Genomic DNA, 130,955 nt, shown 5'->3' with positions numbered 1-130,955 from the left:
CCTTCAGATGCAAGGAACATATGTAACACTCCCATAGCCCTTGCTGAGTCCACCATTAACATTTGGGCTTCTATGCTACATCTGCAACCAAAAGTATTTTACTGAACACATCAGAATATCTACAAAAACTGTCAAATTTCTCTGGGGACATTTCTGTAAAATGTCATCAAGCTTCTCAGGAAATTCGGCTCAGAAGGAAGCATTCAATCAAATAGGAAATTTTTACATGTTACTTGTCAGTGACAAAGATTTACATTTAATGAAAATCATTAACAATAATTATTGATGATTTGATGTTCTATGTGCTTCTGTCAGGAATATAAAATAGGTCGTGCTTTAACTCTTAGGTTACACAAAATTACTTGTATCTATACATCATCCTCCACAACTTCACAGTATTTCACAATGATTTGTGGCTAAGTACATATTTTTGAAATATAATTTGAAGTTTTACCACCTTAGACCCCACCAGAATAGTGGGATCATTTTCAGACTGAGAACATATATCTCTAATTTGTGTACTTTTTCCATAGTGAAGCAATTAGCAGCCTGTTTCAATATTCCCCAACACATGAGAGAAGGATGGGAGGATGACATATGTTTCCATAGTGGTAAATATGGACAAGCAACTTTTAACTTCCATCATCTTATTGTTATACTTGAGACTTCTCAAAAAACATTACTGAAATTGCATGATCAGCGATCATCATATTGAATGGTGGAGTCGGTTCGAGGGGCCAAATGGCCTACTCCTGCTCATATTTCCTATGTTCCTACATTTATCAAATAGGTTCTGGAAGTCTATAAAACCGATAGTAGAAAGAACCTTGACAATTTGCAACTCCATTGACCTCTTTCTTCCTGAGGGTTGGATCTGATTGGCTGCTGCCCATGGGCACTTGGCTCAGGGGAAATTTCCCAGGGAGCATGAGGGAATTGAAAGGATGAATACATCAAATAATTTTTATAAGGCTGACAAAATGTGCACCTTTATTTCATTGGGAAGGCCAGGCAAAGAGTTTTTGTCACCCTTGGCCAACTGTGACTTTTGGACAGGTAGAAACTCTGCTCCAGTTGTTCTGGTTAGACATCAACAGTAGGAACAATATTCAGTTGAGGGACAGACCTCAGGAGTATCCTGCAGATTTGTAACAACAATACTGAGTTTGAAAGGGTTCAATTATGAGGACAGGATCCACAGGCAAGCTTTGTGTCGAAGATTAGGGGAAGATCTAATTGTGGTGATTAAGATGATTAAAAGATTTGACAGGGTGATGGAGAGAAACTATGTCCTCTGTTGGGGAATTGTGGCATTGTTTTATACTTTAATGGGATGTAGGTTTCATTGAGTAAGGCCAGCATTTAGAGTCTTAGAGTTATTACAGCATGGAAACAGACCCTTTGGTTCAACCAGTCCACGCTGACCATGTCCCTAAACTAAACTAGTCTCACCTGCCTGCATTTGTCCCATATCCCTCAAAGCCTTTTGTATTCATACACTTGCCTAAGTGTCTTTGTTGCCTCATCCCTAATTGCCTATTGAACGGAGTGTCTCCTTTGACCATTTCAGAGGGTAGTTAAGAGTCAACCATATTGCGGTCAGCCTTGGAGTCCCATAATAACCAGACCAGGTAAGGATAGTAGATTTCCTTTCCTAAAGGACATTATGACCCAGATGGGTGGAGGCAGCTAATAGCAAGAGTTTCATAGATATCAATACTGAAACTAGTTTTCAATTCCAGCATTAATTTATTAAATTTGAAATTTTGTCAGTTCTTGTGGTGGGATTTGAATGCATTTATCCAGGGCACCACCCCCTACAAGTTCCCCTCCAAGTCATTCACCATCCCAACTTGGAAATATATCGCCTTCCCTTCAGTATCACTGGATTAAAATCCTGGAATTCCCTCCCAACAGCATTGGGGATCCCTACATCATATGGACTGCAGTGGTTCAAGGAGACAGCTCACCACCTTCTCAAGGGGCAATTAAGGATGGGCAATAAATGCTGACAGAGACATAGAGTCATAGAGGTGTACAGCGCAGAAACACACCCTTTGGTCCAATTCATCCATGCCGACCAGATATCCTAGATTAATCTAGTCCCATTTGCCAACATTTGACCCATATCCCTCTCGACCCTTCCTATTCATGCACCCATCCAGATGCCTTTTAAATGCTGTAATTGTACCAGCCTCCACCACTTCCTCTAGTAGCTCATTCCATACACACACCACCCTCTTTGTGAAAACGTTGCCCCTTAGGTCGCTTTTAAATCTTTCCCTCTCAGCAATGTCCACAAACAATGAATGTATAGCAAAAAAAGAAATACTTGGGTTTCTAGCCCAGTGACATTGCCACTACACCATTGTCTCCCTGAAAGGGATAGGATGAACAAAGGAATGGGTCATAGTCATAATATTACAGCCAAGCCATCCCGGGGAGATTTCCAAATGGGAGGCTACAGCTGAAGCTGAGTACAAGTTTCCTTTCATTGGAGACAGTTCAGAGAAGGCTCACTAGGATGATCCCTAGTGGGATGGAGGGAAGGTCATATGAGCAAAGGGTAAACAGTTTGGACTCTGGAGTTTAGAAGAATGAGAGTTGATCTCATTGAGACCTTTTGGATTCTCCAGGGGTTTGTCAGGGTCAATGCTGAGAGGATGCTCCCCCTCATGGGAAGGTCTTAGACCAGAGGGCACAGTCTCAGAATAAAGGGGCACCAATTTCAGACTGAGATGAGGAGGAATTTCTTCTCTCAGGGGGTTGTTAGTCTTTGGAACTCATTGTCACTGGGGGCAGAATCCATGTGTACATTTAAGGCTGAGAGAGATTCATGATTAGTTGGGGGAATCAAGGGTTACGGGGAAAGTCAATGTGAGGAATGTAGGATCAGCCATGATCCTATTGAATGGGGGAGCAAGCTCAAGGGGCTGAGCAGCCTTCTCCTGCTCCTATCTCTTATGATCTTATCAAACTGCTGAGGCTTAGACTTAATAGAAAGTGCATCCCCATTAAGACTGATTGATCTTTGTTGGGTCAATGTACTATGGTGTGTAAAACCGAGGCAGCGAAAGGGATTTAAATATCTAACTAGCCCTGTCTTGTTCGAGTGATGGAACAGGGGTGAATGGCCTCCTCCTGGCCCAATATCATGATTGTACAGGAAGGGCTTGTGGAGGGCCTTAAGAGGCTCCATCTATTGGTGGATCTGTGCAGCTGCAGGCACGACTGTGCACGGCAAGGCTTGGAATGAAGGAGCGACACCTGCATTTCTATAGAGCCTTTCTGCCAAAGACATGCTTTCTCGTTAGATTTTCATGGACATTTAGAAGAATGAAGAGGCATCTTAGAGAATCCTATAAATTTCTAGCAGATCTGGACAGAATGAAGTGCAGGAAGGGTGTTCCTGATGACTGGGGAGTCCAGAACCAGGGGGCCATAGTCTAAGGATACAGGGTAGGCCATTTAGGACTGAGATGAGGAAAAATGTCTTCACCCAAAGAGTGGGGGAGCATGTGGAATACTGCTGCCTCACAGCACCAGAGACCCAGGTTTGATTCCTGCCGCAGGCGACTGTCTGTGTGGAGTTTGCACGTTCTCCCCGTGTCTGCGTGGGTTTCCTCCGGTGCTCCGGTTTTCTCCCACAATCCAAAGATATGTAGGTCAGGTGAATTGGTCATGCTAAATTGCCCATGGTGTTAGGTGCATTAGTCAGGGGTAAATATAGGGCAGGGGAATAGGTCTGGATGGGTTACTCTTTGGAGGGTCAATGTGGACTTGTTGGGCCAAAGGGTCTGTTTCCATACTGTAGGGAATCTAATCTAATACAGGGCAGTGAAGAAAGCTTTTGGCACACTGGTCTTCATCAGTCAGAACATTGAGTATAGAAGTTCGGAAGTTATGTTGCAGTTGTATACGACGTTGGTGAGCCCGCATTTGGAGCATTGTGTTCAGTTTTAGTCACCTTATTATAGGAAGGATGTTATTAAACTGGAAAGCAGAAGAAATTTACAAGGGTGTTGCAGGTCACAATAGTCTGAGTGAAAGGAAGAGGTTGGACAAGGTAGAGATTTTTTCTTCAGAGCATAGGAGACATTAAGGGGGAATCTTATAGAAGTGTATAAGATCATGAGAGGCATGGATAGGGTGAATGCACTCAGTCTTTTTCCCTGGGTTGGGGAAATGCGGACTAGAGGGCATCAGTTCAAGATTAGAGGAGCAAGAATATAACGGAATCTGAGAGGCAACATTTTTACACAGAGGGTGGTGCGCATATGGAATGAGCTGCCAGTGGAAGTCATTGAGGCAGGTGCATGAACATTTAAAGGGCACTTGGACAAATATATGGATAGGAAAGGTTTAGAAGGATAAGGGCCAAGTGCAGGGAAATGGAGTTAGCATGGATCGACATTTTGGTCGGCATGGACTAGTTTGGGCTGAAGGGCCTGTCTCCTTGCTGTAGGACTCTGTGTCTGTAAGTGTGGTTCCAGCATAGTTAAGCACTGAACAAAGACAGTAATAGTTGAACTTTTATCTTTATTTCTTTATTTTTTACTAAGAAGGACTGTAATGTTAAACTTTTAACATTTTTTACACTATACTAAGAGCAACTGTAATATTTAACTTGGTTCCTTATTTCTTTCTACCTTGTTCTTAAGTTTTTGTACCTAGATACTTGTATCTAAGATGGCACCATGTGTGGCGACATTGAAAACTTTTCACTGTATTCCTGTACTTTTGTACTTGAGTACACGTAACAATAAAGTCTAAATCTAATAATCTAAACCTAATTCATGTCTTTCACTTCCCTCAGGTACATTAATGGTGCTGACTGAGGAGATGAGCCCAGTATGGCTACTGTGCATCCACTACCAGCATAGATACACACACCTCAGTGGGTCGGCAGCACAGAGAAAGATAGAGGAGCACATGGTGAGGGGAACATATCACACGAGGCCAGGATCCAGAGCTGGAGGCATGGTCAGGAATGGAGAGTCCATGTCAAAGGGTGAAGAACACTCTCCTCAGCAATTTACAGGCAGTGCTATAATGGTCTGAGCCACACATTGTCCCAATAGTGAGTCTGTCCCTGCACAGGTCAGGATAGTGCAGTATTTGGCAGGGACCTTATAGGTTCCAAAACCAAGACGATATCTACCAGAAGCAGCTCATGTGTCAGAGCATAGGAAAGCACTCTGCTGAAGTGAAAGGGGCATGAAAAAATAAACAGAAAGGGTATGAGGAGAAACATCTTGGCTGTGCAGAAGGAATCATGGATACTTCCTTCATTGTTATTGTTACAGTGATGCTGTTGAGTGATAGAAGGGTGTTTTGGGAAATATATTTGTAGTATGTATCTTTTTTGCTTTCCTGTTGACCCTGGTCTGTAAAATGCCAATGAATGGGATGAGGCCAATTATATGAGGAGATAATCTGTCAAGGTGATTAGTAGCTGGGTGACTGTACAGAGGAGGGTTGGCAATGGCTGGTTGGGGGCTTTTGCACAGTGACCTTGATGGGAAGGTTTCAATGCTGCTGACACACTACTCAAGCAAGGGGTGTCAGGGTAAGGACATCACAGGCTTCTCTGGCAGGCAGGTCCTGTACCAAAGGGACCAGTAGAACTTCAGGATCTTCCTGCTCAATCTCCACATCTTCCTCCACTTTTGAGGGGAAGGTTGGCCACTCTCCACCTTACTCCTCTCTGTAATATTATGTTGTGAAGGGCACAAGGAAAGAACAACCACCACTCTTGCTGGGATATATTGAAGGACACCTCTATATCTGACCAGACAGTGAAACTTCATTTTAAACAAACCAACGCCTTGTTCTATTGTCACCCTTGTAGTGTTATAATACCTTTTGCACCTCTGGAGTGTCTCTGAGGTAGGTCATCAACCATCTCGTCAATGGGTATTCTTGTGAATGCAAGACCTGTTATGTCAGTTGCTTTAAACTGTCTCCTTTAATTTGAGGTGAATGGACTGAAGTGAAGATGAGTTGTTGATATTAATTCTGCCTGAATACAGAGAGACACACAGAGATAGAGATGTGGAGAGGGAAACAGAAACAGCTCCTGCTGTGGGAAGCAAAGAAATACAAATTGAGGGTTTTTTTGTTATAGTCACCAAGCAGAATGCTGGTGAGAACTGGTTTTGTTTACAAACAGACAGGATTTGTGGAAAAGTCAGGTCCAAAGAGTTGCTGAAGTGGGCCTTACTGCCAGGAACCAGTTCAGACACACTGAGAAGATCGAGTAGCTTGGCTTTCACAGGATACTGGAAAACCTGTGTTGGTACGGCAGGGAAAGGGAACCCCTGAAAATCCAGAGGAATTTGGAAGTCAATCCACATGGCCATCTGGGAGGATGGAGTAAAGTAATATTGAATCGAATCATAGAATCCCTTCAGTATGGAATCAGGCCATTCAACCCATCAAGTCCTCACCAACTATCCAAAGAGCATCCCAAACAGAAAGACTTCCCTACCCTATATTTCTCTTGGCTAATCTGCCTAACCTGCACATCCCTATGGAAAGCTAGGAATCCTTGGGTTTGACTGGCCTCATCTATCTCAATTGATCTAGAGAAAATAAAGGATTGGTGATTTGAGTAATACAGACATGGGTGGAAAGGGTGAGTTAGCTTAGTTGGCTGGACAGCAGGTTTGCAATGCAGAGTGATATCCACATGTTCAGTTCCCACACCAGCTGAGGTCATTGTGAAGGACTCCCTTTGCCTGAGGTGTGTTGATCCTCAGGTTAAGCCACCAACAGTTGTCCCTCTCTCTCTCTGAGGGAGCAGCTCTTTGATCTGGTAAGCCAATGATGACTTTATTTATAGGCTGAAGATTGCAATACCCTACCTACATTAACAACATGTGTAAAGAGGCAGGAGGCTGTGACCTCCTTAACAGATGACAGATTTGCTGGACACTTCCAATATTTCAGATTCCTAAAGCATTATTTTATCATCCCCACTTCTTTTTTAATCTCTCTGGCCAATACAGATTGGTTTGATCACAAATTTAGGAAGTTTAATGTTATCTAATCAATGAGATATAAGTTGGAGAGCTGTTCACATCACAAGCTATTGCATGAAGTGATTAAATCCACCTCCAATGAAAGTAAAGGCTCCCACACCACAATCGACTTTGCAAACATATCGGCCAATCTTCTGCCAGTCTAGCACTAAATGAATTTACAGTAGTGCCTCGATATACGAACGACCCCGTTCACGTACAAATCGATTTACGAATAGGATTGTATGTAAAATTTTGCTTCAACGTACGTACGAAATTCAAGGTACGAACGCAAACAGCCCGTGTGCGACCACGTCGTTTCATTGTTCTGCTTTGCTACGCGCTTGTTGAACGCAAAATTTCTCGTGCCCCGCGTGATCTCATTCAGTTTGTCTTTGGCGCGTGCGCTGTGAACAGCGGTCCAAGCATTCTTACACTCTCCGAACAATGGGAAAAATTGATTCAGTTCGCAAACTTTTCGGTTCGCAAACCGGGTCCCGGAATGAATTAAGTTCGTAAGTCGAGGCGCTACTGTATATATATATATGTATATATATATATATATATTTATATATATATATTTATCTCAACAGATGTCGTTATTAAACAACATCAATTAAACCCTTTATTCTGAGGTCAGTTTGAACAATTTTAAAATCTCTAGCAGCGGCTGGTATTTCTCAGGGTGAGATGGTTTAATAGGCATTTCCTCATTTTGTCACAGTTTTCAAATTAAATCGAGTCATTAGTGGGCATGTCCCTGATTGGCAACATCATTGATGTGCAGAAAGCTTCACCTGTGTTCAGTATTTCCATACACAGAAATTAAATTTATCAGGAGGCAGTCATTTACATTCCCTGTTTCAACAATGGGTGCCCTTTTCACATCATCAATTCACTTGGGAAAGAAATGCTGTCAGGTCCACATGCTTATAAAGCTCAGACTTTTATCTATTCGATAGCTTGCATTACATTGAGGTTATATAATGACTTAAAATATAATTCTGAGACTCAAACTGACAAACAAAATAACAGTGATGGCTTTCCTCTGGCTTGTATCCTGCCTTGCCCTCCTTGGCACAGCTTATGGACGGAGTAAGTTGCTTTTTTGGAGACACTATGATAGCTTTACTGAGAGACATGTTGTTTAATCTAATTCTTAATTGTGCACCAACTGTCCAGGCTGTGGGGTCCCAGCTATCACGCCTGTCGTTACTGGCTATGCACGGATTGTAAACGGTGAAAATGCTGTCCCAGGCTCTTGGCCCTGGCAGGTCTCCATGCAGGTATGTTTACAATTGGATATCATCACAACTCCCAATGAGCCAGATATATACTATCTTTAATGACAGATTTCATACATAAAATGGCTGTCAACATATATCATCCCTGATGGTTTCAGCCTGCTTCTGGTCACAGGCTCAGTAATGGGCACTCCAACAATGATCAACATTATTAATTAATTCCCTGCAGTATCTGAGCCCCATTGATAGCAATAATTATTTTTAAAAACAACATACAAACTTCCAATTAATAGCTGATTTCATACAAGATTTCATGCTTCAAGATTTTTACTGTAACAAAAGACTAAGATCAGTTTTGCCTAAGCAAAATTTTTATGGACAACTTACCCTTTAAATCACAGAATAGAACTTTCTAACTTCTAGCAAAATTGAACATCTCTCTATAGTGTATACTTTACACTATCCTTTAAGTAAGTATTCAGTTCGCCCAGAATCAGTCTGAAATGATTCTTTGTTCCTGATATTCTACTTCTGTTCTTTTTCTTTCTCAACTTTCAAAACTGTCTCTCACAATGAGTCATTCTTCCCAATGAAGATTCACTCCCTAACCAGACCAGGTAATCAGGCTTACAATTCTTTTTAGCAATATTATCAGCCTCTTTGTTGATCTATTCCTATCTTAAATGCCTCATTAGCCAAAGTTCAATTACTTTCTTTGTGGGGTTTATGTACCTTAAAGGTATGTATATTTGCTGCAAATGATATATTATTTATTTAAATGATAGCTATTGTTTGTCTCTCATGATATTCTTAGAATGTAGTTTCCTGATATATCTTGGCCATTACATTACATTACAGTGTGGAAACAGGCCCTTCGGCCCAACAAGTCCACACTGACCCGCCGAAGCACAACCCACCCATACCCCTACATTTACCCCTATACCTAACACTACGGGCAATTTAGCTTGGCCAATTCACCTGACCTGCACATCTTTGGACTGTGGGAGGAAACCGGAGCACCCGGAGGGTGCCCACGCAGACACGGGGAGAATGTGCAAACTCCACACAGTCAGTCGCCTGAGGCGGGAATTGAACCCGGGTCTCTGGCGCTGTGAGGCAGCAGTGCTAACCACTGTGCCACCGTGCCGCCCACTAAAACTCGGTCTATTGTTTTTAGACTTAAGACCTGAGTTACTAATTCATGATCAAACTCCATACAAAATGTTATCATATTATGGTAACTTTTTTCCAGAAGCTATTTTACTACAAGATTGTTAATTAATTTTGCTTATTGTACGATATTAAATCCAAAGTAGTCTGTTGCTGGTTTAATCCTTGGCATACTGATTAAAAAGCTATCTTCTACACATTCCATAAACTCATCCCCTACAATATTACTGCAAATTTGGTTTACCTAGTCTATATGACGAATAAAATCTTGCATGATGCTGCACCTCTCCAATTTCTTGACTTAGACTCTGCCCTTGTCCTGTACTACAAATATTGCTATGCAGCCTCTAAATAGTTCTCATAATTCTGTTCCTTTCTGTTTCTTAGCTCTAACAAACTGATTCTCCTTCTTGATTTTTTTCCATTTAGTTCCTTTCCCTTTTCTCTTTTTATCCCATTCTTTGTTATTAGAGTTACCTCCCTCCACTGTTTGTCTGTGATCTACCTCTTCCATAAGTTAAGTATCATGAAATATTTGGTTCCCAAACCTGGTCACTTAGCAAATACTTCTTTTTAATGGCAATTAAATCATGCCTGTGAACTACTATCAGTTCTAATTCATTTCATTTATTGTGAACACTTTATACATTCAGATATTATGCCTTTATCTTTGATTGTTTTCTAACTCTCCCCAATGTCACCTTGGTTACTGAAGCCCTGCTACCTTTGTTGGTCTTACTGTTCTTTTCTGACCCACTCCACAAACGGTTGACACTTTTGGTATGAGTCAGAAATCTCAGTTGACGGTGTTGGATTTTGATGGTGCTGGGGAGAAGAAATTGACTTTTGCCTTTTCTTGACTGAATTTTCCCTCTACCCAATAGGACACCACAGGCTGGCATTTCTGTGGAGGCTCCCTGATCAATGAAAACTGGGTTGTGACTGCAGCCCATTGTGGCGTGACGTAAGAACTACACTCAGTTATATTCTTCAGAATCAATATTAATAATACTAATGGATGTAGGACCTTTACTCTAAGTAACACACTGTTTTCACACAGCACAGCTAACCTTGCGATCCTTGGAGCTTACAATAAATGTTCAACAAAAGAAGACACCCAGACTATGAAGATTGAAAAGGTACCTAAAGATGCTCTGGTGTATTACGGATTATTATTTGAGAATTTTACACTTACAGTCTGGAGTAGTGTTATTGAACTGGAATGCCATTAATACAAGTTCAAATTCCTGAGGATCAAAAGTTATTTTCAATCAAATCTGGAAACAAATAGCTGACATCAGAAAAAGTGACCACAAATCTGTCAGATTGTTGTAAAACCCACTGGTTTATTAATATTCTTAAGGGAGTGAAACACCTCAGCCTTATCCAGTATGGCTTATATGTGGTTTGTCTCTTAACCACCTCTGCCATGTCAAAGGAAACCACTCAGTTTTCTCAAACAAAGAAGCCCCACTGCTAACTTCTCAGGGCAATGAGAGAGAGAGAGAAAATGATCCTTTCCTGATTTCCAGAATGCATTATCAAATTAAAGTACATGAACTCCTCAAACTCTGTCGAACCCAAACAGGAGTGTTTCTGGTACCACATGTGACTTCCATAGTTACCTTCATTTTTAGGTTTACTCCTTAACTGAGTAAATCATAGGATCCCTACAGTGTGACGAAGGGCTTTCAGCCCATTGAGTGCACATCTGGGTCCCACCCAGTCCCACATCCCTACCCTATCATGTTACCTTGCATTTCTCATAGCCAATCTACACATCTTTGGACTGTGGCAGGAAGCTGGAGTACCCAAATGAAACCCAGACAGACACAGGAGAATCTGTAAACTCCACACAAACAGTCACCCAAGGGTGGAATCAAACCTAGGTCCTGGCACTGTAAGGTACCATTGCTAACCACTGAGCCACCAATGCCACCACTAAAGTGCCCTCACATCTTGGCTCATATTTGTGAAATGATTAGTTTCATCATTTGTCACATGATTATAATGCTATTATTTCCACTTTTATTCTGCGCTAGATACAACAGTTTGCAATGCTAAATCAATAGGCTATTCCAACTACTGAATACCACAGCTTGTTTTCCCATTGATCTAAATAATGAGAACTACATTCTGATTTTATGAAGGTTACTTTCCCCTTTAACAGATATGTCCAGAGATTGCTAATGTGATTGGTTATACTGTATGGGGGTCGGTCATTCTGGATGTATTGCACTGATGCACACGTAACCTCTCACAGTTTGTTAACCACAGATTAAATCTGCACTTGCTCAAGGGAAAAGGATTGATTAATTTACCACAAGCCCCAATTCACAATTAAAATTATTTTGTTACTTGCAAGAAATATGGTCTATATGTAATTTAGTGAAGAATTCTTTGAGGAGGTGACAAGACTGGTCGATGAAGGTCAAGCAGTGGATGTGGTGTATATGGACTTCAGCAAGGCATTTGATAAGATTCCCCATGGTAGGCTCATTCATAAAGTCAGGAAGTATGGGATACAGGGATATTTGGCTATCCAGATTCAGAATTGGCTTGCTGACAGAAGGCAGAGAATAGTTGTAGATAGAAAGTATTCTGCCTGGAGGTCAATGTTGAGTGGGGTCCCACAGGGCTCTATTCTTGGGCCTCTGCTCTTTGTAGTTTTTATAAGTGACTTGGATGAGGAGATTGAGGGGTGGGTTAGTAAATTTGCAGATGACACAAAGGTTGGAGGTGTCGTTGATAGTATAGAGGACTACTGCAGGCTGCAGCACGACACAGACAGGATGCAGAGCTGGGCTGAGAAATGGCAGATGGAGTTCAACCTGGATAAATGTGAAGTGATGCAGTTTGGAAGGTCAAACTCGAATACTGAATATAGGATTAAAGACAGGATTCTTGGCAGTGTGGAGGAACAGAGGGATCTGGGTGTGCAAGTACATAGATCCCTCAAAGTTGCCACCCAAGTGGATAGGGTTGTTAAGAAAGCATATGGTGTTTTAGCTTTCATTAACAGGGGGATCAAGTTTAAGAGCAGCTAGGCTTTGCTGCAGCTCTATAAGTCCCTGGTGAGACCACACTTGGAATATTGTTTCCAGTTCTGGTCACCCTACTATAGGAAAGATACTGAGGCTTTGGAAAGGGTCAAAGAAGGTTTACCCCAGGATGCTGCCTGGACTGGAGGGCTTGCCTTATGAAGAAAAGTTGAATAAGCTCAGACTTTTCGCTCTGGAGAGAAGGAGGAAGAGAGGAGACCTGATTGAGGTATACAAGATAATGAGTGGAATAGATAGAGCCAATAACCAGAGGTTTTTCCCAGGGCAGGATTGACTGGTACGAGGAGTCGTAGTTTGAAGATATCAGGAGGAAGGTATAAAGGAGACGTCAGAGGTAGGTTCTTTATGCAGAGAGTTGTGAATGCATGGAACGTGTTGCCAGCTGTGGTGTTGGAAGCAGAGTCATTGGAGACATTTAATTGACTGCTGGACATGCATATGGATAGCAGTGAGTTGAGGGGTGCGTAGGTTAAGTTACTATATTTTACATTAGGATTAACCTTGGCACAACATCGTGGGCCTAAGGGCCTGTTCTGTGCTGTACTTTTCTATGTTCTATGTTATAAAAATGTTGTGACAAATCAAGATGGATATTGTCTTAGTGATATTTTCAGCCACTAATGTTTGGAAGGATAAGAAGGACAAGAATTATCACTGGACTGTTAATCCAGCAAACCTCATACTGTACTAGGACCCTGGTTCAAATTCCGCCACGGCAGATTTGGAATTAAGAGTATAGTGATCACCATAAATCCATTCTCAGGAAAAAACCCATCTGGTTCACTAATGTCCTTTAGGGAAGGAAACTACCATCCTTACCTGGTCTGGCTGACATGTAACACCAGATCTATAGCAGTGTGGTTGACTCTTAACTGCCTTCTGGGCAATAAATATTAGTTTAGCCAGTGATGCCCTCTTCCTGTGAAGGAAGTTTTGAAAAAATGGTCAAAATTTCAAAGCAGGTTGTTTCTGTTCTGCAATTTAACAGCCTCAAGACATCCCCAACATCAAACCGAGATCCTTTTAAACAATAGACAAATTAATACTCATGCTTAAAATTTGAAATAGAAATTAACATAAAGTACTGGAACTATCAGACAACGTGTATTGCGAATCCGTGGAGACCTGAAGCATCAATCTTTGCCTTTTCCCCCACTGAGACTGCAAAGCTCTTTATAAGCCTGGTACTAGACAATGTGTACCCAAACAAACCATAAACAGCCCAGCTTTAAAAAAATATTTTAAAGTTCTTAGCTCCAAAAGAGACTCCAAAATGGATGTGATAATTCTATTAGCTATGTAAAATTAAATTTAAAACTTAATGGTGGAAATGGCCACTCAATGTTGTAAAGAAGAAGCTAGATATAATTCTTAAGGCTAAAGGGATTAAAAGGTAGATATAATTCTTTGAGCTAAAGGGATTAAAAGGTACAGGGAGAAACTGAGAACAGTATATTGAGTTGGATGATTAGGCATGATCATATAGAATGGCAGAGCAAGCTCCAAGGGCTGAATGGCCTACTCCTGCTTATATTTCCTATGTTTCTCAACTTACCAAATTAAATCCACTGAGCTTATGTCTGACCAGCACAGGTTTTCAAAGGAAATTTAGGGATCTGTTTGGACTGAAATATGATGCAAAAAACTAGATTTCACTTGAAAGATTTGGCATCATTCTGTGCTGCAGCCATAGCAAAGCATAAAGAACTTAAAGCAATAGATTTGGTACCACAGGTGAACCTGACAACAGTCACCAGGTATTTCTTCAGAGTTATTCTCACTCAGCTGTTGCAACATTGCCACAGTCTCATAACTTTGCAAAAGGAAATTGGAATGGGGATGGTGGCTCCAGCAAATGAGCTGGAGATGAGCTGCAAATGAGCTGCTTCACCTACCATTAACCAAATTTGAGATAATGTATTATTCCTTCTGCATAACAGCATGGAAACTGAATTGTTACTGATGAATCAGAACTGACTTTTGCCTTGTCTGTGTACAGGTCATTACCCATCCAGCCTGGGATCCATATAATATCAACAACGATGTGACACTGGTGAAGCTCGCATACCCTGTCAAATTTACCAACCGCATTTCCTCCGTGTGCCTCGCAAGTGATGGTGCCAGTTTCCCAGGGGGCAAGATGTGTGTCACTTCAGGCTGGGGCTTAACTCAATCATCTGGTATGGGACCTTCGTCTTTATTTTCCAAATAAGCTGCTGTCTATGTTAGACTACCCTGTTGGTAGATTCAACTAAAAGTAATTAGAAATGCAAAAGATCCATCCTAAATCAATTACAATAAAATAACAATAACTTGTATTTCTATAACATTCATGACAGTAACTTGCATATATGCAGCAAACTTAACACGGAGTGTCATGGGAACTTCACAGGAACTTTACTAGATGCTAGCCAAGACTAAAAGAAGGAAACGTTGAGCCAATGACCCAATGTTTAGTCAAAGAGGCAGGTTTTCTTGTGCAAGAGAAGTGAACACTGAAGAAATTATGAGGATTGAGGAGCTTAGGGCCAACAAGGCAGAAGGTACAGCTATCACTGTCAGAATGAAGGAAGGACAGAGCAGGAGAAGCTAGAGCTTATTGAAAGGAAAAGACATCTTGATGCACATTATGGATAGTCTGGGCTCCAAATGGGACAAAACAATTATGTTAAGGGATAAAAGCACAAGTAAAGGAGATGCTATGAAGGTTGTAAAAGCCAAAAGGGAGAAAACAAGGTTGGGAAGCCAAGAAGGCAGATGTAATTTGATGAATGGAGTGAGATAGAGGACACAACAGCAAGTGTTGGAGAACTGGAGAATTTTGGCAGAAATACAACCTTGAGAAGATCATGTAAGTGAAAAGGAGCAAGGATGTGCAGGGATTTGAAACTGAATACTAGAACAATTATCTGGGACATAACAAGGCTATAGATCTTGGTAAACACAGACTTTCAAGCTGTTTATGTTTTGTTTTGAGAAAGGAGGTTGCTTGAGTTTACCAATGGAACAGTGGTTCAAAGGCAAAGTTTAACAATTGGTTCCTGATTTTAGCACAGTCACCTTCTCTCCTTTTATACTGAAAGATCCACACTTCAAGGGTGTTAACCAGTGGTAATTGAAAATGTGGGATTTATTTTTCAACAGTTTTACTCAGAAGTTTCAGAAAGTAAATCTTGAGAATTGAAACATGGTAAAGATTTTTAAAAGATTATTTAATGGGATGTGAATGTTGCTGACTGAGCCAGCATTTATTGCCCATCTCTAGCTGTCCTTGAGAAGGTAGGGATGAGGTGCCTTCTTTAGCTGCTGAAGCTCATTTGCATATACATTTATTTATTCATTTTAAGATCCTGATCCTACCTGACCCAAAAGCAAAGGTACTTGAGTATTTCTGTTCATCAGCCACTAATAGTTAGGATTCAGATGTCACAAGCAATTAAGAAGGCAACTGGTATGTTGGCATTCCTTGCAAGAGGATTTGAGCACAGAAGTAAAGACACCTTGATTCAATTATATAAAACCTCAGTGAGACCATACCCAGACGACTGTGTCCAGTTTAGGTCTCTTTATCTCAGGAAGGATGTTCGTAGAGGGAAGCAAAGAAAGCAGATGTAATTTGATGATTGGAGTGAGATAGAGGACACAACAGCAAGTGTTGGAGAACTGGAGAATTTTGGCAGAAATACAACCTTGAGAAGGTGGGAATATCTGGGAAGTGAGATTAAAGAAACTGGTTCTGTATTCTCTAGGGTTTTGAAGAATGAGAAATGATCTCATTGAAAAATGCAGAATTCTTTCAGCGTGTGACAGTTTGGATATAAATAGGGTGTTTCTCCTGGCTGAGGGTTGTAAAATTAGGGGATACAGTCTCAAAATAAGGGACAGGCCATTTAAAACTGAGATGTGAAGGGATTTCTTTACTCAGAGGATGGTGAATCTTTCGAATTCTCTACTCCAGAGGGTAATTGAGCATATTCAAGACAGAAGTTGATAGATTTCTGGAGATTAATGGCCTTCAAGGATATGGAGATTTTGGGGAAAATGGTGTCAAGGTAGCTGATTGGCTAAGATCTGTTTCATTGGTGGAGCGAGCTCAATGGACCAAATGGCCTATTCCTGCTCCTACTTTCTTTCCTCCTTTGCTTATGCTTTCATCATTTTACAAGCATTTGAATACTTAGGATCATCTCAAGTGTTTCCAGAAAATCTAATTACATATTAAGAGCTCTTTTTTGATTATTCAGCAAGCTACACTCCATGCCAACTGCAGCAGGCAGCTCTTCCTCTCCTTACCACTGCCGATTGTCAGAACTTCTGGGGCGACAAAATCTCAGACATGATGGTTTGTGCTGGTGGTGCTGGTGCGACCTCTTGCATGGTATGTGAGGCATATCATACACAAAATATTGCAGCTCATTAAATCATTCTTACTCTGTTACAAGTTCATTGAATTGGTCTGTTCTCTTCAACAGGGTGACTCAGGTGGACCTCTTGTCTGCAAAGATGGTGGAGCCTGGTATCTGGTGGGCATCGTTTCCTGGGGCAGTGGTTATTGCTCCACCCAAATCCCTGCTGTCTATGCCCGGGTGACTGAGTTCCACTCCTGGATTGTGCAGACAATTGCTGCCAATTAGAAGAACTCAAATTAAAATTGAATTGCTCCCGAAATAAAGAACTTGAAAAATTAATGTCAAATGTCTATTTTTTTTCCCACCTTCTAAGAATTTGAAAGAGGGTCAGTCAGTAATGTGAAGCTGCACAACCTGGGTCAGGCCTTCCTTTCTAACTTGTTACCTGACAAGTTGATCTCTACAGAGTTAATCATGTCATAGAACGTAGAACATATAACATTGCAGCATATTTTATATGTCTTAATTAAGTCACCTCTCAACCTTTTTCTCTCTAATGAAAACAGCTCAAGTCCCTCCGCATTTCCTCATAAGACCTTCCCTCCATACTAGGCAGCATCCTGGTAAATCTCCTCTGAACCCTTTCCAAAGCTTCCATATCCTGCCTATAATGCTGTGACCAGAACCGTACGCGATACTCCAAGTGCGGCCACACCAGAGTTTTGTATAGCTGCAACATGTTCTCGTGGATCCGAAACTCAATCCCTTTACCAATAAAAGCTAACACACCATCTGTCTTCTTAACAACCCTATAAACCTGGGTGGCAATTTTCAGGGATCTACATACATGGACAACGAGATCTCTCATCACTTCTACACTACCAAGAATCTTACCATTAGCACAGTACTCTGCATTCCTGTTGCTCCTTCCAGAGTGAATCACCTCATACTTTCTGCATTAAACTCCATTTTCCACCTCTCAGCCCAGCTCTGCGGCTTATCTATGTCCCTCTGTAACCTGCAACTTCCTTCAGCACTATACACAACTCTACCAACCTTAGTGCCATCTGCAAATTTACTAACACATCCTTCTAGACCCTCGTCCAAGCCATTTATAAAAATGACAAACAGCAGTGGCCCCAACACAGATCATTGCAGTATACCACTCGTAACTGGAACTCCACGATGAACATTTCCCATCAACCACCACTCTCTGTCTTCTTTCAGCTAGCCAATCTCCGATCCAAATTGCTTAATCGCCCTCAATCCCATGCCTCTGTATTTTGTGCAATAGCCTACCATGGGGAACCTTACTGAAATCCATATACACCACATCAACTGCTTTACCCTCATCCACCTGTTTGGTGACCATCTCAAAGAACTCAGAAAGGTTTGTGAGGCACAACCTATCCTTCATGAAACCATGCTGACCATCCCTAAAACAGTCACAAAATAAGTGTTTCGCATTTTGACAAAGACACTATTACTTTCGCAGTCATGTACAAACATTGAATATTAATTTTAATTTTATTATTTACAAACTTCATTTCCATTTCCTTACACTCTAGTTTCTTTGCATTGAGAAATATGTAGAAATGATATATTAAAGGTTTGCATTTAGTGGGCACCAGGACAGAAGGTGTTAAATGCAGGATTCGATGCTTTTTTTCTAATATAACTGATTCAGCCCAGATATTAACAACCTAAGTTGAATCTTGCAAAACTGGGAACCACTGCCATTCCTTTCAAATAGAGTGCACATCATACAATTGGCACAGCTACACTAAGTCAGAATATACAAGTTAATCACTTGCTGCAGAAAAACAACCTATAAACAGTTGCAATGATGTTATCATCCAGAACCTTGCTTGTAAAAACAATAAAAATGCCTCTGATATTTTGAAAATTAAGAACAAACATATAATTTGAAAGTCTTCCACTTACAAATGTCCTCCGTGCCACCTTACGAGTACAGAGAGAGGGAGCCTAGGTCAACATGCTTCCCATTTGAAGTTTGCATCAACAGCCCTCACTGACAGGCCAGACATTTTTTTAAAGCTGTCTCATGGAATTTACAAATATATCTGTGAAACATTTTGAGAAGTATTCCTTCTGGTTACATTATTATTATGAAATAACCATTCGCTCTGCAAAATTATAATTTTCACTAATAATTTCTATTTGGTTTGGGCCTGTCCAAGTTTAGTCAGTTGAGGTTTTATCATTAAGATTTGCTATTTAAAGAAATTTAACTGAAAGATCAGTCATAAAAACAAGATAAATACCTTCTATAAAAAGAAATTAGTAAAAAAAAATTCCACTCATTAAGATTTACAACCTTTCAGCAAATAATAAAAAAGATTAAACCAGTCTGTTTTTCCATTTCACAAAATAACTTGCTCATTGCCACTTTATTTCACAGACCTATTTTTATAATCCAGTGTCATGCACTTCTGTACATTGCATCTTCATTAAGTTCTATAAGAAATGGCCAGCAACAAAATGACTCACAACTAAATTATGGCCCCGAGTTGACCACATCACTTGAGACTCTTTGACATTCACATAACAGCCTAACCCAAGACACCTATAAATGTACAGAATTAAACACATTATTTTGTATTTGCCCACAAGCCCCATTCTAAATCTCATGGACCCAATTGCTTCAGATTCAGTTGTTAAATACATTATTCAGTGCAAAACTGAATCATACAAATCAAGAAGGACCCAAATTAAGTGCTTGACCTTTGCTGATTCACTCCTGAACTCAAAACTACTGGTTCAGGGAGGGGAAAGTAATCTAGATTTCCTATCCTAGTATAATCCCCATCCATCAACACCTTCATAATTCCCGTATCTGTGGACATGATGAGACGACAGGATCAGAACTGGATATGGTGCCCACCATTACCAAATAGCTTAGCTTTTTTTAATTTGTTCCAGAAGACTGGAGGTTGGCTAACGTAGTACCATTATTTAAGAAAGGTGGTAAAGACAAGCCAGGGAACTATAGACCAGTTAGCCTGAATTCGGTGGTGGGCAGGTTGTTGGAGGGAATCCTGAGGGACAGGATTTACATGTATTTGGAAAGGCAAGGACTGATTAGGGATATTCAACGTGGTTTTGTGCATGGGAAATCATATCTCATGAACTTGATTGAGATTTCGAAAAAACAACAAAGGGGATTGATGAGGGCAGAGTGATGAACGTGATCTATATGGACTTCAGTAAGGCGTTCGACATGGTTCCTCATGGGAGACTGGTTAGCAAGGTTAGATATCATGAAATACAGGGAAAACATCTGTATCTAGCCATTTGGATATAGAACTGACTTGAAGGTAGAAGACAGGTTTGTTTTTCAGACTGGAGGCCTGTGACCAGTGGAGTGCCACAAGGATAAGTGCTGGGTCCACTGCTTTTTGTCATTTATATAAATGATTTGGATGTGAACATAGGAGGTATAGTTAGTAAGTTTGCAGATGACACCAAGATTGAAGGTATAGTGGACAATGAAGAAGGTTACCTCAGATTACAATGGGATCTTGATCAGATGGGCCAATGGGCTGAGGAATAGCAGATGGAGTTTAATTTAGATAAATGCGAGATGCTGTATTTTCGGAAAACAAATCATAGAACGACTTATACACTTAATAGTAAGGTACTAGGCAGTGTTGCTAAACAAAGAGACCTTGGAGTGCAGGTTCATAGTGTTGAAAGTAGAGTCGCAGGTAGATAGGATAGTGAAGAAGGTGTTTGGTATGCTTTCCTTTATTGGTCAGAGCATTAAGTACAGAAGTTGGGAGGTCATGTTGCAGCTATACAGGATGTTGGTTAGGTCACTTTTGGAATATTGCATGCAATTCTGGTCTCCTTCCTATCGGATGGATATTGTGAAACTTGAAAGTGTTCATAAAAGATTTACAAGGATGTTGCCAGGGTTGGAGGATTTGAGCTATAGTGAGAGGCTGAACAGGCTGGGGCTGTTTTCCCTTGAGCGTTGAAGGCTGAGGGGTGACCTCATAGAGGTTTATAAAATCATTGAAAGCATGGATGGAATAAATAGACAATGGGTTGGGGGAGTCCAGAACTATAGCGCATAGGTTTAGAGTGAGAGGGGATAGATGTAAAAGGGACCTAAGGGGCAACTTTGGCTGGCAGAGGGTGGTACGTGTATGAAATGAGCTGCCAGAGGAAGTGGTGGAGGCTGGTACAATTGCAACATTTTAAAGGCACCTGAATGTGTATGTGAATAGGAAGGGTTTAGAGGGATATGGGCCAAGTCCTGGCAAATGGGGTTAGATTGGGTTGGGATATCTAGTCAGCATGGATGAGTTGGATAAAAGGCTCTGTCTCCGTGATGTACATCTCTAAGAATCTATGACTCTAAATGGCTATCATTGGCTAGGCCAACATTAATTGCCCCTGAAAATGCAATTTAGACATCACTGTCAGATAAGCAGTCAGAGGAGCTTTGGTGAGTTACTGCAGTGCATCTGGTACATACTGCTCCCAGTGTGTGTGTGTCAGTAGTTGAAGGGAGTGAATGTTGAAGTTTATTGTTTGGGTGCCAATAAAGTGTGCTGCTTTGTCCTGGATGATGTCAAGCTTCTTGAGCATTGTTGGAGCTGCACTGATCCAGCCAAATGGAGAGTATTCCATCACAGTCCTGACTTGTGCTTTGGAGATGGTGGACAGCCTTTGGGGAGTCAGGAAAAAAGTTAACCCTACAGGATTCCTAGTCTCTGACCTGGTTTTGTAGCCATTATTTCAAAGGATGCATTGCAAAACCTCAAGTTCTCTTCCAAGTCACACCCCCACAATTCCTTCAATGTTGCCGTGTCAAAATCCTGCTACTGACTTTATAATAGAATGGGTGTCCTTTCAGCAGTTCAAGAAGGCAGCTCACAATCATATTCTCTGGGACAAATAGATGGGCAATGAATGCTGGCCTAGCCAGCGATAACCATACATCATGAATGAGTAAAAAAAAGCTTGTCATTTATACTGCTGGTCCAGTTCAGTTTCTGGTCAATGTCAATTCCCAGGATATTGACAGTGGGGGATTCAGCAATGGGAATGCCATTGAATGTCAAAGATAATGGTTGTACTCTCTCTTGTTGCTACTTGCCAATTGTCAGCCCAAGCTTGATGTTGGTCGGGCCTTGCTACACATGGATGTGGACTACTTCAGTATCTGAGGAGTGGCGAATGGTGCTGAACATTGTGCAAGCGTCAGCAACCATCCTCATGCCTGACCTTATGATGGAGGGAAGGCCATTGAAACAGCTGCAGATCTTGAGACTGATGTGTACTGTTCGCACCCACACAAGGTTGTGCTGCCTGATTTTGGACTCCCCCATGTTAGGAAGTAATTTCTATTTATTCTATTATTGTCTTACATAAGAACATAAGAACCAGGAACAAGAGTAGGCCATCTGGCCTGTCAAGCCTGCTCCACCATTCAGTAAGGTCATGGTCTGATCTTTTCATGGACTCAGCTCCACTTACCCATCTGCTCTCCATAACCCTTAATTCCCTTACTGTTCAAAAATCTGTCTATCTTTGCCCTAAAACATTCAATGAGGTAGCCTCCCAAAGTGCTTCATGGACAAGGAATTCCAGGGATTCACAACCCTTTGGGTGAAGAAGTTCCTCCTCAACTTCATCCTAAATCTGTTGCCCCTTATTATGAGGCCATGCCCTCTAGTTCTAGTTTCACCCACCAGTTGAAACAACCTCCCTGCTTCTATCTTATCCATTCCCTTCATAATTTTATATGTTTCTATAAAATCCCTCCTCATTCTTCTAAATTCCAATGAGTATAGTCCCAGTCTACTCAATCTCTCCACATGAGCTAACTCTCTCAATTCCAGAATCAACCTAGTGAACTCCTCTGCACCCCTCCACTGCCCATACATCCTTTCTCAAGTAAGGAGACCAAAACTGTACACAGTACTCCATGTGTGGCCTCACCAGCACCCGATACAGCTGCAACATAACTTCCTTGTTTTAAAACTTCATTGATTTAGTAATGAAGGACAACATTCCATTTGCCTTCTTAATTACCTGCTGCACCTGCAAACCAATGTTTTGTGATTCATGCACAAGGACATCCAGGTCCCTCTGTGCAGCAGCATGCTGCAGTTGTTCACCATTTAAATAACAATCTGCCATATAAGGGTTTACCAGTCAAGTCTGGCCAATCTGTCACCATTATGGACCTGTCCCTGAACTGTATCATTCTGGTGAATCTTCAATGCACCCACTCTAAGGGCAATATATTGCTCCTGGAGTGCAATGTCCAAGTCTGAAAGCAGGAGTCCAGACATCAGCTGACCATAGCTCTGAACAGTTGGAACATAATATCAACACATTTATATTCCAGTCTGTTGAGATGACAGCTTAGGTTCCAGTAGTCTTTTAAATAAACATTTATATCTGGCCTTCAGCTTTTACTAACTACTGAACATAAACCCTTAAGTCTCCCCACCCGTCCTCCCTCGATTTCCCGACAGTTTCTAGCTTCTCACGAATTAGAAAATACTCTCTTACATTCTACTAAACCTTGCACTTCATAAATTGAACTCCCTTTGTTTTGGCTGTTCACAATCTATCCATCTTCTTTATAAACCTTTTGTTCCCGTCTATTCTAATCATTCTAAATAAGAAATTGTTTCCAGGGTAGAGTTTAATTCCTATATCATATGACAGGTCTAGTGTTTGCCCAATATACCTTATTAAGTCAGTTTTATCATGAACAAAAACCTTGATGTCCTTGTTCGCTATAATTAATGGTGAGAAAAGAAGAAGCTGACGCATTAATCATGGCACAGCCTTTCTGTATTTCTTACAGACTCTTTAATAGCTGCGTTACATTAATAAAGGGTTCTACTATAGAGTCATAGAGATATACAGCACGGAAACGTATCCTTCAGTCCAACTCATCCATACCAAACAGATATCCGAAATAAATTAATCTCGTCTCATTTGCCAGCATTTGGCCCATATTCCTCTAAACCCTTCCTGTTCATATACCTATCCAGATGCCTTTTAAATGCTGTAATTGTACCAGCCTCCACCACTTCCTCTGGCAACTTATTCCATACACAGATTACTCTCTGCATCAAAACGTTACCCCTTTGGCCTCTTTTAAATCTTTACTCTTTCATCTTAAATCTATGCCCTCTAGTTTTGGATTCCCCCATCCCAGGGAAAAGACCTTATCTATTTACCTTATCCATGCCCCTTATGATTTTATAAACTTTTATGAGGTCACCCTTCAGCCTCTGACGCTCCAGGGAAAACAACCCCAGCCTATTCAGCCTCTCCCTATAGCTCAAACCCTCCAACCCTGGCAACATCCTTGTAAATCTTCTCTGAATCCTTTCAAGTTTCACAACATCCGTCTTATAGCAGGGAGACCAGAATTACACGCAATATTCCAAAAGTGGCCTAACCAATGTGCAACATGGCCCCCCAAGTCCAATGCTCAATGCACTGACCAATAAAGGTAAGCATACAATATGACGCCTTCATTACTCTATCTACATGTGGCTCCACTTGTAAGGAAGTATGATGCTACACTCCAAGTTCTCTTTGTTCATCAACACTCCCCCTTACCATTAAGTGTATAAGTCCTGCCCTGATTTGCTTTTCCAAAATGCAGCACCTCGTATTTATCTAAATTAAACTTCATCTGCCACTCCTCGATCCATCTGATAACATCCCATTGTAATCTGAGGTAATCCTCTTCGCTCTCCATTACACCTCCAATTTTTGTGTCATCTGTAAACGTACTAACTATACCTCCTATGTTCACATCCAAATCATTTACGTAAATGACAAAAAGCAGTGGACCCAGCACCAATTCTTGTGATACACCGCTGGTCACAGGCCTCCAGTATGAAAAACAACCCTTCACCACCACCACCCTCTGTCTTCTACCTTCAAGCTAGTTTTGTATCCAAATGGCTAGTTCTCCCTGGATTCCATACAGTCTAACCTTGCTAAGCAGCCTACCATGAGAAACCTTGTTGAATGCCTTACTGAAGTCCATATAGATCACATCTACCACTCTGCCCTCATCTATCCTCTTTGTTAATTCTTCAAAAAACTCAATCAAGTTTGTGAGACATGATTTCCCACGCATAAAGCCATGCTGACTATCCCTAATCAGTCCTTGCTTTTCCAAATACATGTACACCCTATTCCTCAGCATTCCTTCCAACAACTTACCCAACACCAATGTCAGGCTCACCAGTCTATAGTTCCCTGGCTTTTCCTTACCACCTTTTGTAAATAGTAGCACCATATTTGCCAACCTCCAGTCTTTCAGCACCTCACCTGTTATTATCGATGTTACAAATATCCCAGCAAGGGGCCCAGCAATCACTTCCCTAGCTTCCCACAGATTTCTAGGGTACACTTGATCAGGTCCTGGAGATTTATCCACCTTTATGCAGCTTCAGATAAGCGGCACTTCCTCCTCTGTAATAAGGACATTTTTCAAGATGTTGTTATTTATTTCCCCACATTCTTTATTTTCTATACTCTTCTCCACAGTAAATATTGATGCAAAATACTCATTTAGTATCTCCCCATCTCTTGCGTTTCCAAACAGAGGTGGCCTTGCTGATCTTTAAGGGCCCTATTCTCTCCCTACTTCCCCTGTTAGGCCTCTTGCATTGAAATAAATGCAGTTTAATTTATCAGTCCTACTTCATTCTCTACTTTATTCCTGCTTGCCCTGTTTGACTTATTCCTTTTCCCATCTGTACCAGTCTCAGACTGATCTGCTTCCTCACTATCTCCATGGGTCTCACCCCCAGCTCCTTCACTAATTTAAATTCTTAATGTATTTGTAGAGTCCCTTAAACCTATTTGCCAATGCTATCTCATGTCTCCTTTTTGCCCTCCTGATTTCCTACTTATGTGTACTCCTACCATTTTCATACTCTTCTAAGGAATCACTCCATTTCTGCTGTCCATATTTGAAAGATGCTTCCTTTTGTTTCTTGAATGAAACCTCAATTTCTCTAGTCATGCAGCATTCCCTAACAGGTATATACTGTGTCTAGACTCTCATTATCTAATGTTTGAAGGCTTCCCATTTTCCAGCCGTCCCTTTACCGGCAAACGTCCGCCCCAATCAACTTTTGAAAGTTCTTGCTTAATACCACCAAAATTAGCCTTTCTCCAATTTAGAACTTCAACTTTTAGATACTTTCTGTCCTTTTCCATCACTATTTTAAAACGAATAGAATTATGGTCACTGGCTCCAAAGTGCTCCCTCACTGACGCCTCAGTCACTTGCCCTGCCTTATTTCCCAAGAGTAGGTCAAGTTTTGCACCTTCTCTAGTAGGTACATCCACATACTGAATCAGAAAATTTTCTGTACATACTTAACAAATTCCTCTCTATCCAGGCCCTTAACACTATGGCAGTCCCCAGTTTATGTTTGGAAAGTTAAAATTCCCTACCATAACCTCCCCATAACTGAGATCTCCTTACAAATTTGTTTCTCAAATTTCCACTGACAATTGAGAGGGTCCAAAGTACAATGCCAATAATGTGATCATTCCTTTCTTATTTCTCAGTTCCACCCAAATAACGTCCCAGGACATGATGTCAGGAATATCCTCTCTAAGTATAGCTGAAATGTTATCCCTTATCAAAAGCACCATTCCCCCTCCTCTCTTGCTCACCTTTCTACCCTTCCTATAGCAATTATTTCCTGGGACACTAAGCTGCCAGTCCTGTCCAACCCTGAGCCACATCTCTGTAATAGCTATTAGGAGTCCCAGTCTCACATTCCTAACCATGCCTTGAATTCATCTGCCTTACCTGTCAGGCCTCTTGCATTGAAATAAATGTAGTTTCATTTATCCTACCTCATTCTCTACTTTGTTCCTACCTGCCCTGTTTGTTTGACTTACTCCTTTTCCCATCTGTACCAACCTCAGACTGATCTGATTCCTCACTATCATCTTGGGTCTCCCCACTGCTCCCTCACTAATTTAAATCCTCCTTAACAGCTCTAACAAGTCTCCCTGTCAGTATATTAAACCCCTTCCAGTGCAGATGCAACCTGTCTTTCTTATTGAGGTCACTACTACTACAGAAGACACTCTAATGATCCAAAAATGTGAACCCTTCTCCCCTGCACCGGCTTCTCAGCCATGCATTCATTTGCTCGATCCTCCTATCCTTATCTCACTAGCTCATAGCACTGGGAGTATTCCAGATATTACTACCCTTGAGGACCTCCTTTTTAAATTCCTGCCTAACTTCTTATATTGTCTCCTCAGTATCTCATCCTTTTCACTTCCTATGACTTTACTTCCAATGTATACAATGACCTCCTGCAGGTCTCTCTCCCCTTTGAGAATATTCTGTATCCTCTCCAAAATATCTTTGATCCTGGCTCCAGGGAGGCAACACACCATTCTAATGTCTTGTTGTCAGCCGTAGGATCGTCTGTCTGTGCCTCTATCGCAATCGATTGCTTGCAACCTAGCATCGCCCTTGTTATATTAGAGCCAATCTCGGTACCAGAAACCTGGCTGTCAGTGATCCATTTCCCTGAGAGTCCATCACCTGCTACAGTTTCCAAAACAGCATATTCGTTTGAGATGGGGATAGCCACAGGAAACTCCTGCTCCACCTGTCTCCCTCTCCTACCTTTCATGGATATCAACCATCTACCTAACTGTATCTGTGGTCTATCTCCCTCCCTGCAACTGCCATCCATCACACCTCCCAGCTCCTGTAAATTCCTCATTGCATCTAACTGCTGCTCTAATTGATTCATGTGATCCATTCGGACTCCCAACCAAACACATTTTCTGCAGAAATAATCATCAGTAACCTGGAAACTCTCCTAATCTCCCACATTCAACAGGAAGAGCACATCACTCTGCCAAAGGCCATCTTTGCAGTTTAACAATCTACAGACCCAGAAAATAGCACAGTCTTACTGCTCTAAAAACACCACTCCATGCTAGCTTAGTACCTATGCTTTTATATTTTTAAAGTTTAATCAAGAGACAGATCTCAATAATAACATATAATCAAAAAACCCCACTCTGCTCACTGTTGTTGATTTACAAAAGAAAATATGTAAGGTTACACTTTAAAAAGCCATTGGCTTTCCTGCTGTGAGCTCCCACACACAAAGCCAGCTGTGAATTTCACCTGTTTGTTTATTTTTTTTGGACCAATTCCAATGCCCAGAGATACTTGAAAACTGACAGTGAAGGCAGCAGCTGTGCAGATTATTGCTGGGTCAGACAGCAGTGTGGGTTTCTTTCTCTATTTGAATCACTGCCACATGGTCTCTACCTTTGTCTCTCTTCCTCCTTTTAAAAGTGTTGCTGTTTTGATCTTTTTCTCCCCCAAAGTTCCATAACAATGCAACAGCTTATTAAGCAGTAATTAATGCTTCTAGAAGTTGAGGAAATCAGCTTCAACACTGAAAATACCTCAAAAAAGGAGCAGCTCTTACAGCTACAACTTTTTCCTGTCCTCTGTCTTGGATTACCCTTTCTTTCAATTGTGTACCTATCTATCCATGTGCTTGAACTGCTAAGTGTTAATGCATATAAAACATAGAACATAGAAAGTTTCAGCGCAGTACAGGCCCTTTGGCCCTCGATGTTGCACCGACCTGTGAGATTAATCTGATGCCGATCTAACCTACACCTTTCCATTATTATTCACATGTAGGTCCAATACCCATTTAAATGCCCTTAATGTCGGTGGGTCTACTACTGTTGCAGGCAGGCCATTCCACACCCCTACTACTCCCTGAGTAAAGAAACTACCCCTGACATCTGTCCTAAATCTATCACCCCTCAATTTAAAGCTATGCCCCTTGTGTTTGCCTTCACCATCCGAGGAAAAAGGCTCTCACTCTCAACCCTATCTAACCCACTAATAAGCTTTTACATCTCAATTAAGTCACCTCTTAACCACCTTCTCTCCAACAAAAACAGCCTCAGTTCCCTCAGGCTTTCCTCATAAGACCTTCCCTCCATAACAGGCAACATCCTAGTAAATCTCCTCTGAACCCTTTCCAAACTTCCACATCCCTCCTATAATGTGGTGACCTGAACTGTATGCAATACCCCAGGTGCAGCCTTCCCAGTGTCTTGTACAGCGTTAAGATGGTACTACTGAAAAATGATTTTACAAATATACATTCAGAGGAAAATAACAGAGTCATGAAATAAAAGTTTAGAACTGCAACTGCAAATACTTATACATAAAGATAAGGCTGAAGCATTCACAGTAATCTTCAGCCAGAAGTGCCAAATGGATGATCCACCTTGGCCCCCTCCTGTGATCTCTTAGCATCACAGATGCCACTCTTTGGCTAATTCAATTCACTCCATGTTATATCAAGAAACAGTTGGAGGCACTGGATACTGAAATGGTTATGGGCCCTGACAACCTTCGGGCAAAAAATGTAATGGCTTGTGTTCCAGAATTTACTGGTCCGCCAGCCAAGCATTGTCAGGTAGATGCCAATGTTACAACAGCCGATTACAGTCTACTCTCAATCATTAGTAAAGTGATGGGAGGTGTCATTGACAATGCTATCAAGCAGCACCTGCTCAGTAATAACCTACCCAGAGATGCCCAGTTTGGGTTCTGCCAGTTCCTGATTTCATTACAGCCTTAGTTCAAACATGGACAAAAGAGCTGGATTCCAGAGTTGAAGTCAGAGTGATAGCCCTTGACACCAAGGTTGATTCGACCCAGAGTGGCATCAAGGAGCCCTAGCAAAACTAGAATCAATGAGTATCGGGGACAAACTTTCCACTGGTCGAAGTCAAATCTGGCACATAGGAAAATGGTTTGGATTATTGGAGGTCAGTCATCTCAGGTCCAAGGTACCAATACATGGGAACACCACCATGTGCATGTTCCTATCCAAGACACTCACCATCCTGATTTTGAAATATATTGTTGTTCTTTCACTGTTGCTGGAATACCCTGGCAATATGGGCCAACATGCTGCACATGGACTGTGATAATTCAAGAATGCAGTTCAGCACTACCTTCTCAAGGGCACTAGGGATAGGCAATAAATGCCCACATCCCAAAATAGATGCCCACATTCCAAAATAGCAAAGCTGTAAGATGCAATCAATTTCCAAATATAATTAAATGAATACAAAATATACCCTCTCCAATTTGGAAGGAAATGACCACTGCACTGCAAACTTCCCAAGCTAAACAAGCGCATTTGAAAAGTAACTTAGTTTCAAAGCATTTTGTGGTAATCATGAAAGGCACTATCATAAGGCAAGGCTTCCCTTCAGGTGGATCACGCCAGTTCATGATGTTATTTCCTTGTAACTACAGTCTCATTCACTTGCCTCTCGATCAGCTTCCATCACTTTGCCCTGGCTATAAGCAACACCTACAAGTTTTTTTCTAACTCCTAAATTTGTGGGCGGCACGGTGGCACAGTGGTTAGCACTGCTGCCTCAGGCGACTGACTGTGTGGAGTTTGCACATTCTCCCCGTGTCTGCGTGGGTTTCCTCCGGGTGCTCCGGTTTCCTCCCACAGTCCAAAGATGTGCAGGTCAGGTGAATTGGCCATGCTAAATTGCCTGTAGTGTTAGGTAAGGGGTAAATGTAGGGGTATGGGTGGGTTGCGCTTCGGCAGGGCGGCGTGGACTTGGTGGGCCGAAGGGCCTGTTTCCACACTGTAAGTAATCTAATCTAATTACAAATTGTATTGCTTTATTTTCACCATGACCAGCCTCAGCACTTGCTTCTTGTGTTCTCATGAACCATTCTTCTTTCCCAAATAATTATTATGACTGTAAAATCATATAAGAACTGTCATGTCATTGCCTTAGAAAACTTTAGGATCCATATAGAATTAGACAGCTCCTATGTTTAATTACCTCACTATTGTTTTTATTAAGTTCCAAAAAGTGCATTAATTGAATTAAAAATGGCAGATGAGCACTCTATTTCATCACTGCACCCAACTTGCAGTTTTAAACATTTTTAGTTTAATGATTCCATGGATCTCTATCACGTAACAACTGAATATAACAACATAAAGTCCCAGGGAGATAATTGTGTCACATTGCTTGCCAGTGTTTAACACTAATGAGACTTGACACATTGGAGTGAAAAACCTCTAGTTATGAGCTATAGTTGCTCGCAGCTTAAGACCATTTGGCTCTCAGCTACAGATTAATGGTTGGAAATGTGTGGGAAAGGCGTTAAAATGGGGTCAACGTATGCAGAGAAAATCTGTACAACAAAAGGCGCAAGGAAAGGCAGAGGAATTTAGGGAAGAAATTCCAAAGCATTGGGCTTAGGTAACAGAAGAACAGTCACCACTCTGGGACAAGGAGAAGGGAGTTCCACAAAGAGTAAAATCAGAAAATGGAGAGTCCAAGATTTGTAGGTTTGGATGAGACATGGAAGATTGCCAAGGTAGGAGCATGAAGAGATTTAAACACAAGGAGAGTTTTTAAGTTTGAGGCAATATAGGTCAGCAGAGACAGATGAATGGGGCTTGTTGTGCGATATGATGAGGGTGGCAGAAGTTTATGGACAGTGAAATATAGAAGGCTGATTGGGGGAACATTGAAATACTCAAACCTGGAGGTAACAGAAAAGCCATGCACAAGGGTTTCAGTAGCAGATGGACTGAAATAGGGATAGATAGTTTGGAAATGAGAAAGTGCATGATTTCAGGATTCATGGCAACGTAATAGAAGCAAATTAAAATAACTATCCTGTGTCACACAGTGAGCTTATTTTTCAAACTGGAATCAAAAACTGTTTTCATCAAGGCAAGGTAATTAATAAGTAAAGTATGGGTTTGTTTGGGTAGAAGAAATCCACCTTCATGTTTATCAGTTAATTGGGAAATTAATATTCCATATCAGTCACTGATATGGCTGACAGCTAGGCAAAAATTGTAAAAGGTGGCTTGCCTGTACAAACAGCAACCAAACCAGGAAGGTAAGCATGGGGCTCCCCTGGACTTTCTGTCTCACTATCATCACAGTAACTACGGGTAAGTGACAGCTACAATAAAATGATTTGATCCTTCATGTTAAAATATTAACAAAGAGTTATTTTAATTAAAATACATTGAATAAAAAGACGGTTGAAGTGCTGCTGTCCAATTTGCTTTTTTTTATATGACATAGTAACATTTTTTACAAGGCATATATGTTCAATTTCAAATAATTCTTAGCTTTCACAACTTCAGTTGCATTTCAGTTGATTTGAAGTATTCCCTGACTAAGTTTCTACTGAGTAACACTGCATTTTATAAACTCACAGGAAACTCAATATTGCTGATACCCTCTTTAAGAATACAGGACTGACATTCAGTTCTTTTATAAAGGAGAAATAAAAATATTTGCTGCCATTGGTAAAATGTGTGTACTTTACAGTTGCTGCTGCTCCATCAGTCTATCCCAGCAAAAATTATGAATCCAGAATTGTTAATGGACAGTATGCTCAACCAGGATCCTGGCCATGGCAGGTTTCCCTGCAGGTAACATCAATTATATTATAACTTATACAGTAAAAGACCATCATTTGCAATGTTTTATTTCAATCTCTGATGTCCATGTACAGTAACATGAAATTATGATTTGCAACTTATCTACTTGATAGTGGCTTTCGAGTGACTTCTAAGAACAGTTGCTCACCTTCAAGTGCTGAAGAAAAGTTCAGCAAGTGGGCCATAAAACAGCAAGTGCAGAGGCAGTGGGCCAAAACCCAGTCTCAGGTATATGTGTGGGATGACGAAAAGACGGGCTCATTTACGCTCTATGCATTTTGTTTGTAGTTATTTCCCCACAATCATTGCTTGGTTGTGAAATTGCTTTGTGTCTGAAAATGGGTCCGATTTCTCCCCTGTTGTATCTAACGTACCTTTAAGCTCCAGAAAATGCTGTCAATACTCAGCAGGTCAAGCAGCAGCTGTGAAGAGAGAAATCATGTTTATGGTTCAGATGATGAAATGCTGTCAACATGAAACATTAACTTTGTTTCTCGCTCCATGGATGTTGCCTGACCTGCTGAGCATTTTATGGTTTTGTTTCCAGCATCTGCTCAATTCTGTATTTTTGTGCATTTAAATTCCTTTGATTTAATTGTTGCCTCAATAAACCTTTCCTAACAGGATTCTTATGGACAACATTTCTGTGGTGGCTCTCTAGTAAATCAAAACTGGGTTATCACTGCTGCCCACTGCAATTTTAAGTAAGTATTTGACACCAAGCCATTTGTATTTATGTTGCACAAATTGCAGGGATGGCATGGTGGCTCGGTGGTTAGCATTGCTGCCTCACAGTGCCAGGGACCTGGGTTCAATTCCAGTCTCGGGTGACTGTGTGGAGTTTGCATGCTCTCCCTGTGTCTGTGTGGGTTTCCTCTGTGTGCTCTGGTTTCATCCTGTAGGTCAAGGATGTGCAGATTAGTGGACTGACCCATAATGCTATATTGCTCCATAATGTCCAGGGACGTGCAGGCGAAGTGGATTAGCCATGAGAAATGCAGGGTTACAGGGATAGGATAGGGATGTGGGTCTGGGTTGGATGCTCTTCAAAGGGTCGGTATGGGCTGAATGGCTTGCTTCCACATTGTAGGGATTCTATGATGAAATGTAACAACATGGCAAATCCAATTCTGGGACCATATGGATCGATGCTTGCCGTGCAGCACAGTTCACTTACATAACCTCAATCTCCATTCAGTGGATTAATTTCTCAAATGGGGGCTGGTGGTGGCGGATTGTGCTGGAGATCTACTCACCTCTTGGAACTAAATTTGATTTTGTCCAATGAAGTGCAGATAATGTTACTCTAATTAGATCTCAATGCATAGCCTAAAGCCATCTCTAAATTTACTCTAATTTGGGGTGGTTGTATTCGTACCAGGAAGGCCCATAATGGTGTCAAACATTGCAAGTGTTGGCACATTAGGGAAGGCTTGTATTAATGCTGACAGGTAGAGAGTTTAAAGCATGTCTTTTGCAATGAGTTTCAATATCATTTCTAGTATATAACGACATCCAGAAAAGGTATAGGTAGTGAACTGCTGCCTGCATATTCTGTGAGGCATGAGTAATCCATAAAGAGCACTGCATTTCATCCAGCTCTGCATTAAGTCTGTGATAATTAGATATCGTGACTAAGCAGAAGATGGGGGACCAAACTCCACCATGCACATTGGTGATAGGTGGGGAATATTGCATTCTGTCACTTGGATTCCCAATAAATAGAAAGTGGCACCTTGAGCAGGCAGCTCATCACCACGGCTGATATGTTTGACAGATATCATTGGGCAATATCATTTCAATTCCCAACTTTTAATCTCTAGACTATTCCATTGCTTGGATATTTAAGCGCGAACAAGAGAGAACATTTGTAATAACTAAACATTTAACAAAAATTTTGTAAGAACTAAAATGTCAAATGTTCATCACATATTAACATAAATTCATTTTTAACAGCCCTGGGTATCATCGAGTTGTACTTGGAGAATTTGACATGTATTCCTCAGAAGAACAACTTCAAATTAAAAGTGTTTCCCAGGTATGTATCTGTTCATAGATTCCAATTTACAATGCTTTAGTATTGAATAAGGATGATTCTAAATGTAAATTGCCAATAATGACTTATTGTACTGTATTTTCTTTGGAACATATTCAGTACCACAGAAAAAGATACATCCCAAAAGATAGAATAGGGAACTTTGTAGTAATGGAATTGTATTAAATAAATAAAAGTTTTTGAAATAAATGTTCTTGATCTTTAAACCAAATACACTTCACATACTGTGGAGTTTTAAGAATTCCACTTTATTCCAGCACCAATATTACTAAGATTTTAAGATTTTTTTTCAGTTTTCTCCACTTTTTCTTACCCAGATATGTTTTGGCTTAAAAGAAGAATCAGTCAATTCTTAATTTCAATCCCCAACTTTATATAGAAACAGTTCCAAAGTACACTTTCTTAATGTATTTATTTATGTAACTAACCTGTATATTATCTCCATGGGAGTCAATGTTAAGCAAGTCATCAACACAGTGAAGTAATGAAAGGAGTGTGCAGCAAGTCAGAATCACAACAAAGGCAGTGCCTGATGAATCATGTAGGGGGTTAAACTAATTAGTTGAGAGGAGGGTTCAATTAAAGGGAACTTAAAAACTTTAGAAGAGACAGGAGCGCAGAGGTACTCGGTAGTGAAGAGGCGAATGATAATCAACATGTGACAGGAATGGGTAGAAAATATATGTAGAAGAGTGCAGCAGAAATTAGAACCACAGAGAGTAATAATGGTTGAAAGTTAAAGATTAAGGGTGTTTATCTGAGTGCACTCAGCATTTGTAACAAGACAGATGATTTGACAGTTCAAATAAAAATAAATGAATTTGAGTTGATAGCTATCACAGAGATGTAGTTACAGGGTGATCAAGACTGGGAACTCAATATTTCAGACTATTCAACATTCCAACAGAATAGACAAAAAAAAATGTGGCGGGGTAGCTTTCTTCATAAAGAAAACATCTGCCATGAGGTGAGTAGTGATATAGATGAAATAGAAAAAGTTGTTGAATCAATTTGGGTGTAAGTAAGGCAAAGTAAGGGAAAGAAGTCATGGATGAGAGTTGTCTACAGGCTCTATAGTCTACACTGCATGGTAATGTATAAATTGGAAAATAATGGAGGCATGTAAGAAGGGCACTACAATTGTTATGGGTGACTTTTATCTGCATGTTGACTGTACAAATCAGATGGGCAAGAGTGATGAGGAAGATAAATTTATAGAGTCATCAGCAATTGTTTCTTAAAGCACAATTTCACATGAACAGGCTATTCTAGAACTATTAATGTGCAAAGAGGTAGAATTAATAAGAGTTAATAATCCCTCATGGTTAGGGATCTTCTAAGGGGTAGTGATCACAACATAGCAGAATTTCAAATTCAATTTAAGGGAGAGCAATTTGGATCTCAAACCAGACTTCTGAACTTAAAGACAATTACAGTAATAGGAAGAAAGAGTTGTCTAAAGTGGGCTGGGAAGGTTGACTAAGGGGAAAGTCAATGGATGAACAGTGGCAGACATATAAGCAGGTATTATATGATGCGCAGCACAAATTTATTCTGGTCAGAAGAAGGATTCAACGAGAAGGATGAACCACTGGTGGTAGACAAAGGCAGTCAAGGAGAGTATCCCATTCAAAAGCTAAAACATACAAAGTGATGAAAATTAATGGTAGGCCAAAGGATTGGATTTTTTAGTAACCAGCAATAGATGACTAAGAAGCTAATGTAAAGGGAGAAAATTGATTATCAAAGGAAATTGGCAAGAAATATAAAAACAAACAGTAAGAGCTTCTATAAGAAGATATAAAGAAAGAGAATAGCTAAAGTAAGAGTGGGACCCTTTGGAAGATTAAATGGGGAATTTATAACAGGGAACAGTGAACTGGCATATAATTTGAAACAATATTTTGCAATGGTCTTCGTAGTGGTGAACACTATAATATTCTACAGATGACAAATAAGCATGGTGCTAATGAAAGGCAAGATCTGTATCAGTTCCCATCATGAGGAACAAAGTATTTGAGAAACTAATGGACTGAAAAGCAGTCAATCATCAAAACGTTATGGTGTACAGCCAAGGGTTTTGAAGCAAGTGGCTGCAGACATAGTAAAGACAGTGGTCAAAATATTCCAGACCTAATAGAATTCCAGAAGAGTTCCAGTGGATTGAAAAACTGTTAATGTGACATCTGCATTCAAAATGAAAGGAGACATAAAGCAGGAAACTATAGGCCAGTTAACTAAATATGTCATTGGGAAAATGCTAGAATCTATTATTAAGGAAGAAATAACAAGGCATTTTGAAAAGCTTAACGCAATCAAACACTGTCAACATGGCTTTGTGAAAGAGAAATCACATTTGACAAACTTTCTAGAGTGCTATGAGGATATAGCAAGCAGAGTTGATAAAGGGGAACCAATAAATGCAATGTATTTGGATTTTCAGAATGCATTTCATAAGAGACCACATATAAAGTAATTGTACAAGATGGGACTCATTGTATCGAACTAATGTATTAACATGGATTGAGGGTTGGTTAAGACACAAAAGACAGAATAGGATTGATGGGTCATCGGCAGGTTGGGAAGACATTGGTGGCGTGCCATGAAGATTAGTTCTAGGGCCTCAATCATTTATTGCTTATATTAATGACTTGGTTGAGGGAACAAAATATAATGTATCCAAATTTGAAGATACAAAATTAGTTAAGAGACATGTTGTGATGAGGACCTAAGGAACCTACAAGAGGATATAGATAGGTTGAGTGAGTGAATGAGGAAAAACTTGGCAGATGGCGCATAATATAGGAAAGAATGAGGCCATGCACTTTAATAGGAAGAATCAAAAGGCAGACCATTATTTAAATGGAGACAGACTCCAAAAAAGTTCAATGCAGAGGAATCTTGGTGTTCGTGTGTATGGAAAACAGAATTTTAGCTTCCTATGATGAAGGTGTTGATTTATCAAGAGTGGCCAAATAGTTTAGAAATTTATTAGAGTTTAGAATAATGTGGGGTGATCTTATTGAAACATACGAGATTCAGAAGAATTTTGATAGGGTAGATGTTGAGGAGATGTTTCCGCTTATGGAGGGAATCTCAGACTAGAGAATCATTTACAGAATAAGTAGGCACTGATCTAAATATGAGGCACAAGGGAATTAGTGAATATCTGAAATTCTCCAGCCCATACAGTTATGGAGGATATGACTGAAAGTATTTAATTAGGAGGTGGATAGATTTTAGAAATATCAGGGAGTTGAAAGCTATGACGAGCTGGCATAAGAGGGGAGTTGAGATAAGCCATAAACTTATTGAATGTCAGGACAGGTTAGAGGGGCCAAGTGGCTGACTCCTGGTCCTATTTCTTATGTTGTTATGTCCATCTCAGCAATGATATACACAAAATAATATTGATGAAAAAGGCTATTGAACCCAGTTGCAGAACAACACTAGACTCTGTTATGGCTACAATGATTTTTTTTCTAAAGTGATTTCAGTGTTCTCTCCCACTCTGTTCCCACTCCAGGTGAGAGGAGAAAATTATCATTAACAACCTTAAAATGAGTTTTTACTGACTTAGCCCTTTTCCTTTACCCACTCCTGCCTAAGAATTATAACAGTTTATACATTTCTTTATCTTTAAATTTGTATCTATTTCTGCAAGTTTTTCAGTTTCCTCATTTCCCCTCCCCCCACCTTGTCTCAGTCAAATCCCTCGACCTCAGCACCGCCTTCCTAAACTGCAATCATCTTCCTGACCTCTCCGCCCCCACCCCACTCCAGCCTATCACCCTCACCTTGACCTCCCTCCACCTATCGCATTTCCAAAGCCCCTCCCCCAAGTCCCTCCTCCCTACCTTTTATCTTAGCCTGCTGGACACACTTTCCTCATTCCTGAAGAAGGGCTTATGCCCGAAACGTCGATTCTCCTGTTCCTTGGATGCTGCCTGACCTGCTGCGCTTTTCCAGCAACACATTTTCAGCTCTATTTCTGTAAGGTCAGAAGTCACATGACACCAGGTTACAGTCCACCAGGTTTATCTGAAATCACAAACTTTCAGAGAGCTGCCCCTTTGTCAGGTGAAGTGACTTGTGACTTGTCTACCCAGTCTGATACCAGCACCTCCACATCATATACTCCTACGAGGCCACCTTTCAATGTTTTCTTTCCAGGCTGCAAAGCTCAAGTTCAGTATTTTTTTCTCAGAAATAACACTACTCACCCCAGGATGTCTTTGTTGTTTTTCTCCATCTGTCTCCTCCAATTCCTTGTAGCTGCAATAGGATGCAATGCTCAAGGTATGGTTTGACCGAAGCACAAAACCATGTGATCACCACATCTGTCACACTATTGACTTTGTCAATGATAGCTTTATGTTGGTCAGATACATTAGGTCTTGTAGATATGATACCATAGAATCACAGAATTATGGTTCAAGAGAAGACCATTCAACACATCATCTCTGCATAGGCTATACATCCCAAATTTCTTTCAACTTCATCCTGAGTTATTTTAACACTATTTATGAAAAATGTAGAATGAATAAGTGGCATTTCGTATCATTGTCACAGGTCATAACCCATCCTTACTGGAACCCCTATAACATGAACTATGACTGCACTCTTCTCAGACTCTCTTCCCCAGCCAACATAAATCACTATGCCTCTCCAGTCAGACTTGTTGCTTCTAATGCTGACATTCCAGGAGGCACAATCTGTATTACTACTGGATGGGGAAGGACAGTACCTGGAGGCGGTAAGAAGTTTCTAAAATACTTCACCAAAATAATTTGAACAATCATCTTGTAATTCTTTATAATTAATCTTTGCTTCCCTCATTTGTTTCCTCCAAGCCATCTCTAGCAAGTTGATGCAAACTAATATTCCTATTATTGATTCACAAACCTGTCGACAGTACTGGGGGAATCAAATCACTGACATTATGATTTGTGCTGGTGCTTCTGGAACCTCCTCTTGCCAGGTAGGTGCTGCCTTGAAACTTTAGATTATGTTAAAGGTCTGGGTGGACTTCAATATGAAGTCTACAATACACTGACTCTGTGACTATAATTCTATGACTTAAGATTTTGAATAACACAGACTTAAGTCACTTCGATTATAGCAGTAAATTTAAATCAAATAAACTGTAGAAAATCTGCCAGATGGTCTTTCTTTCCATCATTTTATGCAATAAGACTTAAGGAACTTTTTTTTTGCATTTGTCATTTAGTTGGGTTATGGGACTAATAAGCTCAGTGAATTCCATAGCCAGCTTCTTCAATTGGCATCAATGGTTCTATTTTAAGTCATTTTCATCAGCTGAGATCTGAGTGAGGTTTTTAAGTCAGAATTTATGTGATATCCCACTCCAATAGTGAACTATTTGTACAATGATACACACACAAATTCCTCAAAATAGCCTTCACTTCAAGGGGGGGCACTGCAGCAGGATTGAAAATTCATGGTGATAGAAAAACTCAACCTTGTTTTGTTCCTCTTTCTGACATAATATTTGGAGGTGCCAGTGTGGACTGGGGTGTACAAAGTCAAAAATCACACAACACCAGATTATAGACCTACAGATTTATTTGTAAGCACTAGCTTTTGGAGCGCCGCTCCTGACAACCACCTGATGAAGGAGCAGCCCTCCAAAAGCTAGTGCTTCCAAATAAACTTGTTGGATTATAAATTGGTGTTGTGTGATTTGTAACTTCCTGAAATAAAGTTACTTTGCCATTAGCTGGAAGGTTTTTTGATTGCCAATGATTTAATCAATTATTGGTTAGTCTTTCATGGAATTCAATCTGTTGGAAAGAATCTAAACAATGAGGGGGAAAAAACCCTCTACTGGATACAGCATGTTAGTTTCGCCTTTCCATTAGGGATCTGAGATATTACCATAACTTTCAATAGGAATGTATTAATCCTTTTCCTTTTAAATTACATATAGGTTCATATCAGAAAGCTTTGTGGGGAAGACTGCTTGAATTTCGTTTTATGGAATATTAAGGTTTTCTAATTTTTAAATTTCAGGGTGATTCTGGAGGACCTCTTGTTTGCTATGGAAATACCGGCTGGAACCTAGTTGGCATTGTTTCTTGGGGAACAGTAAACTGCAATATATACAGTCCTGCAGTTTATGCCCGCGTTTCCAAATTACGCTCATTTGTTGATCAATACATTTATTACTAGTGAGTGTGACCAACTTGGGACATACCAAATTAATAAACAATGAGCCTGCATTCAGTCTCTCTCTTCTTTTATTGTTTCAGTTTACACTGAGTGACTGTACTAGCATCAATTCCAAACACTGAGCTGCTCTGATTGGAATCAGAACTTACGAGCCAAAAACAAGTGAACACAAATTTTCTGACTTGCTACACTGAAACCTCAGGCATAAAGTCAATAGTCGATACCAGAAAGGCAGCAAGAATCTGTATTGCTAGATACTGGTCCAATCAGACACTTTTTTTTGATGAAGTGCAAAAATTGAAATTAAGCTCTCTATTTAGATAGCAATGTTAGTGGTTCTGTCTCAGAATATGGAGTATAAATTTCCACTCATTCAAATAGACATCCAGGATTACCAGGATTTCAAGAACTCTGCCTCTAGATTGCTAGGAGCACAGATGGAGACTGATAGAGACTTTTTTTTGCTGGATCTTTGAAAGAGTAACCGAGATAACCTCGTTCCTTACTCTTTTCCAAAAACTCTGTATTCTTTTCCTTTTCGTGTATACTGTATATACTCGAATGATAGTCAAATTTTTGACTACTTTTTAACGTTAAATTTATGGGGTTGACTATTACATGGATATTTCCTTAGACTGACTGAAATTCATGCCCATCAAAATTCATACTGTATCATTAGCAGAAGCCCAAATGATCTCTAAACGAATAAAAAAATTTTAAAAAAAATTCGAATTATGGTAATTCTGAAAATCCGGAGCGGAATACAACAGCCAGCCGACTGGAAGACCAGCAGCAGAGCAGAACAACCGGCTGATTGGAAAACTGGAGCGGGATGTGACAGCCGGCACATAATTCATAAACATTGTTGATCTGTTATCTGTAAAGAACTAGGGTTGACTTTTATATGAGATATATGGAAAATTCTTGGTTATTTGGCCAAAAATAGGGGGTCAACTTTTACATTAGATCAACTATTACTCGAGTATATATGGTATATTCAACTTCCTTTGTAAGTTACTCCTGAATCTGCTTCCAACGCATCTCAGATCATAAAAATTTGTGCAGAAAATTCTCATCTTCCATAGTTCTTTTTGCTATTTAGTTAAAATCTGTGTTGTCCACTTTCTGACCATCCAACCGCTAGAAACAGTCTTTCCCTCTGTACTATAGCAAGGCCTTCTTAATTTTGAACATCTCCATTTCCCACAGGGGAAAGCAATGGGAGCCAACTTCAAGGCACCATGAGTGTGTCTGCTACAGTGATAGGGGATTCAATTGTAAGGGAAACAGACTAGTGCTTCTGTGGCTGCAAAAGACACTCGAGGATGGTATGTTGCCTCCCTGGTGCCAGAGTCAGGAATGTCACAGGGCATTCTGAAGGAGGATATTAGATAGAGATCATGATACATACTAATACTAATGGCACAGGTAAAAAAAGGAATAACGTCCTGCAAGCAGAATTTAGGCAGCTAGGAAGTAGATTAAAGAATAGGATCCAAAAGGTAGTAATCTCTGGATCATTTTTGGTGAGTATGGAAATGGGAGGTTAGTCCAGTGGCTGGAGAGATGATGCAGGAGGAAGAACTTTAGATTTCTGGGACAATGGGACTGTTTTGAGGCAATTTGTAGGACCTGTACAACAGACCAGGATACTTGTGGGCATGTTTGTCCATGCTGTTGGGGTGAGTTTAAACCAAATTGGCAGAGGGTGGGGGGGAAGAGGGTTGGCATCCTGAGAGAAGGTTCAACAGGGCAAGATGAACAGCCAAAATTACATAAGATAGCAAAGGCATCCAGAAGGCATAGAGAAGGTTCAACAGGGCAAGATGAACAGCCAAAATTACATAGATAGCAAAGGCATCCGCAAGGATCTGTTTTGGGACCATTGCTGTTTGTCATTTTTATAAATGACCTGGAGGAGGGGTTAGAAGGTTGGGTGAGCAAGTTTGCGGATGATACGAAAGTCAGAGGAGTTGTAGACAGTGATGAAGGATGTGGCAGGTTACAGCGGGATATAGATAAGCTGCAGAACTGGGCAGAAAGGTGGCAAATGGAGTTCAATGTAGCTAAGTGTGAGGTGATTCACTTTGGTAAGAGTAATAAAAAGATGGGGTACTGGGCTAATGGACGGATACTTGGTAGTGTGGATGAGCAGAGGGATCTTGGTGTCCATGTACACAGATCTTTGAAAGTTGCCACCCAGGTAAATAGTGCGGTGAAGAAGGCATATGGCGTACTGGCTTTTATTGGTAGAGGAATTGAGTTCCGGAGTACTGAGGTCATGTTGCAGTTGTATAAGACTCTGGTGCGGCCGCATCTGGAGTATTGTGTGCAGTTTTGGTCGCCATACTATAGGAAGGATGTGGAGGCACTGGAACGGGTGCAGAGGAGTTTACCAGGATGTTGCCTGGTATGGTAGAAAGATCGTATGAGGAAAGGCTGAGGCACTTGGGGTTGTTTTCATTGGAGAAAAGAAGGTTTAGGGGTGACTTGATAGAGGTGTACAAAATGATTAGGGGTTTAGATAGGGTCGACAGTGAGAATCTTTTTCCACGTATGGAGTCAGCTATTACAAGGGGGCATAGCTTTAAATTAAGGGGGGGTAGGTATAGGACAGATGTTAGGGGTAGGTTCTTTACTCAGCGAGTTGTGAGTTCATGGAATGCCCTGCCAGTAGCAGTGGTGGTCTCTCCCTCATTATGGGCATTTAAGCGGGCATTGGATAGGCATATGGAGGATAGTGGGCTAATGTAGGTTAGGTGGGCTTGGATCGGCGCAACATCGAGGGCCGAAGGGCCTGTACTGCGCTGTATTCTTCTATGTTCTATATTATGTGCCAGTTAAGGAACAAGGAGTTTGGCATGTTTGGATGGTATTTATCTTTATGCAAGGAGTCTGGCAAATCAAGGAGATGAGTTGAGGGCACAAATTAAAACACGGAGATATAATGTATTGCTGTCGTTGAGACATGGTTGAGAGAGTGGCAGGATTGGCACCTCAATATTTAAGGATACAAGGCAAGAAAGAAAGGAGGTAAAAGAGGACAGGGATGTCACAATATTGATCAGTGACTCAATTACAGCAGTAAAGAGGAATGACATCTTAGAAAACTTTTCAAATGAAGCAATATGGGTAGAACTTAAAAACCTAAAAGGAGAAATCATAATACTATTCTAGGCCCCCAGCATATGAGAGGAACAGATGAGCAGATGTGGAGACAAACTTCAGAGAAATAAATAAGTAACAGAGTTTTGAAAGTGGGAGATTTTAACTTGCCCAACATTAATGAGAGTAGTCATAGCATGAAAGATTTAGAGGGAATGAGATTCTTAAAACACATCTGGGAGAGCTTTTCAAGCCAGTACTTAGAAGATCCTATCAGAGAGAGGAATCCTGAGGTAATGAAGCCTGGCATGTGATTGAAGTATCAGCAGGGGACCATTTTGTAGACAGTGATTATAACTCCATTATATTCAAGGTTGTTATGGAATAGAACAAGAATGGGCCTGAAATCAAGGTTCTAAACTGAGGGAAGCTCAGGTATGTTTTATCCACAGTGGACTGGGAGCAAATACTTTCAGGTAAATCTGTGTCAGAGCAGCAGGATCCATTCAAGAAGGAAATACTGAGGGGTGACCTTATAGAAATTTATAAAATCATGAGGGGATTGGATAGGGTGAATAGCCAAGGTCTTTCCCCCGGGGTGGGGAGTGTCCAAAACTAGAGGGCATAGGTTTAAGGTGAGAGAGGAAATTTTTAAAAGGGACCTAAGCGACTTGTTCACGCAAAGGTTCATGAGTGTATGGAATGAACTGTCAGAGGAAGTGATGGAGGTTAGTATAAATACAACATTTAAAAGGCATCTGGATAGGTACATGAAAAAGAAGGATTTAGGGAGATGTGGACCAAATGCTGGCAAATGTGACTAGATTAATTTAGATTATCTAGTCAGCAAGGACAAATTGGACCAAAGGGTCTGTTTCTGTGCTATGCAGCTCTATGAGTCTATAGGGAGAGTACTGGGCTAACATGTTCCAATCAAGATAAAGGGCAGGACCAACAAATCTAGCAAACCCTAGACCTCAAGGGATATATAGGATTCAATAAAGAGGAAAAGGGAGGCTTATGACAGATATCAAGAGCTCAAAACAGCAGAAGGCCTAAAGGAGGACACAATGTGCAAGAGGGAACTTAAAAAGGAAATTAGGGGAGCAAAAAGGGAACGTGAAAGCATAATGACAGGTAAATGAAAAGGAAAATTTCAAGTTATTTTATGAGTACATTAAGATAAAGGATAACTAGTAAAAGAACAGAGCCCAGAAACAAACACAACGATAATTTCTGTCAGAGGATGCAGATAGAGTTCTAAATAAATAGTTGCTTCTGTGTTTAATACTGAGAAGAACAATATGGGTTTGGAATTAGGGAAAAGAACAGTGATAAAATTGAAGAAATTAGCATAGATAGGAGATTCTGAATGGTGTAGCAGGCTTAAAAGTAGATACATCTCTAGGGTCCAATGAAATGTATCTCACGCTGTTGAATGAGGCAAGGGAGGAAATAACTGGCAATTACTTTCAATTCCTCTCTGGCCACAGGAGAGGTACCGGCAGTCTGGAGAACAGCCAACGTAATACCACTATTCAAGAAGGAAGCAAGGCATAAACAAGGAAACCAAATGACAGTCAAGCTAAACTCAGTTGTGGGGAAACTATTGCAATTAATTCTGAGGGACCGAATTAATCTGCACTTGGAGCAGCAAGGATTAATCAAGAACAGTCAGCATTGATATGTTAAGAGAAAGACATATGTGATCAATTTGATTGAAATTTTTGAAGAAGTAATCAGATGCATAGATGAGGGCAATATAATTTGACGCAACCTACTTGGATTTCATCAAGGCTTTTGATAAGGTCCTGTGTGGGAGACTGAGAGGGAAGGTCAGAACCCATAAATGGATAATTGGATCCAGAATTGACTGAGTGGCAGGGTAATGATCGAAGGTTATTTTTGTGACTGGAAGCCTGTACTCAGTAGCATTCCACAGGGATCAGTGTTGGGCCCTTGCTTTTTGTGGTATGTATAAATGTTTTAGATTGAAGGGAGGAGGGTTGATCAGTAAGTTCGCAGATGATACCAAAATTGGTGGGGTGGTAAATACTGAGGAGGATAGCCTTAGATTACAGGAGGATATAGATGGGCTGGTCACTGATAAATGGGTAAGTGTGAGATTAAGCACTTGAGTAGTATAGGAAATACATGATAAACTGTAAGAGCCTGGGAAGCACCGACAATCAGAAGGACCTTGGTGTGCATATCCACCATCCCATAAAATAGCAGAACAAGTGGATAAAGTGGTTAAGGTGGCCTGTGGGATACTTGCCCTTATTAGCTGAGATATAAAGGTTGAGAGCACAAAGGTTATACTGAAATTATATAAGAAGTTTGTTAAGTCACAGCTGAGTATTGTGTGCAGTCTGGAATCCACATGGTACAAGGGATGTGATTACATTGGAGAGGGTACAGAGGAGATTAACAAGGATGCTGCCTGGGCTGGACAATTTTAGTTATGATAAGCGATTGTATAGACTGGGGTTGTTTTCCTTGGACATCGCAACTGTTACATTGTCACTCACCGGAATACCGCTGACGACATCACGACCACCATGTGGATGCCAACGAAGGCATTGCTTTGGCCCACGCCCCCCCCCACAACCCTGAACCCCAGGATGAGCGTCACTTCCATTGGTGACATCACCCACAAACCCATAACCACACCCACTATAGAGACAGTTCCCCACCCCAATCCCATCTCCAACCCCACATCAGGTCCTAGCTCCCAGACCTGCCATGTTTTTACCATCCCCCTCAGACCTCCCCCTCTCTGAGGATATATGATCAGTCCTCAGTAAAGGCCTCACCTTCATCCCACTACGCTCCCAAATCAATGCATTCAACACGCGTTGCAACATTGAACTTTTCTTCTGCTACCTTCGCCTCCATGCTTACTTTTCCCATTAGGACTCCCACCCACCCTCCGAGGATCCCTTCTCTCACCTTCAACACACCCCATCCACCTGGATACCTGTGCTGGTCTGCTACGCGCTCCCACCCACTCCAACGTCTCACCCTCACAACGCGCAACCTACCATTCCCTCCAACCCCAACCTCACCATCAAACTAGCAGACACAGAGGGTGCAGTAGTAGTTTGGCGGACCGAACTCTATACCACTGAAGTCAGGCACCAACTAGCAGACACCTCCTCCTACTGCCGCCTTGACCATGACCTCACCTCCCATCACCAAACCATCATCTCCCAGACCATCTACAACCTCATCACCTCAGGGGACCTCCCACCAACAGCCTCTAACCTCATAGTTTGGAACCACGCACTGCTCGGTTCTACCTCCTATCCAAAATTCACAACCTGACTGCTCCAGTCGTCCCATCATCTCAGCCTGCTCATGCCCCACCAAATCTATCTCCACATACCTTGACACCATCCTGTCCCCCTTGGTCCAGGATCTCCCCACATATATTCCAGGACACCACTCACGCCCTCCATGACTTTCATTTCCCCGGCCCCCAACGCCTTGTCTTCGCCATGGACATCCAGTCCCTGAACACATCCATTCACCATGGCAAAGGCCTTCAAGCCCTCCATTTCTTCCCTCTCCCACTGACCCAACTAGTACCCATCACTGGCACATACATTCAATTGGCTGAACTGATCCTCCCCCTCAACAATTTCTCCTTCAAATCCTCCCACTTCCTCCAGACCAAAGGGGTAGCCATAGGCACCTGCATGGGCCCCAGCTATTTCTGCCTCTATGTCGGGTACATGGAACAGTCCATCTTTCGCAGCTATACTGGCACCATTCTCCACCTTTTCCTCCACTACATCAATGACTGTATGGCGCCACCTCTTGCTCCCACAAGGAGGTTGAACAGTTCATCAACTTCACTAACACCTTTCACTCTGACCTCAAGTTCACCTGGACCATCTCAGACAGTTCCCTCCCCTGCCTGGACCTCTCCATCTCCATTTCCAGTGACCAACTCAACATGGACATCTACTTCAAACCCACTGACGACCACAGCTACTGGACAGCACCCCCTCCCATCCTGCCTCCTGTAAAAAAAGGTATTCCTTATTCCCAATTCCTCTGCCTCCACCACATCTGCTCCCAGGAGGAGCAATTCCACAATAAAACATCCCAGATGGCCTCTTTCTTCAAAGACTGCAGCGTCCCCTCCTATGTAGTGATGACGCCCTCCAGCGCATCTCCTCCACTTCCAGCACCTCTGCCCTTGAACCTCCCCCCTCCAATCGCAACAAGGACAGAACCCCCTGGTCCACACCTTCCACCCGACAACCTCTGTATACATCACATCATCCTCCACCATTTCTGCCACCTACAGACTCCACCACCAGGAATATATTTCCCTCCCCACCTCTATTGGTGTTCCAGAGAGACCATTCCCTCCGTGACTCCCTTGTTAGGTCCATGCTCCCCCCCACCAACCCACCCTCCACTCCCAGCACTTTCCCCTGCCACTGTAAGAAGTGCAAAACCTGTGCCCACACCTCCCCCCTCACCTCCGTCCAAGGACCAAAGGATCTGTCCACATGCAACAGAGATGTATCTGTACTTCCACACACCTCATCTACTGTGTCCATTGCTCTCAGTATGGTCTCCTCTACATTGGGGAGACAGGACACCAACTTGCAGAATGTTTCAGAAAACATTTCTGGAACACATGCACGAAACAACCCCACCACCCTGTGGCCGAACACTTTAACTCCCCCTCCCACTCCACCAAGGACATGCAAGTCCTGGGACTCCTCCACCGCCAAACTCCAGTCACCCAACACCTCACCTTCCGCCTTGGGAGTCTCCAACCACACGGGATCAATGTGGATTTTACCAGTTTCCTCATTTCCCCCTCCCCCCACCTTATCCCAGATCCAACCTTCCAACACAGCAGCACCCTCTTGAACAGTCCTACCTGTCCATCTTCCTTCCCACCTATCTGCTCCACCCTCCTCGCTGACCTATTACCATCAACCCCCCCCCCCCTTCATCTACCTATCATAATCCCAGCTACCTTCCCCCCCAACCCAACCCCCTCCCTTTTATCTCTCAGCCCCCTTGGGCCACCCCCTCATTCCTGCTGAAGAGCTTATGCTCCTCGGATGCATTTCCAGCCCCACACTCTTCGACTCTGATCTCCAGCATCTGCAGTCCTCACGTTCTCCTGGTTTTCCTTGGAGCAGAGGAAACTGAGAAAGAATATAATTGAAATGTATAAAATTATGAGGGGCATGGACAGGATATAGAGGAAGAAACGTTTCTTCTTGGTGAAGGGAAAAATGACCAGAGGCATAGATTTAAGTTAAGCGTTGTGAGGTTTAGAGGGAATTTGAGGACGTTTTCTTCCACCAAAAAAGTGTGGGAACCCAGAATTCACTGCTTGAAAGGATGTAGATACAGAAACTCTCAACATTTAAGAAACATTTAGATGTATACTTGCAATGTCAAGGCATACAAAGCTAAACGCCAAGTGCTAGAAAATGGGATTAATAGTTAGGTAGCTATAAACCTCTATGATTCTATGACTATGACTAAATCTCCCCTTGACCTTCACTATTCTAAGGAGAACAAACTCAGTCTCCCCACATAACGGAAGTACCTCATCTATCTATGGCTTTGTGATTTTCATAAGATTTTTATATTTTTTCTTCACCTGATTTCCACTGTTCTGATTAATGCAATAAATAGATAATGTGGCAACTGTGGTACTGACATTTGCTTTTGCCAATGGTGAAAGCAAGCCAATGGCTTTCTTTAACTTGTACCTAATTGAGGAAAGAGGTAAAGAAAGAACTGATGGATACCTGGCATATTTGACTGCACCAGAGGTATCTGTCTCCACCTTCATTGCATGTAGAGGCAGAAATGCAAGTACTTAATTTTGTCAGAGGATCAGTGTATGCAACAGCTCCTAGTCAAGATGGAAGCTGTGATAGGTCAATGATATAAATGAAACAATACTAACCTGTGGTCTTTTGTGGACTATAGTTCTTTAAATTACATGGAAAACCTTTGCAGTGTTGACAAGAATTATAGTGTCTTGCTTATTGGAGAGATTGCAGATAATGTCAAAATATTTATTGAATAGCACTGATTAATCCTCTTCTCTATGTATTTTCTAGTGATTAATTCAACTCAAATGCTTAGAACACTATTTAAAACTCTCAGTTTCTAATCAGCAGGTATCTCAAATCATGCTAATGTTGAAGAAGTCCCATTATTCATGTAATGCTATAAATAGTGTAGAAGGTATTGGATATAGAAACTATAGAAGTATTAAAGCTATTCACAGGAAAACACAGTACATGTTGCATTCTTGGGCTAAATTTTGCATTCTATGGTGGTGTCAGGCTGAAAGTAAATAATTTGGAAAAAACAGACGATAAACCCCGAGCAGCAGGAGGTCAAAAGCCGATCACTGCAACCAGAGAATAATGCTACAGTCTCAGAATGAAATAAAGGGAATGACTTATATTTTTTAAGAAGTGATTTGCAGCAAGTACAGTTAATAGGTTACAAAATGGTGCAAAACAAATGTTTCATTATTCAGGATGTAGAAATAAGTAACAAGTAATTTGTATTTATTGGGTGCTTTTCCCAAGTTCAGTATATCACAAACTTTAATACTTCTATATCCAATGCCTTCTGATTAGAAACTGAGAGTTTTAAATAGTGTTCTAAGCTTCTGAGTTGATTTAATCACTTGCCAGTGACACTGTTAGATTCAAAGTCAAACCATTAGGATTTCACAGGTTATTCTGAAACTCAAAACATCTAAAAGTGTCATTACTCAGTCAGTCAGCAGGTGGCAATCAAATTCCACTTTTCCTTTCCCACTTGAACAGCATCTTTTGCAAAATTCAAGACATCCATGTTTCAAATAACATAATTATTCCTAAATCACAGTAAATGTTTTTGAAAATCATCACGCAAAGGGTGATGCATGTATGGAATGAGCTGCCAGAGGAAGTAGTGGAGGCTGGTACAATTACAACATTTAAAAGGCATCTAGATGAGTATATGAATAGGAACGGTTTAGAGGGGTATAGGTCAAGTGCTGGCAAATGGGACTGGATTAACCTAGAATATCTGGTCGGCCTGTACAAGTTGGATCAAAGGGTCTGTTTCCGTGCTGTACACCTCTATGACTCTAAAACCACGCATTATTTTAATCACAGTTATCAAGTCTTCTCTTAATGCAGACTACTCCCTGGGGAACTCCAGTTTGTTCAGTCTCACAATGTATTGCAGTCTCTCATTGCTGATAGCATCCCAGTAAATCTCTTCTGCACCCTCTCAAAGGCTTTAACATCTTCCTATATTGAGGAACATGAAATTGAACACAGTTTCCTGCGTAACCAGTATTTTAGAAAGTTTTGACATAATTTCCTTGTTGTTCTTCATTACTCTATTTAAAAAGCATATTAGATATTTGGCTTTATTAACAGTCTTCTCAACTTAATCTGCAACTTTAGAAGATTTATGTACATAAACTTGTAGATTTCTTGCTCCTTCACTCCATAAATTTGACCATTGAGCTAATATGGTTTCTTTTCATTTTTCTTAGCAAAATGTCTCACCACTCTTCATTATACTAAATGTCACCTGCCATTTAATCTTCCCATTTCAATAATCTGCCTGTCCTCCTGATATCTGTTACTATCTTCTTCACCATTAGCCACATTTCTGAACGTTGTATTTCCTGCAAAATTATGTCCTGTATACATATGTCGAATTCATTAAGATGTCACAGAATAGGTTGTGATTGTATAATGCTGTCAATGGAACACCACCATATATTTTTCTCCAGTTTAAAAAATAACCATTCACTATGTTCTTACTTTTTGTCCCTTAACTAATTTTGTATCCATATTGCCACTGTCTCTTTAATCTGATCACCCCCTCCCTTCCCTTCACAACCATTTTAAGTTTGATGCATTTATAAAAGACCCTAGTGCTCACTTTTATGTTAGCTATCTATTCCAATACTCTGTCCTCAATTGCTTTGTCTTTCAAAATCAGTACTTTCTATATTCAGCTTTCTATAGTACTATGATTATTAGTGACCTATTGGAGGATTCAAGACAGACATCCATAGTTCACAATTTCACCCTTTAGTTTGGTTCAATTTTATCTTGATTCAATAAGATACCTTACAGTCAGCCAGCACTTAAGAAGTTATAAAGCTCAAAGATGGGCAGTTCTGTAACTGGAACTTGAGGGATCACAAGTTAACCAGTTAACCATGCTATCTGTCTAATCACTTTACCACTGCAGAATGTTGCACATATGAGGCTGGCTATTTGTATCATTCCAGAAAACTAATGCCTAATGCAAATGCTTCTATTATCATCATCTACAGGCAGAAACAGGGTTTTGTGCTACTCATTGCATGAAGGAATAAGCTTTATATACATTCTTTATTAAATAATATTTCTGTCCATGAACCAGTCATGACTTTTTGCACAGTCACTTCCTGAAATTGTCAGCACACAGTAAGTGATTAATGGGAAGATTGCATGGAGTCCTATTGGGATCTAACAGCTCAATGTCAACATTTTTAACAAGTTGCATTTATATTGTGCCTTTAAGACAGTAGGATCCCTAATTTGCTTACCACGAGCATTATCAAACAAAATTTGACACTAGGCACGTAAGGAGATATTAGGGTTGATGAGATCAAAGTGCTAGATTTTAAAGAGCATCTTTAAAGGAGGAAGAGGCAGCAAGGTAGACATTTATGTAAGCAATTCCAAAGCGAACAGCCCCATCGGCTTAAGATAATGATGGAATCAATTAAAATTGACGATACACAAGACTAGAATTAGAGTATGTTATCTCAGAGGATCATTGGACACAAGGAGGTTAGTTCTTGGGAGGATTTTTAAAATAAGTATGAGAACTTTAAAATGGAGGATTTACTTAACCTAGAGTCAATGTAAGCTGACAAGTTCAGGAGTGATACGTAAATGAACATGTTGGGGGTGACGAAACAAAGCAGAGTTTTGTATGAGCCTATTTATGAAGCGCAGAAAATGACTCATCATACACCAGAATAATCAAGCCTCGAATTAATCAAGGTACGAACAAGGGTTTCATCAGCAGATGAGCCAAGTTCAAGATAAGGTGGTGATAAGGATGTAGAAATGAGTGGGCTCTGTAATGGTGCAGATATGTTGTCTGAAACTCAGCTGAATCAAATGATACCAAGGTTACAAACCAGTTCACCTTCAGACAGCTGCTGGAGTGTGGATGGACTCCATGATTCAGCAAGAGAGTTCATGGCAGGGACCAAAGACAATGGTTTCAACATCTTGATATTTAATTGCGAGGAAATTTCTGTTCTACTGCTGGAAGGTAACAATTTAAAGACAGTGGAGGTATTCAGAGGGGTGATTGTAGAGTACAGCTAGGTATCACCAGCATCCAATTGGATCTGATGTTTTGGGATAATAATAGCAATGAAACAGAAGAAACCAAGTACAAAAACTTGAAGAACCCAAGGTAACACTGCAATTGCAATATCAGGAACATAAGAACATAAGAAATAGGAATAGGAGTAGGCCATCTGGCCCTTCAAGCTTGCTCCGCCATTCAATAAGATCATGGCTGATCTCTGTGATCTCAGTCCCACTTACCCACCTGTTCCTTTACCATTCAAAACTTATCTTCGCTTTAAGAACATTCAATGTTGAAGTTTCAACTACTTTACTGGGCATGGATTTCCACAGATTCACAACCCTCTGGGTGAAGAGGTTCCTTCTCAATTTCCTGCTTCTATTTTATCTTTTCACAATTTTATATATTTCTATAAGATCCTCCCTCATTTTTCTAAATTCCAATAAAGATAATCCCAGTCTACTCAGTCTCTCCTCATAAGCCAACTTCCTCAACTCTGGATCAACCCAGGGAAGTTCCTCTGAACTCCCTCTAGTACCATTATATCCTTTCTCAAGTAAGGAGACCAAAACTCGCACACAGTACTCCAAGTGTGGCTTCACCAGCACCCCCATATAGCTGCATTATAACCTCCCTGCTTTTAATCTCTATCTCTTTAGCAATGAAGGATAAAATTCCACTTGTCGAAATTCCCAACCTTGTGATTCATGCATAAGGACACAGCAGCAAGCTGCAATTTTTTACCATTCAAATACTTGTCCTTTTTATTGTAATTCCTACCAAAATTGATGCCTTCACATTTATTAACATCGTACTCCATCGACCAGACATTTGCCCACTCACTTAAACTATGTCTTTCGGCAAAGTTTCATAGTCCTTTGCACACTTTGCTCTACCATCATCTTAGTGACAACCACAAACTTTGACACACCATAGTCCCCAACCGCAAATCATCGTGTAAATTGTGAATAATTGCAGTCCTAACACTGATCCGAGGCACACCACTAGTCACTAATTACCAACCAGAAAAGCATTCATTTATCCCCACTCTTTGCTTCCTGTTAGTTAACCAATCCTCTATCCATGCTATTACATTCCCAATAGTGCCATTCATCTTTATCTTACACAGCAGCCTTTTGTGCGATACCTTGTCAAATGCTTCTTTGAAGTTTAAAATACACCACCGACTAGATCTCCGTTGTGCATGATACTCATAATGCCTTCATAGAATTCCAGTGGTTAAGCATGACCTGTTTTCCATGAACCATGCTGTGTCTGCCGAATGGGACAATTTCTATCTAGATGCCTTGCTATTTCTTCCTTGATAATAGATTCAAGTATTTTCCCCATTACAGAAGTTAAACTAACAGATCTATAATTCCTTATCTTTTGTCTACCTCCTATTTTTAAAAGTGGTGTCACATTTGCCAATCTGCTGGAACTGCCCCAAGTCCAGCGAATTTTGGAAAATGCATTTGCTATTTCTCCCGCCATCTCATTTAGTACCCTGGGATGCATTCCATCAGGGCCAGAAGACCTATCTATCTTTAGCCCCATTAGCTTGCCCAACACTACCTCTTTCATGGTCCTCACCTACCTTCATCTCCTTGTCAATTAACTGGCATGTTATTAGTGTTCTCCACTATGAAGACTGATACAAAATACCTGTTCAATGCCTCAGCCATTTCCCGATATCCCATAACTAAATGCCCCTTTTCATCCTGCAAAGGACCAATGTTTACCTTAGCCACTTTTTTGTTTTATATATTTAAAGAAACTTTTGCCATCTGTCTTTATATTCTGAACTAGTTTAGTCTCAATCTATCTTACTTTTCTTTATACCTTTTTTAAGACAAATCAGAGCAGAAACTTTTTCACTTGTGAATAAATACCTAAGAATGGAAACAGACAAATACAGTCCTAACTTGCTCAACAATAGTGAAAAAGTTATTTTCTTGGGGGGGGGGGGGGGAGTTGGAATTTATACAGTCAACCATGCCAAAAGTTACAGGCTGTTTATGAAGGACATTGGGATAGTTTACCATGGTTAAAATTTTAATGATTTGGTACTATCATGATTAGAAAGTCACATGTTTTGATGAGTCATTTTGATACTCTGGCAGGGATGAAAACTGATTGAAGGAATTTTAAAATAAATCTGAATTAGGCAATTATTTGTGAGAAGAGAGGTCAAAGTTTGGCTTGGGGAGAGAGACTATGTCTTCAGATTTGAAGAGGATCCAGTCCAGCCATCCTGGCAATGAAAATATTTGAGCACATTGTTGATTATTACTTTTTCAAAACCAGAACCTCAGCAAAAGGACCTTTGGCTTATCCTATTTAAATGTCAAAGAGCATGATTAAATGGATTTTTAACAAAATATGTATCATGTGCCAGACAACATTCAAAATTGCAGGCAATGATGTCAAACAGAAAGCAATGTGATTGCAGAGTTTTAATTACAACTGGAGTGGGTATGAGAATATGTTGAAGGAACCTTTCATAAAGTGCAACTCTTGACAGAACAATACCCCTTTTTCTTGCTAGAGGCCTTCCACCTGCCCTCTGAATACATTAAATTTAAACAAATATAGAAGAAGTCTGGTCTACCATGTCCAAAGATAGGAAATAACTGCAAAAAGTCATTAATATACACAAACATGGCTCGCTGAGCTTGAAGGTTTGTTTTCAGCCGTTTCATCACCATACTAGGTAACATCATCAGTGAGAGACTCCGTGAAACGCTGGTGGTATGTCCTACCTCTCTATTTATAGGTCTTGGTTTCTTAAGGTGAGTGAAGTCATTTCCGGTTCTTTTTTTTCCCCAAGGAGATAGATAGGATCTAAAACAATGTGTTTATTGATGGAGTTCTGGTTAGAATGCCATGCCTTTTAAGAATTCTCATGCGTGTCTTTGTTTCACCTGTCCTAGGATATGTGTGTTGTCCCAGTCAAAGTAGTGCCCTTTGCCTGTATGTATAGAAACTAGTGGATAGTAGGTTGTGCCTTTTGGCAGGTAGTTGGTGTTCATGTACCCTGGTGGCAAGTTTCCTGCTCTAGGGACTCCCCTAGGACAGGCGAAACAAAAACAAGCACGAGAATTCTTCGAGGCATGGCATTCTAACCAGATCTCCATCAATAAACACATTGATTTAGACCCTATCTACCTCCCCTTGAAAAAAAGAAAAGAAAATGACATCACTCACCTTAAGAAATCAAGACCTTTAGGTAGAGAGGCAGGACCTACCACCAGTGCTTCACCAGAGACTCTCACTGATGATGTTACCTAGTATGGTGACAAAACATCTGAAAACAAACCTTCAAGCTCAGCGAACGAACTTATCAACCTGAGCTACAAATCTTCTCAAAAATCGCTAACAAACTTTATTCCGCAAGATTTTAAGACAACTCAAATGAGCAGTATCCCAAAGAGGAAAATAAAAGAAATTTATTACACAGTAAATTCCAGGATAAATGTACCAAAGAAAGGATAAAGTGAATGCAAACCTCATTTCAACATAATGCCATGGAGACAATTTTCATTACATACAATTAAACAAACTGAATACAGAAAATAAATAATTTCTATGAAATCGCTAACATTTGAGTTACAGACTAATGCTCAACAAGTGATCTACAAATGATAATTACACTTTTTTTTGCTTAAACAACACTGTATGGTGAAACAGCAAAAGGCAATAAAACTGAATAGAAATAATTTTTAGAACAGCAAATTCAAAAACATTCTTGTGAAACAGTCAGCGTGTGAATTTGTCAATAGATCTTCCAGGGATGCAAGCCAGATTGGACACAATATTCCATACTACAATTTTATTAACATTTGGTCCCAGTGATAGACATGGGTGCCTGTATTATTTTTATAATATGTGAGAAAAAGATGGACCACTTTAAATTAATACTTTGTATACTGTTTTTAATATGTACTAATGTGCTTTGGGGATCAAATTAGGTGTGTTTGTGATACTACAAACATAATAATCAAGATCATAAAGCACAGGCACTTTTCTGCAGATTAACTTGCTTCAGCGTAATGGAAAGGCAATGATCATACCTCATTTTATACTAGTACAGCATGAACTGTACTAGTATAGTACTTCATTGTGACCTGTCAAAGTTGTACAACTGTCTACAGTACTTCATGGGTGGCACGGTGGCACAGTGATTAGCACTGCTGCCTCACAGCACCAGACACCCAGGTTCAATTCCCGCCTCAGGTGTGTGGAGTTTGCACATTCTCCCTGTGTCTGTGTGGGTTTCCTCCGGGTGCTCCGGTTTCCTCCCACAGTCCAAATATGTGCAGGTTAGGTGAATTGGCCATGCTAAATTGCCTGTAGTGTTAGGTGAAGGGGTAAATGTAGGGGAATGGGTCTGGGTGGGTTGCGCGTCGGTGTGGACTTGTTGGGCCGAAGGGCCTGTTTCCACACTAAGTAATCTAATCTACTTATTTTACCATTATCATCCATGTTAGTCAGACCACAGGTGGAATGCTGTGAACAGTCTTGAACCCCTTATCTCAAGGAAGATACACTAGCATTGGAGGCTGGCCAGAAAATGTTCACTAAACTGGTAACAGCTATGACAGGACTATTTTATGTAAAGAGGTTGAGTAAGTTGGGCAATGTACTTGTTGGAATATGGAAGAATGACAGGCAATTTTATTGAAACACTCAAGGTTCTTATGTAACTTGACAGGGTGAAAGTGGACAGCTCGTTTCCCCTTGTGGAAGGGTCTAGGACCTGAGGGCATAATCTGAGATTAAGGCTTTTATATTTGTGAAGAGAGGGGGAGGAATTTCTTCTCCCAAAAGATTGTGAATCTGTGGAACTCTTCACCAATAAGGACTTGGTCATTAAGCATATTTAAGACTCAGTTTTTTTTTAAATTAGCAAGGGTATTGGGGGATATGGAGAACTGGCAGAAAAGCAGAGTTAAAGATTATCAGATCAACCATGATTTTATTGAATGGAAGAGCAGACTCATTGGGCTGAATGGCAGACTTCTGCTCCTATGTCTTAAGATCTTACTTTAGGGAATGTCTTGGATCATTATTAAAGTTGAAGAAAACATCTACAGGATATGTACAGAATCAGTACAATATTGCATCTTAACATTGGTCCAGATTAATCTGGTGCAAATAAAATGCGCTATTGCTTCTAGAGGTTGGGAAGACCCGCAGGAATAAATTCTGACCTGACTCACTTATCTGAAAAGGTTTTTGAAATTCAACAAATTCAGAATTGACCAAACCTAGGGAAAAATCTTATCTTCCATTTTACATTCACATTTTGTTCTTCAAGTAAGGCACATTGTTACATGTGGTGCATCATGAGGATTTTTAGTAAGGCACACTGGTTGGTGTAAGAAATTTTGATCCATATCTGCAAACTGTCACAATAACCGATTGTATTGTTCCAAATGTGGTTGCGCCTGAAGAATACACTTAAATCTTTATAACAGTAGAAAATGTTGATGTTGAGAGATCAACTGACAAATCAAGTATACTGCACAATATTAAAGCATTTTGGCTCAAGTGTAATGATCCTACAATGGAGTTAACACCAATGTGCTGAACAAACCTTATGACAACACTTACTGTAATATTGTTCGTCTCAAACTGGCCAGCTTGAAAGGTTCCATTGAAGCGTCGGAGGCTGAGGGGTGACCTTATAGAGGTTTATAAAATCATGAGGGGCATGGATAGGATAAATAGACAGAGTCTTTTCCCTGGGGTCAGGGAGCCCAGAACTAGAGGGGTCAGGGAGCCCAGAACTAGAGAGCATAGGTTTACGGTGAGAGGGGAAAGATATAAAAGAGCCCTAAGGGGCAACTTTTTCACACAGAGGGTGGTACGTGTATGGAATGAGCTGCCAGAGGAAGTGATGGAGGCTAGTACAATTGCAACATTTAAAAGGCATTTGGATGGGTACACAAATAGGAATGGTTTGGAGGGATATGGGCTGGGTGCTGGCAGGTGGGGCTAGATTGGGTTTGGATATCTGGTCGACATGGACAAGTTGGTCCGAAGGGTCTGTTTCCGTGCTGTACATCTCAATGATTATGACTATGACTCTATAACAAACGGGATAAAAGCCTAGCTAACATGGTGTGATCACAGTTACTGGATTTATTGGCTATCATAACCACACAAAAATTATTAACATACAATTATGAAATATAACTTTTTTGATCTGAAATTTATTAAGTTGGCATATGTGGAAAGTTACTGTAAATGCTGGCACACTTTTTAAAATCACATTTCCAGACAAGCAAATGAGTGAACTTATTAACAAGTTCAAAAATTGAGAAAGTTGAATTACTGTTAAATTATGCAGAAACAAAAATCTCCAGCAATTAATTTTTTTAAAAAATCTAATCCACGCAGCATTTGCCTGGACATAAATTTACTTTGGTTAAAAAAGAAAGCTATGAGGATATAAATTAATTAGAGAAATTCCAACACTTTAAAGTCTTGTTCAACATTCATCTCATGAATACTGAAAGCTTCTTGAATGATCTAGGAAAGATAAATTATCCAAATGGTCCTATGTGCAATTCAGATAGAAAGACAGACACTGAATCAGTAATATTATTTGCAAAATATTTCACTTATGGAGCAATGGCACTTATCAATAAAAGGTTAAAAAAATAACAATTGCAAGGCTAGCTTCTCCAGTGGTATTATAAACACAGATATTCCAATGAAATTTATTAAGTGGCAGTCTCTTTGTATTACTGGCTCTTAATTCACAGCACTCAGAACATATATTTACATTGGGTACAATTAATCAGACTTGGATAAAAGCTATTTTTTAAAAACACAACATATAAAAGGAACATTTTCATGAAACTTTCACCAATGTTCTTGTGCAGTTGAGCTAGAAAGCCAGAAACCACCCATGATCGTGACTTGTTCCAATAATAATGAAATATTTACATTTTAGGTTTGATTTATACTCACACATACCATGGAGATAATAATACAAATCTCTGCTCAGAATTTTCAGCTATAACTTGATAAAATTTAGAAATTAACTGTCTGAGGAGATCACTTAATGGAAGATAACAAGCTAAGGCTATGGCTGAAACCACAGTTACTAGTTTTCTTTCATTAATATAATGATTCAGAATCATGATTTGCCAATCCATATGGTGATAACACAAGGAAGGAGAAAGTAAGTACAAATTGTCAGAAGATCACACTATTTAATAGCACAAATTAGACAACGATTTGAAACTGTGCATATTGAAAATTGCCTCTTGAAAAGCTTGCATTGCATCCCATGAGTTTAGACTTTTGTGATTGCCCACAGACTCATGAATTAACGTGGATTTTGAAATACTCTGTCAGTGAAATACCAAAACTATTTACCAACATAATACTGATAGTGACATGATGACAACAACAAATTGTGTGAATTTTAATCTTTGTTCCACTTAACAAAGCTCAGTATAGGCACAACAATATAATGAAGGTATAATTTCAGCTGCTTAATTCAATTATGTAATTGCATGAATCAATTCAGATAGAGGAACGTGATGGCCAGAGACAAATCCATTTCAGCATCAATATTAAATGAAGCAGAATGTGTGCTCTAATTACTTGTGTTTAGGCTACACTACGAGAAACATTCTTCCTGATTCAAACTTACAAGTGCCTAAGCACACACCATAAACTACACATAGTTTTATGACAATCCGCATTGCTTATGGTACAGTGTATTGTTAGTATTGTCAGTTATTAGTCATTGAAGACTTCTCAATTCAAATGTTGGTTATATAGAATCCTATTTATGGCATTTTTTATAAAGTGTAGAGCCGAAATGAAGATATTTTCGGTTGAGACTTCTTTAAATGGTATTTTTTGTGTATCTTGTCAAACTTCTTTGGTACCAAACAATTCTGCAAGTAGCTAGACTTTTCTGTTAACTAACAAGATTTTGAAGATACTGAAAATCCAAGACATTTAGTGTCTAAAGAAAAACAGGCTTCTATAGTAAAGAAGAATCATGCAACTGGTCACTTCAGAAACATCAAAATATGACCACTAATATATGAACTGCTTTTGCATATCCATACTGCTCCATCAAACTTCTTTAGTAAGGAGCATTTTCACTGGTTATAATGTTCTTAGTTATCATTATCTTTGGAGAAAACAATTAACAAATGAAGTACCAAACTTGTTGGAGTTGTTACTTACTGGTTATATTCAAGACTTACATTTCTCTTTACACATCACAGAGCTCTGTTTTCATTTGTCTGATTACAGGTGGGAGTTAAATTAAGGTCCTGATGGCCATGTTTCTTGCGATAATTAGCTCCATATTTTTTGTTTTAATGGGATATGGGTGGCAATGGCAAGGCCAGTATTTATTGCCCATCTCTAGATGTCCTTGAGAAGGTGATAGTGAGCAGTATTCTTGAAACACTACAGCTATTTGGTTTAGGTAGACCTAAGGGCTGTTAGGGAGGGAGTCCAGTATTTTGACCCAATTTATAATCCAGTGTCTTCTAATAAAAGTAATAAATTCCCTCTCACATTCTCCTCAAAAAATACTGTGCCAGACATGACAAAACTAAGATTTATAAATGAATTATTTTTAATACATTTAAAAGGATCAATGTCATTTGAACATTTAATATTGACTTGATTATACAAATGGATAAATACCAGACAAAAAGCAAAAAGGCACAAACATAAAATGTGAGCAAGTTATTGTCCAACAATGCACAAATACAAAATAGAAAGGGCCCATGTTACAAATATCTTTCTAAGGGACTTGAGCTATTGAGTCAGCTTCAACTACCAGCATCACGTGAAGATGACAGACCACAGGTAAAATGTGAAGGTAAATGAATGAAACTGCAGCTTAACATAGGTTGTTTTGACATGGAAGAGGAATGGCCTTTTTTTTCCTTTCGATATTTTCAATTATATTAATAAACCAAACATTCAAAACAAAGTACACAGTACTTTAACACAAAAAAGGTTTTCTGTGGAACTTCACAGATAAATAATCAGATAAGAACTGATGCTAATGTTTCGTCAGGAATTGATTTTTAAGGGATTCAAATCATAGAAATGTATGGTGCAGAAGGAGGCCATTCAGCCCATTAGGCCTGGTTGGCTCTTTGAAATAACTATCTGATTAGTTCAGTCCCATTCTCTTTCCTTATAGCCTAGTTTGCTTATCCTTCTCAAATACATGTCTGATTTATTTTTGAAAGTTCATGAATCTGATTCCTTACTTTCTCAGTTGGTGCATTCCTGATTTTCACAACACACCGCATGTCTACAATTCTCATCTCCTATCTCATAAAGGAAGAGAGGGAAGAAATTCCACAATATAGGGCAGCACGCTGGCTCAGTGGTTAGCACTGCTGCCTCACAGTACCAGGGTCCCAGGTTCGATTCCAGCCTCGAGTGACTGTCTGTGTGGAGTTTGCACATTCTCCCAGTGTCTGCGTGGGTTTCCTCCCTCAGTCCAACGATGTGCAGGTCAGGTGAATTGGCCATGTTAAATTGCCCATAGTGTTAGGTGCATTAATCAAAGGGAAATGGGTCTGGGTGGGTTACTCTTCGGAGGGTTGGTGTGGACTGGTTGGGCCGAAGGGCCTGTTTCCACACTCTAGGGAATCTAATATATAATGGAGCATTATGCACTAAGTGCCTGCTAGAGGAATCTCGATTTTGGGCGAGACTGTGAGGGACATTTAGAGGGACAAAAGAGAAAACATTCGTTGCGAAGAGCAAGATCAAGGAGGACAAATTCAAGAATAATTTTACATAAGGGATGTTAGAAAACTGTGGTTTAGCCGAGATATGGTGAAACATGAACAGGATCCAGTCTGGGGATACTAAAATGAGCATAAATCTTCATAACAGTGCTATTTTACTGGTCAGAGACAAGTGCCTTATCAACCTACAGCACAATGCAAATTAATACACAATTAGACACAAATGACCTCTCTTCAAAACAGCCATGTTTTCAGGACAGACACAGGTCCACGCCAACAGTTCCAGCCTCCGATATGTTGGCCCTAATTCCCTTAGGAAGGCAAGGACTAACCTAGTCACAGAGTGACAGACTGAACAGCAAGTCACCCATGGCTGATGCTGCGCACATACATTCATATAAAAGAGTGAAGTCTGACAACCACTCACCTGTTTATCCACCCACCCAGCCTGGAAGTCATGGAGATCTGCAGGTAGCTTTGTTAATATTGAGGTTATCATTCAGATGCATTTGGTACAACAGCATCATACCACAATGTTTACAATGTTTATTAGAATGCCTTAATTAACTAAACAGGGCAATCATCACAAGCTCTGCAGTTTTTGGCACACTAAATTAAGGATACGACCACAAACTAAGCACTTACTTGGTCTTGCATATCAAAAGGGTTAACAAAAGGGTTGCCTTTGGTAACTCTACACTGCAGAGGCAGCACTGCCTGCACGCTTACAATGTCTAAGATGTTACTATAACTGTTATTTCAGGCAGCTGTTAGCAGAAGATGGCACAGATCAAACTCAGCTGAAAAATACTACACCATTATCTGGTAACTGCAAACAGTGCTATTTACTCTTCTTTATTGAGGGTCAAGCAAGAGGAAATGGAGTGATGGTTTGAGGTGGATGCAAACAAGAGACAATGAGTGAGGGGATGAGGGTTCTGCTTAACAGCAGACATGATAATGCAAGTGCAAACTAGTACGGTCACCAGCCATTAGCAGTGGGAGAAACCACATGTGTGCTGGCAGACAGTGCAGAACTGTTTCCTTGTAATGTCAGGAATTAGAATGGATCAAAAGAAAGTTTGAGAAAGCATACATAAAGCTATGGTCTGTAGCAGTTTTGATTTTGTTCATTTTTAGGCTATAATGCTAATTAAAACAATTTAGATCTGTTGCACAAATTATCTTTGCTCGAAATTGAAAGGAAACTCGGCCTTTTCAGTGTGGGTTACAATGGAAGTTGTGCAAATGTAAGAACGGTTAAAAAGTAGAAAACGTACACGTTTGAGAAAGGTTGCTTTTGTATGTATTCCTGATGCACCTATATCAAACTTAAGACATTTCAGTGGGAGATTAAGTATATATTATGCACATTTATTGAGTCAGAAATGTTCATTTATGGCCTTGAATTTATGAAAATCAGGAAAGTTATTTTTTGCAAACTGGGAGCCAACTTTATCAAGTTAAGGTATTGAAAACAATGTGTATGGACAAGACAGACCACAATTATCAGCACAAGCTTATAAAACTGCAGTTCATTGAACTTGTGAAATAAAACAAGCAACTGAGACTCAACATTTCATGCCCTTTTAGTCCAATTTTAGATATGCCAATCTGTTTTTACTCTTGTAAATGATCCTTTTATGTACAGTAGTCATTAAATCATACATATTTAGCAAATCTAATTAGAAAAAGTCTCTGGCTCAATATTTTCCACTAATTTTGAATGTTGGTCAATATTTTCTTCTGAGAGTAGCAAATAAATTTGTGGTAAAATTTGAAAATTAATTTTAAATTTTCAGAGCTTTAAATTGGCAGAAAGTGGTTTGTGTAAACTCTCTTGAATCCACAATGGTCAACCTGTTATTGAGAGTTACATGAATATGAAAGTGCAGAGTGAATGCAACATAGTATAAGATGCTGAGTTCTTTTCAACCCTCGTACTGCTGTTGATACCGTAAATTAAGCTCTCGTAGTTCTCGCTCTCGTACTCTCCGTGACTTGTTAGATTTTGTTGATCTACTGGATCTTGTGGACTGGGCCGATTTGGTACTTTGGCATCGAGATGAAGCTCTCTTCAAAAGGTTCTGAGAGATAGAACGATGCAAGTTCTTCATGGAGGAGGAGGCTGCCATGCTGACGATCCAAGGATGCTTCAAGGCTTGGCCCACTGTTAGTCTTTCATTGGAATCCACAGTAAGCAGTCGGTCTATAAAATCCTTGGCTAGATTTGATACACTGGGCCATGGCTATAAGCAACATAAATAAAAAAAAGATCATTACAACTGCAGAAAAAATCTGACAAACTAGTAGAACATTTCATCTTGAATACTACAGTGGCAAAACATGCTGACACACCAATTATCTACAGCTTTTGAAACTTTAAGTTTCATTTTATCATTTTGCTGTGCCAATATATTTTTTTAAGCTAAAGCAGTGGGTGCAGTTTGACTCTAAGTATTTTACCATATGAAAGTCTAAGCGTATACCATGTTAATGACAGTTAATTTGAGTTCAAGATAATAATGCCTCTACATAATTGGCACTTGGGGCATTAGTTTATTTATGGACAGCTCATCAGCATGGCTAACATCAGAAAGATTCTGGTCCAAACTTTTACTACTCTGGGATAACTTTCAAAACTCACTATTGAGTTTAGATGAGGGCCAAAGTCATTGCCTGGGCTTTAAATTGTGCAGCTGTCTGGTGGAGCCCCAATTCTTTATAACTTGAACTAAAAGGTCAATTGAAAAGCTTTGTGCCAACTTTTCAATATTAATTCCTTCTCCAAGATGAGAACCTACACATTGTGCAAATATAGTACCAGGACACAGCTCAGGATTTCAAGCAATAATGTAGAAAACACCATACTGACCAACATAGGAAATAGCCTGCCGTTTCTGATATCTATGCGATATACACAGAAACACATGTGTAACACTTTATTTGACAGTGAAATGTTGGATTTTCTAGGCATTTGAATTAATGAGGCAAAACATACTCCATTCCACACTTCCTTTTCTCCAGTTCTGCAAACTCAGCACATGCCAATAATTTTGTTAAATAACACATTTTTGATGCTATCAAGTTAAAATAGTGAGCTAGTTAAAAAGTATATTTTCACAATTAATTGATACTGGGGTCAAAATTTAAGATAGGAAGATTGAGATGAGAGAAAATGAAAACGACAAAAAATATCACGTGTGCTCGAGTTTATCTGGTATTACTGCCTCTAAGCATAACCAATAATCATTTAGCTACACAAAATCTTTAATAAGTTTCACAAAAACAGACGATGCTGGAAAAGTTCAACAGGTCTGGCAGCATCTGCAAAGAGAAATCAAAATAAATGTTTCAGGTCCGGTGACCCTACCTTTAGTACAGTTCACTCAGGTGAAATATGTGAACATTTCCTTTGCAACAAGATGGTTTGACTATAATGAGATAAACAATGTTCATAGTGGCTGCAAAAGTAGTTGTTTGGTTGTACAAAATTTTAGCATTCTTGAAAAACAACAGTCATTTTGTCCCAGTCTTTTTTGTCTTACACTTACAAAATTACTAATTCAAGGGAAACATATTTACTGCATGAGTGTGTTGATTGATTAGCAAGTGGGCTCTGGTAGAGGTGATGCCATAGAGAATGCAACCATTGATGTTGATTGACAGTTAACTGCCAGGCCTTATTCACATTTTAAACCAGGTCAGCTTGACTCTGACAACTCAGGACAAAACCCTCACTAATGAACAGTGAATAGATTTCACTTATTGTGTTGAGTTGAAACAGATGCAGAAAACAGTAAATGTTCTTTCTGTCTGCATTGAACAAAGCCTTGTGTATTGCCAAAAGTTTGGAACAGAACCTTTCTGACGTAAGCCTTAGTGATGAGCTGCCTTAGTGAGGAGTGTCCATAAGTAAACTATTGTATGTCACTTCCAGTATACACAAGTGCATCACACTGAGGTAAAGCTGACTATTATTGTTGGGCATACTTGAGATTTTAATTTCATAGAATTAAAGGATAGGACAGCAGAGGCCATTCAGCCCATTGCATTGGTTCTTTCTGAGAGCAATCCTGTTAGTCCCACTTAGGGCGTTTCCCATTTATTGCAATTTTTTTCTTCAAGTATTATTTAACTCCCTTTTGACGGCTATGGTTGAATCTGTAACTAACATCCTATCAAGGATTTTGTTTTGGAATATCAAATGAGATCAACTGACTTTTCACAATGTAACATCACAAACAGTGCATTTGTTTGCACCACCATTTTACATAAAATGCCCCAGTATGAAAACATTGTTTTTGGAGGTGATGTATTCAAAATCAGCCACATTGCTTAAATTTTACACAGCATGCTATAGCCCTCACCACTAGAGATAGTGCAAACAAATTACAGGGAAGATTAAAATGGTCACATAGCTAGAATGCATTATACATTAGAGCAATTCAGCAAAACTACTAGACTGGTCACTAAGAATAAAGCCAAAAATAATGTCTACTAATATTGAACATCCTCCAAGGCAGACTTCGGGACAGGCAGCAGCGAAAGGTGGCTGACACACACACTTTCTCACACTCACAACCCCCAACTCAGACAGACAGACAGACAAACACACACACACACACACACACACACACACACACACACACACACACACACACACACACACACACACACACAGACCCACATGCACACATATATTTTGTGGGGTGAATTTGTACTTGCAGGGTTACATTGTACTTCGCTCAAAAACTGCATGCATTCATGTAGAACTCTGAGCTCAGAAACTGCATGAATTCATGTAAAAGTCTGTTATCTCACATTTTAGATTAGAATCAGTCTAAACATCATGGCAGAGACAGAGAACACAGGGGGCCAACATCTTCAACATATTGTCTAGCTATCACCATTGTTAACAGCTAACCTGAGAATGCAACTTTTTAAAAAAAGGTTTTGTGATTTACACATGAAAGAAGTGAAACTATCATGGTATTCTAACAGATGAAAGGCTTAACAGACAATCAATCAATTTTTCAATGTATAATTTCAGTTACATCACACTGTAAATTGTTGCTATAAATTCTGTGTTAGGATTGAACCCTCCACTATCATCTGATGAAGGAGCGACGCTCCGAAAGCTAGTGTGCTTCCAATTAAACCTGTTGGACTATAACCTGGTGTTGTGTGATTTTTAAACGTTGTACACCCCAGTCCAACACCGGCATCTCCAAATATTGAACTCAATATCCTAAACCATCTGTAAAACAATAAACTACAAATAGTTTGTGTCCCCGTGGATTTTCCATTTCTAGATAAATAATTATTGAAAAGGACCAGAGGGCATCAGTTTCAGGTTAGAGTAAAAGGGAACCTAAGAGGCAACTTTCTTTTTACACAGAGGGTGGTACGCATATGGCATGAGCTGCCAGCAGAATTTGTTGAGATAGGTACATTAACAACATTTAAAAGGAATTTGGACAAATACATGAATAGAAAGGGTTTAAAAGGATATGAGCCAAGTGCAGGGAAATAGGGTCAGCGTAGGTGGGCATTTTGGGCCAAAGGGCCTGTCTCTAAGCTGTAGGCCTCCATGACTCTATAATTATCAGTAAAAGATTTTGTGAAATCTGTTGCAGTAATTGTGAAGTACATTTCTGCATTTAGTATAGTGAGACCCTACTTGAAACAAATTGCTAATAATTAGTGTACATGACACAGATTAAAATTTAAGTCTGACAATCCATTTGGGGAAAAAAAATGTTAGTATGGTAATTATACTAAATAACTAAGTCTTTAGTCTTAACTAAACTGTTGCACAAGTTATTTTTCATTCAAATTATCAGCATTTACTAAAGCTACATGGTTAATTTCAAGGGGCGGCACAGTGGCTCAGCAGTTAGTACTGCTGCTTCACAGTGCCATGGACCCAGATTCGATTCCAGCCTTGGTGACTGTCTATGTGGACTTTCTCCCTGTGTCTCGGGTGCTGTGGTTGGTACAAAGACGTGCAGGTTAGGTGAACTAACCATGTTAAATTGCCCATAGTGTTCAGGGATGTGTAGGTTAGGTGCATTAGTCAGGGAAGGGAAAAGGTCTGGGTGGGTTACTCTGCGGAGGGTTGGTGTTGACTTGTTGAGCCAAATGGCCTGTTTCCACACTGTAGGGATTTGATGATTCTATGATTGGGATAGGATTTGTTGAGAACAGTTAGTTAGCGGTTATTTTAATATCAGCTCCAGATCACTATGAATGCATAACTTTAAAGTTTTAAAGGGTGATGCTAACATCATCCCTTAAAAAATTGATTCGCTAGATAATTATGTTTGTAAAAGGCGCAATATACCATAATAAGCAAATGAAGTGTTGTAAGCCAGCTATTCGCAAATATTTCCCATTCTGAACCAATTTTGGTGTTTCAAAATTGCCATTATTTCAGACCTAGGGGACTGAAGTGTATGGAAGTCACCAAGTCATTCAGGCCTCAAGAATTAGTTAGTTAGGTCACCCCCACTACCAAAAAAGGTGTGACAATTTAAAGAGGTCATCCAGCTTTTAGCTATTGCCGCCACAGAACTTGCAACCCTAAAGTTTCAGCTCACAACTCCTTTAACAATCCTGTCCGTTGCTAGGCCTGATTACTTCTAAAGTAGTCATCCAAACTTTGTGCATTTTCATGGTTTTTGCAATATTTATATTTGCAAATTCAAATTAAAGAATCTAGATAATGAATTTGGAAATAACCACACTGTCTTTTGTCAGAATGGTAAAGAGGTTTAAATTTTTGGAAGCATCCAGTAAATTGTTTCCTTACGAAGCATATCCAGGGAAGCTCTTCTTGAACAATGGAAACAGTCCTTCCTTGATACAAAATCTTTACATCACAGTTAGCAATGCACACAAGACAACCCCCAGCCACCTCTCCACAGTCACATGCTACTCAAGACACAATGCAGTGACCTGACCATCTCCAGAATCAATATAATGTAAACCATCCCTTAATGGCCAACTCTGTTGCAAATTGCTTTTTTTTTGTAACTATAGAGGAGTAGTCAAATTCCAATTGTAATGTTTTTATTGATTTCTGAATAGGAGATGAAAACGTAAATTGTAGGAGATGACAATGTAAATTGCTCTGAATGGCAAGGAAATGGCCATGTAAACTTCCTCTATTGAATATAAGTTTGTTATTAATTTTATAGCAACTTGAACTAAGCTTTCTACTTTAGTACTGAGTGGGTGTTTAGATAAGTGGGGTATGGATGCTAGGGCAATTGCTCCTCCTGCAGAATGTGGCAGATGGCTACATCTGTGGGAAGTGCACCCAATTCCAGCTCCTTGAAAACCATGTTAGGGAATTGGAGCTGGAGCTGGATAAACTACGGATCATTCGGGAGGCTGAGGGGGTAATTGAGAGGAGTTACCGGGAGTTGGTCACTCCTAAGGTTCAGGACAAGGATAGATGGGTTACAGGTACGGGGAGGAAAGGGGACAGACAGACAGTGCAGAGATCCCCTGTGGACATTCCCCTCAGCAATAAGTATACCGTTTTGGATACTGCTGCGGGGAGGGGGGAATGGGGGCGATGACCTATCAGAAGAAAGCCATAGTAGTCAGTTCTCTGGCACTGAGCCTGACACTGTGGCAAAGAAGGGAAGGGGGCAGAATAGAAAAGTACTCGTGGTAGGGGAATCAACAGGAGATTTTGTGTTCAGGATCGGGATTCCCGGAAGGTATGTTGCCTCCCTGGTGCCAGGATCCGGGACGTCTCTGATCGGGTGTATAAGGTTCTAAAAGGGGAGGGCGAACAGCCAGAAATTCAGTTACATATTGGCACCAATGATATAGCCAGGAAAAGGATTGAGGATATAATAAGTGACTTCAGGGAGTTAGGATGGAAGCTGCAAAGCAGGACAAACAGAGTAGTGTTCTCTAGTTTACTACCGGTGCCACGAGATAGCGAGGTGAGGAACAGGGAGCGGGCGCAGCTTAACACGTGGCTGCGTAGCTGGTGTAGGAGGGAGGGCTTCAGATATGTAGATAATTGGGATGCCTTCTGGGGAAGGTGGGACCTGTGCAAGAAGGACGGGTTGCATCTGAACTGGAAGGGGACCAATGTCCTGGGTGGAAGGTTTGCTCAAGTGGTTCAGGAGGGTTTAAACAAGTATAGCAGGGGGGTGGGAACCTGAGCTATATACCAGAGGTGAGAGTTGATGCAGATGAGGCAATAGCAAGAGGTAGACCAGCTAGTGGGAAGGATTTTCCTGGGAAGGAACCAAGAGATCAGTTAAAGTGTGTTTGCTTTAACGCAAGGAGTATCAGGAATAAAAGTGACGAGCTTAGAGCATGGATCAGTACCTGGTGCTATGATGTTGTGGCCATAACAGAGACATGGGTTTCTCAGGGGCAGTAATGGTTGCTGGATGTTCCAGAGTTTAGAGCATTTAAAAAGAATAGGGAGGGGGGAAAAAAGAGGAGGGGGTGTAGCACTACTAATCAGAGAGAGTATCACAGCTACAGAAGCTTCCATTGTGGAGGAAGATCTGCCTACCGAGTCAGTATGAGTGGAAATTAGGAACAGCAAGGGAGCAGTCACCTCGTTAGGGGTTTACTACAGGCCCCCCAATAGCAGCAGGGAGATGGAAGAAAGCATAGGTCGGCAGATTTTGGAAAAGTGTGGACGTAGTAGGGTTGTTGTAATGGGTGACTTTAACTTTCTCAATATTGATTGGAACCTCCTTCGAGCAGAAGATTTGAATGGAGCTGTTTTTGTAAGGTGTGTTCGGGAGGGTTTCCTAACTCAGTACGTTGACAGGCCAACGAGGGGAGAAGCCATTCTAGACTTAGCTGCCCTGGCTTGTTTCCGAGCACTATCAGATCTTGTGGTGGGAGAGCATTTTGGTGATAGTGACCACAACTGCCTCACATTCTACATAGCTATGGAGAAGAAGAGGATTAGGCAAAATGGGAGGATATTTAATTGGGGAAAAGGAAACTATGATGCAATTAGACAGGAGTTAGGAAGCATGGACTGGGAGCAATTGTTCCATGGTAAAGGCACTATAGACATGTGGAGACTGTTTAAGGAACAGTTGTTGCGAGTGATGAATAAATATGTCCCTCTGAGACAGGCAAGAAGGGGTAAGATAAAGGAACCTTGGATGACGAGAGCGGTGGAGCTTCTCGTCAAAAGGAAGAAGGTAGCTTACATAAGGTGGATAAAGCAAGGGTCAAGCTCAGCTCGAGAGGATTACAGGCAGGTGAGGACGGAGTTCAAAAAAGGTCTGAGGAGAGCCAGGAGGGGGCACAAGAAAGGCTTAGCAGAACGGATTAGGGAGAACACAAAGGCATTTTACACTTTTGAGGAATAAGAGAATGGTCAAAGAAAGAGTAGGGCCAATCAGAGATAGCATAGGGAACTTGTGTGTGGAGTCTGAGGAGGTAGGGGAAGCCCTAAATGAGTTTTTTGCTTCTGTCTTTATGAAAGAAACGAACTTTGTAGTGAATGAAACCTGTGAAGGTGTGCATGCTGGAATGGATAGAGATAGAGGAAGCTGATGTGCTGAAAATTTTGTCAAACATTAAGATTGACAAGTCGCCAAGCCCGGACCAGATTTGTCCTCAGCTGCTTTGGGAAACGAGAAATGCAATTACTTCACCACTTGCGAAGATCTTTGCATCCTCACTCTCCACTGGAGTTGTACCTGAGGACTGGAGAGAGGCAAATGTAATTCCTCTCTTCAAAAAAGGAAATAGGAAAATTCCCGGCAATTACAGATCAATAAGTCTCACGTCTGTCGTCTGCAAGGTATTAGAAAGGATTCTGAGGGATAGGATTTATGACCATCTGGAAGAGCATGGCTTGATTAAATGCAGTCAACATGGCTTTGTGAGGGGCAGGTCATGCCTCACAAACCTTATCGAGTTCTTTGAGGATGTGACTACAAAAGTTGATGAGGGTCGGGCTGTGGATGTGGTGTATATGGACTTCAGTAAGGCATTTGATAAGGTTCCCCATGGTAGGCTCATTCAGAAGGTCAGGAGGAATGGGATACAGGGGAACTTAGCTGTCTGGATACAGAAGGAAAATATTCTGCCTGGAAGTCAGTGGTGAGTGGTGTTCCACAGGGCTCTGTCCTTGGGCCTCTACTGTTTGTAATTTTTATTAATGACTTGGATGAGGGGATTGGAAGATGGGGCAGCAAGCTTGCAGACAACACAAAGGTTGGAGGCGTTGTTGACAGTATAGAGGGCTGTTGTAGGCTGCAGCGGGACATTGACAGGATGCAGAGATGGGCCGAGAGGTGACGCATTTTGGAAGGTCGAATTTGGAAACTGAGTACTGGACTAAGGATAGGATTCTTGGCAGTGTGGAGGAACAGAGGGATCTTGGTGTGCAGGTACATAGATCCCTTAAAATGGCCACCCAAGTGGACAGGGTTGTTAAGAAAGCATATGGTGTTTTGGCTTTCATTAACAGGGGGATTAAGTTTAAGAGTCATGAGATCTTGTTGCAGCTCTATAAAACTTTGGTTAGACCACACTTGGAATACTGCGTCCAGTTCTGGTCGCCCTGTTATAGGAAAGATGTGGATGCTTTGGAGAGAGTTCAGAGGAGGTTTACCAGGATGCTGCCTGGACTGGAGGGCTTATCTTATGAAGAGAGGTTGACTGAGCTCAGACTTTTTTCATTGGAGAAAAGGAGGAGGAGAGGGGACCTAATTGAGGTATACAAGATAACGACAGGGCTAGATAGAGTCGATAGCCAGAGACTATTTTCCAGGGCAGAAATGGCTGGTTGGAGGAAAGTATAGAGGGGATGTCAGAGGCGGGTTCTTTACACAGAGTTGTGAGAGCATGGAATGCATTGCCAGCAGCAGTTGTGGAAGAAAGTTCATTGGGGACATTTAAGAGACTGCTGGACATGCATATGGTCACAGAAATTTGAGGGTGCATACATGAGAATCAGTGGTCGGTACAACATCGTGGGCTGAAGGGCCTGTTCTGTGCTGTACTGCTCTATGTTCTATATGGCTCCGAATAATATGGTACGATAATGTAAATTTCTTACAATTTATCTATAAGTCAGAGGCATCCCACCCTAGCCTTGGGACATCTAATTTCCTGCAGGTCAGCAGAGCAACTTAACTCTTTAATATCACACTATCACCCTAGAAAACTTTTTATTTTCTCTTCTGATGCAACTCCCATGGAACTTCCATTTGATATTTCCTCTACTACAAAATATACACTCTTCACATACAAGTCCGAGTGTTGACAAATACTGAGGAGGACCAAAGCTCTATCCATGGAAATACATGGCAAACTCTGATTTATTACTCCTTCCATCCAGGGAGCCTTCTGTAGCTCATCCAAAATACCAGTTAATCAGTATGGATCAGAGTTTGATGTTGGGACCCAATTTATCTTGATTGTACAGTGCCTCATCCCACAAACTATTTATCTAGGAGGTGTGACATGTAAATATAATCAAAAGAATGACAGTATTATCCAATTATTTTATTCTTCTGATATACAGTTTTGTTAAAAATGCCACACTTCCATCAGTCATGGCACATGATCATAGAATGATTACAACACAAAAGGAAGCCATTTGGTCCATTATTTCTGTGCTGGCTCTCTGAAAGAGCAGTTTATTAGTATTACTCTCCTGTCTTTTCCCTTCGAATTGCAAAATTTTCTTTTTCAGATAATGATCTAATTCTTATTAGAAAGCTATGATTGAATCTGTCTCTACCACATCTCAGGCAGCAGATTCCAGGCTCTAACCACTGCCCTCTTCGTCCCCTCTCTCCCTTTCTCCCCATCACTTCTCTCCTCTTCTACCAGCCTCTTTCCAACCTCCCCCTGCCCCTCCCTGTCCTCTTCCCCTTCACAACCTCCTCCTACATTTGTAGTAGACTTTGTCTTTTGTAATTTGAGGGTGCATTTTGAGCTGCATAAGGTATTCATCCTATGTTTCAGTAACACTACACACAAATTTATGTAAAATTCTTATCAATTTGAACATGTAATTACTGCAAGCTACACCACACTTCATTTTTTTTAAACATCCTGTTCACACACGTCATAACATAGCCCAAGAGCAGATGGAACCTGAGTCTGGACCTCCTGGGTCAGAGGTACAGACACAATCACAGTGCCACAAAACCCTTTACAGTAGACTTCATGTGTTAGCTAAAATTGCTATTTTGGGTAGAAATAAAATTTTTATAGATCAGAACAAAATTAGATACCACACAGCATAAGGCAATAGTTAGGAATACATGTACTTCAGTGGGCACAATTAAACGTCCAGGTCCTGGTATTTAATATGCATCCAAATGCACTTATTATGACCTGATTTCATTGCACGTACTATTAAATTATATAGTTCAACTGGCTGGGGTGTTTAGATCAGAATAGGAATGTTCCAGATGGATTATTTCAATAGAGTAAGCACTTTGGTCTATTGTAAGATATAGCAGTGATAACTGTATTGATTATATATTACTAACTTCAGTGATTTTTGATCAATGTCAAACTTTTGAGTTCTACCATAATACCTTATGTATGACTGCTGTATTTTCTCTCCCCTTACACTTATCTCTGCAGTCCACCAACTCAACAATGATGCACATAACAAAATTCACTCCATTCATGAATGGGAAAAATTAGAGGGAACAGTGCTCCTGACTATGGGATAAATATTGGATTTGGCATGAGCAGATTCATTCATTCTTCAAAGTTTGCAACGGATTGTCAATCTCAGCTGCCTACTCAATACAAATGTAAGTTGAATGCTCCGTCCGAAAGACACAACCTCAAAGTGTAAGATAATTTCAAAACTGCAATTAGTTTAAATCTAGATTATGTGCTCAATTCCTGGAGCAAACTTTTATTCCACAATCTTCTAACTCAGCATTGTGATTGCTATCACTGAACCCTTTCAGGTGAATGTTAAAAACCCCCATTAGATTACACCAAAACTTAGCAGAAAGGTTGTTCCAGTATCATTATAAACATTCATGTTTCAAACAAACTAACTGAACCCCACTTATTTCATTGCTATTTATTGGACTTGCTCCATAATGTATCCAGCACTAAGATTGAATATTGCTACATTAGATGTCCGGAAAAATTAGGAGCAAGCCACTTGAGCCCGCTCTGCCATTCATTAAAATCATGCGTGATCCAATTATTCCACATTCTCATCAATCTTCAATAGCCTTAAATCAAGAAGCAAATCAAGATCAACTTTGTTAAGAATCCACATTAGAGTGGCGCAGGAAAAGCACAGCAGGTCAGGCAGCATCCGAGGAGCAGGAAAATTGCCATTTCAAGCCTCTCTACCCACGAGGCTTTCAGCCTCATTTCTGATGAAGGGCGCCTACCCGAAATGTCAATTTTCCTGCTCCTTGGATGCTGCCTGACTTGCTGCGCTTTTCCTGCACTACTCTAATCTTGACTCTAATCTCCAGCATCTGCAGTCCTCACTTTCGCCTTTATTAAGAGTCCACCTGCCATTGCCTTAAAAATATTAAAGACTCTTTCCTAAAAGGCAGGTGAAGGGAAACTCCAAAGACTTGCGATGCTCAGAAAAAATAGGTCCTCAACTGGATCAAGTGGACAATCCCTCTTTTATTAGGAGAAAGTAGGACTGTGAATTCTGGAGAGTCAGAGTTGAAAAGTGTGGCGTTGGAAAAGCACACCAGTTCAGACACCAGAGAGCATAAGCCCTTGCTCGAAACGTGGACTCGCATGCTCCTCAGTTATATTTATTATACTCAACTATTACCAATGAACTACAATCTATTTCCAAAATCTATTATCATTTGAGTAAGATTGCAGTGATAATTCTGAGGCACTTTGATTATCAGTACATGTTCCATTCCCTTTTTTAATATTTAAAAAAACAAAATTAGAAAACAGGTACTGAAAATAGCCAGATGAGAACATGATTTGCAAATTGGTGCTACAAAATGGAAATGTTTTTAGCTTACTGGGGTGACTATTGAATAGGAACAGGAGTATGAATGAGTCAAAACTTTGAGGCCAGAGTACATTGCCTCCTATTTATCACCGGATTCTTCCTTTCTCATTTTCCATTTATGTGCTGGCACTGAAATTACTGTAATTACTTATAGTTTGGAGCAGTGCTGAATATTACAAGGAGGCTGCCTACTTTCATTTTGTAGTAGTTGTGGATCTGTCTGACATTAATTAACATCTTTGGGAAAGAAATTACTGCATTGAAGTTCTGGTGTTCTTTCCCTCCATTTCCTAAAGAGTTCTGTAAAGATTTCTCCATTGTCCCACTATGTCCAATGTATTATGGATTATTACAAAACAATCAAATTAAAATGTGAATCTGAGAAAGACGAAGGTGCTATTATGAAATGGAAAAATTGTAAGGAAAGCTAAAAGATTAATGAATAGGAAAGTTGCCTATAGAATTTCTTTTAAATATTTTTGACCTTTTCAGTGAGATATTCTAAGATAACTTGATATAGAACCGTAGTATGCTGTGAAAAGATAAGGCCTTTCATTTTTCACTTCATTATTCTTCAAGTGCTGAAAAGAAATGCTTTTAAATCTAGATAGGGAATAAAGGCCAGTGATTGTCAGACGGTGTAGTTTGACAAAGGGATGCTTATTACTGTTTCAGTATGTTAGGTGACTATCAGTTCCTTTCGCTTTCTGTATACATGACTAGGAATAAGAAAGACCTGCTCCAATAGTCTCAACTATCAAAAGTTATCTTGGATGGTTTATAAATGCTGTCCACTGCAAATGGAACTTTTTTGTCAAAATGAAATGTATGACAAGCATTCTTTAATAACAAATATCTAGGAACCTCTATCTCTTTAGGAGACTATTGTCTTGCCTTCCATCATCCACTTTCCCACGGCCTAGCTTCAGTTATCCTCCTTATTCAGTACTGCTCCAAACTATAATTACAGTAATTCCAGTACCACCACATAAATGGAAAACGAGAAAGAAAGAATCAGGTGATAAATAGGAGGCAATGAACTCTGACCTCAAAGTTTTGACCCATTAATACTCCTGCTCCTATTCAATAGTCACTCCAGTAAAAACATTTCCATTTTGTAGCACCAATTTGCAAGTCATGTTCTCATCTGGCTATTTTCAGTACCTGTTTTCTAATTTTGTTCTTTTGAAAAAGATTTTTGAATATTAAAAACAGGAATGGAACATGTAGCGATAACCAAAGTTCCCTAGAATTATCACTGCAATCTTACTCAAATAATAATAGATTTTGGAAATAGATTGTAGTTCTTGGTAACAGTTGAGTATAATAAATATAACTGAGGGATTCGAAAAGTGTGGCGCTGGAAAAGCACAGCAGGTTAAGCAGCATCGAGGAGCATGCGAATCAACGTTTCAGGCAAGGGCTTATGCTTGAAATGTCGACTCTGCAGCTCCTCTGATGGTGTCTGACCTGCTGTGCTCTTCTGGCACCACACTTTTCAACTCTGACTCTCCAGCATCTGCAATCCTACTTTCTCCGAGTAAAAGAGGGATTGTCCATTTGAGACAGTTGAGTACTTTTTTTTCCTGAGCATCGTAAGTCTTTGGAATTTCCTTTCACCTGCCTTTTGGAAAGAATTTTTAATATTTTTAAGGCAGTGGTAAGTGGACTCTTAATAAAGTTGATCTTGACTTGCTTCTTGATTCAGGCTATTGAGGACAGATAAGATTGTTCTGAATTGCCACCTGAACAGCAGGTCTAGCAAGGTATCCAGTAACTTCAATTATAATTATTTTCTACAATTACAACCAAATTTAAGATTTAAAATGTAGCCATCCAATTAGGACTGCATTATGAAGATATCATACTGAGTAAATAGTATTATTTATAGCTTTGAAAATATTTGTCATAGAGTTTATAAACTAAATTACACCTGCAATACAAAATCTTACAACACACTTGCAATATCTAGATCTCTGAAATGAACATGTAATATAGGAATCTGAACTATGTGGCAGCTTGGCTTAATGCAATTTTCTTTCATTTTACAAGAGTGACGTTGAATTCAGTTCAGAGTGACTAAAATGTTTCTCTTTACCAATTAAAGGCTCTCATGAGAATTTAAAACCAGATTGTATGGTAGGTGGAGGAGAGGTGGGGCACTGTTTGAAACCAGAGATTTCTCTACCACTCTAGCTCATCGGTTACCTTGGGGAAAGTATAGTACCTGCTATGTATTCCTGAGCCCAGGTCTATGAGTTCCATGGACAGTGAAACGAGATTACTATAATGCAACATCTAATGAATGTGCTATGGTGATACAAAAGTTGGAAATCAGCAAGGCATGGGAAGGTAAATTAAGGCAACCACGAGTTGGTTTCGGAGTCAGGAGGAGAAGGACTCATAACTAATAAGGACATTTTGAGGAAAGCAAGCTCATGAGGCAACTACAGTCCTTGGCATCTCCTGGGGAGAGAGAACCTAGAACTTCTGGTGACATGGAAATTTGGGGTAGCAGAGCAAGAGGAAGTGAAAGGAGAAAATACACTGGGTTTAAGAACAGAACAGATAAAAGATTTGAGAATACCACCAACATGTTGGTGGGTATGAAGGGACATGAATGTTAAGGTGTACTGTTCATTGATATTGTAAAACATGCCACCTGAAGAAAAAAAATGGTTAGTGTAAATAACGATTCCTCCAAAATCAAAGAAAATTAACTAAATGTTAAATAGAAATCAAGTAGTCTTCAATTTTCAAATTATGTACAGCACATAGTATATAATGTTACAGCTTAATACTAAACATTTTGAACATGCATTTCTTTATTCCATACTTGCAGTTTGCTTGCCTCTGAACCTGGAATACAGTATCTTTTTATACCCCTGTTCCATCTCATTCGCAGCACCGCCCCACCCCACCCCAACTGCATGCAACCCTCTTTCTGGTATTTCCAGGAGCTACATTTACCACAATTCTGAAAATGGCTGTGGCCATGCTCCTAATCCTCTGCTGATTCTATCCCAGCTGTTTCAAGGCACATGTGCCTGAATCTGTTGTGATTTGCAATCTGTCTACACTTCATGAAAACAACTGATTTGCTATTTGGCATTTTTTCACAATTAGAAATTTAGAGTCCAGAACTCTACAGATTGGTCAAATATCTCAAGACATCACAATATCTCACTCCTCTCTCTCGCTCAGACACACGGAACACACACATCTCAGACAGTGCATACTATTTAAATTCCTTTCTCATGCCATCGTTTGATATAAACAAAGGATGACTATATTGTTAAATCTTACAGTTGCAATGGGAAAGTTTCAGAAATGAGATATCCTGAGTCCAGAGACAGTATATTCCTGTTTGGGTGAAAGGAAAGGCTGGCAAGTGTAAGGAATGCTGGACGACTAAAGAAATTGAGGATTTGGTTAAGAAAAACAAGGAAGCATATGTCAGGTATAGACAAGATAGACTGTAGAATCCTTAGAAGAGTATAAAGGCAGTAGGAGTATACTTAAGAGGGAAATCAGGAGGGCAAAAAGGGGACATGAGATCACTTTGGCAAATAGAGTTAAGGAGAATCCAAAGGGTTTTTTTAACAAATACATTAAGGACAAAAGGGTAACTAGAGAGAATTGGGGCTCACAAAGATCAGCAAGGCGGTCTTTGTGTGGAGCCACAGGAGATAGGGGAGATACTAAATGAGTATTTTGCATCAGTGTTTTCTGTGGAAAAAGACATGAAAAATATAGAATGTAGGGAAATAAATGGTGACATCTTCAAAAATGCTCATATTACAGAGGAGGAAGTGCCGGATGCCTTGACATGCATAAAAGTGGATAAATCCCCAGGACCTGATCAGGTGTACCCTAGAATTCTGTGGGAAGCGAGGGAAGTGATTGTTGGGCCCATTGCTGAGATATTCATATCATCGATAGTCACAGACGAGGTGCCGGAAGACTGGAGGTTGGCTAACATGGTACCACTGTTTAAGAAAGGTGGTAACGACTAGAACAGTGAGCCTGACGTTAGTGGTGAGCAAGTCGGTGGAGGGAATCCTGAGGGACAGAATGCACATGTATGTGGAAAGGCAAGGACTGATTAGGGGTAGTCAACGTGGCTTTGTACGTGGGAAATCATGTCTCACAAACTTGATTGTTACTTCTGCAAAAAACTCAAAGAGGATTGATGAGGGCAGAGTGATGGACGTGATCTATACGGACTTCAGTAAAGCGCTCGACAACGTTCCCCATTGGAGACTGGTTAGCAAGGTTAGACCTCATGGAATACAGTGTGAACTAGCATTTGGATACAGAACTGACTCAAAGGTAGAAGACAGAGGGTAGTGGTGAAGGGTTGTTTTTCAGACTGGAGGTCTGTGACCAGTGAGTGCCACAAGGATTGGTGCTGGGTCCACTACTTTTCATCATTTATATAAATGATTTCATTGTGATCATAAGAGATATAGGCAGTAAGTTTGCAGATGACACCAAAATTGAAGGTGTAGTGGATAGCGAACGTTACCTCAGATTACTATGGGATCTTGATCAGAAGAGTCAATGGGCTGAGAAGTGGCAGATGGAGTTTAATTTAGATAAATATGAGGTGCTGCATTTTGGGAAAGCAAATCTTAGCAGGACTTATACACTTAATGGTAAGATCCTATGGAGTGTTGGTGAACAAAGAGATCTTGGAATGCAGGTTCATAGCACCCTGAAAGTAGCGTGACAGGTAGATAGGATAGTGAAGAAGGTGTTTGGTAAGCTTTCCTTTATTGGCCAGAGTATTGAGTATAGGAGCTCAGAGTTCATGGTTCATGTTGCGGCTGTACAGGACATTGGTTGGGCCACTTTTGGAATATTGCATGCAATTCTGGTCTCCTTCCTTTCGGAAAGATGTTGTGAAACTTGAAAGGGTTCAGAAAAGATTTACAAGAATGTTGCCACTGTTGGAGGACTTGAGCTATAGGGAGAGGTTGAACAGGCTGGGGCTGTTTTCCCCGGAGCTTCGGAGGCTGTGGGGTGATCTTATAGGAGTTTACGAAATCACAAAGGGCATGGGTAGGATAAATAGACAAAGTCTTTTCCTTGGTGTGGAGGAATCCGAAACGAGAGGGTATATGTTTTGGGTGAGAGGGAAAAGATACAAAAGAGATCTAAGGGGCAACCTTTTCATGCAGAGGATGGTACGTGTGGGGAACGAGCTGCTAGAGGATGTGATGGAAGCTACTACAAGTGCAACATTTAAAAGACACCTGGATGGATTTATGAATAGGAAGGGTTTGGAGGGATATGGGCGGGTGCTGCCAGGTGGACTAGATTGGGTTGGGATATCTAGTCGGCATGGATGAGTTGGACCGAACGATCTGTTTCCGTGCTGTACATCTCTGTGACTCTATGATAATGTGTCCAGCTTTAAAAAGGGGGAGAATGGTAAATCTATTGCAGATCAGTCAGTTTAACATCAGTGGTGGGGAAGCTTTTAGAAACTGTAATGTGATAGAAAATGAACAGGCAATTGGCAATTACAAGCTAATAAAGAAAAACCAGCATGGATTTTACAAAAAAAAAATCAGGTTTGACCAATTTGAATTTTAGATGAAGTGAGAGAAAGTGATAGATGAAGTGCATGTTGTGTATAGGGCTTCCCAAAAAGTGTTTTACAAGTACTGAGGTGAATGGCAAAATTGAAGCTATAACAACAAGGATACAAAAGTGGCCAGGAAAAAGAAAATACCTGAGGTGAATGGCTCTTTGGAGTTCAGTCAATACCAAGACTGCTGTTGTTATTGATATACACTGATAAAATGATCAGCGTTAATAATCTCAACATACAGACTCTTTTAACAATGAGCCCGAAGCCAATAAACAGAAAACAGCACTACTAATGATGAGGTTACACCATCATTTTTCTTGGGAAAACTTTCATAACCCACTTGTAATTAATGCCATTGACACATATGTCAACCGGTCATTCATTTGGCAGAGGATTACGCGTAAAATCAAAACTTCCAAGATTTAAAATAAAAATGCAATCTCGAACAAGTTTACATGTTTTGGCAACACTCTTCTGTTATCTGTTCTATAATTTATTTTCTGTCAGGGAAGTCCCCTTCAAAATTGGTTCAAATTAAAACGTATGGAATATAACAAGTCACCTTCAGCGGACAGGATATATTAACTGAGACTAATTTGACCTGTAGGAACAATGACTGGTCAAAGGATCAATTTGATTTGCAGGTCTTTTAATCATCTGGCTTGAATTATTACCCTAGCAACTCGCCACACTATTTGGCAGGGAATTTATGGGCAGTTAGTAATACTGTGCAGCTGTTCATCTCTCCTGTCATGACTTTTATGAGTCCACCCAATATTTTAATCTATTTCTCTGGATCTGCAACTTGGCACCTAAGGAACTCCATCTAATTATTATTTTTCAGTAACTAATTGTTGTCCATTTGTGATTAAAAGATGACCTTCAAGCAGCTGATGTTTCAACTTGCTGCAGGATAGAACATGTACACATTGCAATTTTTTTTTCCTTTCCATGCAACTCCCTTCAAGGACTTTTTATGTAAGTTGTGTACTATAGCTGTGGATAAAAATGTCAGAATACAAATCAGTCATTGTTCAAACAGGTCTGAATAATCTCAGATAATATATCCCAGCTAGAAAAGGTAACTTGTTATATAACAGTGTACATGTTGATTTGAATTCATTTTGATAGGGACTTGGAGGGAAAGATGCATAGAATACTTTGATTTTAAATTTTGAAGATTTGATTATCATCAGGAGGATAAAGTAAATTCAAACTAGCCATACCCATTTCCCTTTACTTGATGACTATTTGGGTTTTAATTTTGAAATTTACTCCCAGACTCTCCCAATCTTCAAAATAACTTTTGGGGTTTGATGGCTTTTAGAAAATCTCTGCCTAACTTGTTTCATCTCTACCACAAGGAGAAGAACCCTTGCTTCTCTGTCCAAATAACTAATGCCCCTCAACTCCATTCTCGTAAATGCCATCTGCATCCCCTTCAAGGCTTTTCTTGCTATGTTATTTATCTCATTACTGTTTACAGGATGTTAATGTGCAAAAACTAGCTGCTGCTGTACGTCATGTGTATTTCAATGGCTACAAATTCATTTGGATGTCTTCAGGATGCGAAAAGTGCTGATTAAATCCAAACCATTTCCTTCTGTGTGTTGCTGAACAGTGGTAAAACTAACACAGATAGTTAGCTCCCTGAAAACAAAGTCAAAGTTTGATAAGGTACAAAAAATATGGCAACATCACATTGGACATAGTACTTAATAATTTCTGTTATGCAACTGATAATGACCAGAAACACAACATTGATTTCTTTTACATTTTCACTTTTAGTTAGGAAAACTATGTGGGATTAAATAGTGTCAAACTGTAATTTATCTTTATGGTACCATTAATTCACTGGTCTTAAAAATATCTTAAAATAAAAAAAATTTCAAAACTAATTACACATTTTTTTTTAAATCAAAATTTGGTATTAAAAACATAACATTAGGCTTATTATGCAATTTCACAGCTTTCCTTTACTAAATTCAGGACTGAAGCCAAGTACACATTGGGGAAAAAGATTTAGATTTTTCTAATTCTTTTCACTTAAATGGAATTAAGTGCATAATAATCCATTATTGTTTCAGGGCACAAATTACACCGCAGAATGCAAAAACTCAGTTCATAAACAAAACTGACTTAATTAGGAATTGTCAGGCATTTCAACTTTGCAACTTCAATGATATCAATTCTGGCACAGATTCAGTGCAAGTCAATGATTCAAGTGAAGATACAAAGCAGGACTTTCCAAAGTGACGGTCATGACTACAGAGCCGAAATTTTGAGGTTGCGAGCTCTGAAGCAACATTGGCAATTAAATAGCCCTGACCAAGTTATAGCAGCTGCGCCCCATTCTAGTAGACAGGCCCCCACTCTCCCAGTCATCATCCACTTCACAGTTCTGAGTGGTGGCCCACAACTTTGTGGCCTTGAACTGGAGTCACAGTAAGAAAATGCTTTGGAAGGACTGATCTAAGGAAGGCATTATCCTGGAGAACTAGTGGTTAAATGTTTAAATAAAACTGGACAACCTCAAATCATCCCTGTTCATCAGCTGTTTTAGAGCTCTCACTTTGAAATTGGCTTTTTCCTGAGGTCGGGGTCAGATTATTCTGATGTAATATTGAGTTAATTACATTAAATAAAAGGGAAAGAATTACTCAGATCATTATTTCCAACAACGTGGTACACACATTCTGAAAAAAATAATTTATATTTTCATTATCTACAGATGTCAACAAGTTTTCACTTGTCAACTGATGCTAACCCAAGATTAAGTGGTTCAAATTGAGTTTTAAAACATTTTTGCTATTTTAATTAAATAACTTAATTTAAACTTTTAGATCATATATTTGAGGTAAAAATTTTCAAATGATCAAGAATAGAATTCTATAAAACTGTAGAGGAACAGTTTTACAGTCAAATACAAAATAAACTGTAGTCAACACTTTGTAATTCTACTGGTACTGCAAACAGGTCCTTTACAGCTACATGTGTAGCACAAATTAAACATTCTATGCATCCACAGTTTACAGGCATTAAACAGACAAGGGTTGACAGCCAAATAACTGATGAGCATGTGAATAAGTGAGTAATGTTAATCACTTTGTGTGGCTTATTTCTCTAAATCATTGGTCCCTGATGCATATTACAAGTGGACAACAGATGGTAATTTTAATATTGAGTTAAAACTAAATTAAAATTTTACACCATAGACTTAAACACAATTTACTAGAAGAAATTTAGGCCAAAAGTGCAGGCTGACATCGTGGAGCCAGCTCAAAATTATAAAAATATTTTTATGAAGTAACTGAAAAAGAAACAAAAAGTGAAGACTGATTTGCTAAGAAAAAAGTTTCATTGAATTTTGTTTACGTTTTGTAATACCTTGTGTGAGGAACTAACAGGGAGATCATTAGGCAGAAAAGAAGGTTTACGCTTTCCCCAACCCCTCCAAACATTGAGGAATGACATGGGATCAAAGAGCTTGTGTGTGGGGCAGCGGTCCTACTGTATCTCATCCACAAAACATTCTTCATGTCTACTTAGATAGTATGCAATGACTCAGAACCACACAATTTATTCAGTAGTGGGCAGGACAAAAGACTACCAAACCCCATTCCATCCAAGCCAGGCAAGCACATTTTTAAACCAAGAAGCCAGATGTGTAATCCAAACCAACAAAACTTAGTATTTAACAGCACAGCAGAAAGCTATTCAGTCATTATACCTGCACTACTTCCACAAACCAAAGACCCACTCTGCCAGATTCTTCCAAACATTTCCCATAAACGTTCTTTATTTTTCGAATGTTTCTCTTTTAGAAGCCAGTATGGATTCTAGTAAAAGAATTGGTCTGACAGGATTGTTTCAAGTCTCAACAAAATTTTTGCATTAAAAAATCCCCTTCATCTCCCCCTTGCATTTGATTTTACATTTATGAAAGGCTGTTCACAATAGATAAGAGTACTGACTGTACTCTACCAACTTGCTTGTAAAACTCAATACATGCTCGTAAAACTCAGAATGTGGACTTTTGTGGCGGAGTGGTAGAGTCTCTACCTCTGTGCCAGGAGGTCAGCATTCAGGTCCCATATGCTCGAAAGGTGTGTAACAACATCATTGAGTAAGTTTATTTGAAAATATTTATAATGAATAGTGCAGAAGCTCTTGTGATGGTATGGTAATGTCCCTTCCGCTGATCCAGAAGGTCATAGGTCATGTCATATTTGTTCCAGTGATGTTTCATAACACATCTAAAAAACGTGGATTTAAAAATTCATATAATTTGCCTTAAATTATAGATTTAAAATATCGATAATTCCTGTATGACAGTTTTGTTGCACAGTGACATGTCCCTATCTCTAGGCCAGAAGGTCTGGGTTCAAGTTCCACCTGCCCTAGAGATACATTACAAGATGTCTGAACAGGTTGATTAAGTATCTATAATATGCTGCCATTAACTAACAAGCAATTTGAGATCATTAGTCAGGCTTGAGGTTTAGTTTGTATATGTTTGCTAGAAGCTACATATATTCATATACAGGGACCTGGCCTCTGTATGGGAATGAAATATGCCCAGAAACTGCACCTTTTTTGAATTAAAGAAGGGTACGATCATTCCTTTTGCATTCACCATTGTAATGCCTTGACTAATTCGAGGCTACTTGCCAACCAATCAACATTCTTTCTCATACACTATAAAATTCTCGCATCTGGATAGGTACATGAATAGGAAGTGTTTAGAGACATATGGGCTAAATGCTGGCAAATGAGACCAGATCAGTTTAGGATATCTGGTCAGTGCAGATGAGTTGGACCAAAGGGTCAGTTTCCATGCTATATAACTCTATGACTCATTGAAATTTGACATTCTTTCATTTGTCCTGATGAGCAAATAATGAAAAACTTTGACAGCATATCATAGATATGTACAGCACGGAAACTGACCCTTTCGGTCCAACCCGTCCATGCCAACCAGATATCCTAACCCACCTGCCAGCACCCAGCCCATATCCCACCAAATCCTTCCTATGCAAATACCCATCCAAATGCCTCTTAAAATGTTACAATTGTACCAGCCTCCACTATTTCCTCTGGCAGCTCATTCCATATACGTACCACCCTCTGCATGAAAAGGTTGCCCCTTAAGTCTCTTTTATATCTTTCCCCTCTCACCCTAAACCTATGCCCTCTAGTTCTGGACTCCCCAAACCCTGGGAAAAGACTTTGTCTATTTATCCTATCCATGCCCCTCATAATTTTGTAAACCTCTTAAGGTCACCCCTCAGTCTCCGACGCTCTGGGGAAAACAGCCACAGCTTGTTCAACCTCTCCCTATAGATCAAATCCTCTAACCCTGGCAACATCCTTGCAAATCTTTTCTGAACCCTTTCAAGTTTCACAACATCTTTCCGATAGGAAGGAGATTGGAAGTGCACGCAATATTCCAACGGTGGCCTAACCAATGTCCTATACAGCCGCAACATGACCTCCCAACTCCTGTAGACAATACTCTGACTAATAAAGGAAAGCATACCAAACACCTTCTTCACTATCCTATCTACCTGTGACTCCACTTTCAAGGAGCTATGAACATGCACTCCCAAGGTCTCTTTGTTCAACAACACTCCCTAGGACCTTACCATTAAGTGTATAAGTCCTGCTAAGATTTGCTTTCCCAAAATGCAGCACCTCGCATTTATCTGAATTAAACTCCATCTGCCACTTCACAGCCCATTGGCCCATCTGGTCCAGATCCTGTTGTAATCTGAGGTAACCCTCTTTGCTGTCCACTACACCACCAATTTTGGTGTCATCTGCAAACTTACTAACTGTACCTCTTCTGCTCGCATCCAAATCATTTATGTCAATGACAAAAAATAGAGGACCCAGCACCGATCCTTGTGGCATTCCACTGGTCACAGGCCTCCAGTCTGAAAAACCCTCCACCTTTGAGCCAGTTCTGTATCCAAATGGCTAGTTCTCCCTGTATTCCATGAGATCTAACCTTACTAATCAGTCTCCCATGGGGTACCTTGTCGAAAGCCTTACTGAAATCCATATAGATCACATTTCCTGCTCTGCCCTCATCAATCTTCTTTGTTACTTCTTCAAAAACTCAATAAAGTTGGAGAGACATGATTTCCCACGCATAAAGCCATGCTGACTATCCCTAATCAGTCCTTGCCTTTCCAAATACATGTATATCCTGTCCCTCAGGATTCCCTCCAACAACTTGCCCACCACTGAGGTCAGGCTCATCAGTCTATAGTTCCCTGGCTTGTCTTTACTGCCCTTCTTAAACAGTGGCACCACGTTTGCCAACCTCCAGTCTTCCGGCACCTCACCTGTGACTATCAATGATACAAATATCTCAGCAAGAGGCCCAGCAATCACTTCTCTAGCTTCCCACAGAGTTTTCGGGTACACCAGATCAGGTCCTGGGGATTTATCCACCTTTAACCATTTCAAGATATCCAGCATTTCCTCCTCTGTAATCTGGACATTTTGCAAGATGTCACCATTTCCCTACAGTCTATATCTTCCATATCCTTTTCCACAGTAAATACTGATGCAAAATATTCATTTAGTATCTCCCCCATTTTCTGTGGCTCCACACAAAGGCTGCCTTGCTGATCTTTGAGGGACCCTATTCTCTTCCTTCGTTATCCTTTTGTCCTTAATATATTTGTAAAAACCCTTTGGATTCTCCTTAATTCTATTTGCCAAAGCTATCTCATGTCCCCTTTTTGCCCTCCTGATTTCCCTCTTAAATATACTCCTACTTTCTTTATACTCTTCTAAGAATTCACTCGATTTATCCTGTCTATACCTGACATATGCTTCCTTCTTTTTCTTAACCAAACCCTCAATTTCTTTAGTCATCCAGCATTCCCTATACCTACCAGCCTGTTTTTCCCAGCAATATTCCGGTTCTGCACTACTATGATGATCAAATGTATCCCTTGTTACAACTAGCTGATCGATTAAATTCTTGTTACATATGTAAACATAATTTTGAAAATTTAAGTTCCCTTACAATATTCTAATGAAGAGTGTGCTTTTCTCTTCCATTTTTTCTTGACAACTAAAGTATTTTATATCTTAGATTACCTTTGAGAATCTTTTCTGTGTTTGTCCAGAGCCTTGGCCTTTCTGATCTAAATTTAGGCAGTATTCTAAATCCAACCAAACTTGTGATTTATATTCCACATTACTTTTGTACTCAACATTCTCCTTTATAAAAATCATCCTAATCAAGCAGCTATTGTTCCTCTTCCTAACTGACTAGACTCTATACCTTTACTTCCACAAATTTTGATATTTTGCTCCCGTTACTAAATTTCAGGTCATGAGTGTACATAAAGACGTTTAGAAAGCCATTTCTACGCAGTTTAAAAAGAAAAATTGGACAAACCTACTATCACTGACCAAAACAACAGAGCAAGGGTGGTAAACTCAGTGTAGTTTACCTTGCAAAGTTATCTTCAAAAACCTAAGCACCTCCATCATTTATGGGTATGTCCTGTCCTCGGAGCAGGATAGATCATCCAGAGGGTAAAGGCAAAATGAAATACAGTGAAAAGTAGATTTTGCCTTGATTATAGCTTTCTTCAGTTCGTGCTTCATTTTACAATTTAAAATACCTGATTAAGTCTTATAGTTTCACATATAAAAGAGGAAAAGTAATCTGATCACTCTCTATTACCTACCTTCAACTGAAGTAATTTTGAACATCAACTGGTCGAAAACAAGGGTACAGAGGTAGTCTTGACTGGGTTGGAGGGAGACTTCTAATGTCAATGACTAAAAACACTCAGTGACCATAATTGACCAACATGCCTGGGTTTTGATAGATAAAGCCATCAGAATATACCTCCCATCAAGACGTGAGAAATCCAACATAAGGAAATAACTAACTTTACCTTGTTCTGTCCAACTTATCACTTGCAGATATATAATTCCTGCAGGAGAGTTTTGTTGCACTGTGACATGTCCCTATTATTGAACTGATAATTGCACAATACTTGTGCAGAGAAAACATTTTTCACCAGAAAGGCTTCCTTAAATGTTTAGTTTGCCAAAACAATCATGCTAAGTGGGATAGACTAAGGTCAAATCTAGACACCCACAGCTGGATACTACTGATATACTGTCAATGACAACAAGAAGAATGTAGCTGACTGGGGACTCGGCAATCAAGGTCCCTTTCTCAGCTATCAAATTCCACATCCAAGAATGTTTTAAATATTCTGTTCAAATCTCTGCAATATGTTCTCTAACATGCCTCAAAATTCTAGAATACAGCCTTTTCTATTTTTGAATGCCATTTTTAATTTTTACTTCCTTTATAGTTAATCTCTAATTGCTAGACTTTGTCCTCCTGTGCCCCTCCATTTCCACTATTACACTCTTCTTGCCATTTTTTCTGACAAACAAGATTTCCTTTTTCAATTCTAATCTGCCTTTTTTAAAAATACTATTATCATTCACTTTTTGCAAAAATCTACTATTTCCTGCGATGTCACCTCCCATTCTTTCATCAAATCGCCTTTTAGCTGGTTTATCCTTGTTGCTTTCACTTTTTGCCTACAAATAGAGCAGTAAACAAAAAGTCCATTAAATATTAAAATAGTAAGAAGCATTTGTTAAACAAAAAAATCCCTTGTGTCTTTGGAGTTTAATCAAGTATGCCTGACTTACTACTGCTTTCAAGTGCTCTAGTGAAAGATATAGAATTTAAGAAACACAGGTACACAGTGAATTTTACATTGGTTTTTGCTTTGAATTCATTATGGAGTCTCAAATTCTAGGATTAGGCATTAATTGAGTGGAACTATCCTTAAACATATTCAAATTTACTATCCCGAATTATCAATAAACTTTGTCACACTCTCTGTTCCTGCACCTACTGCAGAAGTTATTTATTAATAGAATATTAAGGTTGGGGCACTGAAAATACCAGAGAAGGAGTTCCCAAGAGGGCACCAAAGCATTCTTAGGAACTGATCTTAAAATACACAGTCAAGCTCTAAAGGATTTCCATTTTCAAAGTCAATTACAATATTTTGCATTCATATTGCACCTTTAATGCATTAAAGTGTCCCAAGACATACTTCACTGAAATATCAAACGAAAGTTAATATAAAACTATTTAAGGAGATACTCAGAAAGATAAAGGAAAGCGAGGCAGAGATGTTTAGGCAGGAAACTCCAGAGGTTACAGCCTTGGCTGCTAAAGGCACAATTGCTAATGGTGGAGCAATTAAAATCAGGATGCTCAAGAGGCCAGAATTGGTGCAGCACAGATATCTTAGAGGGTCGAGTCTAGAGAAAGATATAGAGCTACGGAGAGTTGAGGCAACGGAGGGAGAAAAAAAAAATGATGAGAATTTGCTTAACCTCGAACTAATTGAGTTCTTCAGAAGACTCTTCAATTCTAAACAAGTCACACTGGACTCAAAATGTTAACTCTGCTTTTTTCTTCACCAATGCTGCCAGGTCTGCTGCATTTCTCCTACATTTCCTGTCTTTATTTCATATTTTCAGCATCCACAGTAATTTCTTTTTATTATTATATATCTGAAGAATGGGCATAAAATTGACATAGCTTTGTTAGATACATGTTTTCAAATTCATCTCTGCAATCACCTCTAGGTCAACAACCCTTTGAAGTATCTGTATTCCCCCAATTCTGGACTCTTAAGCATTTCCAATCCTTATTGCTTGGCGACTGGTGGACGTGAATTCAGCCTCAACTTCTCGAATTCTTTTTCTAAACCTCTGCTACTCTCTATCTCAATTCTTCCTTTGATATGTTTTCTAAAACCTACTTCTTTGATCAGGCTTTTAGTCATCCACCCTGATATCTTCTTGTGTGGCTCTGAATCACATTCCACGCTATAACATTTTTGCAAAGCACTCTGGAACATCTGTTATGTTAAAGATACAATATAAGAGAAAGGTTGCTCATGTTCCTGCATAGGAATGTCCTTCTACATATATTAAAAGACATAGTTGTATTATAGGAACCAGAAGCTAACCTTCATATTCAAAACTTGTTCCCATAATATCTGAAGGGGTAGATTATAGCAATAGGCAGTGTGGGGAATGCGTATAATCAGATGAACGAAAAGTCTACACACAATCAACCTTTCTATAGGTTTTGTGCTTTCCACATATGCAGTATTATACCAAATCAATAAGAATTTATAAATCAGAGCTGGGTCACAAATTAACATTCTAATTTTGTTTCATAATTTTGTTTTATCCAAACTATTTTAGAAATACACTGGTCTATATGTTGTGGCACTGTGATCCCAAAATATTGGGCACCCATTAAAAGACTATTAGTAGTGGCTCTATGGGATTTAATAAAAATATATCCTCAAAGATGAAAGACCCTTATATAATCAACCATCATTGTCAATAATCAAATCCAGAAACTGAATATCTTCAAGTTCAAGTATTTGACCCATTTAAGGAGAAAGTGAGGACTGCAGATGCTGGAGATCAGAGCTGAAAATGTGTTGCCGGAAAAGCGCAGTAGGTCAGGCAGCATCCAAGGAGCAGGAGAATTGACGTTTCGGGCATGAGTTCTCATTCCTTAAGAAGGGCTCATGCCCGAAACGTCGATTCTCCTGCTCCTTGGATGCTGCCTGACCTGCTGTGCTTTTTCAGCAACACATTTTGACCCATTTAAGTGTGGAATACTGCCATAATGGCTGAGTCTGAAGTCCAGCAAGCAATAATGATTTACCAGTATAACCGTTGGCTCTTTCTGGATACATCATTTTGATGTCAGAAGACCTTGAAAAATACAGTTTTTCTACAGAAAACTCCACCCAGAGACAGTACAAGTTGTTTTCTTAAGAAAAAGCATAAAAATCTATGATCAAAACAGGAGGCAAACCAGTTGGAAAAACAGCTGCTGAAAATACTCGCTACCATTTCTATTTGAATTGTCTCATGAAGATGAACTGTGATGTGACAGTATTTCCTGCTTTGTTATTTATCAGAATTAAATGCTAAGAGAAAACTATATTTGAATAAAAGTTTCCTCTCTTGACAAAGTGGCAGCTGACTACAGTACTGTTGGCTGAACAGAAACACATTGGTTTGCTCTGTGCTGTAATTAGAAGTGATATAGAGCTATTTCTCATATTCTATCTGATATGAAACATATTTCCCAAAAAGCCCATGCATCTCTTGCACCTAATTCTCTCGGAGATTTGCCTGTTACAAGACAAACAATGCCATTGCGTCTGCTTGTGACCATGCCATTTGGTTCTTTGTCATCAGGAAAGCAAGACCACACGGCTGATGAAAGGAATATAATCCTCACAGGGATGGCAAGTCAGGAAAGAAAATTTATGCAACTGTTCTCTCCCTTACTCACCACTTAACACATATAAAATCAAGTCAGAATATCATTGGATTAAGTTTCATTGCAAGCCTCGCCCACATTAACTGGGTGGACAATATGCTACAGATGAAAGAAAGGTACCAATAAAAAGAAAATAAGTTCTCCCAGCATTCTTGCCACATTTCACCCTCAACCAACAATGAAATAGAATGGGTCATTCACTCAACTGATTGTAGGATCTTGCTTTTACAAAACAGCCATCTCCACTACATAGCACTGACTCCAATTAAAAAGTAATTTCAGTTGTATTTGCCATATTTTGGACAGACAATGAATAAGGTACTACATAATTGCAAGCAATTAATCATTATAATTCATGCAATTATTAATTATTCATGAAATTCTAACATGCTATATGCATAGGTTTACTTTTATGCAATTGTGGTCTATGAAAATTTAATTATCTGCAACACAAAGAAACTCCTATACTGTATAGTTCAGCAAGAAACGCATTTTTTACACCTTTCATCTCAGCACATCCCAAAGCATTCCACAGCCACAGAATTATTTTTCTAAGAATTAGCTTTTTAAGAAAACGCGAGAAACAAAGTGAATAGAGCAAGTTGCTAAAAAAAAATGGTGAATGGTCAAGTCGTATTTTCTGTTGCCACTGGAGATAAGGTGGTATTCCAATAATCATGGGGGATTTCAGTATGAAGGTGGACTGAGAAAATCAGGTGGAATATCTACATGATGTATTTTGGGAGCAGCTTGTGGTACAGCCACGAGGGAACAGGCATTTCTGGATTTACTGGATTTACAAGGCAGATTTGATAAGGGAGCTTAAGGTGAAGGAACCCCTAGCAGGAAATGACCACAGTATGATAAATTGACCCTGCAGTTTGAGGGAGAGAAGCTGGAATCAGATGCAATGGCATTATAACTGCGTAAAGAAACTACAAAGACGAGTGAGGAGATAGATTGACTTCGGATGGAGACGAAGCCTAGCAAGAAAGACAGTAGGAGCAGCAATGGCAGGAACTTCTGGAATAATTCAGGAGGCACAGCAGAAATTCATCTTAAGGAAAAAGAAACATATTAAACTGATGATGAGGCAACCATAGGGAAGTCAGAGACAGCACAGATGCAAAAGGAAAGGCATTTGATATGGTGAAGATTAGTGGGAAGCCTGAGGATTGGGAAACCTTTAAAATCCAGCAGAGAGAAAGTAAAAAAGCAATAAAGGGGGGGAAAAGATGCTATACAGGCTAAGTTAGCTAGTAATAAAAAAGACTGCAAGAGTTTTTAAGCTATATAAAACGTACAAGAGAGGCAAGAGTGGACATTGGACAGCTGGAAAACGAGCCTGGAGAAGTAATAATGGGAGCAGATGAATTTCAGTGCAGAGAAACGTGATAATGCATTTTGGTGGAAGAAACATGGAGACACAATACAGATTCAATGGTACAACTTTGAAGGGGATACAGGAGCAAAGGGACCTTGAGGTTCAAATGCATAATTCTCTGAATGAGGAATTTTTGATACTATGAAAGATTAGAGAAATTGGGCTTATTCTCCTTGGAGCAGAGAAAATGAAGAAGTGACCTTACTGAAGTGTTCAAAATTATGAACAATTTTGACAGGGTAAAGAAGGACATTGTTTCCACTAGTTGTCATATCAGTAACTACTGGTCTCAAATTCAAGTCTGTCAGCAAGATAGCTAGGAGTGAAATGAGGAGAAATCTCTTTGCTCAGACAGGTGTTAGGATTTGGAATGCACTGCTTGGGGGTGCAGTGGAGGCAGATTCCACAGGAGGTTTCAAAAGAGAGCTGGATTTACGTTTGAAAGTGTAAATTTAGAGGGCTATGGGGATAGGGCTGGACAATGAGACTAGCTCAGTAGCTCTTTTGGGAACCTGTACAAACATAAAAGGTTCAATGGCCTCTTTCTCTACATTAAAATTCTATAATTCTACATGGCAGAGAAACTAAAGAGGTACTTTGCATCAGTCTTCATGGTGGAAGGTAACAGTAGCATACCAAAGTCAGGGACAGAGGTGAGTGTAGTGACCATCACTAAGGAGGTTCTGGGAAGCTGAAAGATCTGAAGATGGATGAATTACCTGGATCAGAGTCCGAAAGAGATAGCGGAGGACATTGTGGAGGCATTGGTGGTGATCTTTCAGGAATCATTGGAGTCAGAAAGAATCCTAGTGTACCGGAAAATGGCAAATGTAACACTCCTGTTTAAGAGGGGAAGGAGGCAGAAGATGGGAAATTATAGGCCAGTTAACCTGACCTCGGCAGTTGGTAAGATTTTAGAGTCCATTATTAAGAATGGGATTGCAGAGTACATGATAAAAAAAAGGGCTGTGTCAGCACAGCTTCAGCAAGGGGAGGTCATGCTTGAGGAGGTAGCAAGCAAATTAGATAAAGGAGTAAACATGATCATCATCAAGATGGTAGCTGGTGACTAATGAATTGCAGCAAGGGTCAGTGTTGGGACCACAACTATTCATGTTATACATTAACGATCTGAAGGAAGGAACTGAGGGTATTGTTGCTAAGATTGCAGATGAAACAAAGATGGGTGGAAGGTCAGATAGTGTTGAGGAGGTGGGAAGGCTGCACAAGAATTGGACAGGCTAGGACAGTGGGCAAAGAATGGCAAACAGAATACAATGTGGGAAAGTGTGAGGTTTGCACTTTGGTAGGAAGAACAGAGGTGTGTACGATTTTCTAAATGGGGAAAGGCTTCAGAAATCTGAAACATAAAAGGACTTGGGAGTCTCTTAAAATTAACATGCAAGTTCAGTTGGCTGTTAGGGAGCCCATATCTAGGGAAGGATATGCTGGCCTTGGAGGGGATCCAGAGGAGGTTCACAAGAATGGTCCCAGGAATTGCCTAGTCTTATCATATGAGGAGCGGTTGAGGATTCTAAGTCTGTACTCAATAGAGCTTTGAAAAATAAGGGGGTTGCTCATTGAAACTTGCTGAATACTGAGAGGCATGGAAAGACTAGACGTGAAGATGATGTTTTTAACTTGTTGGTGAGAGTAGGACCCACGAGCACAGCCTCAGAATGAAGGGATAGCACTTTCAGAATTGAGATGAGGAATTTCGTCAGCCAGAAGGTGGTGCGTCTAAGGAACTCTGGTTGCCCAGTTATAGGAAGGATATTATCAAGGCAGGGAGGATTCAAAAGAGATTTACCAGGATGTTGCCAGTATGGAAGGTTTGAGTTATAAAGAAAGGCTGACAGGCAGTGACGTTTTTCACTGGTGCATGAGACTGAGTGACAACCTAGTACAAGTTCATTAAATAATATCAGGTATAGTTAGAGTTGATAGTAGGTTCTGGATCAGTGGTGCTGGAAGAGCACAGCAATTCAGGCAGCATCCGAGGACAGGCAAAATCGACGTTTCGGGCAAAAGCCCTTCATCAGGAATAAAGGCAGAGAGCCTGAAGCATGGAGAGATAAGCTAGAGGAGGGTGGGGGTGGGGAGAGAGTAGCATAGAGTACAATAGGTCAGTGGGGAAGGAGAGGGTGGAGTGGATAGGTGGAAAAGGAGCTGGGCAGGTCGGACAAGTCCGGACAAGTCGAGTTGCTGGAGGTTAGAAACTAGGATGAGGTGGGGGAAGGGGAAATGAGGAAGCTGTTGAAATCCACATTGATGCCCTGGGGTTGAAGTGTTCCGAGGCGGAAGATGAGGCGTTCTTCCTCCAGGCGTCTGGTGGTGAGGGAGCGGCGGTGGAGGCGGCCCAGGACCTCCATATCCTCGGCGGAGGGGGAGTTGAAATGTTGAGCCACTGGGCGATTTGGTTGATTGATGCGGGTGTCTCTGAGATGTTCCCTAAAGCGCTCTGCTAGGAGGCGCCCAGTCTCCCCAATGTAGAGGAGACCGCATCGGGAGCAACGGATACAATAGATGATATTAGTGGATGTGCAGGTAAAACTTTGATGGATGTGGAAGGCTCCTTTAGGGCCTTGGATGGAGGTGAGGGAGGTGTGGGCACAGGTTTTACAGTTCCTGCGGTGGCAGGGGAAAGTGCCAGGATGGGAAGGTGGGTCGTAGGGGGGCGTGGACCTGACCAGGTAGTCATGGAGGGAACGGTCTTTGCGGAAGGCGGAGAGGGGTGGGGAGGGAAATATATCCCTGGTGGTGGGGTCTGTTTGGAGGTGGCGGAAATGTCGGCGGATGATTTGGTTTATGCGAAGGTTGGTAGGGTGGAAGGTGAGCACCAGGGGCGTTCTGTCCTTGTTGCGGTTGGAGGGGTTGGGTCTGAGGGCGGAGGTGCGGGATGTGGATGAGATGCGTTGGAGGGCATCTTTAACCACGTGGGAAGGGAAATTGCGGTCTCTAAAGAAGGAGGCCATCTGGTGTGTTCTATGGTGGAACCGCTCCTCCTGGGAGCAGATATGGCGGAGGCGGAGGAATTGGGAATACGGGATGGCATTTTTGCAAGAGGTAGGGTGGGAAGAGGATTGGGAATACGGGATGGATTAAATTTACCGCCTCCGCCGTCCAACTCATCTCATCCACATCCCGCACCTCCGCCCTCAGACCCAACCCCTCCAACCGCAACAAGGACAGAACGCCCCTGGTGCTCACCTTCCACCCTACCAACCTTCGCATAAACCAAATCATCCACCGACATTTCCGCCACCTCCAAACAGACCCCACCACCAGGGATATATTTCCCTCCCCACCCCTCTCCGCCTTCCGCAAAGACCGTTCCCTCCATGACTACCTGGTCAGGTCCACGCCCCCCTACGACCCACCCTCCCATCCTGGCACTTTCCCCTGCCACCGCAGGAACTGTAAAACCTGTGCCCACACCTCCTCCCTCACCTCCATCCAAGGCCCTAAAGGAGCCTTCCACATCCATCAAAGTTTTACCTGCACATCCACTAATATCATCTATTGTATCCGTTGCTCCCGATGCGGACCCCTCTACATTGGGGAGACTGGGCGCCTCCTAGCAGAGCGCTTTAGGGAACATCTCAGAGATACCCGCATCAATCAACCAAATCGCCCAGTGGCTCAACATTTCAACTCCCCCTCCCACTCTGCCGAGGATATGGAGGTCCTGGGCCTCCTCCACCGCCGCTCCCTCACCACCAGACGCCTGGAGGAAGAACGCTTCATCTTCCGCCTCGGAACACTTCAACCCCAGGGCATCAATGTGGATTTCAACAGTTTCCTCATTTCCCCTTCCCCCACCTCATCCTAGTTTCTAACCTCCAGCAACTCGACTTGTCCGGACTTGTCCGACCTGCCCAGCTCCTTTTCCACCTATCCACTCCACCCTCTCTTCCCTGACCTATCACCTTCATCTCCTTCCCCACTGACCTATTGTACTCTATGCTACTCTCTCCCCACCCCCACCCTCCTCCATGCTTCAGGCTCTCTGCCTTTATTCCTGATGAAGGGCTTTTGCCCGAAACGTCGATTTTGCCTGTCCTCGGATGCTGCCTGAATTGCTGTGCTCTTCCAGCACCACTGATCCAGAATCTGGTTTCCAGCATCTGCAGTCATTGTTTTTACCTAGAGTTGATAGTAGTCATCTTTTCCCCAAGATGGAGAATTTCAAGACTGGGGGCACTTTATTAAGCTGAGGGGAGAGATATTTTAAAAAGGCATAAGAGGCACATTTGTTTAAATACACAGGGTGATTCACGTGTGGAATGAACTCCCTGAGGAAGTGATGGACATTTAAAAGACATTTGGACAAATACATTAATAGGAAAGGTTTGGAGAGATGTGGGCTAGCAGCAGGCAAGTGAGACTAGTTTAGTTGGGATTATGTTCATCATGGAGGAGTTGGACCAAAGGGTCTGTTTCTGTGCTGTTCTTGTTGAGTAAGGGAATCAAGGGTTATGGCGAGAAGGTAGGAGAATGGGGCTGAGAAACATAGCAGCCATGCTCAAATGATGAAGGAGATTTAACAGGGCCAAATGGACTAATTCTGCTCCTACCAATGGTCTTGCGGTCTTAAGTGCTGAAAGAGGTAGGTGAGAATAAGGAATAAAAGAAAATCAAGATAGAGAGAAACAGGATTATGGAATCAAATTCCCTTGATTCCTGAGATATATGAAGAAAAAGGCTCTCCAAACATTGCAGAGCATGTCTTTTAACTATAAGTTTCCCAATGCTTGGGGAATAGTTCATTACCAAATTATATGTTGCACCTATTTCAAAGAATATAGATTTTACCAGACTAGTGTAGGAAAAATCATTTTTGGAATATCTTGCTTCACAGTAACAAACACAACGTTCCTAGTCATTTCAGGAAGCTGATTCGTGAGTTCTTCTAAATACACATTGCTTTTAAAACAGATTTCAGAAACTGTCGGATAGATAGTATTGTGGATAACTACACTGGAGACAGAACTGAGAGATCTCAGCGCATTTGCTTCATCTATTTGGAGAAAAGGTTAGGAACTAAAATAAAAGAAGGAATAATTAAACTGAAATACAACAGACAGACCCACAAAAATGGCACAAGAGGTTAGTGCTAAATGAATTAAATGAAACGAAGAAAGCGTTAGTCTCTAATTGCGCTCAAGGTGCATGTACAAGCAGTGCATATACAGAAGTTACCACAAGCAACAAGACAACAAATAGAAAGATTTCAACTTTCATAATAATGCATCGCAGATCAGCAACTTTCTGTAGGGAAATTCCACCATCTCACAAGATATCAGAGCTCACTGGTCACACTGTAATTTTTCAATAAACCCGGATCAATAATTTCAGGTGGCTATGACAAATGATACAGAGCAAGTCGATTCTTCATCAGTTAGCTCAGTTGGCTGGATAACTGGCTTCCAATGCAGTAAGGCCAGTGTGGGTTCAATTCCCTCACCGACTAAGGTTACCATGAAGGACTCTCCCTCTCACTCTCTCTCCTGGTCTGAGGTGTGCTGACCCTCAGGTTAAACCACCACTAGTAGTCTCTCTCCTTAATGAGTTAGCAGCCAGACAGTCTGGTTAGACTATAGTGACTTTACCTTTAATTGTCACAGTCAATACAGTGCTTCCAGTAATGAAATCACAGCAATGCATCATTTTGTATTTCCTCCCACATGCAAGAAAGTTTTCCATAATTCAAACTAATAGAACCCTCCAAACTACTAACTCTGGAACACTATTAGAAAGCTAATAAGCAGTTCCATTTATTGAACTGGCAACATTGGCAGGCTTTTGCAAGCTTTTAAAAACCACCAACCTTTTACACCTGTAAGCTATAACTTGATGTATTATAAATATGTGGCTAATCTACAAATGTTATTGCTCTTGACATGAACATTTACAGCTGGAAAAGGGCTGTTACCAAGTTTGTCACTCATGGCAATGTTACTGTTAATTTGTATATATTGTTTTAGATTTCTCCAATGACATCATTGCTGGGCTTCACAAATTTTAAAACTCAACTGCACAGAGCTCTGCTTGCTCATTGTTCCATCCTGCCAACCATAATCAACCGCTTCAAAAGAATAAATTGTAAAAAATGAGACTTACTGGCATTAGTCTATTGAGAATTTGTTAACTATATTACTGCTAAATTCAAACCTACAGTGCTAAATTTCACCTTCTAAACCCAGCCTTAGCAGTTTCTGCCTATTGAAGTCCAAGATTTCAATAACAACATGCTTACCAGGGCCCCTTGAATTTGTTTGTGAACGCTTTATTTATTTAAGGAAATTGGTGACTTGTCTTCACATGGAATCATTCCTACAGCATAGCAACATTCCCAGGAAACTACCTACAGCACAGGCACCAAGGCTCACTCTTCGCAGTTGCTAAAAAGATTTCCCTTAGGACCATGTTCCATATTTTCTTAAAATCTATACAGGTAATCTGCACTTAGTCACTGACAATGACTAAATGACTTGAGTGGCTCATTTGTACAAGCTTCAATACTTTCCATCCTGACTGTACTGTGGATGTACCTACTGACCAAGGACTACGGCAGTTCAAAAAGGCAGTTCACCAACAGCTTCACAAGGGCAATTAAGGATTGTGCAATAAATGCTGACCCAGCCAGTGATGCCCATGTTTTGTAAATGAATAATGAGAGAAAAAAACAGCCCTTATTCTATACTGCCCTCAATAACATGGTTGGAATCAGATGCACATTGCAGAAATCAGCAAACATATTGCAATCAAAGAACACTGTAAATCCTTCTAGAGTGCAAGAGTACTACTAATAACTGACAGATGATGGGAAAATTTGTGATATAATGTTATGAAAGTTAAAAACTGAAGCTACAACCAAAATATACTTACAATTTTGTCTTCACCCTGAAATGTAAAACTTGATTCTACATGAAGAGCAGAACCAGAGTGTAGGTTAAAAAAATGTGTAAGATTACAGAAATCCTCACATCTCATCCATAATCAGCATATGCCCAATCTTCTAGACAGTCTCCAGTAATACCATTTACAATAAAGGTTAGTTTGAAAACAATGTTAAGCAATTAACATATAGCTCAAAGTAAAATTAAAGAAGGCAGAAGTCCTTGCAATGTTTAACAATCATTTGTACAAGCATCTTTTTCCATACACAAGTTATGCACTGTGGATGATAAGGTAATCTACTTCTGTTTCTTTCCTTATCCGTATCATGAGGTGAAAGGGTCAAGAAAGTTCCCACTGATATAGGGGTACAAATCTCAAAAATAAAATTCATACTGCACTAATCTATGATTTCAAAATGTATATAGCATAAGAATAAAATGATAACAAAAATATATTATACCAGGATTTTGGCTGGGGAGCCAAGACCTGAAACGTGCATAGAAAAAATAATCTAGTTATAAATTTTACAGATTAATTTCTGCATTAATACAAGGAATGTATTTGGGAATCTGTATACAAAGAATTGTCAAACACTTGAGAAAGCTATATCTTCAGGACTTGATCAAAGGAAATTTAACCAGTTGAGACAGACATATTGTGCTGGGACACAAACTATGCATCAGCTTTAGTGCTTAAACCGCTAAACATGATAGATCACCACAAATTTAGAACTGCACACAACTTCTTTGGCATTCATATAAAACAAGGCACAGACATGCAACGGATGGGGCCAAGAGGGGGAAGGGAAGGGTGGGGGGGAAATGCCATATTGACAGCAGTGATAAAAATAACATTCCATTAAGGCAAGACAACAAATCCAAACAGCTTGCTTCTTTATTTAGAAAAAAAGATTAAATAACTTAACGGAAAATTAAATAATTCAGTTAGTGGTAATAGGTTGAACAAGGCTTGGATTTTTAATTCTTCACTTCATTGGAGAAAGGAAAGAACATAGAAGATACAGTGAAAGAAGCAAAAAGCTTCACGGTTTTGAGGTCTTTTAATCAGTTGGAGTAAGGGACACTATGGTTATTTTAGTAAACTCCAGAGAATATACAGACTCAGTCTCTTCTCATAGGACAGTCCCACCATCCCAAGAATCAGTCTGGTGTACATCTGCTGCACTCTCTGTGGCAGGTATATCCTTCCTCAAGTAAGGAGACCAAAACTGCAGATTGTGCCCCTATAGCCCTTTTGCAACAAAGGCCAAGTTGTCACTTGCCTTCAAGCTTGCTTTCAATAACTTGTGGACAAAGTTATCTAGACCCCTCTGGACAATGATACAATCCCTCACTCTTTAAGAAAGTGAATAACCACACACTTGTCTGCACTACACCCCATCTTCCATGCACTTGTGCATTCTTTCAGGCTGTCTAAATCTCCTTGAAGCCTCTTTGCATCCTTCTCGCAACTCATACCTAGTTTTATATCATCTGAAAACGTAAATATTACAATGGCCCCCACATCCTAATCATGGATATATATCTTGAACAGTTGGGAGCCGAGCACTGCTGCTTGTGGCACCCCACTGGTCATAGCATGTCAACCTGAGAATGACACATTTATTCCTACTATTTTCTGCCTTTTAACCAATCTTTAATCCATGTTTACATATCACCCCCAAACTAATTTGGTTTAATTTTGCTTCAATACCCTTCTGTATAGTTTATTAAAAGCCTTCCGAAAATCCAAATTCAACACTTCAACTGGTTACCCCCTTATTGATTCCATTAGTCCTCAAAAAAACCATCAAGAGTGTCAAACATGATTTTCCCTTCATGATTCAACGCAGATTCTGCTTAATCATACAGTTATTTTTCAATATCCAGTAATCTCATCCCTTTTAAAAGATTTTTCTCTCACTACAGATTTCAGCCTCACAGATTTGTAGTTTCCCGGTTTTTTCTCTCCCTTCCCCTCCAATCTTCTCAATTCCAGGCACTGCTGCAGAATCAATAAAATTTTGGAAGATAATTATCAATGCATCCACCATCTCTGTAGCTTTTTTCATTTTTTGATTCCTGGGGATTTATCAACTCCCAGTTAAAAAAAAGTAATAGTATTGGAGAAACTATTGCTTCTTTCAGTTCAACACTCTCACTGGACCCTTGGGTCTTAATTATTTCATGGAAATTTCTGGTGTCTTCCTCGGAGAAGACAGAGGCAAAATACTTAATTAGCTTTTGTCTCATTTCTCTATCTGCTATAATAAATTCATATCAATCCATTTTTGTCTCTTGGTATTTCACATTCATATTCTATTCTTTTTATCAATTTCTTGGCCTTCCTTATCCAAATGCTAACATTTTCCCCCCATCAGACTTAAACCTTCTTTTGGCAACTTTACAAGCCTCATTTGATCTAATATTATCTTTAACTTCCCTTGTTAATCATGGCTCTCTCATGTTGCCTGATGAGTATTTTTGCTTTATCGGAAGTATAGTCATAGTCATAGAGATGTACAGCATGGAAACTGACCCTTCGGTCCAACCCGTCCATGCCGACCAGATATCCCAACCCAGTCTAGTCCCACCTTCCAGCACCCGGCCCATATCCCACCAAACCCTTCCTATTCATATACCTATCCAAATGCCTCTTAAATGTTGCAATTGTACCAACCTCCACCACTTCCTCTGGCAGGTCATTCTATACACGTACCACCCTCTGTGTGAAAAAGTTCCCCTTAGGTCTCTTAGATATCTTTCCCCTCACCCTAAACCTATGCCCTCAAGTTCTGGACATCCTGACCCCAGGGAAAAGATTTTGCCTATTTATCCTATCCATGCCCCTCATAATTTTGTAAACATCTATAAGGTCACCCCTCAGCCTCTGACGCTCCAGGGAAAACAGCCACAGTCTGTTCAGCCTCTCCCTATAGCTCAAATCCTCCAACCCTGGCAACATCCTTGTAAATCTTTTCTGAACCCTTTCAAGTTTCACAACATCTTTCCAATAGGAAGGAGACCAGAATTGCACGCAATATTCCAACATGGTCTAACCAATGTTCTTTAAATACTAGCCTTTGCCTAGCAGCCACCAAATGCATTCTTCCAATCCACCCAGTCAATTTCCTCTTCACACTTTCACAATTGCCAGTGATTAGATTTGAGACTTTAGTTTCAGATTTATCTATATCCTTCTCAAATTTAAAGAAAAAATTCCATCATACTATGATTACAATTGCCAAAAACTTATTTTATAATATTATCAATTATCCCTTTCTCATTGGATAATACTAGATCTAAAATAGCCTGTGCCCTAGCTGGTTCCTCACCATATTGATCCAGAAAGCTACCTTGAACACATTCCAAGAATTCTTCCCCCATAGCATTGGGTAAATCTAATAAGTACCAATCTAAACATAGATTTTGAACCCTATGATTACTGCATCCCCCTTGTTCAAGGCACCTCTAATTTCCTGATTTATACTGTGTCCTACATTAGTACTCCGGTAATTCACTCTCTCCAATGTTATCAGCCCCTTGCTACTCTTAACTCTACCCAAAACACTCTACTGTTTTTTCAGATTGGAGAGTCAGGCAGAATAAAGGAGCCCAAGCGATCTCTGTCCTTTAGGATAATGATGGACTGTAGGACTGTTTGAGCAGTGGATATTAAATATAAAAAAATAACATGGATACAAGTATCTCCAGGAGAAAGCTGTCAAACTACAATTCTTAATTTTTCTTCTAATAAAGATTGTAATCAGTAAAACTCTCTTCCCAGAGAGGAGGCATTGAATATTTTTATGAGTGAGATAGATATATTCTTCACTCACAAATGAGTCAAAAAGAATTGGGGGTAGGGAGGAAAGTTAAATAACAATCAGATCAGCTATGATCATATCAAATGGCAGAGACGGTTAGAAGGTTTGAATGGTCTACACCAGTGAATACCTTAGGTGACCAAGATCCAAAAGAACTTGAATAGCTCAAGCTAGATTCCAGATGGAATTTTTGTTCCTGGTTCAGGACATTTTCCAGCTCTACTGAACTAACACAGGAGAAAGTACACAGAAGCTAGAGATATTGTTCTAGGGTAGCATGGTTCCCTGGGTGTCTGACCAGCCCACCCTAAAACAAATGCAGAGAGTGTTGGATGTAGGAGCTGGCTGTGCACAAGGCCTCACTAAGGTAAGTGATTCCTGAAGAAGGGCTTATGCCCGAAACGTCGATTCTTCTGTTCCCTGGATGCTGCCTGACCTGCTGCGCTTTTCCAGCAACACATTTTCAGCTCTGATCTCCAGCATCTGCAGACCTCACTTTCTCCTCACTAAGGTAATGCAGCCAAACTTTTAAATGAATAAAGCATAATATTTCGTTACAACCTTCATCCTCACATCAATCCCCCTTTGCCTGCATGACACACAGACTCCACGTGCCCATCCATCCCATCGCATATCCTCCATTCCAACATTCCTCCGTTGCAACCAATGCCCAGTCACCCAGTAAGCCCAGTCCAACCTGTGTCCTTCATACACCACATGCATATTCCTTTTACAAATCTCAGCCTCCATTCTAACTTGTGTCTCTCCACTCACCCTCTCTGACCATTCAGCCCTCGATATCAAGTTCTGATTTTGATCAGCCCTTTTACCAACCATATTCTCCATGGCAACCAATGCCTGTTGCCCAAGTCATTGCCCTTATAGCCTTGATAACTTAGTGTCAACTCATACTAGCCTATACTATCCTTTGCCGTAACCACTTAGCATGGCAACTCATCCAGTATTCACTTCAGAAGCCCATGCAAGTATCTGTTGTAGACTTTAGTTTTTAAAAACCAATTCATAAAAACATTTACTACATTTAACTCGCTTCAACTACTTAATCTCTTACAACAACAACATTCCATTCAACTGCATAATCCTTTATAACAAGAAACATTGGGATTCCTAGTCCCACATCAAAAAGTCTGAAAGCACTTGAAACTGTCAATTAAACTGAAATGTCTGGCATCCAACTGTGAAAATTAACAATTGTGAAACCATCAGGATTAGGAAGAATGAGACAGCAAACAATTCTTTTGGAAACGTTATTCGAGTCATATTTTCAAAGGCTTAAAGAGCTGGAGTTTAAAATGTTTTGATACTAAACTGTACCCTTTGGAAGTTACTTTTGTTAAGTCCTTTTGACACTTACCTTTGACAGTCGCTTTTGACGAGCCCTTTGAGAGCTCCAATGAGCTTGACAGTTAATATGCTTATCCGTTTTCTTATACTATACACTTCATGCTTACTTTTAATATTTCCAAAGGAAACCTCATCCTCCCAAAGGTGTCCCCAGATGATATCCAAGGAAGGGTCACTCAATCCGAAACTCAATTCAATCTCCAGAAAAGTGTGCAATCACTCAAGTACCAGACATGTTCTGACATTACCTTCAAGTTTTAAATATTTATGAATGTTAAAAAACATAGATTGCTTCCTTGATTAACAATGTAATTTCAAAATGAAATTCATTAAACAAATGCAATTTGGCTCATACATATTATACTTGAAGAGTTAGTTCAATGTGTACCAGCTAAAAGGTGCAACACAGCAACACTAACATTTCTTTGGCAGCATCTTCCAAACCTGTGACTTCTACTTCCCAGGAGATAAAGAGCCACAAGTGTTTAGAAACAACATTACCCGCAAATTCCCCAGCAAGTCACACAACATCCTGATTCAGAACTTTATAACATTGTCATTGTTGGCAGATCATGATCCTAGAATTCTCAGTATAACACCATTAGAAGTGTACGATTAGTAGGACTGGAGTGGTTCATCACCTTCTCAAGGGCAGTAAATATTGGCCTTGCCAGTAATATCTGCATCTCATGAGCCAATAAGTTTCCTTTCTCTTTCATAGGTTTAACTTGGTGTCCCTCAAATGCATCTATGATGTAAATGGTGAGATTTAAACATGCATAATTCTTAATGTTATTTGATGAGTGTTCAGATTTTTCTGGTTTGACAGTTATTTTCCAGAGCGTTATCTGTATGTCAGCAGTTAATAATTAACTTGCACGCATTTCTGTCAGCATAGTGATTTCCTTTAAAAACATTTTTTGAAACCTGGCTTCAAATTGAATGGGTTTTGTGCACTGTTAATGGATTTTTGTTCATTTAGATTGTGTTGCGACTCAGCATTATAAATAATGGGGCCTCAAGGTTTGTTGGAGAGTTCTAGAAATTGTTTTCTTAAGGCAAATGCCCATTGCTGAGAGAGAAAGATATGTAGTTTCACTTTGATACTGCAGAACAGAACTAGAAAGTCCTTGGAAAAGGATGGCTACGTAGAAACGTGCTCCTGAGAAGGAAAGGCTTTAAAGCAAACAAGGTTACTTTAAAATGAAGAGCAAAACGTTAATTCCAAATCAGAAGTGTTGAGATAAAACCCTGAAGAGGTTATTTAAAGTAGCGTCCATTTAAGCAGTGCAAGGTAGCTCCAGGAAGAAGCTAGCAGCAATTCTAGTCTGAAACCTATCAAGGCATTATATAGGGGATTCCAGCTAAAAAAAAACTATTCTATCAAGTCTAGGATCTGACTTTTCCAGTAACAAAAAAATGGGGTTCATAACATTTACCATTCACTTCAACTGCTTCCTGTGATAGGAAGTTCCATATTTTTGTCAGTCTCTCGGTTAAAAAAAAAGTTTCCCAAGAAATCCCTACTTGAAATTTTGGTGGCTATCTTCTTTGATGGTCCTTGGATTTGCTCTTCTCCACAAGTAAAGTCACTATCAAAGCTCATTGGAATTTTAACGACCCTCAGGGTAAAACCCTCAGCCTTCTCTTTTCAAGGATTTTCATTCGTCCCATGTAGGTATACGCTTGGGGTTTAGTATCATTTAGTATCACCCAATTAATTTGTTACTTGTATGTCAATTCTGCAAAGTTTACTCCTGTCTTCTTGCAATATGTTGCACTGTTCCTCAGGAGTGACTCTCCAGCTCTCAGGAAAGGCTTTAAAGTTTCAATGAGCTTTGATAGTGACTTTACTGCCACCCCCCAGTGCCATTTGTCTAACTGTCTAGCCAACTGAGCTAGCTGAACCCACAGTTATCACTTATACCTTTATGTGGATGGAGATGCGCTACTGATGACGCATCTGACTGCCAATCCCTCCTGCCCAGCACTATTCCAGGGATCACTCTACAAGTGAGTTGAATCCATTTGAAAGCCTTTGCAAGCCCATGACCAAAGGAGCACCAACTGACCAGACGATCTGCCAACAAAGTGGGTGCCCCATGCATAGCTAGTAAAATTGCAATCTCTTCAAGAAATGCCCACTAATTATTGATTTATCAATAACTGCTTCAATCATCCGTGGTTTCCAGGCATATTCCTCTTACCTCTGCACTGAGCCTGTGGGAAATGTAAAAGGAGGCACAACATATGGGTGAGCCATAACGCTATATTTTTTCCTAAATTTCCTGACCATAACTACCACCTCCAAGGAGCTACAAAAATTCTGCCACAAGTAGTTTAATTGTGATTCACATTCAAAATATCAAAAGAGTAGTGAATCGCAAACGTTTTTCTCTATCTTCACTAAAGTGGATAGATAATCTTTGTGCAGAAATGAACTTTGCTCAATGTCTTGGTCTCAGTATTGGATTCATGGTACATTATTATGCTTCTATTTCTTATCATAGAAGAAATTTTGTAAGATCATTACTATAGCTCGCTGTGGAGTGCAATAACCACCAAGAGATTACAATACCAGACAGATAAGAAACACAAAAGGCTTCATTACAATATTGAAATTATTCAATATAATGCTGATGTAATCATGCATTTAATTTCCTGAGAATTTTCTTCTTTCTAAAACTTTATAGAACGCATTGTTTTCATGTCACTTACCTCCCCTGAGTAACTGTATTTACCCTTCAATATCTGTCTATATAATCGGGTACGATTATCATCTTCAAAGGGCATAGTTCCACTTAACAAAATGTAGGACACCACACCCAATGCCCACATGTCAACAGAATTTGTGTAAGGCTTCCTCACAAGAATTTCTGGAGCAATATATTCTGGGGTGCCACAGGTGGTCTTCATAAGACAGTCATCACCTTTCTTTCGAGTGCTTGCTAATCCAAAGTCTGTGATCATAATTTTGGAATCAGCACCTGGGTGATAGTACAGCAAATTTTCTGGTTTCAGATCTCTATGTGTAATGCCTAAGATATGCAAATATTTAACTCCCTCAAGAACCATTTGTAGCACTCTAGTAGCATCTCTTTCAGTAAAGGAGCCTTTGGCTATGATCCTGTCAAAAAGTTCACCTCCAGTTGCTAATTCCATCACCATATAAACTCTCTCTTGCGTCTCAAATACTTCAATGAGCTGTATAACATTGGCATGTCTCACTCTCCTGAGGACGTTGAGTTCAGATTCACACACTTCTCTGCCTTCCTTGTACTTTGTCTCAATCAGTTTTATTGCATAAGGTTGTTTAGTGCTCTTGTGCTCCACTCTGACCACTCTACTAAAACTCCCACGACCAATCAGTGCCTTGATGTCATATTTTGCAGTCACTCTGGGGTCAAACTTTGCACGATATTTGGCCACTTTATTTCTTCTAGGATCATTCTGCTGGTCCCAGTGTCCAGTTTGCTGGTACACATTAGTCTGATGAGGTGGTGGCTGGCCTGTCTTACCTCCACTCTTGATGGCGTCATATTTAATAAAGTGCTTGTACTTATCATGGTGTTGGCCAGTATACGGTTCCACAGTTTTAACTAGATCCAAATGAATGTTTTTAGGGGGCTCAGGCAGCACTTTGCTTGTCCCACAGCCCATCACGTTTTGTTGTTAGTGAGCCAGGAAGGCATCTTCTCTGTTCATTGTTCCCTTTCTTTTCATCCACTTATACAGTTTCCCTTTCTCTGCCAAAAGAGAAAACAAAACAAAAATTTCAAACCACTTCTAATAGAGAATCATTGAGTTTTTATAGAAAGAGAGCATTCAGCTCTCCACACTAGTCATCAAACATCAATTTATTCTAATATTATTTTCTGCAACTGACCCAGAGTCTTGTACTATGGTAATTGAAGTTCTCAACTAAATAGTATGGCATGATGGCTCAGTGGTTAGCACGGCTACCACCCAGCACTCGCGACCCAGGTTCAATTCCAGCCTTGGACAACTGTCTGTGTGGAGTTTACATATTCTCCCTGTGTCTTTGTGGGTTTTTGCTGGGTGCTCTGGTTTCCACCAACAGTCCAAAGATGTGCAAGCTAGGTGGCTTAGCGAGCCTAAATTACCCATACTGCTCAGGGATGCATAGGTTAAGTGTATTGGCTATAGGAAATGCAAGGTTACAGGGATAGTGTAGTGGGATGCTCTTTAGAGGTTTGGTGTGGACTTGTTGGGCTGAATGGCCTGTTTCCACATTGTGGAGATTTTATTACTTGAATGTTTCAACTGTTCTCTCCTCTACCACCTTTTTAGGCACTGAGTCCCAGATACAGACAACCTTCTGGGTGATTTTTTCCCTCAAATTCCCTCTAAACCTCCTGCTCTTTTCCTTAAAACTATGGCCCTAGTTATGACCCCTCTAAGGGGAAAAGTTTCTCCATATCTACCCTGTCTATGCCCTTCAGAACTGTGCACATCAGATCAGATCCATCTCACCTGCCTCAGCCTTTTCTGCTCTAAGGAAAGCAACACCAGCCTATCCAGTCTCTCTTCTTAGATGAAGTCACTTCAGCTTGGTTAACACCCTAGTGAATCTCTTCTGCACCATCCAGTGCAATCACATCTTTAAAACTGTATACCAGTTACAGTTGTGGCCTAACTAACGTTATATACAGCCCCATCATGATATTTATGTTTTTATACTCAATATAATAAAGGCAAATATCCCATGTACCTCTCGACTACATAATCTACCTGTCCTATTACCTTCAAAGATCTTCGAATATGCACAATGAGGGATATTTGATCGATCCTTTGTACTGCCTACAGTCTTATCCACTTGTACTCCCTTGCCAATATCATACTTTGCATGGTATTTCGCCACTTGATTTCTGCTAGGAATATTCTGCTGGTCCCAGTCCCAATGAAGAATCCAATACTTGCTGCTGACAAGTCAGAAAGAACATCCTCCAAAGCGATCGCAACAAGAATCGACTTTCATTTCATGAAGAGATTGGCAATTATGAAATACGGTGTTTGAAAGCTTAAAAGGTGAATCATTTCGATGTGCAGTCAAAAAAAGACAGGAGAGTCGGTGGACCTGAAAAACTGATCAAACTTTCGCACCACAACCACAGCTAACGCTTTGGAAGATGAATCCTGTAGCCCGGGCGGACCCTTCCCCAGAGTGTGATCCCGCCACAGCCCTCACCGGACTCGGCTCAGAAGCTCTTTTCCAGCAGGCCCTGCTGCACTCCTGGTCGCGCTCATGCCAGCCTGAGAGACTGGGCCGCGATAAAGCTGCTGCAGCCTCACAGCTGCACACACTCCAAATCCCAAGGCCCTCCTGAACTCTGCCTGATCTCACGCACACGCCGGTGCGCGATGACGTCACTTCCGCGCGGCCACACGCCGGAGCTTCAGAGGGTCGTCATAGCAACGTCAACTCGGCCTGCCGGCCTCCTTCTCTGGATATTACCTTCATATTCCATTCATGGGAATGCGAGCAGCATGGACAAGGCCAGCCAGTATTTAATGCCTTTCAGAAGTCGAACTGCCGCAGTCTTTGTGGGCTATCTTCACAGCGCTGTCCGGGAGCGAGATGTGAGATTTTGCCTCAGTGACACTGAAGGGATGGTGATGTTGATCAAAGTCAGGATGCTGTGTGCCTTGGAGGGAAACGTGTGTTGTTCCCAAGGTAAAAACAATGACTACAGATGCTGGAAACCAGATTCTGGATTAGTGGTGCTGGAAGAGCACAGCAGTTCAGGCAGCATCCGAGTAGCAGCGAAATCGACGTTTGGGGCAAAAGCCCTTCATCGGGAATAAAGGCAGTGAGTCTGAAGGGTGGAGAGATAAGCTAGAGGAGGGTGGGGGTGGGGAGAAAGTAGCATGGAGTACTATAGGTGAATGGGGGAGGGGATGAAGGTGATAGGTCAGGGAGGAGGGTGGAGTGGATAGGTGGAAAAGGAGCTGGGCAGGTAGGACAAGTCATGGGGACAGTGCTGAGCTGGAAGTTTGGAACTAGGGTGAGGTGGGGGAAGAGGAAATGAGGAAACTGTTAAAGTCCACATTGATGCCCTGGGGTTGAAGTGTTCCGAGGCAGAAGATGAGGCGTTCTTCCTCCAGGCATCTGGTGGTGAGGGAGCGGCGGTGAAGGAGGCCCAGGCCCTCCATGTCCTCGGTAGAGTGGGAGGGGGAGTTGAACTGTTGGGCCACGGGGCAGTGTGGTTGATTGGTGCGGGTGTCCCGGAGATGTTTCCTAAAGCGCTCTGCTAGGAGGCACCTAGTCTCCCCAGTGTAGAGGAGACCGCATTGGGAGCAACAGATACAATAAATGATATTAGTGGATGTGCAGGTAAAACTTTGGATGTGGAAGGCTCCTTTAAGGCCTTGGATGGAGGTGAGGGAGGAGGTGTGGCCGTAGGTTTTACAATTCCTGCGGTGGCAGGGGAAGGTGCCAGGATGGGAGGGTGGGTTGTAGGGGGGGGCGTGGACCTGACCAGGTAGTCACGGAGGGAACGGTCTTTGTGGAAGGCGGAAAGGGGTGGGAAGGGAAATATATCCCTGGTGGTGGGGTCTTTTTGGAGGTGGCGGAAATGTCGGCGGATGATTTGGTTTATGCGAAGGTTGGTAGGGTGGAAGGTGAGCACCAGGGGCGTTCTGTCCTTGTTACGGTTGGAGGGGTGGGGTCTGAGGGCGGACGTGCGGGATGTGAACGAGATGCGTTGGATGGCATCTTTAACCACGTGGGAAGGGAAATTGCGGTCTCTAAAGAAGGAGGCCATCTGGTGTGTTCTGTGGTGGAACTGGTCCTCCTGGGAGCAGATACGGTGGAGGCGGAGGAATTGGGAACACGGTATGACGTTTTTGCAAGTGGTAGGGTGGGAAGAGGTGTAATCCAGGTAATCCAGTCAGTGGGTTTGTAAAAAAATGTCAGTGTCAAGTCAGTCGTCAATAATGAAGATGGAGAGGTCCTGGAAGGGGAGGGAGGTGTCAGAGATGGTCCAGGTAAATTTAAGGTCAGGGTGGAATATGTTGGTGAAGTTGAATTGCTCAACCTCCTCGCGGGAGCACGAGGTGGCGCCAATGCAGTCATCAATGTAGCAGAGGAAGAGGTGGGGAGTGGTGCCGGTGTAATTACGGAAGGTCAACTGTAGCCAACAAAGAGACAGGCATAGCTGGGGCCCATACGTGTGCCCATGGCTACCCCTTTGGTCTGGAGGAAGTGGGAGGATTCAAAGGAGAAATTGTTAAGAGTGAGGACGAGTTTAGCCAAACGAAAGAGAGTGTTGGTGGAAGGGTTCTGTTGGGGACGTCTGGAGAGGAAAAACGGAGGGCTTAGAGGCCCTGGTCATGGCGGATGGAGGTGTAGAGGGATTGGATATCCATGGTGAAGATGAGGTGTTGGGGGCTGGGGAAACGGATGTCTTGGGGGAGGTGGAGGGCGTGGGTGGTGTCTCGAACGTATGTGGGGAGTTCCTGGACTAGGGGGATAGGACAGTGTTGAGGTAGGTAGAGATGAGTTCAGTGGGGCAGGAGCATGCTGAGACAATGGGTTGGCCAGGGTGGTCAGGCTTGTGGATCTTGGGAAGGAGGTGGAACCGGGCAGTGCTGAGTTCCCGGACTATGAGGTTGGAAGCTATGGGTGGGAGATCTCCTGAGGTGATGAGGTTCTGTATGGTCTGGGAGATGATGGTTTGGTGATGGGGGGTGGGATCATGGTCGAGGGGGCAGTAGGAAGAGGTGTCCTCAAGTTGGCGTTTGGCTTCAGCGGTGTAGAGGTCAGTGCGCCAGACTACCACTGTGCCCCCTTTATCCGCTGGCTTGATGGTGAGGTTGGGATTGGAGCAGAGGGATTGGAGGGCTGCGTGTTGTGAGGGTGAGAGGTTGGAGTGGGGGTAGACAGGTTGAGGCGGTTAATGTCCTGGCGGCAGTTGGAAATGAAGAGGTCGAGGGCAGGTAATAGGCCAGTGCGGGGTGTCCAAGTGGATGCAGTGTGTTGTAGGTGGGCGAAGGGCTCCTCCGAAGGTGGGCGGGAATCCTGATTGTGAAAGTAAGCTCGGAGGCGGAGGAGACGGAAGAATTGTTCGACGTCAGGGCATGTATTAAATTCATTGATGCGTGGACGGAGGGGGATGAATGTGAGTCCTTTGCTGAGGACTGATCGTTCGTCCTCAGTGAGGGGGAGGTCTGGAGGGATGGTGAAAACTCGGCAGGGCTGAGAGCTGGGATCTGGTGTTAGTGTGGAGCTGGGGGGGGGCCGAACCTGTCACTGGAGTGGGTGTGGTAGTGGGGGGAATGGGGGTGGAGTCATGAGCAGGGGTAGTGTTCCCTTCAGGGTTCTGGGGGTGGGGATAGTGACAGTGGGGTCTGTGGGGGGGCATGCCCCCACCCTCCTCTAGCTTATCTCTCCACGCTTCAGGCTCTCTGCCTTTATTCCTGATGAAAGGCTTTTACCCGAAACGTCGATTTTGCTGTTCCTTGGATGCTGCCTGAACTGCTGTGCTCTTCCAGCACCACTAATCCAGAATGTTGTTCCCAAGGGTCTGTCGCTATTGGTCCTACGGTTGGGGTCAAAACGTATGGTGCTGGAAAAGCACAGCCGGTCAGGCAGCATTCGAAGAGGAGAGTCGACGTTTCGACATAAGCTCTTCATCAGGAATATGCATTTCCAGCAGCACACGTTTTGACCTCGACCTCCGACATCTGCAGTCCTCACTTTTTCCCCTACAGTTGTTGCAGATCGAGGTTTTGGAGAATGCTGTTGAAGGTCCAAGTTGACACAATGCATCTTGTGGATGCTGCACACTGGGCAATTAATAACATTGATGGAATAATTAAAATCACGGATGCTCAAAGTAAAAAATCACGCAATACCAGGTTATAGTGCAACAGGTTTATTTGGAAGCAGTAGCTTTCTGAGTGCTGCTCCTTCAGGTGGTTGTGGAGTAGAAGACACAGAATTAAGCAAAAGTTTGCAATGTGATGTAACTGAAATTATATATTGAAAAAGACCTTTAGAATGAACATGTTGGTTTTAGTTATTTCATCTAGCCATTTGGATACAGAACTGGTTCAAAGGTAGAAGATAGAAGGTGGTGGTGGAGGGTTGTGATTCAGACTAGAGCCCTGTGACCAGTGGAGTGCCAGAAAGATTGGTGCTGGGTCCACTACGTTTCATTATTTATATAAATAATTTGGATGTGAGCATAAGAGCTATAGTAAGTACGTTTGCAGATGACACCAAAATTGTAGAGGTTTATAAAATCATGAGGGGCATGGATAGGATAAATAGACAGTCTTTTCCCTGGAGTGGGGGAGTCCCGAACTAGAGGGCATAGGTTTAGGGTGAGAGGGGAAAGATATAAAAGAGACTTAAAAAGCAACATTTTCACGCAGAATGTGGTACATGTACGGAATGAGCTGCCAGAGGAGGTGGTGGAGGCTAGTACAATTGCAACATTTAAAAGGCACCTGGATAGGTATATGAATAGGAAGAGTTTAGAGGGACATGGGCCAGGTGCTGGCAAGTCGGACTAGATTGGGTTGGGATATCTGGTCAGCATGGATGAGTTGGACCGAAGGGACTGTTTCCATGCTGTGCATCTCTATGATTCTATATATAAATCGCAGAACATTTACAAGTTATATTCTCAAGTGAACTTTAACAATTGGTGTCATGTCGGCCCAGATAATGCATTTAAGGTATGAGCATCCCTGTGTGAGACAGTCTGTGCCACAAAGGTCAGACTGATTCTAATCTAAAAAATAGATTTACGGAATCTTACATGGATTCATGCAGTTTTTGAGCAAAGTAAAATGTAATTCTGCAAGTACAAATTCACCCCACAAACATACATGTGCATGTGGGTGTGTGTGTGTGGTGGTGGGAGGTTTGAGTGTCTGTGAGAGAGTTTGTGTAATGTGTGTGAGTGTGAGTGTAAAGGGGCCAACACCAGCATCTCCAAATCACAGGTGCTCAAGGAATGCTCGGAGGGGTGGGGACAGGGTAGCACAACAATACCTGGAAATTAAGGTACTGGTCATATTGGAACGCTGTTCTGAGGTTTACAAGAAAAGTGGGACCAGTACGCGTCATTCACATGTTTTTACTGCTTTGCTTTCCCTTCTGAGGGGTCAGATATTGCAGAGATTTATGGGTTGGAGGACACTACAGACATTAGCTATTGAGTCATTGCACGGTGGCACAGTGGTTAGCACTGCTGCCTCATCGCGCCAGAGACCTGGGTTCAATTCCCACCTCAGGCAACTGACTGTGTGGCGTTTGCACATTCTCTCCATGTCTGCGTGGGTTTCCTCCAGGTGCTCCAGTTTCCTCCCACAGTCCAAAAAGTGCAGGTTAGGTGAATTGGCCATACTAAATTGTCCGTAGCGTTAGGTGAAAGGGTAAATGTAGGGGAATGGGTCTGGGTGGGTTGCACTTCAGCAGGTCGGTGTGGACTTGTTGGGCCGAAGGGCCTGTTTCCACGCTGTAAAGTAATCTAATCTTAACCATGAGACAATGTAAGTAAAGGGACACAAGATGACAGGTGAATGGAATTGAGTGCAAGTTAGGACAGAATCTTTGGAAAATACATTGTGGAAAACCAGCCAGAAAGTTGGTATCGGAACAGTTAAGTCCACAGGTAACAAAAACTTAAATGATGGTTTCAGCAACAGATGAGTTGAGGCAGGATTTGAGTTGGGTAATGTTATAATGGTAGAAATAGGTGGTCTTAGTGATGGTGCCAATATGTGCTTTGAAGCCCACCTTGGTGTCAAATGTGACACCAATGTTGTAAGTTAAAAATCAGATACCAGGTTATAGTCCAACAGATTTATTTGGAAGTATAAACATTCGGAGTACTGCTACTTCATCAGGTAGCTAGTGGGGCAGGATCACAGCACACAGATTTATAGTAAAAGATGAAAGTGTCATACAACGGGTGCAATGTATTGAACAAACCTAGTTTGCTGTTAAATCTTTAATCACATAGAATGGATTGCAGATTTCAATTCATTAATATGTAAAGCCAAGAACTTCTTTCAAGTCACATTCCCGAGATAATTTAAGGTTTTTTAAAAAAAGGTGACATTTCAGCTCAGACAACACATTAAAGGTGTGAGGTTAGAGTCTGTTTGTATTTCAACCTTGAGTGCTTTTTGAACAAAATAGAATATATGTGCAAATACAAATCTGCAAATAAACTTGTTGGACTTTAACCTGGTATTGTGTGATTTTTAACATTGTTCACCCCAGTTCAACACCAGCACCTCCACACCAATGTTGGAAACAGTGTAATTCAGAGTTTCTCGTGAGAGGAATGCCATTGGTAAACTAGACAGTGAAGTTTATGGTGGGGTCTGAAAATAATAGTTTTGGTCCCCGTTCATCCAATCCTAACTAGTGGACAAGCAGTCTGAAAACTAAAGATAATGGAGGGACTGTGAGTAGACATTGTTGGAAAAATGTATCATCAGGGAAAATTTGAAAACAGATGCAATATTTTCGGATTATGTTGCTGAGGAGCGGCGTGTAAATGAGACTGGGGAAAGCAACAAGGACTAGATCCTTAAAGCACATGAGAAAAACACATTTTGAAAGTGGGAAAAGAAGGAACAGGTGATTCTCTGGCAATGACTAAATAGATAAAAATGGAATCAGAAGAGACTGTTGAGGCACAGTGGTAATATCCCTACCTCTGAGACAGGAGGTCTGTGTTCAATTCCCACTTGCTCCAGTGGTGTGTAATAACATCTCTAAACAGACTGATTTTGAAAAAAGAGGTAAAAACAAAGACTGCAGATGCTGGAAACCAGATTCTGGATCAGTGGTGCTGGAAGAGCACAGCAGTTCAGGCAGCATCCAAGAGCAGCGAAATCGACGTTTCGGGCAAAAGCCGATTCCTGATGAAGGGCTTTTGCCCGAAACGTCGATTTCGCTGCTCGTTGGATGCTGCCTGAATTGCTGTGCTCTTCCAGCACCACTGATCCAGAATCTGATTTTGAAAAAAATTGAATCAGGTGACTACAGTTCCACCCAGCTGAATGAAGTATAGGTGCATTGATAGAAAATTATGTAATCATTCTGATAATAGTTTTATAATAGTACTGTTACTAGATAGAGGAACAAGTAATTGCTGTGGGAATATGGGTTCAAATTGCATTGTGGCAACTTAGAGTCATAGAGGTGTGCAGCATGGAAACAGACCCTTCGGTCCAACCCGTCCATGCCAACCGGGTATCCCAACCCAATCTAGTCCCACTTGCCAGCACCTGACCCATATCCCTCCAAACCCTTCCTATTCATATAACCATCCAAATGCCTCTTAAATGTTGCAATTGTACCAGCCTCCACCACTTCCTCTGGCAGCTCATTCCATACACGTACCACCCTCTGCATGAAAAAGTTGCCCCTTAGGTCTCTTTTATGTCTTTCCCCTCTCACCCTAAACCTATGCCCTGTAGTTCTGGACTCCCCGACCCCAGGGAAAAAACTTTGTCTATTTATCCTATCCATGCCCCTCATAACTTGCCCCTCATAATGTAAATGCAAATCATTACTGAGATTTTAATTCAAGATTTGCTCGTGACTATGAAATAACTGGGCTGTCTTAAAAATCTATCTAGTGAACCTTTTGGGTACAAAAATCTATCCCCATTACTTGATCTGACCTTCATGGGACTCCAGATACGCAGTGACACGTTTGGCTCAAATTCTCTCTGCAGGCAGTCAGTAGTACAAAACCGCTGCAGAAAAGTCAAAAATTAGTAAACCAGTGCAGTGCACTTGGCATTGGCCTATGCAACAGAAATGACAATGTGACATGCATAGATAATGGAAACGTTGGTCAAAATATTCCAGAAATCACTGGATTCTGGGAAGGTTCCAACTATTTGGAAAACTACTAATATGATGCTACTATTCAAGGGAGGAACCCCATAAGAAATTATAGGTTAGTCAGCTTAACATTTATCATTGGGAAAATGTTAGAGTCCATTATTAAAGAAGAAATAACAGACAATTTGAAAAACTTAACACAATAAAATGGAGTGAAACTGATTTTGTGAAACAAAGTGAGCTTGGACAGAATACAAGGGCAGAATAGAAGAGAAACAAGAGATTGGAAGAATCTCAGAGCAAGTTTGACTTGATGAGGTAGTGAGAGGCAGCAAAGCTGCAGAGGCAGCTGAATGGCAGTCTGAATCTTAGCAATAAAGACATGCAAGTGTTTCTTGTTTTGTTGAAATGAGAGTCACCAAAGATGTTGAGAAAATAAAATGCTGCAGATATTGAATATCTGAAACATAAAATGAGTGACATTTAGCAAGTTGAGCAGCAATGTCCCTTGAAAGCAAAACTATTAAGGTTTCAATATGTGTGAGACATCAGAACTGAAACAGATGGCCAACACTTAAAAAAGAATTGAACAAGGGAGAGGGAACATAAGAACAGGAGTAGACCATCTAGCCCACGAGCCTGTTAGTCATAGGGTTATAGAGATGTACAGCATAGAAACAGACCCTTCGGTCCAACCTGTCCATCCCAACCAGATATCCCAACCCAATCTAGTCCCACCTGCCAGCACCTGGCCCAAATCCCTCCAAACACTTCCAATTCATGTACCCATCCAAATGCCTCTTAAATGTTGCCATATCCTCTGGCAGCTCATTCCATACACGCACCACCATCTGAGTGATAAAGCTGCCTTTTCGGTCCTTTTATGTCTTTCTTCTCACCCTAAACCTATGCCCTCTAGTTCTGGACTTTCCCACCCCAGGGAAAAGACTTTGTCTATTTATCCTATCCATGCCCCTCATGATTTTATAAACAGCTATAAGGTCACCCCTCAGCCTCCGACTTTCCAGGGAAAACAGCCCCAGCCTATTCAACCTCTCCCTATAGCTCAAATCCTCCAACTCTAGCAACATCCTTGTAAATCTTTTCTGAACCCTTTCAAGTTACACAACATCTTTCCGATAGGATGGAGACCAGAATTGCACGCAATATTCCAACAGTGGCCTAACCAATGTCCTGTACATGACCTCCCAACTTCTGTACTCAATACTCTGACCAATAAAGGAAAGCATACCAAACGCTGCCTTCATTATCCTACCTACCTGTGACTCCACTTTCAAGGAGCTTTGAACCTGCACTCCAAAGTCTCTTTGTTCAGCAACACTCCCTAGGACCTTGCCATTAAGTGTATAAGTCTTGCTAAGATTTGCTTTCCCAAAATGCAGCACCTTACATTTATCTAAATTAGCCCATTGGCCCATCTGATCAAGATCCCATTGTAATCTGAGGTAACCTTCTTCGCTGTTCACTACACCTCCAATTTTGGTGTCATCAGCAAACTTACTAACTATACCTCTTATGCTCACATACAAATCATTCATATAAATGATGACAAGGAGTGGACCAAGCACCGATCCTTGTGGCATTCCACTGGTCACAGGGCTCCAGTCTGAAAAGCAACTCTCCACCACCACCCTCTGTCTTCTACCTTTGAGCCAGTTCTGTATCCAAAATGGCAAGTTCTCCCTGTATTCCATGAGATCTAATCTTGCTCACCAATCTCCCATGGGGAACCTTGTCAAATGCCTTACTGAAGCCCAGAATTCACATCAACCGCTCTGCTCTCAACAATCCTTTGTTACTTCTTCAAAAAACTCAAATCAAGCCATGTTGACTATTCCTAATCAGTCCTTGCCTTTCCAAATACATGTACATCCTGTCCCTCAGGATTCCCTCCAACAACATACCCACCACCGACGTCAGGCTCACTGGTCTACACTTCCCTGACTTGTCCTTATCACCTTTCTTAACCAGTGGCACCACGTTAGCCAACCTCCAGTCTTCAGTCACCTGTGACTATCGATGATACAAATATCTCAGTAAGAGGCCCAGCAATCATTTCCCTATCTTCCCACAGAGTGCTAGGATACACCTGATCAAGTCCTGGGGATTTATCCACTTTTATGCATTTCAAGACATCCAGCACTTCCTCCTCTCTAATATGGACATTTTTCAAGATGTCACTATTTCCCTACATTCTATATCTTCCGTCTCCTTATCCACAGTAAATACTGATGCAAAATACTCGTTTAGTATCTCCCCCATCTCCTGCGGCTCCACACAAAGTCTGCCTTGCTGATCTTTGTGGGGCCCTATTCTCTCCCTAGTAACCCTTTTGTCCTTAATGTATTTGCAAAACCCTTAACTCTATTTGCCAAAGCTATCTCATGTCCCCTTTTTGTCCTCCTGATTTTTCTCTTAAGTATACTCCTACTGCCTTTATACTCTTCTAAGGATTCACTTGATCTATCCTGTCTATACCTGACATATGCTTCCTTCTTTTTCTTAACCAAACCCTCAATTTCTTTAGTCATCCAGCATTCCCTATTCCTGCCAGCCTTTCCTTTCACCTCACAGAAATATACTTTCTCTGAACTCTCGTTATCTCATTTCTGAAGGCTTCCCATTTTCCAGTCATCCCTTTGCCTGCGAACATCTGTACCCAATCAGCTTTTGAAAGTTCTTGCCTAATACCGTCAAACTTGGCCTTCCTCCAATTTAGAACTTCAACTTTTAGATCTGGTTTATCCTTTTCCATCACTATTTTAAAACTAATAGAATTATGGTCGTTGGCCACAAAGTGCTCCCCCACTGGCACCTCAGACACCAATTAACAACTGATCTGGCATCAATTGCTGTGTGTGGCTCCTAACCTCTACAACCCTTTGAGTGTAGAAGTGCCTTCTAACATCTCTCCTGAACAGTCCGGCCCCAATTTTACGACTATGTACCTTAGCTCTAGAATCTCCAACTTCTGGAAATAGTTTATCTTTATCCACCCTGTCTTTTTCTGTTAGTATCTTGAAGGAGGGAAATACACAATGGCTACAGAGAGAAAGTTGTTGTACAATCGCTGTAGTATCTTGGAGAGGACTCTATCCTTCTATTTATGGTATACTTCCTAATCTATTTAGCTTTCTCCTTCAATTGTTCCTATATTATCAGTCTCATACACATCTTTTATTCCTTTGATTATATATCCCTTTTGTTTTCTCCCACATGTATCATTTCAGCTGGTTAACCATCTCCTGCTTACCACTTCGCACTTCAAAGATCATTTTATGTCTTTTCTTGTGTTTGTGGTAGTTACGTATTTTCCTTTTCTCTTGATCTGTCCTTTGTAAATAAACATACATAAGGACGCACAAATAAGGAAGAGTAGGCCCCTGAGATCACGGCTGATCTGATAGTGACTTCAACACTGGCTTTCTGCCTACTCCAATACCCTTTCACAACCTTGGTCAAGAACCATCTAACTTTGTCTTTAAAATATTTATTGATCCTGCCTCTAACACATTCTGGACAGAGAGCTCTAGACTCACAACCCTTTGAAAAAAACAAATTCTTCTCTTCATCAATAATATTTCACTGCCGAGAAAGAATTTATACCTGAAATAGCAACAGGTTAATGTTTCCTTAACAGATGCTGTCTGACCTGCAGAGTGTTTCTGACATTTTCTCAGAGATGGTGTAAGGCTGATCAGATTAATGAACTCATGCTGTGTTGTGATATTTGTCATATTAATTATGTATAGACATACCATTGTGCATAAAGGAGCTGCCAATTACATATTCTAGAGTCACTTGCCTTATTTATTCACCTTTCCAGATGGATGTCTTCGATGGGCCATTATCTGTTTCTAATGGTGTCAATCGAAATGTCTCTGCTTCTATTTATTGTTCCGTTCTCAAGATTCTGTTAATTTTATTTTTTCTGTCTCCATTAATCTTAACAACCATTCTCTCTTACTCCTTAAGTGTTTCTGGACTTCTCTAAAGCCTCTTAACTTTACACTTTTCTACTGAATTCCGGCAACTGCTACTTCTTCCTGTGGTCTCCTGCCACATAGCTTCATCAACATATGTCCTGGATGACACACAGTGTGACATTCCCCAGGCTCTTGAATGACTAGTCAATGTACTTTATATGTTTTTTTGACCCTTTAGATAACTAGTGAATGCACTATAAAACCACTCCTTTATTCTCCTGACCTTTGATGAACTAATGCCAGTTTGATGCCAGTTGCTACCCTAGTCCATGAAAACAGTGTCCTGCATAAGTTGCTTTTCTTCTCCCCAGGCTCCTGAACAACTGATCAGTTTGTGATTAGAAAATAAACTGACTGAAGCTTATTGATAATCAATCTATCAGCTTGGTATCAGAATCAATAAATTCAGTGACCATGCGCATAGTACTCAGCCTAAGGGATCAAGTGGAATTTTCGGTCTCTACAAAGTATTTTTGGAAGCCCTGAATTGCAGTCCACAGAAGATTTCTACATATAGCAATTCCACCAACCTTGAACTCTTAGATATTCATTAATTTTCTGGATAAATACATGAATCAATGAGTCATGAATTGTTTTTAATAGGAATATGATTTACATATTCACTAAACAAATTAGTTGCCTAACTTCTTATTTGAAACTTGACAGATTTGCTAAACGTGTGCGACAGTTCCATCCACATTGTCAATGTTAGCAATTTTCTTTCAGACTGAATTTTCAGATTATCTTTTCAGAAGTAATATGTTGCTTTCAGCAACATGTGGTAGGAACTCCCAGTGGCTAACCTGGGCTACTCAGATAAATTAAATGTCAAATCTCTGAATTTAAAAACAACCTTTTCAGCAGCTCTGTAAAGCTCCCAGTGCTATTCAACAAATCTCAAGGATCAAAAGAGCTTCACGGTTTATAATGTTACACTCCACGGACAATTCCGCAATAAATACGCTGTGTTTTACAACTAAATCTCAAATCTGCCTCCTTCCATTGAATCCTTTTATTTCTTTGACTTGTTATTCCTTGTGTAATTACATTCTTGTTGCAAATTCACCTCATTAACTGGAAATACATTGTTTAACCATTGATGCTGTCAATTCTTCTGAATCAAATTGAAGTTTTAAAAAAAAAAATCAATGCAACTAGCTGACACAGAATAATGTAGCTTGTATATGTTGTATTCTCGGCAGGTATGAGTTTTACCAGAAAGAGGTACTTGGGGAATGGAGCATAATGATTAAAGGTGAACAAGACAGGGATTCTTTTTTAATGGAATAATGAAAGATGTAATATTTTACTGAACAAAATATATTTTTATCAAAAAAATCTGCATTTATTAGCAACATCAACATGAGAAAACCATTTGATTGTGTTCATTTGGGACCAGTATGATTTAATGCAGAGAATATGATTCAGATAAATCAACACATCTTGTTACTGATTACGTATCAGTCGAGTTGATAGATAAACTCTGAGATGCCATAAATTGTGTTACTATGGTTATGGTGGAAGATATATATAACATACAATAAATGTAAGATGGCAGTGGAGCAGAGCTTCTGAGCCTGAGGCTTGCCTGCTCCATCTTTTCATCTCTTTTCTTGTGTTATTCTCTCTTCTCGTTTTTGTTCTCTTCTATTTTCTTTTACTTACCTCTTGGTGAGGAGCTTGGTCGTGGCAACGGCATTGGTGGCAGCAAGTAGGCCAGCAGCGTGGACTTGTGGCAGTGGCATCGGAGACACTTTGGATTCCCAGTGGCTTCTGCATCATCAAAGAGGTCCTAGCGCCAACGCATGGCTGCAGCGAAGGTGAGTTTAGGTTCAAGGTGGGATCTGCTTCCAGCACAGATATTTGGAGGTGGCAGCAAGGACAGGTTTGGGTCCAGTATGAAACCCGGCAGCATCATCAGCAGCTGCATCAGCGAGGTGGGCCCGAAGTCGACTCATGGCAGCGATGAAATCAAGTTTGGGCTGGTTTGGTACCCAGCAGCATCAGTTGTGTCTGCATGGGCGAGGTCCTAGCGAGGACTTATAGTGGTGACGGCATCGGTGGAGGCAAGACATTACCAAAAGAGTGGCAACTTCTGTTCTAGCGTCAGCAGTGCAGTGAAGGGGACCTGTGCCTGACCACCAGGCCCATGACCCATGACAGAGCACTTAACAAGAAAGACTATAAAGTTAGACACTTTCTTTATTTCTTCATTTTTCTTGCCTTTATATTCTGTGTTAGTTTAGTTTTGTAAGTTTAACGATGACATGAGAGGTGGTGACATGATACAACACTTTTCACTGTATTTTGAAACCAGGTACACGTGACAATAAATAAATCAAATAAATGTAAATATTTACTAGTTAACATGACTCTCAATTACAAAAATAACTTGTATTTATGTAGTAAAAACGTCCCAAGGCATTTCACGGGAGTGATACTAAATAAAATTTGACACCATGCCAAATAAAAAAGATACTAGGACAAAAGATACTAGGGCAGATGGTTAAAAGCTTAGTCAAAGTAATAGGATTTAAGGTGGAAAGTGGTAGAGAGATAGCAAGGCAGCAATGTTTAAGGAGGTAATCCCAGAGTTTTAGAGCTAGGTAGCTGAAGACTGGTGGTGCAGTTAAAATGGGAAATTCAGAAGCGATAAGAATTAGTGAAGGGCAGAAGAGTTGCAGTTTGTAGGGCGGAAGAGATGCAAGTTGTATACAGTATTGGGCTGAAAGGGTAAGTACTGATGACTGCCACAAGCACCATCCAGTATGATGATATAATACGGATTTGTGAGTGAAACAATTTAGGGTTTGAAAGGAGTGAGATCCCCTCCCACACTAAGGCAGAGTTTGCAGTAGTATTCACCATTAACTAAGCACAGAAACATTTAGACACTCCTTGATAAAATTTCTTTAGCCCCCACCTTCTTTGCCTCGTCTGCATTTCCTTTCTCTTTCCCTTCCTTCTGTTACCTGCCTCATCCCTTATTTCTTGACCCTTTCTAGTTTGCTCCATTTACTTCCCTCCCCTCAATTGGTGTTGATGTAACATAAAACAATACAGTGCAGTACAGGCCCTTCGGCCCTCGATGTTGCGCTGACCAGTGAAACTGATCTGAAGCCCATCTAACCTTTACTATTCCATTATCATCCATATATTATCCAATGACAATTCAAAAGCTGTTAACACCATGGCAAACCAACAAGTGTATTATTAGAATCTGTGAGATGAATTTTCAGACTTCCCACCAAGCAGAATTGGGGCAATAGCACCTCAAAAATAGTGGGCCATTAACTAACAATCTGTTGTTGCTATTATTGGAGATTATGACAATCAAGGTGTCTAACATCAGAGAAAATACCTTCAAGACGTAAGTTGGATGACAACTTCATACACTGTGCTTCCATCATGTATCAAGTAACTTCATCATGTTCAGAGATTGCAAGCCATTAGAGAGATGTTGGAAAAAGCTACATTTGCTGATACCCAGAAGCATGCATAGTGGCAACAACATCTCTGAAATAGATTGACATAAAGAATAATAAAAGAAACAAAAGAAACTTCAATAAAGTAGGTTGTTTTTCATTTTCAAGTATCAGCTTTATATTGTACTTGCATGTTAAAAATTCAGAGGTAAGGATACGCAGTCAAAATTTATCATCAAATAACTGGTGTCAGCAGACGCTCTCATTGGGAAAACAGTGAGCACAGGGCCAGTGGCGCAATGGATAACACATCTGACTACAGATCAAGCGATTGTTGGTTTAACTCCGACCTTGCTCAGGGGCAATGCAAGCTTTTGAGGAGGTCATTAGGGCCGATTGCCTGCCCCTCTTCTGTGGTTATGTCAGAGGCCAGGTGTCCCTGGAGAAGGAGCACATGGTGTCCACCCAACACCCTCGAGATTTTCAGAGAAAAATGAGCACCGCAGGGAATGGAGTGTATGATTTCCCCCCCAACACTATTTTGATTTAATCCCTGCCCTCCCCTTCACTGTTTGATCACGCAGCATTGCCCTTTCCTGGTGGTGGAATATAAATAAAGATTTACACACTTGTTGTTCTTCACTGTATCCGACACCTGCACACATACGACATGGGTGCTGGGGATAAATAAGCACTAGCTGTTAGGCGGTAGTGTGGGGGAAAGTTTTAAAAAAGAACAAAAAAGAAGACAAAATTAAAACAAACTTAAAACAAAGAACTGTGGATGCTGGAGTTCTGAAACAAAAACAGAAATTGCTGGAGAAACTCAGCAGATCTGGCAGCATCAGTAGAGAGAAAAACAGGGTTGTGATTTTTGTCCAGTAATCCTTCGCTCAGAACAGTTTCTCCGGTACATTCTGTTTTTGATTAAATCAAACTACTTTCATTCCGATCAGATCGAGACATAGAAAGAAAGACACAGCCTATCTATGTTTTACTAAGCTAAGCAAGTTGAGATCAAAATACCAGATGTGAAGACTTCTCATGCTGAACAGTTGGCCAGATCAGCTAAAAACCAGATTATTTCTGCAAAAGGGATTAGTGGTTATGAATCTAGACAAGACAAGGGATGGTTCCAGCAGAAATCAACATTTACAATATAGTGACAGCAGTGGGATACAACTTTACAAAACTGTGAACTAGGGTACAGATTTTAATCGGGCAGAGCTAGCATGAAAAACATTCAACTAAATGTAAATCATAGCCATCAAGGAGAAGAAACAGGCAAAAGATTCCAGATAGAAAACTGTGAGTGTATTTTTAAATACTCAGCAGCTTAGAAGCACAAAGTATTATCAGTTTCTGTGGAAAAAGCAGCACCAGTCAAAAGTTGAAAGAACTATTGCAATACTAAGTCTGTTTATAAAAGCTTAAATCAAGTAGAATCAGTGAAAATTATTGAAAAAGATGGAAAAGAGCAATCACAACCTCACCAAAGCTGCAAGTGGAAAAGTCAGTCATAATTCTGGAACAATATCAAGCACAATATGAGTTAAGCCCCTTAGTGGAATGTTGAAACAGCTTGTATTTAAAAGGAAAATTCTAAAAGGAAAAGCAGCCCCATTCCTGATGAAGGGCTCTTGCCCAAAACATCGATTCTCCTGCTCCTCAGATGCTGCCTGACCTTCTGTGCTTTTCCAGCACCACACTCTCGACTTTGATCTGCAGCATCTGCAGTCCTCACTTTCTCGAAAGGAAAATTCTCGGCTAACAAACTAAAATAAGCTTAAAATGTGATACTAAGCAAATGAACATTGTGATCATTGCTTAAAATATCACAAAAAGTTGCAAGAGAAATATTTGTGAAAGAAAGACACTTGAAGAAAATTGGAAAAATAGCAGCATAAACTGACTAAGCCATGATTGTCACTTATTCAGCTACTCTTCTATCTGGTTTACTATCAATAATCCCCTGTCTGCCTACCCTTTCATATCTTTCTCTATCCGGGCTTCATCTCCACCTATCCACTCACCTCCCACCTCCCTGGCAACCTTAACCAGAAAAGCCACTTTTTCCTAGCTGCTATCAGTTCTACTGAAAAGTCATTGGACTCAAAACAATAACTCCCATTTTTTCCCACAGGTTCTGCAATTTCAGCTTTTGTTATTTAAAAAAAGTAAGCAACAGATACTTTTGTTAATATTGTAAAAGCACTTGACAATTACTTTACATCAAGTACCAATCACACAATGAAGGGAGCAAGGTTTAATCAAAGAATACAACTTCCAGATAAATTGACATCTTTTTTGTTAATATTTTTTGACATTTTTATACATTATCAGAATTTTGTGATTATGGTGATTTTCAAACAGAAGTAATTCAAGACAGAATTGTTATCAGAATTTATAATACATCTCTTTCAGATATGTTACAATCAAAATCTCTATCTGGAAACAGCCATTCAGACAGTGGTAGAAGCTGAAATTTGAAAACAGCCTAAGACAATAATAGAAAGAAAGCAAACCTAGCTGAAGAAGCTCAAGACTTTGTCAATTCTCTAAGGTTAACAAATACAAAATACCCATGATCAACCAGCATGAAGTTCCCTTAAACCCTTTGATGTGAAAAGTTACTGTTCTAGATGTGGTGTTAAAAAAATAGAAACAGAAGCAATATCCAGCTTTATTATGCCAATGCAGTTTTTGTAAGGAAATGAGACATTTCAGGGAATGTGCAAAAGTCAAAAACAACCATTCAATCACAGAATAAAGAATGCTAATGTGCACAAAAATTAATAACATGCACAAACATCTTCGGAAGGAAGGCAAAAGTGAGTACTGCAGATGCTAGAGATTAGAGTCAAGAATGTGGTGCTGGAAAAGCACAGCAGGTCAGGCAACATCCAAGGAGCAGGAAAATCAATGTTTCGGGCAAAAGCTCTTCATCAGGAATGAGGTTCCCAGCATGAAGGGCTTTTGCCTGAAACGTCAATTTTCCTGTTCTTTGGAAGGAAACCCAGAAAACAAAGGCACACCTTCATGAGAACACACATCATTATATGTGATATCAGCAGGCTAAATTAATACCAGCAAGCAGGATTGGTGGCAGTAAATGTACCCAAGCTGTCTCAGATGTTTTCAGCAGAAAGGAATATTTACAATAGTGAGCTCTATGGCTGCTCTGACCATTATCAGGTGAACAAGAATTATACTATGAGGAGAGACTTAACAATTTGTGATTGTATTCCCTGAATTTAGAAGTTAAGGGGTGATATGATTAAATTTTTCAAGAACTTAAGAGGAACAGATAAGGTCAATAGTGAG

At 40.6% G+C, this 130,955-nt stretch overlaps 3 protein-coding genes across 5 annotated transcripts; 2 read left to right on the top strand and 1 right to left on the bottom strand.

Moving 5' to 3' along the window:
- The first annotated feature begins 7,972 nt into the window (after nucleotides 1–7,972).
- LOC122558685 (chymotrypsinogen 2-like) lies at nucleotides 7,973–17,186 on the top strand. Its single transcript, XM_043707475.2, has 7 exons — nucleotides 7,973–8,117; nucleotides 8,205–8,308; nucleotides 10,321–10,400; nucleotides 10,497–10,575; nucleotides 14,498–14,678; nucleotides 16,743–16,876; nucleotides 16,971–17,186. Exons 1-7 carry the CDS (start codon nucleotides 8,060–8,062, stop codon nucleotides 17,130–17,132), a joined length of 798 nt encoding a protein of 265 aa, XP_043563410.1. The 5' UTR covers nucleotides 7,973–8,059; the 3' UTR covers nucleotides 17,133–17,186.
- A 14,630-nt stretch (nucleotides 17,187–31,816) lies between these two features.
- LOC122558741 (chymotrypsin-like protease CTRL-1) lies at nucleotides 31,817–40,696 on the top strand. The gene is made up of 7 exons (XM_043707533.2): nucleotides 31,817–31,900; nucleotides 32,286–32,389; nucleotides 33,023–33,102; nucleotides 34,355–34,436; nucleotides 39,027–39,210; nucleotides 39,308–39,435; nucleotides 40,488–40,696. Exons 1-7 carry the CDS (start codon nucleotides 31,852–31,854, stop codon nucleotides 40,644–40,646), a joined length of 786 nt encoding a protein of 261 aa, XP_043563468.2. The 5' UTR covers nucleotides 31,817–31,851; the 3' UTR covers nucleotides 40,647–40,696.
- Nucleotides 40,697–61,738: 21,042 nt separating this feature from the next.
- On the bottom strand, nucleotides 61,739–112,712 carry pskh1 (protein serine kinase H1). 3 transcript variants are annotated; one of them, XM_043707097.2, is made up of 3 exons: nucleotides 112,568–112,712; nucleotides 110,077–111,104; nucleotides 61,739–65,148 (listed from the first exon to the last, which is right to left on the bottom strand). In XM_043707097.2, exons 2-3 carry the CDS (start codon nucleotides 111,016–111,018, stop codon nucleotides 64,831–64,833), a joined length of 1,260 nt encoding a protein of 419 aa, XP_043563032.2. In that variant the 5' UTR covers nucleotides 111,019–111,104; nucleotides 112,568–112,712; the 3' UTR covers nucleotides 61,739–64,830. The 3 variants fall into 3 exon arrangements, with proteins under 3 accessions (XP_043563032.2, XP_043563033.2, XP_043563034.2); XM_043707098.2 differs by lacking the exon at nucleotides 112,568–112,712 and adding an exon at nucleotides 112,123–112,552; XM_043707099.2 differs by lacking the exon at nucleotides 112,568–112,712 and adding an exon at nucleotides 112,221–112,552.
- Between the last annotated feature and the right edge of the window lie 18,243 nt (nucleotides 112,713–130,955).

Source organism: Chiloscyllium plagiosum, unplaced genomic scaffold, assembly GCF_037043375.1.
Source record: "Chiloscyllium plagiosum isolate Xiang-an unplaced genomic scaffold, Cpla_swu_hap1 HiC_scaffold_17, whole genome shotgun sequence".
NCBI classification, from domain to species: Eukaryota; Metazoa; Chordata; class Chondrichthyes; order Orectolobiformes; family Hemiscylliidae; genus Chiloscyllium; species Chiloscyllium plagiosum.
This window is presented reverse-complemented; position numbering and strand designations above follow the sequence as displayed.

Coding starts and splice junctions, on each gene's coding strand:
- LOC122558685 (XM_043707475.2), top strand. CDS start 8,060: ATGGCTTTCCTCTGGCTTGTATCCTGCCTTGCCCTCCTTGGCACAGCT. Junction 8,309..10,320: donor CCTGGCAGGTCTCCATGCAG/GTATGTTTACAA, acceptor TCTACCCAATAG/GACACCACAGGCTGGCATTT. Junction 10,401..10,496: donor GCAGCCCATTGTGGCGTGAC/GTAAGAACTACA, acceptor GTTTTCACACAG/CACAGCTAACCTTGCGATCC.
- LOC122558741 (XM_043707533.2), top strand. CDS start 31,852: ATGGGGCTCCCCTGGACTTTCTGTCTCACTATCATCACAGTAACTACG. Junction 33,103..34,354: donor GCTGCCCACTGCAATTTTAA/GTAAGTATTTGA, acceptor CATTTTTAACAG/CCCTGGGTATCATCGAGTTG. Junction 39,211..39,307: donor AAGGACAGTACCTGGAGGCG/GTAAGAAGTTTC, acceptor GTTTCCTCCAAG/CCATCTCTAGCAAGTTGATG.
- pskh1 (XM_043707097.2), bottom strand. CDS start 111,018: ATGGGCTGTGGGACAAGCAAAGTGCTGCCTGAGCCCCCTAAAAACATT. Junction 65,149..110,076: donor AATACAGTTACTCAGGGGAG/GTAAGTGACATG, acceptor TGTTGCTTATAG/CCATGGCCCAGTGTATCAAA.